Source organism: Aquarana catesbeiana, linkage group LG09, assembly GCF_042186555.1.
Source record: "Aquarana catesbeiana isolate 2022-GZ linkage group LG09, ASM4218655v1, whole genome shotgun sequence".
Lineage (NCBI taxonomy): Eukaryota > Metazoa > Chordata > Amphibia > Anura > Ranidae > Aquarana > Aquarana catesbeiana.
In genome coordinates this window covers 227,075,111-227,194,644 of record NC_133332.1, presented here as the reverse complement: position 1 = coordinate 227,194,644, position 119,534 = coordinate 227,075,111, and the positions used below count along the sequence as shown (strand labels likewise).

The following is a 119,534-nucleotide window of genomic DNA, read 5'->3' as shown; positions in this document are numbered from 1 at the left end:
GCACACCTATGGGGGCACTATTCTTCCCACTGACACTAATAATGGGGCACTATTCTTCCCACTGACACTAATAATGCGGCACTATTCTTTCCACTGACACCAATAATGGGGCACAATTCTTTCATTTTACACCAGCGATGTGGCACTATTCCTCCCACTAACACCAATTGACGCCAAGGGATTTTCTACTTTCACTAGTCTGAAGGACAGTAAACTGGCCCTTTGTTCAGAAAGTTTAGAGACCCCTGCCCTAGACCATAAGTACAACAGCCATTTCTCAGCTTTGCATCTACATTACATTCAAAATTAAACAAAGTATTAATTTTCTTCACATCCTTTTTTTTTTTCTCTATTCTGCTGTTTCAGCATATAACCACTCATTACAAAAATTCCCAACATGTAGATAGCATGCAAGCAATTATGAATTTTTTTTGTATTTTTAGAGAGAAGTGTGAATTGCTTATACTTTTAGTTTTTTTTTGAGCAGGCTGATATCTAATTGGTTAGCACTCTTATGCCCTGTACACACGATAGGATTTTACAACAACAAAACCGTGGATTAACCGTGGATTTTTTTCGGACAGATGTTGGCTCAAACTTGTCTTGCATACACATGATCACACAAATGTTGTCGGAAATTCCAAACGTCAAGAACGCGGTGACGTACAACACGTATGACGAGCCGAGAAAAATTAATTTCAATAGCCAGAGCGGCTCTTCTGCTTGATTCCGAGCATGTGTGGAATTTTGTGAACCGGAATTGTGTACACACGATCGGAATTTCCGACAACAGATTTTGTTGTCGGAAAATTTGAGATCCAGATCTCAAATTTTGTTTGTCGGAAATTCTGACAGAAAATGTCCGATGGAGCATACATACGGTCGAAATTTCTGACAACAAGCTCCCATCGAACATTTGTTGTTGGAAAATCCTATCGTGTGTACAGGGCATTAGCGTGCAGCACTGGGCTATTGGATTTTTTTTTTCATCACTATGTGCATGGAGTTGGGTTACCTTCCCATCTATGCCTATGATGGTGTATTCACAATGCAGCCACTGGTGTGCGATGTGATGCAGTGGGATCATTGCAGTGTTGATGGCGGCGCATCACACGTTTCACTTTTTCTTTTAAACAAACTCTATTGAAATGTCACACAGTAACATGTCATTAGGTTTTATTGGCTTCTGCGTAGTGAAAGGCGGTGAAATGCCTCAAATTGCCCTATGCTGAAAAGCATTTTGCCTTGCGGTGGTACTGCTCTGGAATAGCCACCCAATGCATGGCTACCGTACCCGGTGTATATAGACCCTGAATCCATTTAACTGCATCCAGTATGTGTGACTGCCAGTCATTAGACTGTGAACTCCTTTGGAGGACAAAGACTTATGTGAATGTTTCAGTGTTCCCTGTATTAGTTCTATATCAATTAGGACATGTTTGTAGTTAATTATAACTTTTGCAGCAATGTAGACTGATATTTTGAAGTCTTCTATCCAAACAGGCTAAGGCTCCTTTTATATGTTTTCTAGTTCCTCCTAACCAGGGCTTTTTTTCAGCGAGAACGAAAGGGAACGCAATTCTGGCACCTCTAGTACTGCATGTATGTAATGGCAAGGGGTGCCTGGGCAATGCTGGGGCATCTATTGTCGCTGGAAGGGGTCTATGTTGGGCCTCATCAGTGCCCAACAGTGCAGCCTTATCAGTGCCCATCAGTGTAGCCTTATCAGTGCCCATATCAGTGCTGCCTTATCAGTTCAGTGTAGCCTCATCAGTGGCCATTAATGCAGCCCCATCAGTGGCCATTAATGCAGCCCCATCAGTGGCCATCAGTGCAGCCTCATCAGTGGCCATCAGTGCAGCCTCATCAGTGGGCCACCAATGCAGCCTCGTCAGGGGGCCACCAGTGTAGCCTCATCATGGGCCACCAGTGCAGCTTATCAGTGATGCCTTATCAGTGCAGCTTAAGAGTTCTGCCACATCAGTGGCAATCGGTGCAGCCTCATCAGTTTTATAATATCACAGCTTATTAGTGTATATGAATTATGTATTGATTATAGCACGGAGGACTTTGCAGTACATGAATTTTCACTGAATGTGGACTATTTAAAGTGGAGTTCCACCAAAACCTGGAGGCTCTTCTTATATGCTCCCCCCTACCCCTCCGGTGCCACATTTGGCATCATTCACGGGGGAAAGGGTACCCTTCCCCACTTGCGGAAGACTGTGCCGCGGCACCGTCCCTCAAATGTTCGGCCCCCCTCCTCCGCCGCCGGGCCATTCAGAAAGCTCAGCAGGCTTCGCACATACCCAGTAGGGAACCAGCTGTGAAGCTGAAAGGCTTCACTGCCTGTTTCCCTTACAATGAATGGCGGCAACAGTGCCCGACAGCCAATCCGAAAATCGGCTGGGGTGCCGACATCGCAGGAACCCTAGACAGGTAAATGTCCTAATATTAAAAGTCAGCAGGTACAGTATTTGTAGTTGTTGACTTTTAATTATTTCACGGGGGGGTAGGGTGGCGGTTGGAACTCCTCTTTAATGAGTTTGCATTGATTGCAGCATGCATGGAACACTTTGCACATGCTGAAATTAATGCAAACTCATTAAACAGTCCACATTCAGTGAAAGTTCATATACTGCAAAATTTGCAGTACGTGAACTATCACTGAATGTAGACTGTTTAATGAGTTTGTAGCCCGGATCACTTTATCGCAATATCATGATCTGTTAATAATTTAATCCATATTGAACACAAATGTAAAATTATAAAAGTAATAGTAACTTATTATTTTTACCTGCTGTCCTGGCCGCCGCCTGGGGGTTTCCTCCTCCTCCTCCTCCAGAGTAGGCAGAGCTTTAGGCTCCGCTTCCGCCAGTCACATTACATACAGTCGTTCTGGCTATTCACCGGTGTGACAGACCTAGCCAGAACAGAGGCTGTTGGAGAGGACTGTATGCAAGCCTGTTGCCTTTTGATTATGGGCCCTGGATTTTCAATGGAACAATACTCTTTGTGAGGTGAATGAGAAATCCAGGCTGAACTGTACTAATCGGACTCAGTCGTGTATATATGTATATATTGTATGGGGACTCCTTACTGTAGATTTGTGTCCCTGAAGAGGGAGGGGGGATTCCTCCAGCAGCCCCCTGCTGATAAGACTGATTCATTCTGTTGGGACACATCCTGTGAGGAGATGCTGGTGTCATCAATTCCAACTACCTGTGTTTATGTTAATTGAATGAGCTGATGACATTGTCCTCTATACAATGTAGGAGACGGGACGACTCCTATTGGAGCTGCTATTGTGAGAAATGTCCTGTGATAATTAACTCAGTCTGGGCAATAGGTCATGTCTCAGTCACCTAGGCTGTGTAAAGGATTAGTTAATTAGCTCATGTCAATTATGTTAATTAGGTTACAGTTCTATTGTTAGAGGAGGTTCCAACGGCATATAAAGTCTTGTAATTTTGATTCTAAATACAGTGAGTTCTTGGTAGCAACAAGCAAGTGTCGCCTTGTTTTGTGCTCAGAGAGGTTGGGATATCTGTATACAGACTGGGAGGAAGTGGTATATGACGGAAGCACTCAAGCGGAGTGTGGGACGTTCCATGACAACCGGCCGCTCTATTGGGGCGTCAGTCTCTCATACTGCCCATAATATTTACAAGTGCCACACTACAGCAAACCGGCTTCCGGAGGCTGTATTTTTGCACAGGCGGCCATGGGAGCCGGGACTCTGGAAGACAGGTCGGGTGGGTGCAGCCCCTCCCCCCCCCCCCCCCCCAAAGAGCCACCCTAGGCCTGGGCCTTGTCGGCTGAGGCCAAGATACAGCACTGTCTTTGACACAGCCAGTCAGGCTCCACCTAAAACTAACAATATCACTTTTGGGTAGACCAACTCTTACATGATTGAGAAAATTTTAAATGTACAGTAAATACGCTCAGAAAAAACACACCACTGCCGCTCAACCCATACAGCAAAAACCTCTGTGTAAGTTTGTGGTGCTCAGCAGGCTCCTGCCAGCCAAAACTTAATTAAAAAAAAATAGAGCAACACCCACACTTGAGACATGAAGAGATGCTTTATTCAATCAATACAGGATAAGAGTTACATGTCCGCCTCCACTCTCACGTGTTTCAGCCCTGTGTGGGCCTTAATCATAGCAATCAGAGGACGCTAATCAGATCCTTTTGAAGAGTCTCTTTATAGAAAAATATGTTGGAGGTAAAAGCATGTGAAAAAGGTAGACTTTGGCTTTTAAACAGCCCTTAGCGAGTTTGCTAACAAAAGTGTGCACATACAAAGGTTTGGATTAGTCAAGAACAGAATAAAGGGTAGATGTTTAATCTGTGGAGCGAAAGATACAGCACAGTCATTCAGACATATAGTAGTTCTATTTATTGGAGTATCATAAACCTCAGATCCAATTTTTTTGTTTCCTGCTTTTTACTGAAAAGGACCACCATTTCCTCTTGGTGCTTTACAGTCACCTTCAACCAGCCACAAAGAAAAAGCCTGAAAGATAATGATATATGATTAGTAATATTTATTAGTAAAGGAACAAGCTGTATGAGTGAACTATCAAAACTGGGCAATTCGAAATGAGCACGTGATTAAAAACATGAATGCTCACCTGTCTATTGTGCCACCTAATTTTTTTAGTTTTGGATTATTAAAGCTGGTTTAATTTTTTTTTTTTGCCATCGGGGACATAACTTACCTGTAATGAAATGAAGTGTGTCTGCAATATAGTGAAGAAACCTTCCAGCGCTGATCTTCTGGCACTACTGGGGTTAAGATAAGTTGCTGCAAGCTTGAAAGAAGTGCGCAAATTGCCACTTGCCCACTCCTTCTGCCCACCTCCTCCATTCATAGAACTTATAGTATTTTTCCCAGTATACAAAACATTCTTTGATTGGAGGAGGCAGATCCTGTCATTTTTATACACACATCCTATATTCAATAAATGCTTTGCTGTATAACAGAAAAAAAAAAGTTTCAGCTTTTAGAATACCATGTTATAACTTTCTTTTGTTACACCTTTTTTTGTGCTCTGCAAGTGAAGGTTTGCCTATTCTGGCTGCATAAAAAAATTAGCTGACGCTGCGCTTGCATAGAAAGCATGTGAGTGACAGCTCCAGAGAGCTGAAGCCACCAAAGTTCCTATGAAAAATACTGACTCTCTGATAGTTGGTATTTGTATGTGTCTCGGTGCACCACCCCTGCCTCCATGTGGCAATGCTTGGCCATAGGATGATCAATCACCAAACACTACATTGTAGAATGGAGATAGGGTGTACATAATAATAATAAAAAATTTTCAAAGATTCCAATTTGATTGACTTGATTTTGGATGTAAAGATGCAATCATTTTTACTTACATATGCAAGTCTGTCTTCGCACAGACTTCTATAGCATACTGGGAGAGACCCAAGACCTTCACACTCTGGAGTAGTTTGGTGCCTGTGTGGTTTTAGGGTTGGTAGAGAATTTCCTTCAAAAAACACAAGACAGAGGCACCCAGAAAACATGATTTACTCACACCATAGAGCATTTTGCCCAGCTCATACCAGAATTGTGATATACCATTCCACCTTTCCTTGGCCAGCTGCCACCATGTAACATGTTGTTGGTGTCCCAAGTCTTTTGAGTTTCTTTAATATAATATATCGATAAAGTGTTTTTCTGAGAAACATCATCCTGCTATGGGTGCCTCTGCTAAGTGTCTTTTTTTTGGGAGGGAGATAATTCCCAACACTCCTAAAGATTAATTGTGGCACCTGCTGGTGCATTTTGTGCAAACCTTACTTTTTGCTTAAATTTTTCTCAGCTGGTATAGGTCTAGTTTGGGAAGGGAGAGAATATACGGTATGGCAATCCATAACTTGCCAGCAAGAACACTGCACAATTGATGGAGACCGTTTTTCTTTTCCCCAACAAGCTTCCAGGTTATTAGGTTTTACAAAGTAATGGGAAAGACAATGAGGGAGCCAGGGCTTACCAGAAGTAGTTTGTGCCTACGTGCCCCCGTTCCTTCAGGATGGATCCTGTGCACTTGAGTTGCAGAGTGTCCCTCATTCTATAGGATGGAAATTTGTTCTGAACCCCCATGTCCCACGAAATATTCTGCCCAGCAGGAGGCAGCACTCAAACTGCCGCAGTAGGTGGGCAACAGAAGGCCATGTCATTTCATCCTATCATGGGTCCTCTCCTCACACTTTTTCTGAGATTATGAGTGCCAAAGCTGGCTGTCCCTATGGGTAGTCCACCTGCTTTCGAGTGCTGAGAATTTATAAGAAGTGCAGTTATGGATCTCACCATTTATGTACAGGTAGGAAGGTTCTTGCACTCCACCCTCTCCTCCAGTCTCTTTGTTTCACCATCGATTGAGTTACATGATACTCTGGGAGTTCCTGAAAAGACGACTTCAGTTATTGCTATGGCTCCTTCCACTTGTTTTCTAGAGAAAAAAAAAGTTTGACAAGAATTCAATAAAGCAGCGGAGAGCTAAGATGATGTGCAAAAGTGCAGCCAATAGGCCAAGTGTAAGCATCTTCTGAAAATTGGAGGTGGACATACGACACTGGGAGCTGTGACAATGCCTCTGCTATGTAATTCATATGATCAGGCTTTAGAATGCAAGATTATTGGTCATATGCATTATTGTAATCATTTATACAGCACCGACAAGTTACATAGTACTTTACATACTGAACATTCATATTAGTCATTGCCCTCAAGGAGCTTACAATCTAAGGTTCTTATCACACATGCATCATCACACATCCATCATCACATACATGCACACATACTCGGGTCAATTAAGACAGAAGCAAACTATCCTACCAGCATACCTTTGGCGTGTGGAAAAAAACACAAGTACTCAGAGGAGACCCACGCAATCACAGATAGAACATGCAAACTGCATGCAGATAAAGTTCTGCCAAGATTCAAACCAAGGACCCCAGTGCTACAAGGAAATAGTGCTAACCACTAAGCCACTGTGCTGCCCATATTGAAATCCTGTTAAGTTTGATAGACAACCAGCAGACATTCCATTAGATCTCCATATTGGAGGTTTAAAGCAAACCTCTCGCAAGGCAAACAAGGGGGTTTTAGGACTGGCCTCCTTTGTAAAATGCTGTTTGCTTGGCTGTCTCTGGCTTCAGAACTTCTTGAGTCACTGACCCAGAGCAAGAAGGCAGCCAGGGAAATCAGGGAGCAGATATGACTTGTTTACATGTTCCAGTTCAAGAATTCTAAAAGTGTTAAGCCAGGAGGGTGGCATGTCAGCAAAGCCAGTGGTATTTTCAGAAGTCAACCCCCATACTTCTCCCATGATAGGTTCTTGTTAATGCGCTCCATTTTTCAGAGCCACTGGGCTTACTTTTGCATGATAGGAAGAAAAAATATTTCAAAGATGTTAGCAAACATTATTCCAGAATTCTATTTCTCTTAGGAAAACACATCTTTTGTTATTATGGGCAGCTAAAACCTTTAAAAAAGAGAATCAAATGGGGGTTCTACATGAGGGATTCATTAGTTCTGTGTTTGAAAATTACATTTCCCATGACTCCTATGTGCTTTTAGGCTGTCAGGGCTGTGTATAATGCAACCTGTATGTAAATGCTGAATGATAAAAAATATTTTATTTCATAGGTGGTTACAATATAATCAAATACAGTGTAGATGTATAGCAGTTCACAAAGCCTGCATTTAGTTTGATCCCATTTTCTCTCAGTTTTTATTACACAGCTTGTCATTCAGGATAACATAGCACTTCTATGACTGTTTCCCTCACTGATGTATACTGGCCATACATTGCTGAATCAGGCAAAATTTGAGCTGAACCATCTGACTTGGCATATTTCAATTGAGGAATTGAAGGAACTAGAAGAAAATGTTAGTGGCCGCATCCAATCAGATACATGGCTAAGGTATTGCCTTGCATACCTCCCAACTTTTTGAGATGGGAATGAGGGACACCTCTCAGCAAAAGTATGAAGGCATAGGACACACCCCTTGCCATGCCCCCTTAAAGGAGAATTGTACCAAAAAAACAAGATTAGTTAAACCCACAAGTGCTTTTTATACCACTACTATTGCTTTTATATTGGCTTTTGGAATTTACAAATGCAGCAATTTAGAAATCAGATGAAAGGTTTAGCGCTGGAAAGCACTTTTTGATAGATAAAAGTGCATTTTATATACAACTATATAGATCAGGCCAAAATGAGGGACAAATGAGGAGGAATGAGGGACAGAGGGACATTGCTTCAAATCAGGGACAGTCCCTCGAAATCAGGGACAGTTGGGAGCTATGGGCTTGTATTACAGCTGAATGACCTTGATACTAACCCCCCACCCAACTATATTTCCCTTACCCCAAAACTAACAACTTGAAACCATTGCGGGATTAAAAAATGCCATAGCAGCCATTTTATTCAAAATACAAATATATACAAATTACAACCTTTACAAATCCCATTTTCATTATGAAAATGTATAACAAATATTCCTGAATAATGACTGAAATATTTTGGTCTAGGGTCTTAGAAGGCACATTTATTTTACTAACCGGCTATATTCACCACCATTCCATTTCAAGGCCCTCAGCCGCAACTGCACCAACTCAAGGACAATTTAGCTCTCCATTCCTTGATACAGCCATATACGCATTGGCACCTTACTGCCTTAGCTTGATGTATAATGGCCATACGTTGCTGAATCAGGCAAAATTTGAGCTATGGTTAGCACTGTCAGTACCATCTGGCTTGGCAAGTTTCAATTGAGGAATCGAAGGAACCAGAAGAAAATGTCAGCTGAATAGTGGACACATCCTAAAAGATACGGTAACTGTTGCAATTGTTTAAACACACTAGCTGATAGTGGAGATCTCACGCCAAACACCAGAGATGGTGAAATCTATGGTTAGAAGTGGAGATAGTTTACAAAGACAAGTCTTGTTTTTCAGACTGCTTTACAGATAGCAAACCATTTAGCGCACAAAACACTTTAGAAGAGGTAAATGAATAGATAACAAATGAGACATGCCCTTTTATTGACTTACGGGTAATCTGGATATACTCCCAAACAATCCCTATGTCTTGTTCTTTCAGCCCATCCACATGGAGAGGAGCAAAGTCCCCAAGAAGACCATTCAGACCAAGTGCCATTTACTGAAACAAAGAACAAACACTTTCACTGTCAGATTTGGAAACCTCTTTATGTGTAGCCTTGCCTCAATTGTTCCTGTGGAGTCTGATTGGGGAAATCGTCAATCAGTCAGCAAACTCTGTAAAAGAGGAGGAGGTTTGGGACTTTATATGAGGCACGGGTTAGTGCCTCCATCCCTATTCGAGTACATATCAAGGGAAATTGGGACTTTATATGAAGCAGAGGTGTGGGTAAAAGACTATTTTTATTTGTAACATAATTGCGGCAAAAGGGTAACTTCATATATATGCATAAATGGGATGTGCACAGAATATAACATATTTGATGGAAAATACATATCAATGTATACAAATAATGGGTGGTAAGATATTGCACATAACATAATGGCATGGCCTACAGTTGCCAAGAGTGGCATGCCTGATAACTGCATCTGTGACCACATGATAAAAAGGTTAAAACATGATTAATCATAAGAGTATGGCATCAAGATTGGCTTATAGCTCAACGCGTTTCGTGAATACGTTCACTCATCAGGAGAAGATGTGATAAATGCCTGTAGAATATACAAATTAATAAACCAACTCTGATAAGAGAAGGGTATATATAAAGGATGTTTCAATATGAATGATTAGCCAAACGCACTTACCAAGGCGAACAGTGACAGCAGCATGTGGCAACTTGGGACAGGGTGCGCAGGAGGTACAGACCTCGCCACGGGAGCTGACGCGGCATGTACACAGGTGGCAGCTATCAGGTGGTATGGGGAAGTGCACAGGTGCGTGGATGGTGTCCATCGGGCATGCCACTCTTGGCAACTGTAGGCCATGCCATTATCTTATGTGCAATATCTTACCACCTAGGTTTGTATACATTGATATGTATTTTCCATCAAATATGTTATATTCTGTGCACATCCCATTTATGTATATATATGAAATTACCTTTTTGCCGCAATTATGTTACAAATAAAAATAGTCTTTTACCCAAACCTCCGCATTCCAACTGCTTCATATAAAGTCCCAATTTCCCTTAATATGTATCAGTCAGCAAACTTGTCTCTATTGTCTTCCCCCTCCTCTTTATATTGGCACAATATGCAGGCTAACATGATAACAATCTGCTCAGCGCTGTATCCTGGCCTAGGCCAACAAGGCCCAGGCCTAGGGCAGCACTTTGCAGGGGGGCAGCACGGAAAGAGTCCCTGCCGGCTTGCATTGTTAGTGTAGAGCCAGTCTTATGGGGCGGACTGGGCTGAGAGGCAAATAAGTCTAGCGCCCCCATAAAGTGGCCGCACTGCTTCCGGTGGCCGGCATTCCGCAACTGTGGGGGGGTGCCACTTCTAATTTTGACTGTCCTATCATCTTGGACCACAAACCTTCCTCACTATGCTATATGTTTTCTGCTGCACCATTGGCATGGTTATATCTTCTTAGTCCTCTCCATAAAATTATCAGAAATTTGTGCTTAAAGTAGAACTATAGGCAACACTTTATTTTTTTCATTTTGGATAGAGTAAGGGAGGGTTATAGCCCCTGTCAGTTTATTTTTACCATCCTTGTCCCATTGCAGAGATTTCCCTTCCTGCCCCATAGCCAAACAGGAAATTAGAGGAAATATATGCAAATTAAGGGAATCCATTGCCCCCCCAGGCCCTCAGAACTAGTGTCCCTACTCAAAAATTTCAGGGCGGGTCTTAAACAGCAAGGGGTGTGACCTTGACAGGAAGGGGTGGATCATATTTAAATTAGAGGGTGCACGAGTTTAGTCAGGCCTAGGGCAGCACAAAACTTAAATACATTACTGAATCTGCTTGCTTCATATGGAGATCATTCAATGGCTGGATAGTGCACACATGAACTAAAGACTCTAGCAAGCATTAGGCCTAATTAAACATATCAGTTATCTAAAATGGCCTAGCAATTTACAGAATTTTAGATTTTCAATAAAAAAATGCCTACAGACTGGAAAGCCTAACCGTGGCCTACCATTCCAAAAAAAAAACAAAAAAACATGTACAGCATGTGCTGAATTACTTAAAGAGGAAGTAAACCCTCGTAGGTTTTTCTTCCTTTCTTCTTCCTTGCAAAGTAAAGGCATAATGTGCTAGTATGCATCGCATACTAGCACATAATGTGACACTTACCTGCAAACAAAGCCCACTTCGTCCTCGCTGCAGGCTACATCGATCTTTGCCCGTCTTCCTTCCGAGGATGCAGACTCTGGCTCTGTGACTAGCCGGAACCGCGTGACGTCTCTCCCGTGGGAGCCTTCAGAGCGCATGCACCAATGACATCATCGGTGCAGTAAACAGTAAATATCTCCTGAACAGCGCACGTTTAGGAGATATTTACAGTACCTATAGGTAACCCTTATTATAGGCTTACCTATAGGTGCAACTTCCCCATGGAGGTTTACAACCTCTTTAAAGGATAAGTTCACCTTTTTAAAAATAATAATAAATGCACATCTTTTTGCAGGTAAAAAAATGTGCATTTATTATCTTTTTTTAATTGGGTGCCTGGAAAGCATTGCACCCATGATCAGCAGATCGTGAGTGCTATGCAGGGCTCTTGCAGGCTCTGTGTGTAAGCTGTTTCGGCGTACTAGCAGTTACACATTAGCAGGAAGCATCCATGAACTATCACACGCTCAACAGCGCCATGATGGTTTATCGAGAACTACAAGCCGACAGCTGCAAAAGGCTGCCAGATCTTGTAATTTTCCATTCTCAGGCCGGCCGTGTTCTCTGCAGATTCTTTCAGAGAGCAGGGGGAGAAAATCTCCCTTCCCTGCCCATGACATGGGGGAGCTGAGGAGGTGCGGGGGCCGGTGGATTTGTAACATGTTACACCCTGAATAAAGATGTAACATGTTACAAAAAGTTAAACTTATACTTTAATTACAAGTGCATCTGCACTGGCAGTTTTCTCTTATGCCGCGTACACACGGTCGGAATTTCCGTCAGAAAAAGTCTGATGGGAGCTTTTCATCGTATATTCCGACCGTGTGTATGCCCCATCGGACTTTTTCAGTTGAAAATTCAGACGGAATTAGATAGAGAACATGTTCTATATTTTTCCGACGGAACAAATTACTCGGCTGTTCCGACGAGATTAGCAGAAGAAGCCCAAAGGGTGGCGCACTGGCTATTGAACTTCCTTTTTCTAGTGCCGTCGTACGTGTTGTACATCACCGCGTTCTTGGTGGTCAGAATTTGGTGTGACCGTGTGTATGCGAGGCAGCTTGAGCGGAATTCCATCGGAAAAACCTTCAGTTTATTCCGACGGCAAAACCGGTCATGTGTACAGGGCAATATTCACCTGCAAAGTCCCACAAATTAAAGTGATTCTAAATGATCACCTTGTAAAACAAACCCATTCAGTTTAAAATAGAAATGAAAGGCAAAACATTTTTGTATAGAGTTAAGAAAAAAAACATTATAAATACCTTTTTCCCTTTTTCATAAGTGATCACATTCCCTCTGTTCTCAGCTGCATAAGAGCTGGGGGGAGGAGAAGCAACAGCACACTGATCTTCCCAATGAATGGCTGTGCAGTGGGGTCAGGATAAGTCTGATCAGTGGAGGAGAGGCTGAGTTCCCAGTATAGCTAGAGAACTTACCACGGTGTGCTCTCCTGTTTAGAGTGGTCAGTTTTTAATAGGAAAGCAAGGAGACAGGCAGGAACACCAGGGATTTTACACAAAGGAAGCAATACAAAGAAGAGAATACTTTCTCATACAAGCACATGGTACAGCAGGCACATATCAGGAATATGAAGTGTTGGGGTAACAAATGCTTTAAAGTGATTGTAAAGTCTTGTTTTTTTTCCTATAAAAATAACAAATGTTATATTTACCCGCTCTGTTGCAGTGGATTTGCACAGAGCAGCCCAGATCCTTCTCTTCTTGGGTCCCTCTTCACTGCTCCTGGCCCCTCCCTTCTATTCAGTGCCCCCACAGTAAGCAGCTTGCTATGGGGGCACCTAAGCCGAGTCACAGCTCCCTGTGTCCATTCAGACATGGACCCCTGACCCGGCTCCACCCCCTCTCTCCCCTGATTGGCTAGCTGACTCTGATTTACAGCAGCGGCAGCCTCAATCAAGAGGGAGAATCTCAGATGGCTGAGACACTCGTGGACATCGCTGGACAGAGAGGGACCTCAGATAAGTACTAGGGGGGATGCTACACACCAACGGCTTTTTATCGTAATGCATAGAATGCATTAAGATAAAAAACCTTATGTCTTTACAACCCCTTTAAACCTGCCAGCCAAGCCCATCTAATGCCAATTTCATGAGATGGGGTGGCAGTGATGCTGCACTGCTCCTCAGTTCACAGCAGAGTTGCCACCCTCACATAAGCTGTGCTTGCTGTGTTTCATTGAGAGAATGTTGTAGGGGGCATGGCTATCAGCATTGTCCTCACTACTGATTGACAATAGTAACCTACATGTCGGCTTAATGGAAGCTGGTTTGACTCAGCAGGTTTTGAACCTCACTTACACAATCCTATGTTAAATGTAAATAATATTAGTTTTGGGGGCACTTTTATTTATTTTAAAGCTTATTTAACCTATGTTTTATAGATAATTAAAATATTATTATTTTTTTCTAATTCTATATTAATGCAGTAGAACATAACATGCCATAGTCAATGAAATCCATTAATAGACAACAATACAACCATATCTGGGAATCAATGGATATCAACGAAATAACAATCAGGGTTCCTGTACAGCAATATAAGGTATCCGTAAACTATTGGCAGTAGCCTCTACAACAAGTATATGCTGTGACATAACCTGTAGTGTGGTGGAAGACCATTATAGAAATTTAGTTGTCGTGTACATACTGGGAAAAAAGAAATAGAAAAAACACAAACTAGCAGGAAACCAAACCACTATAAAGAGGGGAGCAAGAAGTGGACGTTACACGATATACGGCTCTTAGCCCCATCCTTGCAGTAACAGCACCTAATGATCAGCGCATACCGAGATAAAATATTATTAAAGAAAATGTTGCTTCTATTTTACAAATAAACCTTTATTACACAGTGGGGGTTATTTACCCCCAGGCAAATCCACTTTGTACTACAAGTGCAAACTACAAGTGCAAAGTGCACTTGAAATTGCACTGAAAGTGCACTTGGAAATGCAGTCGCTGTAGATCTGAGGGGGACATGCAAGGAAAATAAAAAACAGCATTTTAGCTTACACATGATTGGATGATAAAATCAGCAGAGCTTCCTCTCATTTCAGATCTACCCCTCAGATTTACCGCAACTGCACTTCCAAGTGCACTTTCAGTGCAATTTCAAGTGTACTTTGCACTTGTAGTGCAAAGTGGATTTGCCTGGGGGTAAATAACCCCCAGTATCTCCATGAAGCTCAATAGGCAAGCAAGCTGTGATGAGAAGAAAGCCCAACATTGCTTGCATGCTTTCAACAGCATGTGTGAACAGTGTCCTCCGGGGGAAGCTGTTGCATACAGCTCCACATGCAGGCAGCAAGTGGTAAACATGAAATATTCCTGTGTAATATTTTGTATTTACCTAATTATAGAGAATTTTAAAAAATAAAACTCTCTTTTTTAGCATTTAACATAATAAATAAAGACAAAGTGTGAAAACATGATAGATTCCCTTTAAAGTAAACCTGAACTTTAAACTGCACTGTAATAAAAACTTGGTATTCCCAGGTGTGGGGCACACTCCTCCTGCTTCCTACAATTTAGTGCTCAGACATGACTTGTCTAGCCTGAATGTTGTCCTATTAGGGGTCTGCTTATTCCTAAGCGAATACTGATTTTCAGACATTTTCACAGTAAAGGTAAAAGCAGGCACTGTAGTATGCAGTACATAGCCTGAGGTTTTGTTTATGAAGCCGTAGACAAACCAGGAAAATGACTGGCATCTGGTTGAAACATGACTAGGGTGCTTTGTTCTCCTAACTACTGGACTACCACTCCACCACTAACCTTTTCTTAAGAAAAAAACTCATGAAACCCAAGATGGAGTTTAATGGCTATAGCAGCCTTTTGTTAACACAATTAAAAATAACATATAAACATAGGAACCTAAAAACCTGTGCAACATATGAACATCCAGAACAGTCTGGCAAATAGGAATCACAAGGTCCTTGTGGCCATCTTCTTCTAGTACCTGCGTAACCAAATGTTTAGGCCTCCAGTCGAAACAAAGACTGACCTGGAGACAAACAACTACTAGCAGATACCACCAACCATAATGATGGGAGCCATACTGAGGACGGGTCCCAACCATAATAACGGGAGCTGTACGAAGGACAGGTCCCTACAAATGTACATATTTTTCCATAATCAAACTCATAAAAAAGAACCTTGTACCCTGCCGGCTGGCATGACAATGCCACCAGATCCCCATCCCACCTCAGACCAAAAATCACTGAACACAGTAAGAGCGGGAGGACAGTCAGTTGTCTCAAGCACGCTCTTCTCTGACTGAAGACTTGAGACCCTCCTACAGATCACCTTTCTGCAGCCCTACTTGCTACCGCCCACCCCACCAATCATGTAAGTGCTATTTAATAATGCTTTAAACTGCCCAGCAACAGCTTCCCCATACCAAACCTCTTTTAACCCTGTCATGGCGGCCCTGCGTTTATTCTTTTTCTTTTCTAAGTCCGGGCCTTTCTTATTTTTTGTTTTACATCTGGTTAGGGACAGATCATTGTGATGCATAAATCATAAGGTACTTACACCTGCAGTTATCAATATCATAGCAAGTGCGACTTTGCCTGTAGTCCCCTTCACACCACTTCCCATCTGGACTCGTACCATCACACTTCCTCTTTCTCACTTGCGTTCCCACTCTGGGCCTGCATCTAATCAGGTCATTTGCCAGACGAGAACATTTCGACCAACTTTCCCACTCTGTCCACTGTCCATCAACTGCAGGAGAAAAAAGAAGTGGGAAACCACATGGATTGCAGTGAAACCTCTATAAGTATTCAAAGAGAGAGAATACACAGAAGAACAAAGTCACTATACTTTTCTTTAAAATCTGTATTTACTGGTAAATATTAATATGGATACAAACAGGATTGCTCATGTAGCGCTGGTAGATTTGCGATCTACCATCTAATAGGTAAATTTAGTAAGTTGCTCGTTAGGGGAAGTTAGATTTGCCTCTGTTCCAGCTTGGATGACGTTGCATGTGTTTCCATACTGGGCCGGTTGGTGTCGTTGTTGCTATCGGCTAGTGTTGGTAAGGCAACGTGTCAAAGCATATGGATGCTCTTCTGTCCCGGAGACAACTCGCTGGAGGTGGTCCTCCGAGTTGCATTCTGGGAGAGGGTATGTATGGGACAGACGCCATGTTTTAGGGGTTCGTTTTACAGCCACCTGCTGCGGCACATGGGTGGGCCCAGAAGCTTGTCTGGGGCCTTCCACAGCAGCTGAGGAATGGTCCTGAGCTATCTAGCTGTCCAGAGTGAAGAAGCTGGACAACCGAGGAGATCCCAGGGGAGGACCCATCATGGAAGGATCACGCAGAGTGCTGGTCTGGAGAGGGGCCCGGTGACTCGGTTGGAGGACGTATCCTAAAGTAACTTTACAGCATAGTGTTGCCGGGTTTGGCTTAAAGGTTCAAGCACTGTGACTGACATTCACCACAAAACCAATACATCCTGTGGCAGAGGATCGTACGGGTTTATCCCAAACAAGTCTGTGGCAGAGACTTTTGTTCGTGCTACGTGCTGGGTGCTGGGCAAGTGAGAGAGGCCTATCCAGGCGAGCGAAGAGTGTGTCCCACGAGGGGAGCGCATTCTATTGTAATATTCAACTCTAAAGGACATTTGTCAAGAATCCTACAGAGAGGTATTTGAGCTTTCCCTGAGGTTTTCCCTTCTGCCTCTTTCCTGCTACTTCCTTCGTTTATGGTTCAATAAAGCATTGAAAACGTACTCAAGTGTTGGTGCTTGTATCGTCCGGAAGTAAACTCAACGGAACCCCTAGACCCGGTACCGGTGAAACAGAGGGTAGGAGAGTGAAGGTAACAAGCCCGCTTAAAACAGCAGCTCCACAGAGAGTTATTGCTACACTCATATTCCCAGCTTAGTTTCTACGCTCAGTATCAATTCTTTCTTATTATAATGCAATCTAACCTTAAACGCTGCGGAAAACAGTAAAACACTAAATTGTAAATTCTGACACTGGTCACTGGGTATCATTGAGTACAGGAGGAGTTGGTATTTAGAGCAGAGGATCCTGGCAAGGAAAAGGTGAGTATGCAAACAAAGGTTTATGCCGCGTACACACGAGCGGACTTTACGGCAGACTTTGTCCGGCGTACTTTTCGATGGACTTTACGACGGACTTTCCGAATGAACTGACTTGCCTACACCTATCAACCAAAGTCCGACGGATTTGTACGTGATGACGTACGACCGGATTAAAACAAGGAAGTTCATAGCCAGGAGCCAATAGCTGCCCTAGCGTCGTTTTTTGTCCGTCAGATTAGCATACAGACGAGTGGACTTTTTCGACCGGACTCGAGTCCATCGGACAGATTTGAAACATGTTTCATTTCTAGGTCCCTCAAACTTTTGAGAAAAAAAAGTCAGCTGGAGCCCACACACGATCGAATTGTCCGACGGACTCAGGTTCGCCGGACCAAGTATGCCGTAAAGTCCGGTCGTGTGTACGCGGCATTACATTTACATAAAGGTGAATTAGTGTTAAAGTTAAACAGAAGTTAATGGGGGGATGTGAGTGTTGGATTTACATATGGGGCAGTGTTAAGTTAACAGGGAAGGTTAGCATTAGGGCCTGTGTTGACGGGCTCCTGGCTTGTGTAGATGAAATCAGTTTGACATCAATGAAAAAAAGCCTGTCCACTCAGGCCCTTTGGGAATGTTAGTGTCATTGTTACATTGAGGGATAGTGTTGGGGCTACTGTGAGGGACAGAGTAAGGGTTACTGTAAGGGTAAGTATGAAGGTTAATGTTAGGTTACAGGGAGGACTGATGTTTAGGTTACAGGTAGAATCAGTATAGATATTACATAGAGAGTTAGTAATCAGATTACAGAAAGGGTTAGTGAGAGGGTTAATGTTAGTGTAGCCAGGTGCTTATGGGGCAACTATAAAGATAATGTGATGCGGCTGCTCCTATGCAGGACTCCTATGCTGTTTTTCAATGCCATTCAACATCCATCAAGCAGAGGGAGCCAGTGGGCGTAAAGGACTTGAGAGACTTTCATGCAGGCTGCACTGAAGTGTGGAAAATGTATCTTGCATAAGAGTAAATGGAGTGATGGACTACAACTTCCAGAAATAGACTCTTAACAGGAGCAGTTTTAATCCAGGGCTTTAGCGAAATAAACTTTCTCTTGCTGCCAGGAGACCAGAGTGTGGACACATCTGTTCCAGTTTGCCCACAAACCTGCTACAATCTGAGGACCCGTGTTGTAGAATAATTATATTAATTTGGCTTTATAATCAAGATCTGTATTTATGCAGTCTGATTTCCCTTCTCACTCAGCTCAGCATAAGACGAATCTTGAAATAGCTAGGTGTGTGAACACCATTTTTGTACCAGTTGTTCTCCATGTCCAGAGTTTATGACCAAACATAGGCGTGTGCAAGGGGTGTGCCAGGTGTGCCTGGGCACACCCTAATCCTGCAGTTGGCAACCCATCCATTGTGGGCAGGTGACAGGTAAGCCGCGATCCTTACTTGCTGACCCCCAGAACCTGGACAGGATAGGCGGCTGGAGTGGAAATTAAGGGACCGATCTGTATTTTCTTCTGCAGCAGCTGAAAGTAGGCTTTTCCTCCTCTTCCTCTCACCGATATTCAGATGCCACAGGAGGAAAATACAGGGGTTTGGTACCAATGTATGCCACCCCTCTTGTCCCAGTTCCTTTTCTTTCTGCTGCCCAGGTCCCCCTGTGTGCTCACCTGCTCCCCCATTGTTTTAGGATGACGAGTGGGGAAGAGGCCGGTTAATATGTCCCAAAGGCATATGTGTTGGAGCTTTGAGGTGCACACCCTGATACAATAGGCTGCGCACACCGATGTGACTAAAGGTCAGTAGGTCAGTGGTTTCACAGATAAGAATACACTCAGAGTATTTGTCATAGTCTTCAACAAAATATTTGAAGAGATCTTTTAAAAGTAAAAACATATATTATCTATAATATAGTTTGTTATTTGATATAGTTAGTTAATTAGTTAGCTAGATTGAGTTTGTGTGAAATAATATATATTTATATATATTCAGTTATAGGTTATTATGCATTTGTAAGTTTTGGTACAGAATTGCATTTCAGTAGCTTAAAGTATATCCGTTACAAGAATTTGGCCATTTAGAAAGGACATTCACCTTGAGTTTTTATAGGAATCTATTGTGTGTTGCTGTCAATCAAAGAAGCTTAAGAGATGTGTCAGCTGTTGGCAAAGAGAATATTTAGAATAATCACGAATATGATCATTTCATTTTTAGTTCTAGCTATATATGGTTATGGCTGTAGTTTGCTGACTAGTAGATTTGAAATCGTATAAAAAAACAGTGTGACACTAGGCTAGACACACTTCATATGTCCTTCACACACACACACAGAAGGACTTCACTACTTTTTCACACACACAAAGAAGGGCACTTTCAGACACACGCATCCTTATACTGAAGAAGACATTTTGTTTACTTTAAGCCTATACACAGCCTACCTCACAAACAGCTGCTATAGCAGACACCTTCTCTTGAGCTTTCTTGATACAAGTTTTTGTTCCTATTATTTTTTTGTTTTACTACATCAAGCTGTAAGAAGATTTTAACTTTGTATATATTTTCAAGTTGTTGCCAAGTGTGACCAAATAAACTCACACTTTGTTTTAAGACAGCCTGGCGAATGAACTTTTGAAGAAAACACCGAAGACACTGTTGACATAACACGTGTCTGTGATAAGAGAAGCTTTCTTTACATTTTACACGTGTGCTGAGACCTCAGACATCTAGGTGCAGAGCTGCTATGGTCGCTGACAGCTAAGGACCTGGATTGAGGTCTGCTTTATTGGTGGGACTGGCAAGAGGCCACTGCTGGTGAGAGGCCACTGAGACTATAGAGAGAAGGTTCATCTGGCTTCTAACACTGCATGCAGAGTTTGGAGGGACTGTACTCATGTGCAATACCTTAAAGAATGGGCCCCACTGTTAGTAGCCTGAAGGTTTAGAGCTAAGAACTGCCTACCAACTAGCTGTTTTGCAGAGACTTTGTCATAATCATTCACAGCCAGAGGTACCTCTTAAGAGATATACAGTAAGGACTTACCATTGGGCCTGACTGGGCTCAAGCCCATGGTCCCCACCCAAAAGGGGGCCCCTGCGGGCCCCAGCTGAGTGTACTCGGCTATACTCGGCTGGTTCCGCTCACAGTTAGGCCTAGTCCCGCCCTATGATGGACATAACACAGGGACTGGGCGTGACTGTGAGCGGAGCTAGCCGAGTACACTCGGCTATGTATGTATATCGGCAGCGCTCGGCTCCGCTCACAGTCATTGAGTCATTGTCCCACCATTGGACCTGTGTTATGTCCATCATAGGGCGGGACTGGGCAGAACTGTGAGAGGAGCTGGGAAAAGCCGACAGGAGCCGAGATACACAGGACCAGCTCTGTGTATCTCGGCGGCACCATATTTAAACTGCATTTAAACTGCAGTGACACTGACATGTCACTGCAGTTTAACTGCAGCCTGGGCAAGGCTACAAATGACACGGACAAGGCTGCAGATGGACACTGATAAGGCTGCAGATGGAGGCTGCAAGGCTGCAAATGACACTGACAAGGCTGCAAGGCTGTAAATGACACTGACAAGCTGCAATGTCACTGGGCAAGGCTGCAAATGACACTGACAAGGCTGCAAGGCTGCAAATGACACTGACAAGGCTGCAATGTCACTGGGCAAAGCTGTAAATGACACTGATAAGGCTGCAAGGCTGCAAATGACACTGATAAGGCTGCAAGGCTGCAATGTCACTGGGCAAGGCTGCAAATAACACTGGACAAGCATGCAGATGGCCGCTGTGCAAGGCTGCATTGATGAGCATTTAAATGTAAGTCTTTTTTCCTTAAATAGTTTTTTCTTAAACGTCCTTAAACTCTTATCTTGAGGTTTGCTGATTGGTTATTGGCAGTTACGTAGTGCCTCGTTTACTGCCATTGAGAAAACCTGTCTGCATTAGACAGTGATGTAATGGCGGACAAACGGTATCAGAGTGGCGCACTTAAAAGAAAACTAAAGGTTTAAAGTAATGTATAGAAGGTAGGGCCCGAAAGTGACTCAAGCCCAGGGGCCCCCACCACCCTAAGTCCTGCCCTGTATACAGTTATCCATATAGAGTGCACGCTAAAGTGGTTATCAACTATTGGTTGCAGAGGAGTTACTGTGGGATTAATCATTATTGCTAATACTGTTTGCTACTGATACTGTTTATTGCTGGGTTAACTTTGCTCTATTGGTACAGTACTCTGTTCTAAGCTGCTATAACTTAGTAGTTGTACATTATTTAGCTTACTGTGAGCCAACTGATTCTTCTACCTACTCATTTATGTATGTATTGCCATCTACCATAATCTGTGACAATATATTCACTTTACTTCTAGTTGATCAGTCTGCTGCTTATTCCCTGGCGTTACAGCTTAGTTGTATGCAGGGTGTTTATATTTGTGCTCTTATAAGTTTTTGTGATAATCTTCACCTAGCCAGGTGTGTCAAAGGGAGTCAAGCCCAAAGAACCGAGAACCCAATATACCAAGCAATTCCTATGGGGGTAGTGCTACATTAGGTTACTGGAGGGGTTAGTGTTAAATGTACAGGGAGGGCTAGTGTTGGGATTTCACAGAGGGTTATTGTGAAGGTTACAGGCAAGGTTGGTGCTAGGGTAACACAGAGGGTTCTGAGAGGGTTACCAGGAAGGTTATTGTTAGGGTTTTAGGGAGGGTTAATTTGAGGTTCACAGGGAAAATTACTGTTACGAAGATAGTAAGGGTTAGCATTATAGTTACAAGGAAGGTCAGTGTGTGAAGGTTAAAGATAGAGTTAGCTTGAAAGTTAAATGGAGGAATGGTGTTAGGGCTACACAGAGGGTTAGTAAGAGGGTAACAGGGTGGTTTAGTAACAAAGTTACAGGAGGGGTTAGTGTTAGGATTACAGGAAGGGTCAATGTTAGGGTTACAGATAGGGCTAGTGTAATGCTGCGTGCACACGGTCGGATTTTCCATCAGGAAATGTTGGATGTGAGCTTGTGGTCGGAAAGTCCAACCATGTGTATGCTCCATCGAGCATTTGCTGTCGGACTTTCTGCCAACAAATGTTTGCTAGCAGGCTCTCAAATTTTCCGCCAACAAAACTTTATTGTCAGAAAGTCCAATCGTGTGTTCACAAGTTTGTCGCACAAAGGTTCACGCATGCTCGGAATCAAGCAGAAGGAGCCGCACTGGCTATTGAACTTCCTTTTTCTTGGCTTATTGTACATGCTATACGTCACTGCGTTCCCACGTTCGTAATTGTTGGCCAACATTTGTGTGACCGTGTGTATGGAAGACAAGTTTGAGCCAACAACCTTCGAACAAAAATCCATGGTTTTGTTTGCGGAAAGTCCGATCGTGTGTACGCGGCATTAGGGTTACAAATAGCGAACAATATTCGTATTGCATACGCTTCTGGAGTCGACTGAGAAGTAAGAGAGTGCTGCAACAACTACAAACTGGAAGCTGGTAACATCATCAAACAATATACTTGATGCCAGCACACCAGGGATCTTCAAATAATGTCCCATCCCAAAGATTTATTCAAGATTCTCACACCACAGAAGACAAATGCAACATTTTGGAGCCACGCAATGTCATGTGTGATATGTGATAAAGTAGGATTAGTGTGAGAGATACAAGCAGGGTTGTTTAAGGGATACACAGACAGTCAATGAAAGAGGTTGTTCGATAAGTTTGTTATCGCTGAGATTTTAAAACTACACAATAAGGTAGGGACACTTGCTTGTATAGTACTACCCCTGTAGGAGCCGCTAAAAAGTTGCCCAGGGTTCCTTTGCCCAACAGTTGCAAGCAAAGTTCTTGTAAAAGTGGTCAGTGGACTTGGCCTTGTAGTAGTAGCTAAAGGCACAAAAGTTTCTACTTTTGAGCAATTTGAGCAAAGTCCCTTAACAGAGAAATAAATGGACTGAGTCCTTCAGAACACCAGCTGTTGTCCCTTTTTCCACACACAGCTGACTCTAGCACCAGAGGGGTAGCAGCAGTCCACAATCTCTAGGGTCTCTCACACAGTCTGTACTCAGTCACAAATATCCTCAGATAATGATTGCCTCCAGCCAAAATCTTCCAGACACCTTTTATATAAGACAAAGCTTATTTAAAACGTATAGTTAAGGGAGGCCATAGTTCTACTTTAGGTTTCAGAGGGTGCACTGCTGAGATATGCAAGGATAACCCAATTCTCTAACACCATTTGCTCATTTAATCCAATTTATACACAATCTTTTATATTTTTTGTGGAGTAGAAACCTACAATATGTACATGAATTTTCTGCTTACCAGGACATGGCACTTTTGTGTTACAGATGGCGTTCCTTGTGTTGGAACCTTCACAATATCTTCCCCCATAACGAGGCGATGGGCTATCACAGGACCTCTTTTCTTTCACTCTTCCAACGGCACAGGTGACCGAACACTCTGAGTCTCTCCTCCAAGCTCCCCATTCTCCATCCACTGCAGAAATACTATATTTCAATAATAAGGTCTCGATGTAAAAAAAAAAAAAAGTGCCTAAAGGGAATGTGTCTGCCTTGTACCCTACCTAACATTTCTATTTCATTTCAAACTTGGAACTGTATGGCTGGAATATTGTTGGCTGAAGTGGGTACCATGCAGAGGTTTTCTTTCCGCTACATTTTTTAAGGCATAAGCCAAGGTTTACACATATGTGGTGCGGGAACACTTTTAAACCGCACATGTTCCTGAACCTGTAGGCATCAGCAGACAAAACGTGCTGCTTTTAAACAGACACATGGGGGTGCAATTACTTCTTAATGGCACCCCCACGCTTTGGAAACCACCGCCTGTTTTCCCATGTGGGAAAACACATAGCACTATGTGGTTTCCATGTGGTTCAAATGAATGGGCTGCTGTGACTGTGCAAATGCGGCTGTAGGGAAACTGCAATAATGTGAACCTAGCCTTAAAGAGATTCAGAAAATGAAAGAGGCACAGATAGTCCTTTTATAGCCCCCCCTCCCCCCCCCCCCCAACCAGCATCCCCACAAAAAAAGAGCCCTACGTCAGTGCTAGAGGATTCCCCAATATTTGCCTATTCAAAGTTGGGCTGACTCTCAAGGCTATCATTGTGCTTCCCCCATGTTTATGTCATAGGGATATGTCTGTCTCTAGGTACTGTAGGTCTCCTCTCAGTTGATTTCATGCTTTAATATATAGTATCATCTATTATCAAAGGTACCTTGATGTACCATTCAGCTTCCACATATTTTGACAAAAATACACAACTGTGTTTTTATTTTAAACTTCAACTCCATACATAATAAGCAACTGAAATAAATATACATGTGCTGCATTACTCGCCAAAGGATGTATATTTATGTGCAGGTAGTTTTGTTATCCTGACATTTCTACCAGACAGCCCAACCAGATCCTTGACCTCCAGCGCAGTGGCAGAAAAACTTGGTCAAGCACATCTCCCAGCCTGCTGATTGGACAAATAAGGATTAGCAGAAGAGGAATATCACCCCTTTGTTCAGTCTGCATTTATTCCTGTCAACATATTCAATGACAGCGCACATGCTCTGCAGCAGAGTTTGGTTGGTTGCTAGTGCTGCAGATTTGAAAACCTGAACCTTAGGAGGACCAATCAGATATACAGTATATTTATGTGAAGAGCATGTATGCTATGTAATATGCGGGACTTTTTTTCTCAGAGAATAGGTACAGGAACTCCTCCCTTCTGAGTCCCCCTGCTTGTCTCCGCCCCCTACCCACCTCCAAGCACCGTCCCTTGATTCCACCCCCTACCCACCTCCCAGTACTACCCCAAGTATCATTTGCTAAAAAATTTGTATGGAATTTGTTCTTGTCTAATAACAAGAAAAGCAGTACAATAGATGTGCTGGAGCCAGCAACACTAGACCCCACCCCAGTAATAGATCCTCCCTGGCAACAATAGATTCCCCTCCCACCAATAATAGACCCCACCCCAACAACAATAGGTCCTCCCAAGCAACAAAAAATTCCCCTCCCAGCAATAATAGACCCCATCCCAGCAACAATAGATCCCTCACACAACAATAGACTCCCCCAGCAAAAATGGACCCCACCCCAACAATAGGTTCCCCTCCCAGCAACAATAGATCCCTCACACAACAATAGACTCCCCCAGCAACAATGGTCCCCACCCCAGTAACAATAGTTCCCCCCAGCAACAATAGTTCCCCCCCAGCAACAATCATTCTCCACACAACAATAGACCCCCCCACACACAGAAACAATGCACCATCCACAACAAAATACCACCCTCAGCAACAAAAGTTCCACCCCTACAAGTACCATAAGAGACACCCCCCCCCCCCCCAGCAACAACAGACCCCCCACAAGCAATAATAGACCCTCACACAAATTTAGATCCCCACCAGTGACCATAAATCCCCCCAGCAGACCACATCAATAGACCCTCCAGCACACCCCTTGCTATTACATACATTGGGCGCTGGAGGTGCCGGAACTGCGTTCCCCCACGGTCCCGCTGAAAAAAAGCCCTGGTAATATGTAAGAATATTACTTACAAGTACGAATTACCTCTCACAGAGATCACAGTAATATTGACAGTGTTTAATGTCATTTTCTGTCCGTAAGGACAGCTCCATATTTGTTCAAGCATTGTCCAAGGTCAGCATCTACTTCCTAGATTGAGATTCCCGGTTAGAGATGACACAATTTTGTAAATCCCAGTTCCTGTGTAATGCTTTGTTGAATTGACAAAGGTCAAAAACAGATCAGTCTTTTACTGCAACCTCTCACCTGTTACAGTGTACAGTGTGAGTGATAAATGAGGGAGTGGACACTAAGGAAATGCATAAAAAAGTGTTGAACACCAGCGCCTAGGATGGTATACATTCTAAATTAATGGTGTGGGTGAGCCGCTGCTATCTATGCTATCCCCTCAGGTAGACCAATGTAAGTGAATAAAAATACTGACAGCACCTGCTCCACCTTAAACTGATGTATGGTACCACTTCTATTATGGTATAAGCTCTAGAAATATTACTGTATCAATCTATATTAAATATTAACACATGGTGACAATGGTAAAAACATAAACCAAAATTATATTGTGTACAAATAATACTATCATATGAAAATAATCAGTCATTTTTTTAAAGTGACAATTATAGTGTATAGAGTGATTTTTGTGCAAAACAAAGTCTGATTTCTGTACAATAAAGTGCTGTCATGCTCTGTTCCCGGGATGATATCTGTGCATCCATCAGAAAGACTGTAAACACTCCACACTCACCAGATATAATTGGCTCCCCTACCTTATAGTAAGGAAAGTCTGCTGGGCTTGTAGTTCTTTTTTTGGGGAGACCTATCCCACTGCGGTGTCCTCCGATGGCTCCCACTGGTACAGATTACCTCCAATGATGGCTCCAGAGTTCCAAAACTGGATTATACAGGTATGCAATGAATGGAGAGCAAGCTCCTTGTGGTGTAAAATCCTTTGGTGATTTATTCAATATACAGTAAGACATTTTACAAGATAAAAACAAATGGAAATTACTTGTGTAAAACTAAAGGTAAAAAAGGACAAAATGTCACTAATAAAAATGGCCTCTATAGATTAAGAGTAATGGTCGCATGCCGGTTACCTGGCGTGCGTTCCACTTTTTAGGCTGGAAGTGAAGCACAGGACTGCATGCATTTACCTGCCTGCAGAAAACTGAAGATCTCATCTCAGCCTAACAAAAATGTTTGAGTGGGAGCTCAAGGGGTGTTTATGAGAAATTATATTGTTGCTATATATGGCAGCATGTCAGGAGTTTATTATTTACACTTGTAGAGTTTCTTAACATTAACTTTAACAATTACAGGGTACTGCATAGTCTTACCTGCACAGAAGGGAAGGTTGTCACAGACACGATTCTCTCCAACATTTCCGTTACACTGGTTTCCAGGAGGGCTGTGAGATGGCTCTGGATTGTTGCATAGGCGAAAACGTTTCTGAATTGGCTGAGTTCCCAATTCGTTTTTACAAGTGGAGGAACATCCTTGCCAGGGGCCCCAATTCCCCCACTGACCATGAACTGTGTGAAGAATGAGGTGGTCAGTATAACCTACAAAACAGCTGAAATTTTTGATCAATCCGGTGTTCATTTGACCTTTTATCAAGCAATACTTACTTTTTTTTAATATATTCTTTATACCAATACTTAAAACCCAACTCAAACCCAAACATTTTTTCTAGTTTTGAATAGATTTGGGAAGGTTAGCACCCCTGTCAGATTTTAAATGTAATTTCTGTGCCTATTGGAAAGAGAGTTCTCCTCCTTTTCTTCTTTAACTGTATTGTCTAACATCTACCTAAATAGGAAATGAGGGGAAATGTCCCTCATGGGGACACAAACAGCGGTAAAATTCTGACAAGACTTTAATAGCCCAAGGCGGTTAAAAACATTTACAAGAAGAAATGGGTGTGAATATTAATCATATATTGTGAAACATCTAGAGGTGCTCCCTGAGTAATCCTATCAATGCATCTCCTAGCCAGCCTGCAGTGTGGAGCTGCATATCACCCTGTGGAACCCATCATGCTGCCAGAACCAGCGTGGAACGCAGTAGCTGGATGTGATGTCAGTGGGGCGGTGACGCATTTCAGAGCATGCACACTGGCTCTTTGATGAATGTGTACCAAAATTATCCAAATGTTTATTCACAAGTGGAAGAAGAAAAGAAGGGGAACCCAGCTGTTGAATCAATCAGTGATGCCACACAGCGTAGCATGTCTCTGCTTCTCTATTCCTATTCCAGCAGGTTCAAGTCAGAGTAGGGAGGCTTCCATCCAGCATCCAGGTCTCCTCACCACTAATAGAAAAACAGCCAACCTAGAGCGCCCTGTATCCCACTGTAGCACCCTCTAGCTAGTGAGCTAGGTGTAAATAGATTTAGTTGTTAGTGTAGAAAAATTGGCTTGGCTGAGAACCAGGCCTAGGTTGTGAATCTGGGTCAGGGTTTAGTGACTCAGGGGCTGGATGACTCATCCTGACAGCTCTTCTGGTGCCTCCCCCTGTTCTCTGGAACATTGGAGAATGTTCTAGACATAGTGGATGGAAGCTAGGAGAGGCTATTAGGAATATTTGTCAGGACCTCAGCCAATCCCCAGTGAAGGGGCTGGCAGGGGGCAGGCCTTCTCATAAAAAGGCATGATTCATGCCAGCAAAGGGCAGTCGGTGAAAGATGGAGATGGGGTGTTGAGAAGGCTGTCGGTGGCCCTTGAAGAGGCCCCCTAGTCAGGGGGCGGGGGGTGACCTCGGGCCTGGAGCTCAGGTACTGAAAGAATCCCCTAAAACACATGGAGGAAACGCTTGCTGAAGGCACGGGAGCATTGAGAGAGGACAGCGGGAACAGGACAGTGCATCCTGGAGATCTCCTGAGAGCCAGCCGGGTGGTGAGTATCAGTCTGGAGAACTCTGGAAAGTTAGCCTGGAGGGAAAGTGAGAGGGGCAGGTGCAGCCAGGTGGGCTGGCAGGGCCTGAAAAGGTGGTGCACCCAATCTGTGCCTGAAGGATAGGGACTGCGAGTCCCTGCCTGTAATGGGCTTTTGCTACATAATTACTACAGGGTGACATAGCTGGGTTCTACAAGCAAGTGTGTGCTGGAGGAAGAAGAGGAGCTGTATATAGAGACTGTATATAGGAAGAGTTGTCCCTGAAGTTTGTTCTGAAGTCAAGTGGGCATCCCATAACCTCCCATTCCTTTACAAGTAATATCCCTCAATAAAACAAAAATAAAATAATAATAAAAAAAATTATGTCACGGACTGCTCTCTGACTCTCTGAGTGCCTGTGGAAATTTGGTGCAGGGTGGGGGAATCCCAGTTACTTGTAGCTCCCAAGGGGTTGTGCTACACCACTATTGGTAAAATTCTGACAAAGCTTCTAAACTGTGGGGATTTTTTGCTGCCAATTGGGGAAATTTCCCTTCCCTTTCTGATCTGATGCCTGTAAAACATTAATCGGGAAAATGTTGCAATTTTTTTGCACACTTGTTAAAATCTGCATTTTTTGCTAGAAGTTACTTTAAACCTCCAAACATGTATATATTTTCTGAAAGCAGAGACCCTGGAGAATAAAACAGGAACAGTCATAATTTGTTTATGTTGCATGATATTTGCACAGCTATTTATCAACCACATATTTTCAGAAAAAAATACACTTAAACAAATTTTAGTGCAAATAAACATTATACCCATTTTTTTTGTACAAATACAAAAGATGGGGTTGCATTAAGTAACTACAAGTGCCCATGAAGTTGCAAAAAACTATGCTACACCTCCCAGTGCTCTTTACACACTCTGAGATATCTACTATAGAGATTAATATTTGTATTCAATTCATCAAAATGATCGAAATTCGTTTTTAACAATTTTTTTTTCATTTTTTTTTTTTTTACTTTATATAACTTTATTGCTATCACATGGGGGCTAACAAGCCCTCTACGAGATAGCATGGGCAGGTGATAGGTTTTCTTTATGGTGAGATCATCTCATCTCACCATAAAGAAAACCTATCACCTGCCCATGCTATGTCGTAGAGGGCTTGTTAGCCCCCATGTGATAGCAATAAAGTTATATAAAGTAAAAAAAAAAAATGAAAAAAAAAATTGTTAAAAAACGAATTTCGATCATTTTGATGAATTGAATACAAATATTAATCTCTATAGTAGATATCTCAGAGTGTGTAAAGAGCACTGGGAGGTGTAGCATAGTTTTTTGCAACTTCATGGGCACATGTAGTTACAGGACAGGAGAGCTCAAGTAGCATTGTGGGCACCACTGATAGGGGAAGGTACACCTTTAAAGCCTTGTAAAAGTGATTGGGTGGCTCTATAGTTGTCAGGGTCAAATTTACTTGAAAGCGCTTTGCTGGCTCTAAAAATCAATACCAAGTTTATAGCTGCAGCAGACATGGGCTTGCTTTACCTCCTTGAATACCAGGATGTTTTTAAAGGATAAGTTCACCTTTCTGAACATGTTACACCCATATTTAGGGTGTAACATGTTCAGCATCATACCCCTCCCCCCACAGATCCCTGTGAATTAATGAACTACAAGCACCAACAGCCTTTGCGGCTGTCGGCTCGTAGTTCTCAATGAAATAACACAACGCTGTTGAGCAATGTGGTAGTCAATTGATTCTTCCTGTCAGTGTAAAACTGCCTGCCCCTACAATTTAGGGGTAGACAGATTACACTGACAGTCTGCAGGGGACCTGCATGGAATCAGTGATCTGCTGATCGCTGGTGCAAAGCTTTCAAGGCTTCTAAAATAAAAAATAGTAAATTAATAATTTTTTTACCTGCAAAAAAAAATGTGCATTTATTATTTTTTGTTAAAAGTTGAACTTATCCCTTAATTGGTAGAAAACTTCCTGTTGTTACATCCAGTAAATAGACAGGAAGTAGGGACAAATCCCCTAGTGGAGACACAGACATTAATAAATCTGGAAAGCATTCTAAACCTTTTAATGGTATGCAAAACTAGAAAATAAATGTTGATTGCATTTGGGTTTTAAAGCCCTCAAAAACGTAAAACGTATTCACGGACTACCCTGAACAGGGGCAGCCCGTCCAGATGATATGTTCAGGATATCAGCCGCATTGAATGCAAAACCAACTCTACTCACACTACCTAGAGTAGCCCATCTAGTTTCCTCTAACTGTCAAGCTCAATACCCTTAGCTGTATATCCCATATGCTATCTGCTGCTCTTTGAATGTTACCTTGCAAAATACTTCTTGTGGGTTTAGCTGTCATGAAAGGCTGTTCTTTTCTCCCTTTTCCTCCCTCTCTGCACAACCTAGCTGGACATTTGGGGTTTACCATACTCCCCTACAAAGTGCTATACTACAGTCATTAAATGTTTAACGTCATTGTTTTCAAATCTTTCCTTACTACATTGCGTCCCTACTAAATTGGTGCAATATTGTGCACACTGTTTTACACCATTTCTCATTGGGGTTAATCTGCAAGAGTTATGTTGTTCATATGTTACTCTTTTTTTTGCTGTACCAATAAAACATTTGAACAAGAAAAAAAAATATAAAACTTGCTTGTAAATTCACAGATTTCTTTTTCAATTGTAAATTGAAAACATTTTTTACAGTACTGCATTCTACTTGTTTTGTTGGAAACCCCTATCTCTGACATAGAGCAATGTTATTAAGGCCACCTACTTGGACAGGGGAGGTACGTTTCGCATATATCCACCTCCTTTTCAGGTCCGTTACACCTCCCTCCACAGGTCGGACGAGGGTTGTTGCACTGGCGGGTTCTTTGTGTTCGTCCAGTCTTGCAAGTTGCTGAACACGGTGACCACAAAGACCAGATAGACCAACCTCCGTTTTCTGGAGGAAAAGCAGGCAAATTACAGACTGTAAAAAAGGCCAAGGTCACATTATTATACAGTATATGTAATATTTGTCGTATAATAAGAACGTGCCACCTACAGTAACTCACAGAAGCACTGCTAAGTTCCAGGACAAGTCACAGTGCGATTCTGCAGAGGTGTGCTCTGCCCTGCAACTTGTACAGCTTCTGGTAGTTGAGCAAAGATAGCCACCAGAACCTGATGGATGTCATATATGAAAGCTGGCCTAACAGCTTACCTTTAATTCTTTTAATTGTTTTTAATTGTTTTTCCTCCTTTTGCTGGGCACTTTTGTTCCTGCCCACCACGCCATGTGGGACACTATTGTTTTTTCTAGTGGCGGGCCCTATTTTTTCCCCGTCCTCTAATACGTACTTTTGTTTCACCCACTGGGCACTATTTTTCCCCTTGTTAAGCCCTATTGTTCTCCCCAGCTATCAGCTGACACAAACGCATCTTCCTCCCCGTCTCCCACAGACCACTGACTTTAGGGTATTCTTCATTCCTTGGAGACAAGCCATTTTGACTTCCCAATAACCACCGACAGGCATTTCTAACTCCCACCGGCCACTGACAAAGGACGGGAAAAAAATGCCCACTCTCACACCAGCCAATTTTAATTCCCTGATCACAAACACTGGGCATTTTTGTTCCCACTAATTTTTTCCTTGGTACCACTGATTCTCCAGGGCATTCCCCCACCACTTACTAGATGCCCCTTTTACCCACAACTTACACTGAAATATTTTCTGAAGCCACTGACTACAAATGTAAGGGGCCCCATGATACATACTCCTTACTGATGCACTCATATACTATGTTGTACATCATATTGTACAGACTGTGTTGTGCCGTGTAGTACAATATATTGACCTGCATCTGCCCTCTATACATTATGTTGTGGATTATATAGTCCTGAGAAAAGTGTATTTTGTCTGAACAGTTGCTCATTGCTGTGCTTTTTAAATGAGGTTCTTCTTTAGTTAAAGCTCAAAGTGTTAGCTCTCTGTATAAATTTGGTTTCATTTTTTTTAATTGATCCTTTAGGTTTATGTAAGAGATACTCTCCCTTTTAGCACAGAAAATATGGAGTATGCTGTGGGGTATAAGAACTGGAGACCATGTATATTGTATACAGTATGTAGGCTTAGCCTCTATTTAACCATGGTCCTTTAAGCCATGCCCAATAGCCAGCGCAATTTAGCCCATATTCGTAGTGGTGCACTCAGCTCAGGTCTTCTCCTTTCCCTCTTTCTCCAGTTCTAAAGGTGGGGGGTATGCCTTTACTACTCTTACTAGTTGCCAATGTTGATTTGTATACACAGGTAACCAGTATGTGTTAAGAAGCAAAATGACTTTTTCCCTCTTTTTGAGAGATGTATTCCTTGGGACTCACCAGGACAGCACTCTCTCACCATGCAGGTTTTGACTTCCACGCTGTTTCCCGGGCAGTTTCCCTGTCCAAGGCAAGTCCTTCTTCTTGTATGCACTCCTTCCTCACAGGACACAGAACACAGGCTCCAGCTACCCCACTCCGTCCACTCTGCTGAGCTAAAAAATATTAGGCTGAGTTATATAAAATAGCAGCAGAGCACAGAGCATTCATTTTCCGCAAAAAAAAGACCATATTTTCTTATTTCATCTTTGCAAGCTGGAGAATATAAGGGGCCATATATCTTAGAAATGTCTGCCATGGGAACATGGAAACTTTGGGTTCCTCCCAATGGTAGGACACTGTTGGACTCACACTTTAGCAAACACTTGTAAAGGCTTCTTTGATGAAATATACTTTCTAATGTGCTGAAGTGTAACTCCAGCCAAAACTTAATTTGTAATTTTTGAACAAGTGGGAAAGGGTAAGTTCTTCTGTCTGGCTTTAATTGCTAATTTGTGAAATGTATTGTATTAAAAATTTGTTTTCACTTCCAAAAGGAATGAATACATTTACAATCATTGCTTCTCAGAAACTGCTGTCAAGATGAGTTTAATTGACAAGAACCTCATGCTGGCTTTGCTTACCTCTGTGCACATGTGCATACGTGTGCACATATCCTCAAGCACAGGAGCTCAACTAAGCATGCAAAGATGTTCACGTCTGCAGAAGTGGCCACCCTCGTTATCTCAAGCTCCACTGACATATACGTGACATTACTACTAGTCCTACTATAGATCTGTTTTCTCTGAGCCCATTCAAGTTTTATACTGTACTCCTGAACCCTGAGGGTGGAATGGTGTTGCTCCCAAAACATGTTGGCTGTTTTTATATGACTTTTACCCAAAACTAAAATTATCTTTTATCTGGTTTTGGTCTGTCTTTCACTCCTTTATGTATTTCTATGGTCTGTTAATCCTATGCAGTATAGAGATTCAATATCGGATGTGCCCATGACCACAGGAAGCAGGTAGCAGCTGAGGAAAGGTGAATTTAAGGGGCAGGGGGAAAGACAATCTTGTCCTATGCTGTGTCTCTCAGGCACGATTTGAATTCAGATTGTTACCCTTGAAGTAGTACGGGTGAGTGTCCTTTTAAAGGGTTCCTCAAATAAATTTGATAATTTTATTACTATACAGGATTTATATAGCGACAACTCAGAGATGAGCCACTTTTGTGTGGTGTTGTATGCCTAGTTCTTAAAAATATATTGTTCCTTGTCTTACACAAATGTCAAACGTACTGCTCATAGTTCTGCAGCTAGTCTAAGGCACACAGGATCACAGAGGCCCAATAGGCATCCATTGGTTAACAGACGTACAATGCGCATGCGCGTGCGCAGATTGTAGGGATCGCGCACGCACAGTTACTATTCCTTGGCATCCAGTGGCCTTTAAAAGGACTTCAGCTGCGCTAGTTCTCTGCTGTTTGATCTGCAGCTTTACCCTGTGACCTGATCCTGAGCGTGCATCTGATACTGACCCGGATTCCTGACCTCGCTGCTGTCTCTGGTCCTGACCCTTGGCTTCCTCCTTAACCTTGCTCTGTTTACTTGTCTGCCTGATCCTCCGTTACCAACCCAGCCTGAACTCTGACCATCCCTTGCCTGCCGTCTCTGCTGACTGATCCGCTGTGTATGACCTGGCTTGTCCGACCTTTCTTCTGCCTGCTGTCTTGCATCTTAGTGCATCTGCATCTGCTGCCCAGCATCCGCAGCGCACCTGCATCCTGTATCCACAGCACCTTAGCCGGCTCTTGTTCAGCTGCCATCATCTCCACTAAGAGAACTCTGCAGGCACTCATACCTAAACCCAGCACAATCTGCGCTATCCCCATTCACCTACAGTGATAATAAAATCAATAAATGTGAGCAAACAACTATAGACATAAAGTGCTGCAACCAAAAAATGAACTTGAATATCTAGTTCTATGCCATGTATAATAAATTCAGGTGCGCTACTAGTGTCTCAATGGTTAAAGTTGATCTTCAACCCAAAACTTCTAAATATTTGCTTAAGTGACAAAAAATAATAGACATGAGTGAATTCCCAAAAAAAAGGAATAAATAACAAAAATTTGTTGAAACAGTGTATCAAACACAAATATGTATCAAAAATAATGTGTTTCAATAAAAATAGTCCTTCTTTATATTAGTCGGATAGCTGAACCTTTTGGTGTCTGAACTTGCTGACAAGGTGATATATAAACATGCTGACAAAGCGGTAACATAAGGGAGGGCCGCTTACCAGATAAGTTGGACCCCTATTACGGGGGTCTTTAGAGCCTCACAGGTACCAGATTCTGGGCAGGAACGGCTGCTTAACAGCTTCGGATCCGCCTTGGCTTATTACCGAGCACCAGGATGATCTCACCTCAAACGATGCTACTGTGTAATCTCAGGTGTCTCCAGGATTTTGCCAATGTCGGGGCTTAAGAGCTCAGACAGCTGATTTCATCTGGGAATCCGCCCCACGTTCCTTCCAAACACTGGAATGCCATATCCCAAACTTTGCTCCTGTGTGATCCCTCGTTAACAAGTTGGAAAAAGGATAGAAAAAACTTCCATGGTGAAGTACATAAAAGTTCCTTTATTTAAAACTCATGGGTGACTGACATCAAGATTGGAGCAGAAAATTGCAAAACGGACAGCTTGGCTGCTGCGAGGCTTGCCCAGCTGATGTGTAGTGACGTCAGGTCCCGTAGCTCCGTCCAACGCGGCGTTTCTCCATAAGAGGCTTCGACGGGGAAAGGAGACTGGGGCAGGACGTCACACACCACACTATTTAAGCATCTCCGCAGGAAGTTGACACCGGAAACAAGATTGCAATGGATTTGACAATCAGTTCACAGTGTAACCACATACAATGTACAATAAACTAAGAGAATTAAAACTGTAATAACATATCAATGCAATACAAATGGTAATAAAGTCATACACCTAAAAATGGTAATAAAGTCATACACATAAAAATTCTTTTAAAATACCCAACCAAATATTAGACAAATAAACATCAATACTTATATAATACATATCCTAAAATGGTTACTACCAATTCTGACAAATAGCATATATCCCACTAAAACCCAGCTTAGTCTCATCTTCCCCTGATACTGGGATCCAAACAATGTAATTAACACATTCATTACTAACTCAATGTGTGTTAAATTCTTATCGCTTGGAGATCCTGAAGAGGACGGGGGAATCAATATAAAAAATTATTTTACAATACCATACCAAATGCTATTGGACAAATATAAAATCAATACATATATGAAATACAAACTATCTGTCTTGAAATGGTTATGGCCGATTCTAATAAAAAGGAAGGAACAAAGACGGCATATCTCTCACTAAAAAACAGCCTTATCCTATCCTATCAGTTGACCCCATTTTAAGAGCAGGAAAACACTGCCAGGGGGAGAAGTGTTTTGGAATCCTGGCAATGTGCTTAACACATTCACTACCAACCTAATATATGTTGGATTCCTGTCTGTTGTGAAATCCTAAAGGGGACAAACGGATCAATAAAGAGAGAACGAAATGGAGGGAAAAAAGGGAAAAATTACAAATGAGAGAACCAATCCCATGAAACTAAAAATATATATAAACACATATACAAAAATATGTAAATGTAAAAAAGAGAGAATATGTGAAAATTGTATATAAAATAAAAATGTTATATGTAAAAAAACTTTTTACACAAAAAATTATATACAGAAGATTATATATAAAAAATCGTGTGTGAAAAAAACTAAAAGGGTACCAAGATTGGGGGGTACAGGAGTTATCAGCTATTATCAATGTAACAATTTATGTCCCATTCAATATTGAGGCCCCACGGAGAATAGCTTTGCATATCGAATATCCAGCAGGTTTCGCGGCGTGAGATATGGCGCTTCAAATTACTACCCATACAATGAGGGGTGAATTTTTCAATCGCCATAACCTTCAGCTGTGACGTATTGTGATTGTGAAACTGGCGAAAATGCCAAGAAACGATATGTCCAACAAAACCCCTGCGTATGTTGGACAAATGTTCATCAATCCGAATTTTGAGAGCAAGGGTGGTCCTCCCAATGTACTGAAACCCGCACGGGCAACTGAGAAGGTATATTACTCCCACAGTCCTGCATGTGATGAAGTCTTTTATAGGGAAAACTTTTGAGGTGACAAAGGATGAAAAACTGTAATCTTTAATGGTTTGTGATGACCTGCAAACCGCACACCTTCTACATAGAAAAAAACCTTTTAGGTTACCAAACATTTGGATTTTAGGAGGGGGGTCAGTGACACTAGGTGCCAATACATCCTTAAGACTTTGATTTCTTCTATATAAAACGTTGGGTCGATCCGGAAGTGCAGGTCCTAACACTTTATCACATTTAAGAGTCTGCCAATGCTTTCGTATGGTTTTGTTAACCCACCAATAGTGTGAGGAAAAAGTGGTCAAAAAAGACCATTCCAGGTCTCTGTTTCTCCTCTCACTACCATTACTAGTTTTGGGAACTAACAGTTTCTGTCTGTCTAGAAGGGCAACTTCCTGCAAATCCTTATCCAATGAGGAGGATGAGTACCCCTTTTCTATAAATCGATTTTTTAGGACGTTGGCTTGGCTCCGACAATCTTCAATGTGAGAACAATTTCTCCTTATACGTTGGAATTGTCCTTTGGGTATGGCTTTAAGCCAATTTGGATGATGTCCACTGTCCAGTGGAATATATCCATTACGATCCGTATTTTTAAAATGAGTTTTGGTCAGGAGGGAACTCTGTTCTTTGTAAATGGTCAGATCTAAAAAATTAACTGAGGTTAAGCTACGTTCATATGTAAACCTAATCCCCCAATTATTATTATTCAATTGGGTCATAAAAGTATGGAGGGTTTGTTCATCCCCCTTCCACAGGAAAAAGGCGTCGTCAATGTAACGATGCCAAAAAAGGAGGCGGGGCTCATTTAGGGAAAAAAGTTTATCATTTTCCCACAAGGCCATGAACAACCCAGCCAAGCTGGGGGCAAATTTTCCCCCCATGGCAACTCCGGTGCCCTGGAGGTAAAATTCCCCTCCATAGTAAAAGTAGTTATGTTCCATGGCAAAATGCAATAACTTCATAACAAAATTTTTAATAGAAGTTTTCAAAGAGGGTTCCTTTCTAAGAAAAAACTCGGCTGCTTGGTATCCCAATTGATGGGGTATTATAGTATAAAGGGAGGCAACGTCCGCCGTTACCAGCAGGATGCTGTCATCCACTTTGTACTCTGATATTTCCCTCATGATTTGCATTGAATCTTTCAAAAATGCCGGGGTTTTGCTTACCACCGGCTGGAGATAAAAATCAATGAATTTTTTAGGGGTCCAACTTATCTGGTAAGCGGCCCCCCTTAGGTTACCGCTTTGTCAGTGATAAGGTCAGGGATTTAATTTAGAGTTCTCACTTAATATGATGCCTACATGTAAATCTGTTTTGAATGTAACTTTTTGGCTGTTGAACTCAATTGAAGCTGCTTTTGTTTTCTTGTAACTGTATTGCCATGGTGTTGAAGCTTGTGTTCATAGCCCAGGTGACTCCTGTTGTTGTTTACCCTTGCCCTTTGTGGGGGGGCTGTGCTGATGCTATTGTTTGTATAATTGCTTATAAAAGGCCTTTGAAAGAAGTAAAGAGCAGCAGTCCATTATGCTCAGAACTTTGATACAGACATACCTGACTCTGTGTCTTAATTCCTATATGAAGCAATAATTAGACAAAGCAATATAAACTATAAGCAACTTATTTAAAAGTTGAACCTAACATTTTGGCGCCCGGACGAGGGACTCACCGATGATACTACAAGAGGTGGCTGAGCTACGCTGACGGAACGAAAGGACAGGCATTCCGGGAACCACAGATCAAAAAACCTGCGCAGGTAAGAAAAAGCTTTATTTTTCTTATATTCTGTGCTCCCCTGATTTGTGCCTATCCGTTCTGTCAGTTACGGTTCTCCTGGTTTTAAAACACCAGCCTCTGTAGTGGTGAGTCTAGAATTACTGCATATTTTAGTTTATATTGCTGGAATTATTCGTTTGTTCGTTATCTGTGTTTGTCTTGTCTGTCTTGTTGAGAAAGTGAATGAGCCTTGTCAAGGATGGTATGAGTTAGAAGGGGATTGCCGAACTAAGCAACGGAATGCGCCTTACCTCACACGATTGGGAACCTGAGGGCTTGTGAGCTTGGGGGTCTGACGCTTATGCTTAACCTCACATCTAACTCATAAACCATAGACGGGTTGAGAGTATAAGCCCTGTCTGCTCCATAAAGGAGGGATAAGAGTGTATGAGAGGGATTCCCAGATACGGGGAGGGTAATGAGGTCTCCATAAAGCCCGGAGATCTAGTCGGATACCTGGCCACTTAAAGGAATGCTTGTATATGTTGTAGCCGCATTTTTGTATATGTTGTAGCCGCATTCTGGTTTGTTATTGGGCTAGCATATAAAGTAATTATTTGTTATTGGGCTAGCATATAAAGTAATTTGGTTTCAGAAATCTCATTCCGGAAGAGGTTTCTAGTATTCTAGCACCCTAGGAGGAAGGCAACGAGGAACTAGTGTAACTTAGCTGGTTTGTTATTGGGCTAGCATATAAAGTAATTATTCATTCTTGTATATGTTGTAGCCGCATTATATTGTACACTAAGTGTCCCAAACGCTACCTAGGCAGGACTGTTAGAATGGGCCAGAGGAACACAAAACCCCGTCAGGGAATTGTGGCGCACTATACGGTGCCACAGATAATTAAGAACATTTATGGGAAAACCGAAGCACAGGACTTAAAGGATGTCCTTCGTAAATTTAAGGTGAAAGGAGCAGCGGGTTTAGACCCGGATGTATGGAGTGAAATAAAAAGGGACAGACAAGGAGAGGTGTTAGAGAAGCAATGGATGCGTCAGGTTCAATGCTTAATTAAGGTTTCAAATAGAGCAAAAGAAGAGGGGTGGAAGTATAATCCAGACTGTGATGGTTGGGATATGAAAGACAGAAGAACAAAAAATGTTGAAATTTTAAATAATCTTAGTTCAACCATCCCACCCCCATATACTGACATAGAACGTAAACCACACAAGATATATCCTGTACTTAAGGGTAGAGAATGTTTTTTTTTTTTTTTTTTTCAGGTTTGTGGAGTATAAGAATTTCATTCAGAAACTGTAGCTCCCGTACGCACTGATACATGCATTATAGTAAAGCCAGCTGTTTTCTGTAGATTTGTGACACAGTTAATGAATACACATGAAGCAACCTGGCAGGATGGGGAGGATTTATGCAGACATAAAATGACTCTGACCCTGTTTAACCAGTTTATGACTGACCTGCAGACCGAGCTGAGGGGGATGGAAATACTGGAGACAGGACATGTCAGACATATAGACTCAAGGGCTCCTTTTATTGCTAGATTAGAAGCTTTCTGTCAGGCAAAACAACAAGAGGGGGGGTCAATATCACCCATGAAACAAATGCCAGGACAGACTGTATCAGAATTTTACTTGTCTATGGAAAGTATGATGGCAGATGAGAGAATGGATTTAGAGCTGCCAGTCACGATCCGAGCCTTCAATAGACAGTTTATGGAAGGATTAATTCCACAGATAAGTGAAAGACTGAAAGCTTGCACACCACCCTTAATTTGTTGCGATTTTTGGCAGAAAAAGGTTGCAAGGTTAATAAGAAAAAGTTACAAGTGTGTCAGGAAAAAGTTATCTTTTTGGGACATTGTATATCACAGGGTACGAGACATCTCACTGAGGAGAGGGTTCAAGTGATAAAGGGAATGTTACCCCCACGGAATTTTAAACAATTGCGTATGTTTTTAGGTATCGTGTCATATTGTAGACAGTGGATACCACATGCTAGCGCTTTGATGCAGCCATTATACGATTGTTTGAAAATTGTACCGTATATGCTTACAGAAGTAGCTTATGAGTCGTTTATCATTTTAGATTATACTAAGATATTTAATCTGTACATTGCTGAGATCACTGGACACGCCACAGGTGTTCTGACACAGGCACATGTGAAACAAAGACCAGTCGCTTACTTTTCAGCAGCATTAGATCCAGTATCTAGAGGTTCACCGTCCTGTGTACGGGCGGTAGCTGCAGTGTCAATTATCATAGATAAGTCATCAGAGATTGTTCTAGACAATCCAGTCGTAGTGCATACCACACATGACATACATGCAATCTTGTCTCAGGTACAGCCCAAACACATTTCAATGGCTAGGCAATTAAGGTTACAGTGTACTTTACTCTTACCTCCAAATGTCACTTTTCAGCGCTGTACAACTTTAAATTTGGCCACCTTTTTGCCTCTTCAGTCACCAGATTTGGCAAGGGGGAATGATAGTGCTAATAGTACTAGTGAGAAAGGAAATGAGGTACCTAACACTCTTTTGTTTAAAGAAGTAGATCAGCACGATTGTTTTCAGCTCATGGAACAGGAGACAATGGGATTCCCACACGTTACAGATACACCAATCTTAAACGCTGAGCACACTTTGTACATAGATGGCAGTAGGTTTGCTGATGACAAGGGTAAATATCACACAGGTTATGCCGTAGTGACTGATACACAGGTAATTGAAGCACAGCCCTTACCAGCCCACATGTCAGCACAAGAAGCAGAATTAAAAGCTTTAGAACAAGCCCTAGAATACTTAAAAGGATGAGAAGGGAATATTTACACTGACTCTGCCTACGCTTATGGTGTAGCGCACGATTATGGCCACATATGGAGGGCTAGAGGTTATCTGACAGCAGCAGGTACACCTGTAAAACATGGAGAAGGGATTAAGAGAGTCCTGAACAATCTTCAAAAGGTTAAACGAGTGGCCATCATGAAGATAGCGGCACACACGAGCGCAAAAACAATTGAGGCAAAAGGAAATGCATTTGCAGATTTGACTGCAAAACAGGCAGCTCTAGGGGAAGGAAGCCCTGAGACCTTAGCAGCGGTAGAGGTGAGTATCCCAGAACCAACATGGCAGCAGCTGAGTAAATTACAGGAGAAAGCAGGGGAGAGCGAGAAAGATAAGTGGGTCAGAATGGGAGCAGCACCAGACCTTGACAATGTATGGAGGGAAGGGGGCAAAATATGCCTGCCTGCCTCTCTGTACCCAGCAATGGCAGCGGCAGTTCACCTACCCACACATGTCAGTTCCAATTCCATGTATAGGATTGTGAACCAAGGATGGCTCGCCCCTGGATTCAGTAGCACTGCAAGAAACTACTGTGCAGCCTGCCAAATCTGTCTCCTGAATAACCCAGGACAGAGAGTAAAAACCCCACGAAAACACCAGGTCCGGGCCCAATACCCCTTCCAGAGACTGCAAATTGACTACATACAAATGCCCAAGAGCGGCCCCTTTGAGTTTGTCCTCGTGTGTATCGATTTATTTTCAGGTTGACCCGAAAGTTATCCAGTAAAATCAGCTACAGCTAAAGCCACAGCTAAGAAACTGATCACTGAGTTAATACCTAGGTTTGGTCTTCCTGAAACCATAGAATCAGATAGGGGAACACACTTTACAGGAGAAATCATGCAGAATGTGATGACCATGTCAGGGGTTCAACAAAGTTTTCACACCCCTTACCACCCACAGAGTTCAGGATCAGTGGAGAGAGTAAATGGGACAATAAAGTTAAAAATACAAAAAGCCATGCAAGAGTTAAACAAGCCTTGGCCAGAATGCCTGCCTTTGGCTTTGTTCTCTATAAGGTACACTCCAACAGGAAAAACAGGATTATCCCCATACGAAATACTTTTTGGGAATGCACCTAGATTAGGTCTATACTTTCCACAGAGTATGCAATTGCAATGTGATAGTTTGACTGCATATGTGATACAATTACAACAACGTCTAACTAAGATCCACAAAAGTGTGTATTCTTCTCTTCCAGACCCTAATTCAATAACAGGTACACATACGCTGCTACCAGGGGATTATGTATATGTTAAGAAACACACCAGAAAGACATTGGAACCCAGGTTTGAAGGTCCTTACCAAGTACTCTTGACCACAGCCACCTCAGTAAAGCTGGAAGGAAAACCTACCTGGATACACGCATCACATTGCAAGAAACAACCCGAGAAAACAACATGATGAAATATCTACTTACATATTTTCTGTTGAAAATTGTTGTTTTACAAATACGTGCATGGACTCCTGGTATTAATGTAATTGAGGTAGAGGAAACAGCAAACTTTCAATGGGTTATAGATGATCCTAAAGTAGCAAATGATTCAGGATATGAGATGAATTGCCATAAAATATCCCTTTCACAGACGTGGAAACAAGCACGGGAACGGGTGGTAGGACAAATGTACCAAATATTAGTCCATAAAGCAGGGGGAGAAAATATATCAGAAGGGATGTTTAATCTGACAGATATTACCATTAATAAATCAAGTACTTTCCTCTGTGCCTCTTGGTGGAGGGAAGAGAGAAATGATGGGTGGTATTGGAATGCAGAGGCCTATGGATTTCACATACAAATGGAGGAAGAAGTAACGCCAATAATTGAATCTTCTATATTAACACCCGTACCAAACACTTGCATAAATGTATCAACATCACAACAGAAAACAAAAATAAAATTCAATATCACCTTTCCCTCTATACCGGAGTGTAGGTATAAGCGAGAATGGTACGACACACTATTGGGACTGACAGGTACAGTAATGGGAATTTTAAACTCGGTCGAGATAGAAGAAATGAACAACAGATGGAAGCATGCAGGGGGACACATAGCTGACAGCTTGACTATCACAAGCAAATGGTTACCCACCACTTTTGAAACCCAACTGCAAGAAATACCCCTATTACAATTTTTGGGAGGGTTAATAAATCACACGATAGGAACAGAGCTCCAGCTGTGGAATCAAAGTCAACAGTTTGTAAATTTCACACAGTGCTCTTTTAACCTCTTATCCTATCATATACAAATAAATAGGGCCAGGACTGAACTACAGTTGGGAAATTATCATACCTGGATGAAATATTTTAAGGGTTTAACTGACGATGGTGTATGGTTCCAAGTAAAAGGGGAAAAGATAGAATGTGAGGAGAAATGGTGTGTAGGAAGGTTCGAAGCATATCGGGTAGTAGATGTAATGGAAATGTGTAAAATAGTGGTCATGCCATTAGTAATTAATGACGAGTTTTGGTATCCAGAAATATATGGGAAATATGTAGATAAAGGAAACAGAACCCATGATTTAACTCTATGTGAAGGAACTAATAAGGGAATGGTATGTGGCAGAAGTTCCCCAGTATATGAACCTTGCTTGTTAAAATACCAAACTAGCATATGCAAAATGCAAAGAACACCGATAAATGTGAACAATAGATTCATAGAAATAGGACCCCAGCATATTTGTATCATTACTAATGACAACTGCACCATGTTAGCGTTAAATAGATCTGCGCCGTTTGCGGGATGTATAAAAAAGATTAAAATATTACAATGGGGTAACGATACCTACCTTTTTGAACCAGACGCCGATAAGGTATTCTCTTCAGTTTATGAGGTACATAATCTCACTGACACTACACCCTTTATAATTTCTTTAGACCCACTAAAACAGGTTTTGGAACAATCAGAGTTGTTAAGACAACACATAGAAACACTAGAACATACCCTACAGAATAACCTTGTATCCGCAATTATTGACAAAGGTAGACTAGTGCATCTTTCCTCACAGATACAACAGGATACTGCACCACATTGGTGGGATATATTTAGTGGAATGTCCTCTACAGCAACCAATACCTTTCACTGGTTGTTAAGTCCAATGGTAATTATTATTCTAATATTAATATCACTTACAATCACGAATATATGTGTATACAGGAAAATAAATAGGAAAATTAGGAGAATAGACAGGGCATACCGATAAATGTGTATTGACATCACCCTACTCCTATAAAACTCCTCTTCTTGAATTTTAAGATGTTGGTAATACCTAGGGGGATGGGTTCTACCCCTCTGACAACTCGCGGTCAGGGAAAGGACTCTGGGGAAAAACTGACTAGAACTTATTCATGAGGACCCAGGGGGAAGGAGAGGATGATGTCAAAGGGGGAATTTGATAAGGTCAGGGATTTAATTTAGAGTTCTCACTTAATATGATGCCTACATGTAAATCTGTTTTGAATGTAACTTTTTGGCTGTTGAACTCAATTGAAGCTGCTTTTGTTTTCTTGTAACTGTATTGCCATGGTGTTGAAGCTTGTGTTCATAGCCCAGGTGACTCCTGTTGTTGTTTACCCTTGCCCTTTGTGGGGGGGCTGTGCTGATGCTATTGTTTGTATAATTGCCTATAAAAGGCCTTTGAAAGAAGTAAAGAGCCGCAGTCCATTATGCTCAGAACTTTGATACAGACATACCTGACTCTGTGTCTTAATTCCTATATGAAGCAATAATTAGACAAAGCAATATAAACTATAAGCAACTTATTTAAAAGTTGAACCTAACATCAGCATGTTTATATATCACCTTGTCAGCAAGTTCAGACACCAAAAGGATCAGCTATCCGACTAATATAAAGAAGGACTATTTTTATTGAAACACATATTTTTGATACATATTTGTGTTTGATACACTGTTTCAACAAATTTTTGTTATTTATTCCTTTTTTTTGGGGAATTCACTCATGTCTATTATTTTTTGTCACTTAAGCAAATATTTAGAATTTTTGGGTTGAAGATCAATTTTAACCATTGAGACACTAGTAGCACACCTGAATTTATTATACATGGCATAGAACTAGATATTCAAGTTCATTTTTTGGTTGCAGCACTTTATGTCTATAGTTGTTTGCTCACATTTATTGATTTTATTATCACTGTAGATGAATGGGGATAGCGCAGATTGTGCTGGGTTTAGGATTTTATTAGAATATATCTATCTTGCAGCTCCCTGTTCACCCACATGGTTCTTTATTGAATCACCTTTCACATACAGGTAATTCATCACATTGAGGGTGATTACACATATACGTACATCTGTAAGACATTGCTTCGTAGCGTAAGTTGTCGCTTATTTATATATTCAAGCCTAACGGATTGATACCCTTGTTACAGTATGGATATTTTTGATTTTTGTAACAGAAAAATTAACCCTGAGGAGGTATTTGATCAAGCTCCCTCAGCCACAGAGGGAATCAGGGGCATCTTTATGAGACTACAAAATGTCCTAGTGTCTGAATTACATGCCACCTGGGACATTGTTTTCCTTGAGAGATCTAAAGGAGAAAATGATCCCAAGAGGTTTAAGATGGCATGTTTGTCCAGATAAAGGAGACACTGAGATTAACGAATGGTTCCTATATTTTAATGATGTGGGAATGGCTTTCCTGGAATTTTTAGTTGCCAAGAAGAGATACAAGGTAGCCAAATTACAACAAGAAATTAAAGATATAAAAGATAAATTAGCCCCTATGAACAAAGAGGGGCTTTATCAGGTTAATATGAAAGAACTACATGACATCATGGTAGAGGAGGAAGAGAAGCAGAAAATTAAGAAACGGAAGAAGTATCTCAGAGACGTGGAAGATTATAAATCTCATAACGTCTTTAAATGGCAGGAAAATTGTGACTTTTTTGAAAAACCATCTGAGATGAATGTTGGGGAGGGGTGCGAGATAAGCACCTCGGCTCCTCCTACAAATGAACATTTCAGATCTTTACAGAGCACCCCCACCCCAGGGCATAGAAACCCAGGACCAGCGAGAATGGGGGGTGAAAGGACGCCCCAAACCCATAAAATGAGGAATAAAAATAATGCGGGTAGATCAGCTGATAATGGGTCGTACAATCAATATCCCCCTTCCACACAACAACAACCTAGAAATTCAGGAAGGGGTTCTAACCCAGGTAACAGCAGGAATAAAAGACATTCTTATGTACCCAATCAACAATATGGGGGTCCCCAGCCATACCCCCAAAACAGACAACCTGAAATGGATTATCGGGGATACTATGATAACCCAGAGTATAGAAACTATCAGGGAGACAGATCTAGAGATGGTCCCCCTTTTTCCCCACGGGTTCCCTGGGGATATGAAATTCCAACAAGAAACCAATATGGTCCTCTACAGGGACTTATGGAAAATGGAGAGGAAACAGATTATTATAACACAGCACTAAGATCTGGGGGGAACCAATAGGGTCGTACCCTGGATGGTCCCTCTGGTATAGCCCCCCTGAGAAATAAAGTGGATAATTTTTTAGGAAGGGGCTTAAACAAAAAAGGAAGACTAAGAGAGGATGCAGAGGAGGGAAACAAAGTCACCCCAAAAAAACGGAGGAGATAACGTGTGAAGGAGTGTTTAATCTTAGTGGAGAGGAACTAACCAGAACAGGGAAATTAACTTTAAATCAGGGCTTGAAATATGCTCCTAGGAAATCTTTTAAATAAGTTTCAGATGTTTTTAGATGTGCAAAAATATATTAGAAAATTAAACATCAAGCGTTACTTTCTTTCTCATCCTGAAATAAAAAATCATTCCCAAACAGGAGGTCAAATGTCTAAGGGAACGGGACTCAGTAATGCATCTTTATTTAATCCACCGGGTAAAATAGCGCCCAGCCTATCGGTGTTTAAGGATTTAGTACTACAAGACCTGCAAACAATCAATTTTAAAAAGGAACATCGTAAAGATACAGAGGAAGGCATTGCCTCTCTCTGTAGAAAAAGGGAATTCATTATACGGCCAGCGGACAAAGGGGGGGAGTGGTCATCTTGAAAAAACAGGATTATATGAGGGAAATGGAGTCCCTTTTGTCAGATAGGGACATATATACTATCCTCAAGAGAGATCCCTTAAATAAATATAAGAAGGCTCTAAGTAGTTTAGTACAAGAAGGCTACAGAAAAGGAGTTATTAATGAAAAAGAATGTGAATTTCTTATTCCCTTAGCACCAAGAACACCAATATATACTATATCCCTAAGGTTCACAAAAACCCCAACAAACCCCCTGGCCGTCCCATTGTAAGCGGCATCAACTCCCTTACCTCCAGAATAGGGAAATTCATTGATTTTTATCTTCAGCCGGTGGTAAGCAAAACCCCGTAATTTTTGAAAGATTCAATGCAAATCATGAGGGAAATATCTGAGTACAAAGTGGATGACAGCATCCTGCTGGTAACGGCGGACGTTGCCTCCCTTTATACTATAATACCCCATCAATCAGGATACCAAGCAGCCGAGTTTTTCTTAGAAAGGAACCCTCTTTGAAAACTTCTATTGTAGATTTTGTTATGAAGTTATTGCATTTTGCCATGGAACATAACTACTTTTACTATGGAGGGGAATTTTACCTCTAGGGCACCGGAGTTGCCATGGGGGAAAAATTTGCCCCCAGCTTGGCTGGGTTGTTCATGGCTTTGTGGGAAAATGATAAACTTTTTTCCCTAAATGAGCCCCGCCTCCTTTTTTGGCGTTGTTACATTGACGACACCTTTTTCATGTGGAAGGGGGATGAACAAACCCTCCATACTTTTATGACCCAATTGAATAATAATTGGCGGATTAGGTTTACATATGAACATAGCTTAACCTCAGTTAATTTTTTAGATCTGACCATTTACAAAGAACAGAGTTCCCTCCTGACCAAAACTCATTTTAAAAATACGGATCGTAATGGATATATTCCACTGGACAGTGGACATCATCCAAATTGGCTTAAAGCCATACCCAAAGGACAATTCCAACGTATAAGGAGAAATTGTTCTCACATTGAAGATTTTCGGAGCCAAGCCAACGTCCTAAAAAATCAATTTATAGAAAAGGAGTACTCATCCTCCTCATTGGATAAGGATTTGCAGGAAGTTGCCATTCTAGACAGACAGAAACTGTTAGTTCCCAAAACTAGTAATGGTAGTGAGAGGAGAAACAGAGACCTGGAATGGTTTTTGACCACTTTTTCCTCACACTACTGGTGGGTTAACAAAACCATACGAAAGCATTGGCAGACTCTTAAATGTGATAAAGTGTTAGGACCTGCACTTCCGGATTGACCCAAAGTTTTATATAGAAGTAATCAAAATCTTTAGTATGTATTGGCACCTAGTGTCATTGACCCCCCCTCCTAAAATCCAAATGTTTGGTAATCTAAAAGGTTTTTTTCCATGTAGAAGGTGTGCGGTTTGCAGGTCATCACAAACCATTAAAGATTACAGTTTTTCATCCTTTGTCACCTCAAAAGTTTTCCCTATAAAAGACTTCATCACATGCGGGACTGTAGGAGTAATATATTTTCTCAGTTTCCCATGCGGGTTTCAGCACATTGGGAGGACCACCCGTGCGCTCAAAATTCGGATTGATGAACACTTGTCCAACATACGCAGGGGTTTTGTTGGACATAGCGTTTCTTGGCATTTTCGCCAGTTTCACAATCCGGATACGTTACAGCTGAAGGTTATGGCGATTGAAAAATTCACCCCTCACTGGAAGGGTAGTAATTTGAAGCGCCATATCTCACGCAGCGAAACCCGCTGGATATTCGATATGCAAAGCTATTCTCCGTGGGGCCTCAATATTGAATGGGACATAAATTGTTACATTGATAATAGCTGATAACTCCTGTACCCCCCAATCTTGGTACCCTTTTAGTTTTTTTCACACACAATTTTTTATATATAATCTTCTGTATATAATTTTTTGTGTAAAAAGTTTTTTTACATATAACATTTTTATTTTATATACAATTTTCATATTTTTGTATATGTGTTTATATATATTTTTTGTTTCATTGGATTGGTTCTCTCATTTGTCATTTTTCCCTTTTTTCCCTCCATTTCGTCCTCTCTTTATTGATCCGTTTGTCCCCTTTAGGATTTCACAACAGACAGGAATCCAACATATTTTAGGTTGGTAGTGAATGTGTTAAGCACATTGCCAGGATTCCAAAACACTTCTCCCCCTGGCAGTGTTTTCCTGCTCTTAAAATGGGGTCAACTGATAGGATAGGATAAGGCTGTTTTTTAGTGAGAGATATGCCGTCCTTGTTCCTTCCTTTTTATTAGAATCAGCCATAACCATTTCAAGACAGATAGTTTGTATTTCATATATGTATTGATTTTATATTTGTCCAATGGCATTTAGTATGGTATTGTAAAATAATTTTTTATATTGATTCCCCCGTCCTCTTCAGGATCTCCAAGCGATAAGAATTTAACACACATTGAGTTAGTAATGAATGTGTTAATTACATTGTTTGAATCCCATTACCCTTCTCTTGCTCGCAGTGTTCCCCTACCCTTAAGACGGGGATAGTTATCAGGGGAAGATGAGACTAAGCTGGGTTTTAGTGGGAGATATGCTATTTGTCAGAATTGGTAGTAACCATTTTAGGATATGTATTATATAAGTATTGATGTATATTTGTCTAATATTTGGTTGTGTATTTTAAAAGAATTTTTATGTGTATGACTTTATTACCATTTTTAGGTGTATGACTTTATTACCATTTGTATTGCATTGATATGTTATTACAGTTTTAATTCTCTTAGTTTATTGTACATTGTATGTGGTTACACTGTGAACTGATTGTCAAATCCATTGCAATCTTGTTTCCGGTGTCACCTTCCTGCGGATATGCTTAAATAGTGTAGTGTGTGACGTCCTGCCCCAGTCTCCTTTCCCCGTCGAAGCCTCTTATGGAGAAACGCCGCATTGGACGGAGCTACGGGACCTGACGTCACTACACATTAGCTGGGTAAGCCTCGCAGCAGCCAAGCTGTCCGTTTTGCAATTTTCTGCTCCAATCTTGATGTCAGTCACCCATGAGTTTTAAATAAAGGAACTTTTATGTACTTCACCATGGAAGTTTTTTCTATCCTTTTTCCAACTTGTTAACGAGGGATCATACAGGAGCAAAGTTTGGGATATGGCATTCCAGTGTTTGGAAGGAATGTGGGGCGGGTTCTTAACCGCAGATTAAATCAGCTGTCTGAGCCCTTAAGCCCCGGAGAACCCTGGAGACACCTGAGATTACTCAGTAGCATCGTTCGAGGTGAGATCATCCTGGTGCTCGGTAATAAGCCAAGGCGGATCCGAAGCCGTTAAGCAGCCGTTCCTGCCCAGAATCTGGTACCTGTGAGGCTCTAAAGACCCCCGTAATAGGGGTCCAACTTATCTGGTAAGCGCCCCCCCCCTTATGTTACCGCTTTGTCAGCATGTTTATATATCAGACACCAAAAGGTTCAGCTATCCGACTAATATAAAGAAGGACTATTTTTATTGAAACACCTATTATTTTTGATACATTTTTGTGTTTGATACACTGTTTCAACAAATTTTTGTTATTTATTCCTTTTTTTTGGGAATTCACTCATGTCTATTATTTTTTGTCACTTAAGCAAATATTTTGAAGTTTTTGGTTGAAGATCATCTTTAACCATTGAGACACTAGTAGCGCAGGCACTCATTCCTCACTGTGCTCCTACGGTCACTGTCTCAACTCCAGTGACTCCGAAGCCAGGGCTGTACGAGAGGTCTCCCTCTGCACGTCAGGCTCACCTCCAAGGTACGTGTCAACACTTGAACAGGTGTGTGCATTGCATTAGAGAGGGACATGCAGAGCTTATGCCCACTCCATCAGTCAGCGTACCTCTATTACCTCACTCCCAGTAACAGAATGGGATCCCGCCAACCACATAGTGTGGACCTCATGTGTGCTCCAATTACCCTTTTCATTTCATACCAAGTGACCAGATATTAGGTCTCGGTTACTCAAATCCACTCCCAGAGACCGATGGAAACAGACAGCTAGGGAGGGAGCCGGAATGTCAATCCCCCTCGCTACCAGAGAACCTGTCACTTATTCGGGTACCACGCCTATGACTGGTTGCTGTTCTTCTTTCTGGTTACTCAAAGCAACTTGACTGCAAGTTAACCTTTTGTTGTAGTGATGCTTCACAGAACCCAATGTGCTAGTCAAAACCCAGGTTCCTAAGAATGATATGCCAGGACTCCACATGCACCCCTTGAGTAACTTCAGACCAGGCTTTGAGCATTTTATACTGAACATTAGGCAGAACATGCACAATATGCGACAACATAATTTCTCTGAGGGCACTTTCACACTGAGGCGATGTGGCATCGGTGGTAAAGCGGCGCTATTTTTAGCCTTTAACTCCCGCTAGCAGCCGAAAAAGGATTAAATGCGCCCGCAAAGCGACGCTGCAGCGGCGCTTTGCAGCTGTTTGCTGGTGTTTCGGCAGTGCTGCCCGTTGATTTCAATGGGCAGGGGCACTTTAGAAACGGTGTATACACCGCTCCTAAAGTGCTTCAAAGATGTTGATTGCAGGACTTTTTTAGTGTCCTGCCAGCGCACTCGGGCTTTCACACTGGAGTGACAGGAGCGGCGCTTTACAGGCACTTTGCAAGCACTATTTTTAGCACTATAGTGCCTGTAAAGCTCCTCAGTGTGAAAGTAGCCTAACTAAATCTAACTGTAGCTGCCCCATGTTTCCTGTGTGGGTGAAACATCTTTAGGAAAAGTCCAAACTGGTGATAGCTCGAACATAGGAGTCCATGTCCTGGGAGTATTCTGATGGGTTGGCGTTCCAGCAAGCTTTTTAGGACATATTTTGGAGTCTCTGTACATGCATCCCGCCCCCCCCCCCCAGGATCTGGGACCCTTCTGTTTATAGAACACCAAGGAGGGGAGCTGGACCATAGAGGAAAACCCGCAAATGCACAAAAAAAAAAGCAGCATGAGCATTAACCCACTCCTTCCAACATGGGAACCCGATAAACTAACTTACCAAGAGTAGTGATACAAATGGTACTAACTGTGGAGGGTTTTCAGGGATCGTCTAAAGGTAGGAGATAGTCAGACAGATTGTTGGATAGGATGGGAGAGGCTCTGGAAAAGTCCTGGAAGCGAGCATGGGAGGAGGTGACAAGAGAGCTAGATAGAAAGAGACTCACCGGCAGGACTGGCACTGATCATGAGTCTCTCTCCTGAAGCCATATTTGCTATTCAAGCAGCAATCTTCCTTGGGCACACCATCTCCAAGATACTCCTCGCACTCACCGGTCTTCTCATTCACAGCTTCATAGCACATAACATCATCTGATTCTACAGATAAGAAAGAACAGAAAATGCAGGTAGAATGTAAAAGAAAGCTGAACACTATACAAACTGGTAAATATACAGTATAGTTAAAATACATACAGGATATGGGAGTTTTTCTACCTGTCAAAAAATTAGTATTTTTGTCCATCCAGTCCTGGAGTTTTCAAGGGCTGGGTGAATGTCATAGCTGTACTCTGCATGCCGTGTAACATGTGTAGCACCCTCTTGGTTGCTAGATAGTGAGTAGGATTTTTTTGTATAGGACAGGTAAATTGTCAGGCTTGTCTGGCAGCCAAGCCTGTCTGTTTTTCTTCTTGGTCAGGGTTGAGTGACTCAGGTAGAGCTGGTGACTCACAGGCAGCATCACTGAGACCTCCCACTTCTTTCAAGAATATGGTGCAATCTTCTGGAAAGGTAGTAGGAGAGGACAGGTGGAGCTACCTGGAGTATTCTAAGGAGCCCTGACCAATCCCCAACCTGGGTTGGCAGGGGGCAGGCCTTCTTAAATACTCAGGGTCAGCCCAGCTGAGAGAGGAGTTGTTTGGGGTGGAAGCTGGAGATGAAGTGCTAGAAAAACAGACAAGCATATTATATTCATTTTTATTTGTATTTATTTCTATTATTATTTTTGTTTTTATTTTTAATCTAATTCATCCTCCAATCAGATCATCCATCCAATCTTGATAAATTTTTGTTATTTTTGGTGTATTTTATTCATTTTTTTACTCTTTGTGTGTCCTGTCTTCTTTACACTGTGTGTATATATCTTTCTTCCTTTCCTATATTTAAAGTTCCAAATGTTCTGCATTATTTACGCCCAATCCCCGCCCTTCGGCTTCCCTGGTGTGTGTGATTACTGAAAGGGGGGTTGCCCTGTGATCTGATTGGCCTGTCCGCCCTGCCAGCTCTATATACCACACCTAAGATGGCCGACGACTATGCCTGATGAAGGAGCATGCATGCTCCAAACGCATGCACGTCATAGCTTCCCCCCACTGAGACCAGGGACTTCTTGAGTGACGGCTTCCTCCTGTGGCCTGTACGCTCTAGCCCGGGACACCGGAAACCACTGGCGCCGCCGAGCAAGACACCACAGCGTTGCCTGGATGATCGTTCTGGAACCCTGCTGTCCATTTGACATTTACCATGATGTGCCTGCTTTTATCTATTATCGAGTGAGTGCATTACTACTTGATTAACTATGTTACAATATTGCTGCACTTAGATTGGTGCTGCTTGTCTGTTTTTCTTGTATTCCCCCCAGAGGTTCTTCTACACTCCAGTGTGCTGCCTTCCCTGTGCCAGCTATACTCCCTGTGGTTATCACCCAGGCTATGAACTTTACTTGAAAAACCTGCACCTCTATCAGGAGTCATTCCTAACATCATTTTTATTGACTCTCTGCTGCTCAGAACTTTGGACTATATGTTCAGGATATGTTCAGTATTTCCAGCAGAATTGCCTGCTGGAAATACCTTAGCGCAACAATCATTGTGTGTTTTCCATTGTACGTGCTAGGCTGTTGTGCCCTTGAGGGAGCTCCCCGGGGGGTGACCTTGGGCCTGGGCTCGGGTGCGGACGAGACCTTCTTAGAACACGTGGAGGTGTCCTGGACAAGAGGCACGGGAGCAAGGAGAGGACAGCAGGCAGGGCCGTTTGTTCGATTGGGCACGCTGGGCAGTTGCCCGGGGGCCCCATTTGCATGTAGGGTCCCACCAAGGGACAATCCTCAGCGCCAGGGCCACCATCAGGGGGGTACAGCCCATAGAACTGTAAAGGGGCCCGAACGGGAACCACTGCAAGCTCTTCTGTGACAGGTGTCGGCTGCTTATCACAGCAGCACACCTAGCCGATGGAGCCAGCCTCCTCCATTCTGACCAGGGGTAGACTGAGGGCCCAAGGTAAGTGGATGGGGGGGTACACTTGCCACTGTGGGGACAGCAGCTTCTAAATACATACACTGTGTCAGCGGTGTTTGTATTTAGAACCTCCAAAGCTCTTCTCTCCCTCCATCTCCTGCACTGTGAGATCTCTGACTCCACCTTCCCTCCCCCCCTCCTTGGATCACTAGTGCTGTGCTGAGGGGGCAGAGCTCACTGTAACTACTGCTGGCCGGGATGTCCGCTCACACTACAGGGAGGAGGTGAGATTTTTTTACTGAGTAAAAGTCTCCTTGGAAGAAAAGCTGCAAAAGTTTCTGTAGGATTTGTCTTGTAGGTATTGTGATCAGTGATAAGAAGACGAGGAGAATGAAGAGACAGCCCAATGTGACAGCTATCTCCCAAACTGGCACACAGCCCTATGTATATAAACATCGTTTATGACCATTCATGTAACTCTGTGTTTATGTGATATGAGTTTACACTTCTAATGGTGCAGACTCAGAGCTTGGATAACACGGGGTTACATGAATTGTAATAAATACATTTCACATTATCTGGACATACATAGAGTGCTAGGGGTTGGATTATATAGATATTTACATCTTATAACAGGAGGATGTTTTCTTTACATACCAATTTTGTATTATGTATTGTTGTATATATTGGTAGATGAGCACAATAGTTTTATTTTAAATCATAAATATCACTATCTGACCACATCTCAGCCCCCTACTCCCGCCATCAAAGCTGCCACTGTGCCCAACAAACGCTGCCACTGTGCCATCAAACGCTGCCACTGTGCCATCAAACACTGCCACTGTGCCCATCAATCCTTTCAATCTGTAATTTCTTGTTTTTCAATTTCTTGCTTTTCAAGCTTGTGTTATATTGTAATGTTTAAACACTGATTTTGTTGGAAGTACCAATAAATATAGCCTTATTGATAATTTGCATTTTTATTCTCGTGCATGATTGTGTAGACAGGGCCCCAGTGCACTATATTGCCCGGGGGCCTATAATGCTCTTAAAATGGCCCTGACAGCAGGAGGGCACTGCCAGGCAAAGTCTCCAGGGAGGAACAACTGGTCGCAGCCAGGAGGGCTGGTGAGTGACACACAGTCAGGAGAGGACTGGGAGATTGCAGTCTGGGATGGGTGCAGAGCCAGTGGACTGGCAGGGCCTGAAGATGTGGTACTGGGCTCAGTAGCCACATGGACTACCTATATTTTGCTACACTATAGGGGCCCGAGTTCCCTGCTTGCAAAAGGCAATCACTTTAGGCCTAAAAGAAACAAAAAAGGCAGAATTGCGCTAGGTGCAAGAAAATTTTGTGAGTGAAAAAATGGTCCTGCCGCTGTACACTATAACCCCGATATAAGGGCACAAAAACATATACAAAATTTAAGAAGTGCAGTGCTGGACTAACTGATGCAAACAAATAATGATAAACTCTGTTGATCAATATATAACAAAACCCAGTGACACATATCTATTATTCGTGAATAAACAGTGCAAAAAGTGGTCATAAGTATTAATTTTAAAACACATAACCCAAAACAAAAATTAAAATGAAGTGTAAATAAATCATAAAAGTCCAAAAATATTGTGCAGATGTTCTATACAGGTTCAGGGATGAATCTTCACCATTCAGTGCTGCCCACCACCGGGTAGAAAAAATGAAGGCTTACCAAAAAGCCTGTGACCGCCCTTATTCAGGGGGGTCCAAACAGGCTTAGTAGATGGATATAGGCCACTTCGGGGGTGCTTCAAGGGACACCGCTGAGCAGATACATCAGACTCCTTCATGAACAGACAACCAGCAGCAGCTACAGATACCTCCCACGATCCTAGCCCGGGATCTCCTCTCATAGGGCGAGGAGGTGTATATACTGGGCATCTCATATTTACCCTATCCCCATCCAAGTTGAATTCCCCCAATAAAAATAACAAAAACAAGTGCAAGGACAGGTTCATTTATTTATTTATTATTTGTTTCAGGTACTTATATAGCGCCGTCAATTTACGCAGCGCTTTACATATACATTGTACATTCACATCAGTCCCTACCCTCAAGGAGCTTACAATCTAAGGTCCCTAACTCACATTCATACATACTAGGGACAATTTAGACAGGATCCAATTAACCTACCAGCATGTCTTTGGAGTGTGGGAGGAAACCGGCGTACCCGGAGGAAACCCACGCAGGCACAGGGAGAACATGCAAACTCCAAGCAGGTAGCGTCATGGTTGGGATTTGAACCAGTGACCCTTCTTACTGCTAGGTGAGAGTGCTACCACTACACCACTGTGCCGCCCATGTCTCTGGATGCTTGAAAATTGTGTGCCTGGCTGTGCAGGGTGACAGACGGACTACAACACTCAGCAGCCCTTATGGGGGTACCACTACACATGTTAGTGTTTCCAATCAACTATTTCTGTCTCACCAGTCAGGTTCTCTTTAAGAATACTAACTAGTTAAAGTGACCATGTTCTCTGCCCACAGGAGGCAAACTAAAGCTTGCAATACAGCTCTTCAATTTCAGCCAATTCCTGCTGAATCAGCTGAAAAGCAAACCGTGGGTGGACCTGTCAGCACCCACAGCTTGGCAAACTTCAACTAAAAGGTCAAAGAAGCCATGTGGAAAATTGTTGGCCAAAAAGTGACTGCATCTAATGAAATGCAGTTATTGTTTGGGTATTCAGACAGACGTGGGTACAAGCTGTGTGATTAAAATAGCCGGTACGGGAGATTTTATTATATTTTTCTTGCTCAGTCCGCGAGCTAAATAAGAGAAATCTGTTCAGGTGTGGCTGGTCTAATTCTGCTCCAGTCTCAGCCCAGAGACCCAATGATTCCCCACTATCTTGCACTTTACACAGCACAGAGGTGAAGTCTGGCTGTCAATCAGAGCCCATATAGCAAATACAGCCCTGCCTTTACTGTGACAATCAACATGCACTGCACTCTGCAAACCTCAGTAGCCATATGGAGTGGTTATAGATGGAGGGCAGAACTTGCATATCAGTAGCACCACTGTTTAGTCTGCTTAGGCTGCCCATTTTGGGAAAGAACGAGTGCAGTTAAAACAGTTGATGAAAGAGATTATAAAAGGTACTGTTTTGTTTAAATTGTCAAGTAATGGAAAGGTTCACTTGAAATAGTACATTTGTTTACAGAGGTCTTTAAACCTTAACCCCTTTCCGTCTCTGTCCCCTGGCTCTTTAGGAGAATACAATACATGCCAAGAGGTGGCTACTATGATCACATGATCGGAAGCTTTCCGTGACATTTTAATTACTGTTAGGAGCACTCAGTGAGCGTGTTCTCAGAACAGGAAATGGTCCCCAATGGATGCATATATGCTGCTGCTTGGTGTTAAAAACCACACTTTCTGAAAATGAGGTACAGTTGGGAGCTATGTATAGATGAACACTTTCCTCCACCCAGGGGCGTAACTAGAAATAGCAGGGCCCCATAGCAAAATGTTGTATGGGGCCCCCCTGCAAACAGCCCCCCCCCCCACAGCTGCCCTAGTGTCAATGCAGCGTGACCTGTGCCACATACAGCGTGACCTGTGCCCAATACAGCCTCACCTATGCAGAGGAAGAGGCAAGCCACCCGGATCAGCAGAGAGCGGGATTGCCCGCTGTAATAGCTTTCATTTGAATTTCCTGTCTTCCTGGGGCTCATCGTCACATAGACCCACCTCTTGGCCCGACGCCTTTGATGACATCACATGTCCCGCATTGGATCGGCGTTCTGTCTATCAAAGGCACCGGGCCAAAAGGTGGAGCTATGTGACGTGTGCCCCAGGAACACTGGAAGTTCTAATGAAAGCTCTTAAATTGGGCAATTCAGCTCTCTGCTGATACGGACAGCTCGCCTCTTCCTTTCCTCCCTCTTCCCCTGGCTGGGAGACTGTGCCGGCGGTGCTCTTATCCTCACTGGGCCCCACTCGGCTGCGGGCCCCATAGCGCCCGCATGGGTCGCTATGATGGTAGTTACGCCCCTGCTCCACCCCAGCTTCCCACAATTCAGCAAGCAGCACTTGAGCAACCTTCAGTGCAGATGAATTGAGGGTTAAGCTGGCCATAGATCCATGGCGCCAAACCATGGATCTCAGAAGTTTGTAGTGGGAACATTGATTAGGGTAATAGCATTTATCTCTACTAGCCTCATGTAACATGTTCCCAGATTTGTCTTCTGCAGCATATCTCAGCATCAAAAAAATAGCATGTTAAAACTCTCTGACCTTCATTTCCTCTATTAGGTCTGCAGTTTCTAACAGTCTTCTCAAGCATTACATATACTGAACATTATGTGTGGCCCTTTGGTGTCCGGGGCCACATTTGAGACCCCCTTTAGCTCATAAGTTGACAACCACTGCTATAGATGGATCAAAATTCAGTCAGTTCAGCCTAATTACCTTTAGTATGTGTCTACCCCTACTCAACAGAAGTTAGTCGTTTGATTGACTTCTGTCGAAGGGACATTCTGTAAAACTTTTGTTGATGAGTGGCTTCAGCCAATCATCTGCAACCACTGATTAGGGATCAGCCGAACACCCCCAGTTCGGTTCGCATCAGAACATGCGAACAGGCAAACAGTTTGAGTGAACATTTGAACCCTATTAAAAAGGAAGTAAACCCTGATGGGTTTTACTTCCTCTTTTTTCCCCTGTAAAGTAAAAGCATAATGGGCTAGTATGCATCGCATACTAGTCCATTATGTTGCACTTACCTGCAAACGAAGCCCACGATGTCCCTGCTGGTGGCCGCATCCATGTAGACCCCTCTTCCTTCCATGACTGGCCGGAGTCACGTGATGGTAAATATCTCCTAAACCGTGCAGGCTTAGGAGATATTTCCAGTACTTACAGGTTAGCCTTATTATAGGCTTACCTGTAGGTAAAAGTGGTGTAACTAGGTTTACAACCACTTTATAGTCTATGGGACACGAACATGAAAAATCAAAAGGGCTCATTTTAAAGGCTTATATGCAAGTTATTGCCATAAAAAGTGTATGTGTACTGCTCTAGGGGACATGTATCAATGCAAAAAAAAGTTTTAAAGACTACTGTTTTTTCAGGAGCAGTGTTTTTTATAATGCTTAAAGTAAAACAATAAAAACAAAATATTCCTTTAAATATCGTGCCTGGGGGGTCCCCTTAGTCTCCCTGTAAAGTGGTGTATCTGTGCAATGTGTAGAACAGTGCTGCAGCAAAATGAAATTTCTAAAGGAAAAAATGTCATTTAAACTTGCTCGCGGCTGTAATATATTGCCGGCTCCCGGCAATATAGATTAAAAATCAAGGAAAAAATCAGCATTGGATCCCCCCTCAGTCCATACCCCTCGGGTCTGGTATAGATTTTAAGGGGAACGCCATGCCAAAATAAAAACAAAAATTGGCTTAGGCCCTCCCCCCCCAAATCCATACCAGACCCTTATCGGACACTTTTGACACTATTTTGGGACCATTGACAATTATACAGCGATCAGAGCTGCAAATAGCCGCTGAATACTATATAAATGACACTGGCAGGGAAGGGGTTAAACACTAGGGGGCGATCAAGGGATTAAGTGTGTTCCCTAGGTGTGTTCTAATTGTGGGGGGGGGGGCTCACTACAACATGACAGAGATCACTGCTCCCAATGACAGTGAGCCTTAGATCCCTGTCATGTTGCTAGGCAGAACAGGGAAATGCCTTGTTTACATAGGCATCTCCCTGTTCTGCCTCTCCTCGCCACAATCGCGGGCCGCCGGCGAACATCGAGCTCAGGGGACCCGCGGGCACGCTCCCGTGACGCTAGGTGGCAAATTCAAAGGGACGTACGGGTACGCCCTTTTGCCATCCCGTGCCATTCTGCGATGTAAATCGGCGTGTGTTGCGGTCGGCAAGTGGTTAAATAAAATACATTTTTTGGCATGATCAGTCATATTTTCAATATTGATGCCAAAATTTCTGCCAGGGTTTGCAAACTTTTGAGCACAACTGTATATACTAGACTGCCTGTACTGTATATATAGTCTACACTGAATGCACTGGATATATATATATATATATATATATATATATATATATATATATATATATATATATACTACATGGTGCATTTATATATTAATACATTGCCTGCACTGTATATATATTCTGCACTGACTGCAATGTATTTATATACTAAATCTATATACTACATGGTGCATTTATATATTAATACATTGACTGCACTGTATATATATTCTGCACTGACTGCAATATATTTATATACTAAATCTATACTAAACTGCCTGCACGCCACTAACTAATCTGCCTAATCTAGCTCAAGTTCTCTTCACGTTATCACTCTACATACGGCCACCGTGTAAGCAGCCTTATATAGTGTGGGGCTTGGACTTAACCCCCTTAACACCTTGCCTTTGGCCAATCATGGCTCTCCTAGCAGTTCGTGCTGTGATTGGCCAAAACATGCAGGTCAGGTGCATGCACTGGCCAATCAGAAGCTGTCAATGCGATCTCGCAGTGCATTATGGGGCGCTCCGCGGCACTCAAATTTGCCACGAATGCCCCATATGTTCGATTTGTTTGCAGACAAACTCCCGATGTTCGAGTCGAACTTACGTTCAATCCGGACATCGGGACCATCCCTACCACTGATCAGTGTATTCTGAGAATTCCTCCACCCACCTAGTTTGTGTATTCTCTTCAGCCTGCTACATGTCTATGGCTGGCTTTAGTTTAAACTATATCTGCTACTCTACAAATATTGACCAAGTTTTTTATCTATTAATAACTTACTGTAGAATTTCTGTTTTCAGAGCTTCCTCTTTCCACATAAACAGCTGACCTAACTCTAAAGTCTGAGTCTGGTTTACTGCATACATCTTATTACCTGCTTTTCAATTTTCTATCATTCCTATCTAAGAGACAACAGCTGAAACAATTGCAAAGATATTCCAGTAACATTATCAACAATGAGGTCTGGACACCTGCAGCTGATATCGCTTGTGGTCAACTGTAATGGAATGTCCAGCATCCAGCTTGGGTGCCTCCTTCAAGATATAGCTTCCTCCAGTTTGGACCCAGGAACCAGGTATTATAGCTGAATATTGCATAGCATCCAAGGACTAGACGACACTAGCTTAGGTGCAAAGTGGAACTCACTTTATTGTAAACTCACACAGAATTTATATACCACCTAAAATCAGATAAAAGCTTGATCACAATATCCTAAGCAATTAGCACATCTAAAGAACAGCCAACTTAAACAGTATGCTTATCCACATCTAGCAACTAATAGCTGACATAATTGTAGCACCCTGGTCTTCAACAGGGCTGCTAAAAAATCTAGTTGTGCTAGGTGGTAGCTAGCCTGGCTAATTTGTAGTTTTTGATGCACTGATTTCTGTCCTAAGTCTGAGTTCAATTTGTAGTCTCTCTCTTCTGTCAATAGGTGGCACTGTTGCCTTTAGCATTATGATGATGGATTACAGTGAATTCAGGTGATGAGTAAATAAGTTGTCTCAGCCAGTCAGTCAGTAGGAGTTTCTTTTGGCCGCTTTGCATGCTGGGATAGACTATTTATTCGGGAGGAGTCGGGTGATCGGGGTTCTTCCCGCCCGGGGCTGCATCTAGGCATCTAGATGTGGCAAAGATGACTTGCTGAAGTTCAAACCGAGCATCAGAATGGGGAACAAAGGGGATTTAAGTGACTTTGAATGTGGCATGGTTGTTGGTGCTGGTCTGTGTATTTACTGGAGTAGTTATGGAGAATGGTCCGAAAAAGAGAAAAAATCCAGTGAGCAGCAGTTGTGTGGACAAAAATGCCCCCAATGACAAAGTCCAGACCCAGGAGGCAACATGTACAGGATAGGAGCTTGTCATCCCGCGACCATTCCTAGTTACACGGATGCAAGCCAGTGTTTGTATTTGAGCGGACATCAGCTGGCACGGCTTAAGTGTCTTTTATGTGAGTGTAATGTAACACAATTTAGTAGGAATAAATTATTTTTAAACAGAGAGCACTAGGTTCTTTATCTTCTGTTGCCTATGACTGCCATCTTGTGATTATACCTACGAAGGAGAGAGTCGGGCAGAGGGAACGGATGGTTTACTTGCCACTACGACTTGAGTATACCCCTAAGGGGAACAGCTTGTTATCATAACAAGAGGTGAGTGGCCAGTGAGCATGGGTGGAGGATTGCACGGGCACTTTATGTATTTTATTTTGCATCACATCTTGTAATTTCACAGAGGTGGAAGAAGATATTTATATGGATTTTTTTTGGATTTTTTTGGATTATTCCATAATTAATTATTTTGTGTGATGTTTTTTTTCTGAATTTTTATTAAAATAACTCAACACACAGCCATTAATGTCTAAACCACTGGCAACAAAAGTGAGTACACCTCTAAGTGAAATGTCCAAATTTGGCCCAAAGTGTCAATATTTTGTGTGGCCACCATTATTTTCCAGCACTACCTTAACCCTCCTGGGCATGGAGTTCACCAGAGCTTCACAGGTTGCCACCGCAGTCTTCTTCCACTCATCCATGACGACATCACAGAGCTGGTGGATGTTAGAGTCCTTACGCTCCTCTACCTTCTGTTTGAGGATGCCCCACAGATGCTCAAAAGGGTTTAGGTCTGGAGACATGCTTGGCCAGTCCATCACCTTTACCCTCAGCTTCTTTAGCAAGGCAGTGGTCGTCTTGGAGGTGTTTTTGGGGTCGTTATCATGTTGGATGCTGACCTGCGGCCCAGTCCCCGAAGGGAGGGGATCATGCTCTGCTTCAGTATGTCACAGTACATGTTGGCATTCATGGTTCCCTCAATCAACTGTATCTCCCCAGTGACGGCAGCACTCATGCAGCCCCAGACCATGACACTCCCACGCCCATGCTTGACTGTAGGCAAGACACACTTCTTTGTAATCCTCACCTGGTTGCCGCCACACACGCTTGACACCATCTGAACCAAATAAGTTTATCTTGGTCTCATCAGACCACAGGACATGATTCCAGTAATCCATGTCCTTAGTCTGCTTGTCTTCAGCAAACTGTTTACCGGCTTTCTTGTGCATCATCTTTAGAAGAGGCTTTCTTCTGGGACGACAGGAATGCAAACCAGTTTGATGCAGTGTGCAGCATATGGTCTGAGCACTGACAGGCCTACCCCCCATCCCTTCAACCTCTGCAGCAATGCTGATAGCACTCATGCGTCCATTTTCCAAAGACAACCTCTGGATATGACGCTGAGCATGTACACTCAACTTCTTTGGTCGACCATGGCGAGGCCTGTTCTGAGTGGAACCTGTCCTGTTAAACCTCTTTATGGTCTTGGCCACCCTGCTGCAGCTCAGTTTCAGGGTCTTGGCAAGCTTCTTATAGCCTAGGCCATCTTTATGTAGAGCAACAATTCCTTTTTTCAGATCCTCAGAGAGTTCTTTCTTGATCATCCAGTGACCAGTATGAGAGAGTGAGAGCAATAACACCAAATTTAACACACCTGCTCCCCATTCACACCTGAGACCTTATAACACTAACAAGTCACATGACATCTGGGAGGGAAAGTGGCTAACTGTGCCCAATTTGGACATTTTCACTTAGGGGTGCACTCACTTTTGTTGCCAGTGGTTTAGACATTAATGGCTGTGTGTTGAGTTATTTTGAGGGGACAGCAAATTTACACTGTTATACAAGCTGTACACTCACTACTTTACATTGTAGCAAAGTGTAATTTCTTCAGTGTTGTCACATGAAATTATATAATAAAATATCTACAAAAATAATGTGAGGGGTGTACTCACTTTTGTGAGATACTGTGTATATATATATATATATATATATATATATATATTATGAGTTATATCTAGTAATATGAGATAACATAGCACTTCCACTTTAGGTTTATTAAGGAGTTACGCTGTACTATTATATGGGTTTATGATTGGTTAAGTGAAAACACTTTTGTGGTGCTGGCAGCAATTCATTGAAGACTCACATACCTTTTTTTCACTACATACCTGTAATTGTTTTCAACAATTAATATTTGCTTTCTATATGTGTATTTGCTCACTGCATTAGACAATTAGAGGTTGCGCTGATTAAGATATCCACTTTTAAGTGTGTGCTCTGACTGTGGCTAAATGTGTGCTCTGACTGTGTTCTGTGACTAAAGCAAGCCATAAATGATGCGATTTTGCAGGAAAGATAATCGCTTGATTCCCCCATCAACATGAATCACTCCTGCAGCGCTATAGTGTTCTGCCAGCAGGGGGCCTTCCCTGCCAGCAGAACACAATGATTACTGCTGGTGGTTATAGCTGCCAGCTGTAACCACATGCAAAAAAAAAAAACAGACAGTCTGGCTGTAATGAAGTTGGTTGATGAATCAACTTCATTACAACTAGCCTGCCCATAGATGGATTGAATCTCAGACGGTCCCTGCCTGAACCATCTGAGATTCTATCCATCTATGGCCGGCTTTTATGTGTTCTATGACTAAATTTACACTCGGCCTGTATTCTGTAAATGAGTGTGTGTTTTGGCTGTGTGCTGTGACTGAGTGTGTGCTCTTTTTGTGTTCTTTGACTGAGTGTAGATTTTCATAATCCATATAATTTTTTGTTAATAATCCATGTGTTGCTATGATCTTATAATTCATGTTTCTGAATGAGTACCTATCAGTAAGAATATATAAATTGCCACAAACAATAATAACGTTTTTTTGTACATTCCTTATTTTCTGAAAACAACGAACTCTCTATGTGACTGATATTTCAACAGTTGTCAAGCAGTAGGCAGAGTCATTGGAATAGCAATTCTACCCTACCTCCAGAGGTTAATTTACAAAAATGTTACATTTAATATAATAACACGTTATGAAAAGGTAAACCTGTACAAATGTAAAAGTCAAACAAAAATTACATTAGAAAAACTGTACAAAAGTAATTCAAAATGTGTGCTCTCTGCACATACACTATACCATTGAACTAGGTGGTCTTTGATGGCTTATATTAACAACATTTTGTAAAAATGGCCCAAATGAAAACAATAAATACCCATTACAATAAATAAACATAAGACCTGACTTGGGCTAGGGTCTTTGAAGGCACATGTGAACACTGAGGCGTCTGTTACCTATAAAAAAGGAGCCAATGCCTCACTGCCTCACGGACATTATTAACTGTAGCTAGAATAAAACTAGCAAACGTAATAAAGGCAGTTCCTTTCGTTATATGGCGTCCCCTACCTAATGGAATCCTAAAGATGGCTTCAAAGCCCCGTCCATGCTTTTATGTTTTATTTATAGAAAAAGAAAAAATAAACCAAACTGTAAAAGTCCTCATGACCTGTAGGGTGAGTTGTATAACTCTCTCTTTACCGGCAACCACAGCTGACTGGAAATGGAACACCTCCCTCACCACTTAAAACTCCAGGCATCACCCCCACATGTCCCTGTGCCAGACAATCATGTAAGTCATCCTGAAACTCCACTTCTGTGATTTATGCACCCTTGTCTTTTCTGTCTACAAACCCAAATACATTGGTCCTCCACCTAGACCTTCAGTTTTTGACCAAACCTTACAACCAGATGTCCCCCTTGCAAAGTTGATGTCAATCCCCAAAAGATTTGCACTCTATAGTTTGTTTTACAATTGAGATGAAAACTTGAGCATTGGTGACAACATTTGTTCTGTGTTTGACTACCTCTAGGTACAGTAACAACACAATGTTCCAGGCGCTGTGCCCTATAGAGAATCTCACTATCCACTGCCCAGGAGCCAATCTGATACAGCTATCAATAAAAGCACACGCAGTGACTGAGGTTGGAAATGAAGACAGCGCTATCAGGATTACAGTGGAAACATAGAGCCTCCAGTAATTCAATGTCAAACCAATGGTGAAGGCTAAAAGTAATTTATTGGAACAAGGATAGATAAAACTATTACAGATGATACGATACCAAGCCGGTGTGGATGGATGTAGGTAGGCTAACGTCTCTGCGTTCCAGGCTGGTTTGATTGGCAGCTCCCTCCAGTCCGGCCCTTCCACCTTAGTATCGCGGTAATGTCACATGGGAGCACGGGCAGACCCCAGGTCGACTCCCGAGCATCCATGGCCCTGCACCAGCAGCTGGTTGTTGCACATATGGTGGATAATTTCTACCTTCCTGCCCACCGGATCCAGCGAATGTTAGCCTACCTACATCCACATCCAGGTAAAGAACACACCAAATGCAACACCATGGCATGGCTCGATATGCAAAAAGTTTCTTTTTCAAAATGACGTACTTGCAAAATGTAGGGTAAACACTAGCCCTATAGCCACCACGAGGAGCAAACAGACTGGAGACATATGGAGAGGATGTCACAGAGTCCAGTTAATGAAATAAAATTTTATAGGATGATACAAGATGAAGGAATCAAATTTTCTGCTTCTTCTTTTCCTCTATTGTTTGACCATCTCTAGAAGGACAGTACGGCTCCTTCCTAAGTCTCCTAGGCAGTTTCTATGATCCAAATGTCAACCACTCTCCTTTATAAATTCATGATTTCTTTTGGTATTGGGCTGTCCCAACTTGGCTGGCTTACAATCAGGAAACGACTACTGCACATGGTCATACAATACTCTTTTATTAACAATACCAGCCTGCTATCATGCCAGCTTAATGTTCCGTGCTGCCAGGTAACGCGGTGATTACAAGGTGACAACTTGCAGAGCAGGATTAGCAAATGAAGACAAGAGTACATTTTAAGAAACTCTTTGAGCCATTGCTGGAAACAATATGCAAATATGTTCCTAAACAAGGGGAAAAACATATTTACAAAGCTTATGCTGTTACAGATGAGTTCCCTACAACTATTTCAAAACTAGAGCTAGAGTTTATAAAGGTCTTGACTTAACCTGGATAAATAAGCAAAATTGGGAGCCTGATCCCCAGTCAGGCGACCAAGAAATTGGGGGCGTATTGGACTATTGCGGTACAGTACACAAAACAATATAGAAAATATACCAATAATGTAAAAAGTGTAATCGATTTATTGATGCAAAGGACAAATCATAAGTAATACATTGAAGCAAAATAAAAGATGAATAAAAATTACAAAACAATGGGGTCATGAGTTTGCAGTTAGACAATTGATCTCAGAAATATTCCTTGACTAGTTTCGCGGACATAACCGCTTCGTCAGGAGGGAATCTGAAGATGGCAAATTCTGACTAAACAGTCTAAACCTAACAATTCAGAAAGAGTACAGTGAGATTACACAGAAAAAAATATATAAAATTGATAATAAGGTTGTTGCAGCATCAGAATTAAACAATGTAATAGAAATTGGGGGGGGGGGGGGAGGGACAAGTCTGCTTACCCATGTCCCAACAGACCCCGAGCGCAGAGCTCCTCCACCCAAGGTAATCTCCCACGGCGACCCAGGGGAGCTGCAAAGATGACGAGGATAATAAGAATAAAAATAATAATCAAGTAGTTGGATATGTAAAATTGCCAAGGGGAGCCGGTGATATAAATGGTAAGGAGGATTGATACTTGAGTGAAAGTGTACAAAGTGATAGGGTGAGTTACATAATGCACAAATTAGGTGAAAAAAGTGCATGGGAGTGTGAAGCAACAACAAAAGAATGTGGTAAACAGATGGGATAGTGTTGGAAAAGGTGAGGGAGGGTGAATGAAAGCAGAAGAGTGATGAAATTAAACCGGGAGTGGAAGTGAAGCATGGGAAAGAATGGGAACCTGGGGAAAGAGTAGAAAAAGGAAGGAGGGAAACAAGGGAAAGAAGGGGGGGGGGGGAGGAAGGGGGGGGAAAGGGGAGGGGGAGGGGGGGACATAGGGGGGGGGAGGGGAGGGAGGGGGGAGGAAAGGGGAAGAGAAAAAGGAAGGAAGGAAGGAAGGAAGGAAGGAAGGAAGGAAGGAAGGAAGGAAGGAAGGGAAGAAGGGAAAACTAAGAGTGGTAGCAGTGAAGGGGAATGGAGGCAGATTATAGGGTGTGAAATAATAAGGGCAATAATACCTGGTGCTGATGTAAACATATGGGGGTGCCAGACAAGGCATTCAAAACGGAGCCGGTGTCGTGCCAGGCCAGAAAAGAGGTAGTTTGCAAAACGGGTAACAGGCGGATGCATATTACAGCGTATTCGCCCGTGCCTGGAGTATCTGGAGGGGAAGGCAAGGTTAGGATATAACCACTGCTGGTGCCCAGGGGTACAGGACTAGAGTGGAAAATAGGATCCTCTTTTGACGCCGTCACGTTTAGCATGTGATCTTGCCTTCTCAGCCGGCACAGTTGGGGAAACGAGCGTCTGTCACGGGCGGTGTTTTCCGCCGGTGTCGGAGCTCCTCCCCTCTTCTGCCGTGCCTGCGTGACGCTGGTGGCGGGCAGCGTGCACGTGTGCGGGGCGGGTATATCTGGCCTCCCCAGGCGCCAGTCCTCCATTGTTAGTCAAACATTCGATGTTGCAGTCCACTTCACCATCTTTTTTCAAGTAGTGACACTGGTAAGCTACCTTCTAACGATTGTTCATCACTCTGCAAACTATGTATCACCTTTCAACCTTTATGAACATTATGATACCTTGATACCATATATCTTTTTAGATTTTCCCCTTTTGGTGGCTACCATTAGTTCAACTTCTAGTTTCACTACACACACCATCTATGGGTGCCTGGCATTTTGGGGAGGTCCGGCTGTATGCCCTGCCAGCGCGCTGTTCGATCACCTCAGCTCCCGGCAAGGACTGGCTGCCCCCGGTTTCATACTTGCTATACCTCATCCATAGTGAGTCCCTGTAAGTATTTTGGGATATACCTACCTTTTTATTTTTGGATAGTTCCCATTATCCTTTATTGACCTTATTTTATTATATTTTATAGATACATTATCAGCACCCGCCCCTGATGAGTGTAAGATACACGAAACGCGTCGGGCATTATTTTGGGATGCAGATATAAGCCCCTCCTTCCAATCATCCATTTGGGCAATTTTTGGACATTTTCCATACCCCGATGATTTTTTTCTATAATTTCTTTTTTCTTTGGATTTTGCAATGTATTGTGGTCTCACTGTCTCATTTGCAAGTGTTGTTTTACATTTTTATATATATACTCTTGTACCATTATGAACGAAATAGAATGTGTTCATTGATCAATCAGACCACTGTGGGGCACTTGGCTACTATACCTGGATGTACCCTAGTTGCCTGTATTGCATGCATGCTTTTAATAGTATGTGTGAACAAACATGAAATTTACATTTATTACAATGTTTTTCACCTATGTGGTTTCTGTTTTGACATGTCTCATGATTTTTATGTTAATAAATGTGTACCTTTATGGATTTTATCTCCACTGTGTCTATGGCCTCAATCAAAGTCCCAAACTTTTCCATTAACTTCAAATTAGGGATGGAGGCACATTCTATACGTGCCTCATATTAAAGTCCCAGCCCCTGTTCCCATTGTTTTCTAGCACTAGGGATGGAGGTCCATAGACCGGAGTGACAACCCCTCCTTTTCCTTGTCACCCTGGTGTGAGATCATCAAGCCCTCCACACTCATTTATTGTGGTTGGGCTTGTGTTTTTTAGAGACACTTATTTTCCTTCATGCCAGTGAGATGAGTCCCCAGTACTTGAGGTTGTATGACCTAGGGTTTTCTTTTGTCCTCTGCCGGGAGCTCCGATGCGCTCTGCGTCCCCCTGTCCCCTCTGGGGGGGTGGGGTTTTCTCACAGCGCATCGGCGCCACGCCTCCTGCTTTGCGTGTGCGGTCCTCTTTTGACGCCGTCACGTTTAGCATGTGATCTTGCCTTCTCAGCCGGCACAGTTGGGGAAACGAGCGTCTGTCACGGGCGGTGTTTTCCGCCGGTGTCGGAGCTCCTCCCCTCTTCTGCCGTGCCTGCGTGACGCTGGTGGCGGGCAGCGTGCACGTGTGCGGGGCGGGTATATCTGGCCTCCCCAGGCGCCAGTCCTCCATTGTTAGTCAAACATTCGATGTTGCAGTCCACTTCACCATCTTTTTTCAAGTAGTGACACTGGTAAGCTACCTTCTAACGATTGTTCATCACTCTGCAAACTATGTATCACCTTTCAACCTTTATGAACATTATGATACCTTGATACCATATATCTTTTTAGATTTTCCCCTTTTGGTGGCTACCATTGGTTCAACTTCTAGTTTCACTACACACACCTTCTATGGGTGCCTGGCATTTTGGGGAGGTCCGGCTGTATGCCCTGCCAGCGCGCTGTTCGATCACCTCAGCTCCCGGCAAGGACTGGCTGCCCCCGGTTTCATACTTGCTATACCTCATCCATAGTGAGTCCCTGTAAGTATTTTGGGATATACCTACCTTTTTATTTTTGGATAGTTCCCATTATCCTTTATTGACCTTATTTTATTATATTTTATAGATACATTATCAGCACCCGCCCCTGATGAGTGTAAGATACACGAAACGCGTCGGGCATTATTTTGGGATGCAGATATAAGCCCCTCCTTCCAATCATCCATTTGGGCAATTTTTGGACATTTTCCATACCCCGATGATTTTTTTCTATAATTTCTTTTTTCTTTGGATTTTGCAATGTATTGTGGTCTCACTGTCTCATTTGCAAGTGTTGTTTTACATTTTTATATATATACTCTTGTACCATTATGAACGAAATAGAATGTGTTCATTGATCAATCAGACCACTGTGGGGCACTTGGCTACTATACCTGGATGTACCCTAGTTGCCTGTATTGCATGCATGCTTTTAATAGTATGTGTGAACAAACATGAAATTTACATTTATTACAATGTTTTTCACCTATGTGGTTTCTGTTTTGACATGTCTCATGATTTTTATGTTAATAAATGTGTACCTTTATGGATTTTATCTCCACTGTGTCTATGGCCTCAATCAAAGTCCCAAACTTTTCCATTAACTTCAAATTAGGGATGGAGGCACATTCTATACGTGCCTCATATTAAAGTCCCAGCCCCTGTTCCCATTGTTTTCTAGCACTAGGGATGGAGGTCCATAGACCGGAGTGACAACCCCTCCTTTTCCTTGTCACCCTGGTGTGAGATCATCAAGCCCTCCACACTCATTTATTGTGCTTGGGCTTGTGTTTTTTAGAGACACTTATTTTCCTTCATGCCAGTGAGATGAGTCCCCAGTACTTGAGGTTGTATGACCTAGGGTTTTCTTTTGTCCTCTGCCGGGAGCTGCGATGCGCTCTGCGTCCCCCTGTCCCCTCTGGGGGGGTGGGGTTTTCTCACAGCGCATCGGCGCCACGCCTCCTGCTTTGCGTGTGCGGTCCTCTTTTGACGCCGTCACGTTTAGCATGTGATCTTGCCTTCTCAGCCGGCACAGTTGGGGAAACGAGCGTCTGTCACGGGCGGTGTTTTCCGCCGGTGTCGGAGCTCCTCCCCTCTTCTGCCGTGCCTGCGTGACGCTGGTGGCGGGCAGCGTGCACGTGTGCGGGGCGGGTATATCTGGCCTCCCCAGGCGCCAGTCCTCCATTGTTAGTCAAACATTCGATGTTGCAGTCCACTTCACCATCTTTTTTCAAGTAGTGACACTGGTAAGCTACCTTCTAACGATTGTTCATCACTCTGCAAACTATGTATCACCTTTCAACCTTTATGAACATTATGATACCTTGATACCATATATCTTTTTAGATTTTCCCCTTTTGGTGGCTACCATTGGTTCAACTTCTAGTTTCACTACACACACCTTCTATGGGTGCCTGGCATTTTGGGGAGGTCCGGCTGTATGCCCTGCCAGCGCGCTGTTCGATCACCTCAGCTCCCGGCAAGGACTGGCTGCCCCCGGTTTCATACTTGCTATACCTCATCCATAGTGAGTCCCTGTAAGTATTTTGGGATATACCTACCTTTTTATTTTTGGATAGTTCCCATTATCCTTTATTGACCTTATTTTATTATATTTTATAGATACATTATCAGCACCCGCCCCTGATGAGTGTAAGATACACGAAACGCGTCTGGCATTATTTTGGGATGCAGATATAAGCCCCTCCTTCCAATCATCCATTTGGGCAATTTTTGGACATTTTCCATACCCCGATGATTTTTTTCTATAATTTCTTTTTTCTTTGGATTTTGCAATGTATTGTGGTCTCACTGTCTCATTTGCAAGTGTTGTTTTACATTTTTATATATATACTCTTGTACCATTATGAACGAAATAGAATGTGTTCATTGATCAATCAGACCACTGTGGGGCACTTGGCTACTATACCTGGATGTACCCTAGTTGCCTGTATTGCATGCATGCTTTTAATTGTATGTGTGAACAAACATGAAATTTACATTTATTACAATGTTTTTCACCTATGTGGTTTCTGTTTTGACATGTCTCATGATTTTTATGTTAATAAATGTGTACCTTTATGGATTTTATCTCCACTGTGTCTATGGCCTCAATCAAAGTCCCAAACTTTTCCATTAACTTCAAATTAGGGATGGAGGCACATTCTATACGTGCCTCATATTAAAGTCCCAGCCCCTGTTCCCATTGTTTATTATCAATTTTATATATGTTTTTCTGTGTAATCTCACTGTACTCTTTCTGAATTGTTAGGTTTAGACTGTTTAGTCAGAATTTGCCATCTTCAGATTCCCTCCTGACGAAGCGGTTATGTCCGCGAAACTAGTCGAGGAATATTTCTGAGATCAATTGTCTAACTGCAAACTCATGACCCCATTGTTTTGTAATTTTTATTCATCTTTTATTTTGCTTCAATGTATTACTTATGATTTGTCCTTTGCATTAATAAATCGATTATACTTTTTACATTATTGGTATATTTTCTATATTGTTTTGTGTACTGTACCGCAATAGTCCAATACGCCCCCAATTTCTTGGTCGCCTGACTGGGGATCAGGCTCCCAGTTTTGCTTATTTATTCATTCCTGGATGATGGTACATGTAACTTTGCTTACCTCATTATTTTACTACAGAGGCCACACTATTATCTTGACTTAACCTAAAGTATTCTCCTGCTTCAGATCCATACTTCTAGGAGTACTATTAACTTAAAGTAGTATTAAACCCTCAGTGATTTTTTGTTAGCGTAACACACTGAGCACAATAAAATAAACATCCCCCAGTAAACTATGTGTTAAACTTCTTATCCCAGCACTTTCAATGCCGCTGGCTCCTGCTCTCTCAGTGCTACATTCATGAACTTCACAGGAAAGAGTTAACAGTGGACATTAAAAATGAATGCATAGGAAGAATGGGATTTTTAAGGCACCAAAAATAACAACCTAAATATTAAAATCCATAATGCTTATTAAAAAAATATATATTAAAATGTGTATACAATCCAGTAAAAACTAAAGAAACCCATAAGGAGTAACCACAGCCATAAGGTGTATGATAAATACACTTTGACCGGGTGAGGTAACTTAGTGTGATCTGTGCGCCAATGGACTGGTGATTGAATTGAGGGCTACTGACATCTATTTGTCGGAATACCCTTAACTGTATGTACTCTATGACTGATTTTACATAATATTATGGTGCTAACAGGAATTCCTGGAAAGTTTTCATCCAGGGGTTTGAAGCTGAGACACCAGGTTGGACTTTTGTGTTTATCTTTTCCCCTTAGATGGCATGGTTTAAGGCTACTATCGATTGTTAAAGATGTTCTGGGATCAAGGTGTCTAGAGATTTGTTGCATATTCACAAATCCATTTCATTAGTGTATAGTATGATTTTCCCTTGAGGAAGATAACATAATTGATTGAAATGTGTTGAATTATTGACCATATTATAATATAGACAGCTGATGTACTGTATGTTTAGATAGTAGAGTGGCCCCTTGGTTATATAGGGGTCAAATCCTTATGATTACATTTTTTTTTATACTGGGTTGTATACAATTTTTAATAATTTATTTTAATAAACATTATGGATTTTAATATTTAGGTTGCTGTTGATATATTTGGTGTCTTAAAAACCACATTCTTTCTATGGATTTGTTTTGGTGTACAATTGGAATGTGGCACTTATAAAATGAATTGTCAAACAAGGCCCACTTATTTTCCTTCTTAACAGTGGACAGTGCAGTCTCAAAGTAGCCTGTTAGTATAGTGGAGGGAGGAGCTTGAAAGGGCCCTGCCATCCTTGCTATGGGGCTGTGAGATTCTTTTGATGCACACAGTGTAGGGAGACACAGCTCTAGTCCCTTCATGCAACGGTGGCTCCATAGGAGAAATAGGAGAAAAAAGAGCCACCCCGAGACAGAACAACAGGAGCAGCAGTCAAGGCACTAGCCTAAACTTTGAGGGATTGCAAAAAAATTGTATAAGTTAAGATACGAAAATGTATACTAACTGTAAAAATACATTAAAACAAGCTCCAGACAAAAATGTTTCTTTTATATGCTATCTGTCTTTGAGGAAACAACATTTCCCATTCTATGAGATCCTTATCACTGGGACAGTAGGTGATGGAAAATTGCATAATGGTGACACAGACCGCAATAAAATCCTGATAGAGGCTCTAATCCTTTCCAAATCTACTACAGGAGGTTTGTTTGTTGTCTTGTTGGAAAAGGTTCCCTTTTCTTCTGACACCTGTGAAACAGTTAGGATTTTTTCCCTTACTTCCTGTTCTGCTTGACACGTTGTTTGATAGTCAAGGAGTAAGGAGAAATCTCCCAAACCCGAACACATACAGCAATAATGGCCAGAAGGTACTTTTTTTAACTTTATATCAAAACACTGGCTGGATTTTTAACTGGGGTTTTCATTATTTTTTTTCATGAATACGTATTTGGAATAAATTGTGTTTTTGAAACATGCCTGGAGATCTGCATAAAGTCAAAGAATTAAAGCCTGAGCAAGAATGTCCATATTGGTGAAGATCAATAAATTAGGTTTAGCTAATTTATCCAATTCAGTTTTAAATAGCTCAATTCTAACTGTCAGACAGGTGTAAGACTATGATAGTCAAGTATCTATGGTTGTCAACAGAGGTTCATCAAACAAGTCAAGAGCTATAACCATGTCTGTTTGTCAATAAACCATGTGATTCCACCTGTCACGTACCTTACAGCGGAGTCTGAAATGACGAGGGCGGCCTCTTGCACGGTCCCGGTCCTAGCGTCCCTGGAGGTTGAGACAGGGTTGCTAGGGCGGCGGAAGGGTGCAGGTGCCTGCTGGCAGGATCAGAAACCCAGAGGTCTTCGGAAGGAAGCTGAGGTGCTGATTCCTGGATGGATGCAGGAGAGGTCCAGCAGAGGAACTTGCAGGGTCACGGCAGGCAGGAGTTGGCAACGTGCTGGCAACGAGGTACACAATCGGCAGGCAGAGACGTGGTCAGGGACTGGCGGAGGTTGGCAACGAACTGGCAGCGGGGTACCGAATCAGGAGACAGAGCCGTAGTCAGGAGTCTAAGCCGGGTTCAATACAGGAAGCAAGGCAGGCAGAGATGTAGGGGTGATCCGAGAGGGTAGTCAAGGCAAGCAGAGGTTCAAGATCAGGGTCAAGTAAACAAGGCAACAGCAAGGGTTCAGGAACGAGCTGAGACAATCCAGCATTGATGCTAGTCTGCTGATCGTTTAAATAGGGCGCCTTGCGCCGTGATTCGTTGGAGTGCGGGCGTGCACACGCTGACGTGCCCTCGTTCGTACGATCGCATCGCGTGCGTACCTAGTCCGGGGCTCGCTCGTTCTTCCCGTACGTCCGGCTGGCACCCGGGAACGAGCGTTTGTGATGGTTCTCTGACATTGCCCCCTCCTTAAGGGCAGCCTCCGGATGCCCACCTGAGACCTCCTTTCCGGATGAGCATGATGAAAGGCTTGTATGAGTCTTGGGGCATGGAGGTTCGCTTCTGGTTCCCAGGAGTTTTCTTCTGGGCCAAAACCCTTCCACTTAATTAAATATTGATTTTGTCCCCGCCTTCTCCTGCAATCTACAATGGTCTCAATTTCGAACTCTTCTTCCCCATTTACCATTATGGCCTCTGGGGGCCCTCTTTCACGACCAGGAAAGGGATTAACCACATCAGGCTTCAACAAGGAGGTATGAAACACAGGGTGAATCTTAAAGGAGTCGGGAAGTTCGAGCTCATAAGCCACTGGATTAATTTTTCTCTTGACCGGAAAGGGTCCTAGGTATTTAGGTCCCAATTTCCTGGATGGGCAGGTAAGTTTTAGATTCAAAGTTGACAGCCACACACGATCACCAACCTTCAAATCCAGTTCTCCCCTCCTCTTTCTATCAAAGAACCTCTTATTAACCTCTTGTGCTTTGGCAATGGTATCCTTTAACACCTGGTTATTGGTAGCAAAGAAATTTAATCTGTCCTGAACTGCAGGCAAAGGAGAGTCCGGAATCAATGTAGGCAAGAAGGAAGGATGAAACCCGTAGTTGGAGAAGAAGGGTGATTGGTTGGTGGCAGTATGAGCAGAGTTGTTAAATGCAAATTCTGCCAGCGGCAGAAGTGAGGCCCAATCTTCTTGGGAGAAGGAGGTGAAGCAACGCAGATATTGCTCTAGCGTTTGGTTGGTACGCTCAGTCTGTCCGTTGGACTGGGGATGATAAGCCGAAGAAAAGTTGAGTTTGATGCCCAGCGCTTCGCACAGTGCTTTCCAAAATCTTGAAGTAAACTGTACTCCTCGATCCGAGACGATGTCACTAGGGATTCCATGCAGTCTGACAACTTCTTTAACAAAGACTTTAGCAGTTTCAATTGCTGATGGGGTCCCTTTCATAGGGATGAAATGTGACATCCTGGAGAGGCGGTCTACCACTACAAAAATAGATGAGAACCCCTCTGATGGAGGGAGCTCTATGATAAAGTCCATTGCGATTTTATCCCAGGGTCTCTCAGGAATGGGTAGAGGTCTTAATAGTCCCCATGCTTTGTTCTTGCTGTTCTTGTTCCTGAGACAGATTGAACATGAGCCAACATATTTCCTGCAGTCCTTTGCTAAACTAGGCCACCAGAAATGTCTCTGGATCAAATCCATGGTTTTGTATCCCCCAAAATGGCCGGCTAGTGGGTAGTCATGACACACTTGTAGGATGGTGGTACGTAAATTCTGTGGTATGAAAATTTTATTACCCCGCCAATAGACCCCATCGTTCTCCTGAAGGTCTGCATCCGGAGACAGAGAGACTTCCCTGGAAGCTTGACGGATCTGTGACATTAGGTCGGTTTGCATAAGTAGAAAATTTCCAGCCTGCAGGATAGTATCAGTTTGAGGTGGAACTTCAACTTCTGTAAACATACGCGATAACGCGTCAGGTTTCACATTCTTGGAGCCAGGCCGGTAGGTTATGTGGAAGTTAAACCGTGAAAAGAAAAGAGCCCACCTTGCTTGTCTGGGCCTGAGGCGTTTGGCGGTCCTGAGGTATTCCAAATTCTTGTGATCCGTGAAGATCAGTATTGGGTGTGTTGCTCCTTCCAAGAGGTACCGCCACTCTTCTAGAGCCAATTTGATTGCCAACAGTTCTCGGTCCCCCACATCATAGTTCCTCTCTGAAGGTCCCAACTTCTTTGAGAAGAAGGCCACAGGGTGCATTAGATTCTTGGGTCCTTGGCGCTGGGACAGGATGGCCCCTACGGCGCTTTCTGAGGCGTCCACCTCCAGGATGTATGGAAGAGCGGGGTCAGGGTGCTTTAATAACGGAGCTGAGGTAAAAAGTCCCTTTAACTTATCAAAGGCAGCTTGGGCTGCCTCTGTCCATTGAAAACGGTTCTGTTTCTTGGTGAGCTGGGTGATGGGCATGATGATACCAGAGAAGTTTTTAATGAACTTTCTGTAGAAATTAGAGAAGCCGACGAACCGTTGTACCCCTTTCTTATCAGTGGGAGGTGGCCAGGACGTTATGGCTGCGACCTTTTGGGGATCCATTGCCATACCTCCTGTAGAAATCACCAGTCCGAGGAAGTGGATGGTCTGTCGTTCGAATTCGCATTTCTCGGCCTTGGCATAGAGTCCATTCTGTCTTAGCCTCAGAAGGACTTGTTTCACATGGACACGGTGAAGATCTAGAGAGGCTGAGAAAACTAGGATATCGTCTAGGTAGACGATCATGAATAGATCTAGAAAGTCTCTGAATATATTATTCACAAAATGCTGGAAGGTTGCTGGAGCATTGCATAATCCGAAGGGCATGACGAGGTATTCAAAGTGGCCAAAACGAGTCCGGAAGGCCGTTTTCCACTCGTCTCCTTCCCTGACTCTGATCAGATTGTAAGCACCTCGTAAATCCAACTTGGTGAAGACTCTTGCAGAGCGGAGTCTCTGGAGCAATTCTGGAATCAGAGGCAAGGGGTAGCGATTTTTAACGGTGATCCGGTTTAACTCTCTGTAATCCACACATGGACGGAGCGAATGGTCTTTTTTTTCAACAAAGAATATTCCTGCCCCGGCTGGTGATGTTGAGTGACGGATGAACCCCTTCTTGAGGTTCTCATTCACGTAGTCTTTTAGGACTGCGAGTTCAGGCTCTGACAGAGGAAAGATCCTCCCAAATGGAATTTCTGCCCCTGGTAAAAGTTCAATCGGGCAATCGTAGGCCCGGTGCGGGGGAAGAGTATCGGCTTTCTGCTTGTCAAAAACATCCAAGAAATCATGGTACACGGATGGGACAAGGTCTTGGGATTCGGATACTGATTTGAGACAACCAATAACTGGAGCTGTGGTGTGGAGGATCTGGAGACAGTTCTTGAGACAGTAGGAGGATTGAAAGACTACCTGGCCGGTTGTCCAGTCTATCTGTGGGTTATGTGCTTGTAACCATGGTATTCCTAAGATGATCGGAAAAAGTGGTGAGGATATAACGTCCAGGCACAACAGTTCTTGGTGATTGGGTAAGATGTCGGCAGGCAAAGGTTGGGTTTCTTGGATGATAGGCCCAGATTTGATGTTGGACCCATCAGCTAATCGGATGAACAGTTTATGTTGCTTCGATCGCAGCGGGATGTTGTGTTGCAGGGCAAAGGCACGGTCAATGAAGCAACTGCAGGCACCGGAGTCAATTATGGCCTGGATCTGAAGCACTCCTTCTGGAAGCTGTAGAGAAACAGGAACAGCAATGTGAGTCATTCTTGCTGGAGTTAATGCATAACGATCAAGAAGAGGAGAGTCACACTTACGGGTCTTGTTGGGACACATATTGGCGTAATGACCGGCTTCCCCACAGTAGAGACAAAGGTTATTCATACGACGGCGTTGTTTTTCTTCCGGAGTCAAGGGTGCACGAAGCACACCCAACTGCATTGGTTCTGGAGGTTCAGTGGTAGGAGCAGACAGTGGGGGTGTGGAGGTAGGTAGGCGACTGGGTACTCTGAGTAGCATCCACATGGGCCGATACTGGCTGGTCCTTTCAGATCTTCGCTCCCTCAGCCGGCGATCGATCTGAATGGACAGTTGAATTAGTCCTTCGAGGGAATCGGGGATCCCCACACGAGCTAGTTCATCCTTGAGTGCCTCCGAAAGCCCTGAACGGAACTGAAAACGGAGAGCGGCGTCGTTCCAATGTGTTTCAGTACTCCACCGTTTAAAGTCTGTAACATAGTCCTCCACGGGCCTACGACCCTGTTGGAGGGTGTGGAGGCTGGCCTCGGCGGTGGTAGTACGCTGGGGATCATCATACAGTTTGGCCATTTCATCCAAAAAAGAGTCCATGGTACCCAGCAAGGGACTGGCTTGTTCCAGTAAATGATGGGCCCAGGTTTGAGGTTCTCCCTGCAGTAATGAAATGATGAACCCCACCTTGGTACTCTCCAAAGAAAAGGTGCGGGGCTGAAGCAAGAAGTACAAATGACAGGCATTCCTGAAAGCACGGAATTTGCTGCGGTCACCCATAAACTTCTCCGGGGCAGGAACTCGTGGTTCTGGGGGTGGCACCACTACTGTGGGTGTAGAAACTGGAGTTGATGATGCAGGTGCTGTGACCTGAGGTGCTGAGATGTTTGGAGAGAGAGATTCCACTCGTTGTTCAAGTCGCTGGTAGCCATCTTGCAGGCCCTGAACTGCCTGGGTGAGATTTGCGATCTGTTGACACAGAGCGTCCATAGCTGAGGCCCCCCTTTCAGACTCCATTTTTGGCTGGATTGTACTGTCACGTACCTTACAGCGGAGTCTGAAATGACGAGGGCGGCCTCTTGCACGGTCCCGGTCCTAGCGTCCCTGGAGGTTGAGACAGGGTTGCTAGGGCGGCGGAAGGGTGCAGGTGCCTGCTGGCAGGATCAGAAACCCAGAGGTCTTCGGAAGGAAGCTGAGGTGCTGATTCCTGGATGGATGCAGGAGAGGTCCAGCAGAGGAACTTGCAGGGTCACGGCAGGCAGGAGTTGGCAACGTGCTGGCAACGAGGTACACAATCGGCAGGCAGAGACGTGGTCAGGGACTGGCGGAGGTTGGCAACGAACTGGCAGCGGGGTACCGAATCAGGAGACAGAGCCGTAGTCAGGAGTCTAAGCCGGGTTCAATACAGGAAGCAAGGCAGGCAGAGATGTAGGGGTGATCCGAGAGGGTAGTCAAGGCAAGCAGAGGTTCAAGATCAGGGTCAAGTAAACAAGGCAACAGCAAGGGTTCAGGAACGAGCTGAGACAATCCAGCATTGATGCTAGTCTGCTGATCGTTTAAATAGGGCGCCTTGCGCCGTGATTCGTTGGAGTGCGGGCGTGCACACGCTGACGTGCCCTCGTTCGTACGATCGCATCGCGTGCGTACCTAGTCCGGGGCTCGCTCGTTCTTCCCGTACGTCCGGCTGGCACCCGGGAACGAGCGTTTGTGATGGTTCTCTGACAGATTCCACCAAATGAATGAAAGGACATGATCAGGAGATTCAAACAAACCATAAAACCTATCCATTATGGTAAGCAAAGGCACAGGTTTCAATCATGACAACTAACCACTTCTTAGAAGACAGCTAATATAATTAGGCTTTCAATGGAGGAAGTATTATCAATCATAAGTGTATACCAAGCCAAGATTACATCCATGATGTCCAATCAATCTATGAAATAGAACCGGGGCATACAGACAAATTAAGAGTTTTGACCAAGACAGTGCAACAGACAATAAAAGTGTATACCAGCTAAGCTGAGAGATCATCGATGATTGTACACCAAAGAGATAATAATGCCTGCCAATGGTACTAAAACATTCTGTTTGGTGATATACCAAATCAAAAGAATAAACAGATCATTATTGTAGTATCACTGAAAGTAATTTGTATGTGAATTTCATAATTTGAGTTGTGGAGCTACATATTGAAGAAGATTATGTAATCACCTATTGACATCAAACACATTAGTGGTTTCCTGAGGCAGAGCACGTGATCATAATGAAAATACAAAATACAGAAGTAACAATTCCCTAAGAAACCCAAACTCTCCCGGTTCTGCAAACACCACAGCTTTTGAGAGCATTATCCCTTAACATAATATGTAGCCAAACATTGTATAGCAGAGGCCTTATGGCTCCTAGGGGTCCAGTAGAACAGACACAAATTGTTTGAAATACTCAAAAGATATAATAAAAGTCTAACTGGGCGAACTCATGCTGTTCATGGTATAGATTAGCCACATGGCAAGAAAATAAAGCATTTTGAAACTAGAAACATAACTTAGCTTTAAATATGCCTATTGTAAGTGATATACAGTTTTATATATTACTAACGGTTAAGTTAAGTATGACCAGTGCCTCTAAGGAGCATGACTCCAAAAAAAAAGGGATTCAATAGTGGAAGAAATAGCTGCTTAGATGCCTGGCTTGTAGAAGACATTACAATAAGAAAGTAGGGCCACATTAGCGGTTTTCAGGTAAGCATGAGCAAAAGATCCAAAGACGCAGGGAAATATCTTCATATAAACAGATTCTGTAACCAACTTTGTGCAGAAATGTCAATTACTTATTGTGGTCGTATAGCCATTGGGAAGTTACCTCCGAAGTATTGAAGAATACATTATGACCTTTAGTAGTCACTCTATGCCGGGCTGGTTAAAGCATGGCACATTTTACTCCTAGCCATCACTTGACCCCTGAGAACATTGTAAGTACGGTAAATGCTGAATCTATGTTAAGAAGTCAGGAAAGATGGTTATGGGTGTCCTCTCAAAAGAAATATTACCCTTCTCTCTTATAAGTCAAAGCATTGTGTCTCAGTCCTTGTAGTGCAGCAGCTGTGAAAAAAGTGTGCGCCAGCTCCATGCTAAATATAGATGTAAAGTGACCCTGACCAAAGGTACATGTAGGCAGACTGGGCCGGTAGGAACTGGACCTACAGGAGTAGAGGGGTGGTTTGTCACATTCTCCATGTTTTCCCACTGACTTGTGGGGCACCAAGTGCTGTGTCACATGGAAAGCCTACCCCGTGTGGGTTCTTCTGGGCTACATTAGGCGCTATGTTACAGGATCACTTTACTACACATACATGGTTACAGGCTGCCGTGGGGGGAATACTCAACCTTAAGGCAGACCTCTACACTTAGAGTTGAATGTACACCATGTACATTGCTCTACAACTGTTGTTCAGTTACCTGTGATGATGCACACCTTCTCTATAACTTGCATTTTGGAGAGACACGCTGAGCCAATATCCACACTCAACTGTCCAGCGTTTTCCACTACAAATCCTCAGTAGAGGAGTGGGCCCCACCCTGCACTCTGTGTGGGCTTCATATGTGCACTCAACGTAACTCTTGACCTTCCGTACCCCTGTACAAGATGGGTACCTCTGCAGTACAATCTGCTCCCGTTGCTATAAGAGTCAGACCTCTGGCGGAAGGAATGCCGACAACATCTCCCTCACTGCTAGAGGCAGTGCCACCTATAACAGGAACACGCTATCAACAGGCTGCTTATTAAACTTCTGTTACTCTAGGTCAGGGATCTCCAAACTATGGCCCTCCAGCTGTTGCGGAACTACATGTCCCATGAGGCATTGTAAAACTCTGACATTCACAGACATGACTAGGCATGATGGGAATTGTATTTCCTGAACAACTGGAGGGCCATAGTTTGGAGACCCCTGCTCTAGGTAACTACTTATGTCTTTGCATCACTCCACTCTACGCTGATGTCTTCATAGCCCAATGTGTTAAAGACCCACTGGTTAACTGTGTGTGCCAGTTACTTAGGATACACCTCTTTAATGACTTCAGACCAGGCAGGGACAAAGTTTCAAACACTTTACTTAGCAAAGGTGCAAAAATAGACACTGTCCAGTCCAACAGGCAAAACATGATACTTCCTTACACCTAACTATGACTACAGGCTGCTGTGCTGTCCTGGCATAACAATAAAACCCAGGCAGGTTTGTGTACTCCACTTGCTTAGGCAGTCACATAAAGTGAAGACTGCTGTGGCGCATCCTGTTCTCCAAGTCGTCTTGATATTGTTGTAACATTTGGAGCTGCCAGGCTTGGTGTTCTGATGAATGCTGTATTAGAAGTAGTTGGCCTTCCAGCTGCATGATGCAATGTTTAGCTTCAGTCACCCTATTCAAAGTTTCTGAAGATCCTGCTGTATGAGGGATATGTCCACTTTTACTTCCTTAATCTTTAATGTTAGTGTGGATTGGCAGACCCCCTATAGCCTCAAGCATGTTTTATGTCCACGGGCTATTGAGCAGGTGATGAGGGATTATAATCTTCTGAGGCTGTTGCGGCACCATTTTCCTTGACTCAGAACTGTTCCAAACTGCCAGGAACTTTGTTTAGGTGGCCCCTATTTGTCAGTAAAGTGGATTCCAATGCAATAGAGTGGTACATTGTAGACATTAAACACAGTTAGCTCATAGCAGGATAGGTTACAGGATGAGTCTGGTAGCATAGCTCTCACCTTGTTCTTCCTACTCTATGCCGCATCAGGTCACACCCACCAAATTTCATAATTTAAATGCTTTTTGTTTCATGGCTATGTTGTATAGACAGATTTGTAGATTTAACAAATGCCTTTATGTCAAAGTGTGTGGTTTCCATTACCACCAAACATCTGCTGAAATAAAATCTGTTAGTATCTGTTAGGTAATAAACAAATGTGGCTGCTGATATGTACATATTTTAAAACAAACTATAGTTAAGACAGCATTTTTTAAATGCCCAAAAGTATGTGGACACCTGACCAGCACACTTACACATGTGGCGAAAAATATGGTGATAAGATACATTGATTTCCTCGGTCTCTGGTCGCAGTAGGTTCCCACAGGGGCACCCAGACTGGCAGAAATTACACTCGTACGAATGTTAGTACTATGTTTGGAACTTTACCTCAATGACCCATTCCCAGATTACCTACAGTATATAAAAGACATAGAATGCACTGTTTTTTGTACAACCTGAATTTACCAGACCAGAATGCCTTTTGTCAGGCATCTGGTCCTGTTCTTGTTTATTCTGTTTAAACTTGCGTTGAAAACAATAAAAACTTATTGAACCTAAAAATATGGCGATAACCACCACAAACTTGCTTTCTCTTCCCATGATGCACCAATCCACTAACAGCTCCTACCCCCAATTTATATAGTCTAGGCAGGGAGAGGAAAGTTCAACCCAAACTGGCTGGAGACCACAATAAAAGGGATTTTAGCTCCCTCTATTCTGGTCTCCATACAGTATATATTTATATATCTTACTGTCGCTTTAAATTGCCATCCATTGCTGGCAGGAAACTGTAGTATATTATGACCACTTCCTGTCCAGCAGACATTTTGCTTAAACCTCCTGCAGTGAAGAAGCATTGCATTAGCTCCACTATTTTATAAAACTGCCCTTGGAAGCATAAGTCTGTAAGTAGGCTGTCATTAGTATTCAATTAAGTAGTATGTGTTCTACTAATTCAACTGAATTTTATGTGTGTTTAGTATTAGTTTCTGTCAGGGATTTCTTTCAGCTAGGCCACATTTATGTTAGCTAGGGCCTTACCCTAATGTGACATGCCTGACTGTACTTGCATTTTGTAATGTAATGTTCAGTGCTAATGTATACCTTTTGTACCATATATACTTGAGTATAGGTGGATCCGAATATAAGCCGAGGCCCCTAATATACCACAAAAAAATGGGAAAACTTATTGACCCGAGTATAAGCCGAGGGTGAGAAATGCAGCAACTACTGTAAGGCCTCATGCACACGAGACGCTGTTAAACTCGTGTTCAGAGGCAGTTGGACACTTTTTTCAACTGCCCCTGAACCCATTCAATGTTATCCTATGTGTCCATGTACACAGTCTCGTTTTTTGGCGTTTTTAGGCAGTTTAACCTCGTTTTTCCAGGAGCAAAAAAATGGGTTCAGACGCAAAAGTTTTCCACGTTTCAGATGCCATGTTTAGCCGCATTTGCGTTTATAAGTGTTTTTTACAACCCGAATTTGGGGCCCCATATCTCGGGGCCACTTGGTGCTAGGAACCCCAAACACAGTGGAACTAGCACTACAACATATCCAAATTTGGGGTTCCTAGCACCAAGTGGCCCCAAGATATGGGGCCCCAAATTCGGGCCACAAAATGTCATTCTTTGCTGCAGAAGTGCTTGACATTTTGCGACCCAAATATGGGGCCCCATATCTTGGGGCCACTTAGTGCTAGGAAGCTCAAATTTAGTGTGCTAACACAGTTGGACTAACACTATAGCATATCCAAATTTGGGGTTCCTAGCACCAAGTAGCCCCGAGATATGGTGCCCCAAATTCGGGCCACAAAATGCCATTCTCTGCTGCAGAAGTGCTTGACATTTTGCAACCCGACTTTGGGGCCCCATATCTCGGGGCCACTTAGTGCTAGGAACCCCAAATTTGCATATGTTGTAGTGCTAGTTCCACTGTGTTAGCACACCAAAGTGGGGTTCCTAGCACTAAGTGGCCCTGAGATACGGGGCCCTAAAGTTGGGTCGCAAAATGTCATTCTCTGCTCTGCAGACACTTCTAGACGCAAACGCGGCTAAACGCGGCATGCAAACTCGGCAAAACGGGTGTTTCTAAGCGCCAGTTTCAGCATTTAAAAACCTGTGTTCAGCAGAGTTTGCCCCAGTGTCTCGTGTGCATGAGGCCTAAGTGGAAAAAGAGGGTCAACAATGCTGATCTGTAGCTGCATGCCTCCCTGTGTCCTGTGCAGCCTCCCTGTGTCCTGTGCAGCCTTCCTGTGTCCTGTGCATGCCTGCTTGTGTCCTGTGCAGCCTGTGTCCTATGCATGCCTCCCTGTGTCCTGTGCAGCCTAACTCAGTGGTGTATTTAGGTTTTGTGCTGCCCTAGGCCTGACTGAGCTTGCGCACCCCCTAATTTAAATATGCCCCACCCCTTCCTGTCAAGGCCACACCCCTTTCTTTTAAAGATCCGCCCTGTCATCTTCATTGGAGGAGGACAGAGGGACGCCGCGGGAAGAGGACAGAGAGGCATGTGGCATCTTTTCATTTGGGGGGTAAGGGGATATGTGCTAGTTGCTTTGGGGGGGAGGATCAGACCCCCCTCACTAGCACATATCCTCTCCCCTCCCAAAGCACACAGCACATATCCCCTTACCCCCCTTCCCCTCATCCATGTGTGCATCTGTTATCTGCCCCCCTTCCCGGTTACTGTGTCGCCCTCCACTGTAAACTATACACAGACCTCAGACCGGCAGCGCGGCTCTTGCACTGAAGTCGTGTCCCTCCTCTGTGGCTCCTTCTCCTCCTGGCTGTGTACACTAGAACATTGGAGCCGAGAAGGAGGAGGAGCCGAGGAGTGTGTGTGGCTGACAGTGGGGAGAGAGGTGGCGGCTGCTACGGAAAGCCGATCGCCGCTTGTGGGACCCCAGGTGGCAGATTTCCTGGGTGCCCACGCTAGCGCACTCTGGCTGCCAGTTACCGAAGCTCAGTGCCGGAACTTGTTGTGGGCTCCGGGACAGTGGCGTCACTAGGTTTGGTGTCACCTGGAGCTGTAAAAATTGTGTCCCCCCCCTTAATTTTTGGACTGGAGGCCCAGCGTTGGAGCTCATTGTGGCGGTCAACAAGGCCTAGAGGATATCAGGTTAGGCACTTCCTAATGGCTCAGTCCCTGGGAACAGTAATGGATAATGGCCAACAGGCTCTCTTACCAGACCCGGTGAAACTGCAACAGTGATCCCTCCAGCTGGACGTTCGCTCACTCTGGGTTGCCCAGGCGGACTCTGGTCAGTAGTGTAGCATGTCTGTACCCTGGCAGTGGCTTTATCTTTCTCCCCCTCTGGTGGTGCGGGTACAGCGTGGCTCTCTCTTTCGTGGTGCGGGAACAGTGTGGCTCCCTCTCTGGTGGTGCAGGTACAGCGTGGCTCTCTGGTGGTGCGGGTACAGCGTGGCTCTCTGGTGGTGCGGGTACAGCGTGGCTCTCTGGTGGTGTGGGTACAGCGTGGCTCTCTGGTGGTGCGGGTACAGCGTGGCTCTCTCTGGTGGTGCGGGTACAGCGTGGCTCTCTCTGGTGGTGCGGGTACAGCGTGGCTCTCTCTGGTGGTGCGGGTACAGCGTGGCTCTCTCTGGTGGTGCGGGTACAGCGTGGCTCTCTCTGGCGGTGCGGGTACAGCGTGGCTCTCTCTGGCGGTGCGGGTACAGCGTGGCTCTCTCTGGCGGTGCAGGTACAGTGTGGCTCTCTCTGGCGGTGCGGGTACAGCGTGGCTCTCTCTGGCGGTGCGGGTACAGCGTGGCTCTCTCTGGCGGTGCGGGTACAGCGTGGCTCTCTCTGGTGGTGCGGGTACAGCGTGGCTCTCTCTGGTGGTGCGGGTACAGCGTGGCTCTCTCTGGTGGTGCGGGTACAGCGTGGCTCTCTGGTGGTGCGGGTACAGCGTGGCTCTCTGGTGGTGCGGGTACAGCGTGGCTCTCTGGTGGTGTGGGTACCTCGTGGCTCTCTGGTGGCGCGGGTACAGCGTGTCTCTGGTGGTGCGGGTACAGTGTGGCTCTCTGGTGGTGCGGGTACAGCGTGGCTCTCTGGTGGCGCGGGTACAGCGTGGCTCTCTGGTGGTGTGGGTACCTCGTGGCTCTCTGGTGGCGCGGGTACAGCGTGTCTCTGGTGGTGCGGGTACAGCGTGGCTCTCTGGTGGTGCGGGTACAGCGTGGCTCTCTGGTGGTGCGGGTACAGCGTGGCTCTGGTGGTGCGGGTACAGCGTGTCTCTGGTGGTGCGGGTACAGCGTGTCTCTGGTGGTGCGGGTACAGCGTGGCTCTCTGGTGGTGCGGGTACAGCGTGGCTCTCTGGTGGTGCGGGTACAGCGTGGCTCTGGTGGTGCGGGTACAGCGTGGCTCTGGTGGTGCGGGTACAGCGTGGCCCTCTGGTGGTGCGGGTACAGCGTGGCTCTCTGGTGGTGCGGGTACAGTGTGGCTCTCTGGTGGTGCGGGTACAGCGTGGCTCCCTGGTGGTGCGGGTACAGCGTGGCTCCCTCTTTTTCTCTTCTAACACCCCCCCCCCTCAGCAGAGTGCATGCATGCTGGGGGCTGTAGCATGATGTCTGTTGACACACAGGGCCGCCATTCTTCAGGGACTATTTTCCCATGATGCCCCCCAGAGTCTTCTGATTGGCCCTCTGCTGTGGCCAATCATGGGGATGAAAACAGCGGTCAAGAAGCTGGGCGGCGGCATGGTGAAACTAATTAGAGCCGCTCTCTCTCTCTTCTCCCTTCAGCTGACAGAAAGGGGAGGGGGGGCGAGCGGGGGAGATACACAGACAGCCCGCATCTCTCCTCTCCCTGTCACAGCGCTGCTGATCCATTTGCCAGAGAACTCCCCCCGCTCGCCCCCCCCCCCCTTTCTGTCAGCTGAATTGGTTTCGCTGTGCCGCCGCCCAGCTTCCTGACCGCTGTTTTCCTCCCCATGATTGGCCACAGCAGAGGGCCAATCAGAGACAGATTTACAGCTTTACGGAGGGGCGGCTTGACAGTTCTTACTTTACTTTCTAGCCCCCTCTGCACCCGCACTGCTAAGCTGTACTCCCCAGATGGTGGCCCTGCTGTGCGGGAAGAGGACGCCGCTGCCATTTTCGGGGGGGGGGGCAGCTTTTTGCCGCCCCCCCGCACAGTGCCGCCCTAGGCCTGGGCCTTGTTGGCCTAGGCCAAGACACAGCACTGGCCTAACTGTGTCCTGTGCAGCCTACATGTGTCCTGTGCATGTGTCCCTGTGTCCTGTGCAGCCTACCTGTGTCCTGTGCATGTGTCCCTGTGTCCTATGCATGCCTCCGTGTGGGGATCTGCAGCCTCTGTGTGGCGATCTGCAGCCTTCATGTGCCGCTCTGCATCCCCCGTCCAGCATGTCATAATAACATACGGCGGCCATTCCAGTGTTCAAAAGCCGCACCTCCTCCTCATCTGTGAGTACGAGGATGAGAGGATGTCCGTGATAGGCTGAACGCTGAATGCTGGGAAATGGAGTGTTCTGCCTATCACAAATGAGGAGGAGGCGCGGCTTTTGAACAGTGGAATGGCCGCTGTCTGTCTGCATGACACGCTGATCATGTAGGCAGATGGCGATGACTCGAGTATAAGCCGAGGGGGGGCACTTTCAGCCTAAAAAAAAGGCTGAAAATCTTGGCTTATACTCGAGTATATACAGTAATTTGTGTTTTGCCGTTTTACAAAAACCTAAAAGATTTAAACTTAAATCTAATTCTCAGTAAAGATTACAACCGTTAACCCTTCGGCCTCAGTTTTTATTGGGAATTTGTTAGCTGTCTGCCAAGCCTTGTACTTCAGACACATTGTGAGGGCAGAAGACCTTCTTAAAAACAGATTAAAGGATATCTAAACCTGTATCTTCCTTCCAAACTATCTTCCATAAACTACTAATCCCCCCTACATTAACTCATGTAATGTAGTCGAAGAGTTAAAGACAGAAAGACTTGTTTGTAGTCCTGTTCTAGGTGGGCAACAATGGCTTCTTCCAGATTTGCAGTGGAATGAGCGCAGCCACCCTAGAACAGGAACTGTGTTATTTCCAGGCTTGGCAGTTGAAAAAGGGGGGAAAAGAAAAAAACACCACAGTTTATTGCTCACAACAGAAAAAAATGCAGGAGAGAGGGTTAGGGCAAAGGACACCCTAGGACAATATGCAGACAGATCAGTAGACTCAAGAAACAAAACAGCCAGATAGAAAGCAATACAGAACAAGGGCTTTAGGCCTTCACCCCATATTCTGTACCTATGTAGCAACAGTTGTCTCCTATAGCAACAAAAACTCACAACACCGTGCAGGGTTTCCTAGGATGGATTCCCCTTGGTGCTTTCCCAGCCTCTCCACAGTCCCCAACTCATGAAGAGTAACCTGTGGTACTTATTCTCAGAACTCCATCTTTCTCCTTATGCCCCCAGGCAACAAGAAGCTCTCTCTCTCTCTCTCTCTCTCTCTGACAAAGCCCCCAGGCAGCAGACAGGCTCTCTAAGGCAAAGCCTTTAAGTAGATGGCCAGGGCTCAGGCTCCAGGCCTCACCCAACGCAGCTGCTCCTCACACATCCACACCTCGATCACCGGACTTCCTCTAAATATATACTCTCTCCCAACATGCTCAGTGGCCTGGAACTGCTGATTGGCTGAACGAGATATGCATATTCATAACTCAGTCTCACTGCAGCTCATCATGCTAATGTCAAAGGCAACAGTGCCACCTATTGACAGAAGGGAGGAACCACAGTTAACCACAGAAACCCCAAATGATCACAAAGACTATAAATCAGGCAGGTTAGTGTCAGGGCTGGGCTCAGCCCTCCCTTCTCTGAGCTGGCCGCTCAGCTTTCGGCTATTTGCCAGCTCCTATATCTCCACAGTTGTTGATGATATCCTGCTCGTCAGTCCTTCCTACTTAAGCCTTCCAGTCCAGAGGATCTCTGCCTTCGCCTTGGTCAACATCACAGAAACATTCTCCTGCGATCCTGTTCAAGACTTGCTTTGCTGACATCCCTTCTGGCTCCAGATCCTGTTTGCTGTTCCACTACATTGATCCCTGACTTCTGGCTTGACTGACTATCCGTTCCAGTTACTGAACTCTGGCTATGTTCTGACTACGTTTGTTCTTTTTACTTTTATTATTAAACGTAAAATTAAAGTGTGATTTTTTTTTTCAAATATAAATTTTATTATTTTTAGAAAAAGTCAGGGAAAGTACATTACAATGCCAACTTTAACAGATGATGTTTCATAGATAATTACATTTGAAAAAAAACCCGGTAACCTATCTGGCGATTGAAGCATGAAACATTGATAACAATGAGACTTATGGTAACATATTTAGCACCCGTAGTTAACATTTACTATCAACATCTGGGGTTATTTAGATAAGAGATATCACCTCGTCTCCATAATCAGAGATCTAGTTGCGCTGTCCAATCCCAGAGTACTTATAAATCAGAAAAGATAGGAAGACTGAGAAGGGGAAACACAAAGGTTCCTGAGAGAAAGGAAAGGGTGGAAAGAGAGTCACCAGAGAGGGGGGTAGGAAAGATGGGAGGGGGGTATAGACCATGGAAGTGACGGGTGTGTTAATCTCAGGTCAGCTGTGATTTGCTATTCAGGTGGTGAGCGAGGACACTCCTTCGCCAGATAGAATAAATATATTCCAGAGCCTCCATGCCTTAGAGTGTTTCTCTTGTTTATTTTGTGCTGTGAGGATTAGGTCTTGATCTCTTGATCTCCTCCACTCTGCGTAGCCACAACCCGACAGACGGGGTGAGCTTTTCTTCCACATAAGAGGAATGCAGGATTTAGCGGCATTCAGTAGATGTCATACTATCGATTTTTTATAGTTCCATGCCGGAATTGTAGTGGCATGGAGCAGGATAAAAGCTGGATTGTCACTTATCGTGTAGTCTGTGAATTTTTGAGTGACCGTCCGGACTGTCGTCCAGAACTGTTGCAGCAGAGGGCAAGACCAGAAGATATGGAGGAGCATGCCTTTCTCTGTCTGACATCTCCAGCAGTTCTCTGTAGTGACCTGGTCAAGATCTTAAAGTTAAGTTCCTGTATTCTTGTGCAAATGGATGTCTTTAAGGAGAGTCTAATTATAGATTGTTTTTGGGCGTTGGTGAACGAGCGCTGCAAGTCAGTCTCCCATTTCTGTATAAAGGTCAGATCGGGTTGTTCCGAGGGGGAGTTGAGCATATCATAAGTTTTAGATAGTACTTGAGATAAAACTCCCTCGTCTCTACAGTATTCCCCGAAGGTCGTCAAGTCGCGATTGAATTGTGCCTGGTTGGCTCGGGTGTAGGAAATTGTGTAGTCGCATTGCTTTCCAAAATGGCAGACGAAAGTGACCATTTTCATTAGTCAGGGATTGAATGGAGGGCCAATGATTGTTTTCTAGAAAATGTAAGACACTGTCTCTATCAGTCGATGTGAGAGTCTCATACTCCGCCGGATCCAGTCCAGGGGGGAAGGCAAGATTGCCCAATATCGGGTAGAGGGGAGAGTCTCTAGTGGAGAGGGAAGTTGTAAGTATAGTAGATGCGCCTACACGGAGGGTTAAAGTGTGATTTAACTGCACTTCTGTCTTGGCATGATTTCATGGTTTCTGACAGTAGGCGAAGGCCATGAATTTAGAAGATGCAGTCAATCCACTTGTTGGTAATATTTTTTCCAGATTGGATGAACTGGATCACCGCATGGATCAGTTTGCCATGGCGTTACAAACGCTCCTGAGTCGCACGGTTCACCTGGAATCTCCACTGTTGCTGTCCCGGTACAACCTATGTTGCAGGCCAACCCTGCTGCTGCTCCAGTCTCTGTGCAGGCACCCGCCTTGAGTATTACCTCTGTAAGAGGTATATCTGGTTCCGCTCCGCTTCCCCAGCAATTTGGCTTGAATGGAGGAGAAGATTCGGATGCCGCTATGAGTAAGCACTCAGTCCTGAGTGCGAAACGCGTCAGCTTATCTGTACTTTCTGCATGACAGTCTTGTTATTTTGATGATCCCATTTTTTCAATAAAGTGAAAATTTTTTGACTACATCCGGTGTGCGGCATCCGAATCTTCTCCTCCATTCAAGCCTGCTTTGCCTAGCATTCAGCCAGCACCTGGAGCTCTTCTGCTCTGAAACTTCTACTTACACCTGGGTCAGTGTCAGCCTGAGCGGTGGAAATATTTTCTTTGCTTGTCTGCATCTAAGGATACATGCTTTCCCCAGCAATTTGGGGGTGATCCAGTCCAATGCAGAGGGTTTCTCAACCAGGTTGAAATATACTTTGAGATTCTGCCCCAGGCGTTTCCCACAGACAGAAGCAAAGTAGGTTTCATGATATCTTTGCTTTCTGAGAGAGCCTTGGCCTGGGCAAACCCTCTATGGGAGACACAAAAAAACCTGTTGTCTTGAGCTACCCTGAGTTTGTGGCTTCGATTAAAAGGGTATTTGACGTTGCCGCACGCTCCGCTTCTGCTGCCAAGTGCCTCATGTCCATCGAACAGAGTACGAGAACTGTTGCCGACTATGCCATTGAATTCCATACTCTGGCAGCAGAGGTTGCGTGGAACAATGAGGCCCTCGTGGCTGCTTTTTCTCATGGTCTCTCTTGGATACCATTCTCCCAAGGCTGCTGGCCACCCTAGGAAGAATCAACTCTTTTGGGCCATTTCCCAAAAATTCTGGTGGTCTAGTCTACGTGCTGATGTAACTGCCTTCGTAGCTGCCTGTTCTGTGTGTGCTCAGAGTAAGACTTCACGACACCTTGCAGTCTATGGATTTAATTGTGGAGTTACCCAACTCCCAGGGCAATACAGTTATCCTTATGGTGGTTGACCGGTTCTCAAAGATGTGTATTCCACATAAGAAGTTGCCCACTTCTAAGGAACTGGCTTCCATTTTTGCTCGGGAGATCTTTCACTTACATGGGCTACCCAAGGTGATTGTCTCGAACAGGGGTAGTCAGTTTGTGTCCCGGTTCCAGCGAGCCTTTTGTGCACAGTTGGGAATTCAGCTTGCTTTCTCCTATGTGTATCACCCGCAGTCTAATGGGGCCGCAGAACGAGCCAATCAGTCCTTGGAGCAATTCCTACGTTGCTATATTTCTGACCATCATAACAACTGGTCAGATCTATTACCATGGGCAGAATTTGCTTACAACAGTGCCTTGAATCCTGCTTCTCGATTGTCCCCGTTTATGGCGAATTATGGTTTCCAACCTTCCATGTTGCCTGACTCGTTTGTTTGGCAGAATATTCCTGCATTAGAGGATCATCTCCATGGTCTTCATTCCACCTGAGCATAAGTCCAGGAGGCTTTGCGACATGCTAATGATAGGTACAGACTCCATGCTGACCGCAGACACCTGCCTGCGACTTCATACCAGGTTGGGGACAGGGTCTGGCTGTCATCTCACAACCTCCAACTTCGTGTTCCCTCACTGAAGTTCGCACCTCGGTTTATTGGGCCTTTCTGTATTCTTCGCAGGATTAACCCAGTGGCTTACGCATTAGACCTCCCTTCTAATATGCGTATTTTGAATGTATTTCATGTCTCCTTATTAAAACCTTTGGTCTGCAGCCGCTTTACCGCCTTGGTGCCACGTCCTCACCCTGTACAGGTTGAGAACCATGAGGAGTATGAAGTACGAAGTACAGTCCATTGTTGACTCCCGTAGGTTCCGTGGGCGCATACAGTACCTGGTGCATTGGAAAGGGTACGGTCTGGAGGAACGCTCTTTGGTCTCATCCTTGGACGTACATGCCCCTGTCCTCCTTCGTGATTTCCATAGATGTTTTCCCCTCAAGCCTGGTGGTCCTCGGAGGGGGAGGGGTCGTTGAGGAGGGGGTACTGTCAGGGCTGGGCTCAGCCCTTCCTTCTCTGAGCTGGCCGCTCAGCTGTTGGCTAATTGCCAGCTCCTATCTCTCCACAGTTACTCAGCTGTTGATGATATCCTGCTCGTCCGTCCTGCCTACCTAAGCCATCCAGGATCTCTGCCTTCGCCTTGGTCAACATCACAGAAACTATCTCCTGTGATCCTGTTCAAGACTTGCTTTGCTGACATCCCTTCTGGCTCCAGATCCTACTTGCTGTTCCACTACATTGATACCTGACTTCTGGCTTGGCTTACTATCCGTTCCGGTTACTGAACTTTGGCTATGTTTTAAATACGTTTGTTCTTTTTACTTTTTTTATTAAACACTTGTGATTTAACTGTACTTCTGTCTCGGCCTGATTTCATGGTTTCTAACATTTAGTTACCAGCTAAATAAAAAAAAATAAAAAAAGTAATTTCTAATCTTCACACAGATATATTGTGTAAATATTCCCTTAAAATATCCAATCATGTGAACAGCCAATTCCCCTTTTCTTATTTCATCTGCAGATAATTGAATATTTGAAGTAAATGTTCACATTCAATTTATTGTGTGAAGATTTTCAACTACTTTAGTAAACTAGCCCTCATCTGTATGCCTGATGACAGTCTGTGCAAACTGACTAATTAAAGCGCAGTTCCACCCAAAAGTGGAATTTTCACTCATCTGATTCCTCCCCCCCTCCGATGCCACATTTGGCACCTTTTGAGGGGGGGGGGGGATACCTGTCTTTTACAGGTATGCTGTGCCCACTTCTGGGAGCCTGCACCGCGGCCCTTGAAGTCACCACTCCTACTCCTTCCCCCGCTGCCGGCTAATAGGAGCGAGAAGTGGAGCCTTGTGCATGCGCAGTAGGGTTCCCAGCGTGAAGCCGTAAGGCTATACTGCCGGGTTCCGTTAACCGCAATGGCGGCGGCAGCACCCAACAGCTGATGGAAACATCAGCTGCGGGTGCCAACATCGCTGGACTCCAGGACAGGTAAGTGTTCTATTATTATTGCTATTATTATTGCTGGCTTTTAATTTTTGAAGGGGTGGGTGGACCTCCGCTTTAACACGGTCTGTTTTTTTTTTTCTAGGAAAGCAAGTTATTTCTTGAATGAGTCATTGACCCTCTGTAAGTAAAGGAGTAGAGCATGCTCACTTTCCAACTAATTGTTCACTTTCATTTTTCACTAGCTCTAGCTGGTGCATTGCCTATTTGCCTATTGAAAATGTTTTTTTTTTAATAAAGAAAAACAGTATATGTAGTTATTTGAGGTGTGTTTCCTTCATCAATAGCAGAAAAAAGCTTTACTGTACATCAAACAGGGGACTGCACAAAAAGAAATCTGTATTTATACCATTCAACCCCCTCCCCTCTCTTATTCCGAGGAATGGATATGTTGCAATCCTTTACACAAGAAATGCTGAGGGTCAATGATGCTGGAACCTAGCTGGATAACAACCAAGGATGTTACGAGCAGTAAAAACAAGCGATCCCTTTGCTGAGGTCTTTAGCAAATGTTACAACACCACTATATCAAAAAAACAAAAGAAGCAAAGTTACAAAATAATGTATATGTAAACCAATCACTAACATTTCACAAAAGCTTTAACATGTAAGTCAGGGCTTGACAAATTTGCTAGGAATCTAGAAGCCAGCTAAAAAAGTTAGGAGCCAGATTTTTTTTAAACGACCGACAAAGCTTCTTTTTCAATATAAAAAATAACTAATCTTAAATTCACACAGAAAGACCGCCCCGCTAGCGGCCGAATAGCGTCGCTAAAATGACGGTAAAGCGCAATAGCGCCGCTTTACCGCCGACGCCCCCCCGCGGCTCGGTGTGAAAGGGCTCTAAGGGTCCGATCAGGTCCGCCTGAAAAACTGACAGGCGAACCTGATCAGACAGCCCGTGTGAAAGGGGCCAAGCAGGGAGATAACAAATAAATTCATTTTAGTTAAGAAAACAATAAATAAACAGTTTTTACTTAAAAAAAATAAATAGATAAAAATAAAAGCTATTACAAAAAAAAAAAAAAAAAGGCTATCCCCACATTCACTTCCTTCTCTTGTCCACTTTCTCCCCCTCCTTCCTCCTCATCCCCCTTCCTTCCTCCTCTCCCCCCCTCCTCAGCCCCTCTTCCCCCCCCTCACCCTTCCTCCATTCCAACCCTCCATTTCCTTCCTCAACCCCCATCACTCCCCCCTCCTCTCCCCCCTTCCGGTTTCCCTTACCCCCCCTTCCCTTTCCCTCTCCCTCTCCGAATACTCAGAATGCTGGACTTTAGGCCTCCTTATATTGCCAGGTGGGAGCGTGAGCTGGGACTACAACTTACAGAGAAACAAGTCGATCGGCTCATCTTCTTTTCCCACAAGTTTTCTATCTGCGCCAGACACCAGGAGGTGGGATTTAAAGTATTGTCCCGATGGCACTACACACCGGATAGGATCCACAAGATGTTCCCTCAGAGCACAGACCTTTGTTGGAGATGTGGGGAGGAGGTTGGAACACTCTTTCATGTCTTCTGGTTTTGCCGCATCCTACAGCCCTTCTGGACAGAGGTACACCGTATAGTTCAGAAGTTCACGGATCGGGAACTACCGACGACCCCCGAGTTCTTCCTTTTGCATCACCACGAGATACCTAGATCTATAGGAGATCCATATTGCCTCTCCTGCTCACTGCGGCAAAAAGCTGCATCCCCCTGTGCTGGAAACAGACACAGCCACCATCGGTGGCCGTCGGGTTAAGGAAAGCTGCCGACATTCACGCAATGGAGGACTTGGTGGCCACAGAAAAGGCCTAAGTGAGAAATTTGTCAAAAAATGGTTTCACTGGCACAAGTTCATCTACTCTGAGGAATACGGAAAGCTGGTGGCTTAGCTCCTCTCCCCACCCTTTTTTTAAATGTATTTTCTTTTCTCCTCTCTTTCTTCTTCTTCCATCTTCTTCTTCCTGTTTTTCCTACAATGTAAGTATAAGAGTGCCCTGACTTTAGAGTCGGTTGGTATCTGGCTTTAGACCTACTCCTTAAAACGGCGACCGCCATGGAAAATGGCCATGCTTGGTGCAGAATGTCCCTTGAAGCTCAATGTGATTCCCTTCTGATAGATGACCACTTTTTCTTACATTGTGATGTATGGACTATTGACTATGTTCTTGGGAACGATTACTGTACTTTATTTTAATATACACCATTGTATTTTTAATATTTTCAAATCTGCAGCTATTGTCAAAATAATCCCTGATGATCCTGCTGTGAAAAAGCTTGTTCAGGAACTTCCTGTTATACGTCAACAACTGTGCTTCTGCAATGTCACCTTTCACTTGGGCTTCTGATGGAGACACCTTACACACAGACTTCATCCACTGTTGTCACCATCAGATAACCAGCCTAACGAAATGCTATGCAGATTGCATACATACTGTATACTGTATGTAGGCCGGGCCAGTTGATTTGTACCTGAGATGGAGTAAAGATACACAGAGATCAAGGAAGGTGGAACAATATTATTTGGTAAAGCAAAAGTAACAATCAAAGTAGATTGCACCTACGGAGGCCTCAGTGGAACAAAAGCTCTCATCCTTTATTCCCTCTGCACAGTGGCTGCCACAGCACCACCTACAGAGGGGAGGCTGAACTGCACCTCCTTATATACAGACAGGAAGTGGCTGCAAAGAGGTCGGTAGCACTGGGAAGCAACAAAGGAAAACAAAAAGGTGAAAACAAGTATTATAGTTAAACACATAATTATTGTTTATGATACACAGTGCAAAGAGTAAACACAAACAGTGTGCATTCGGGGCTGCGCATCTACATGGCTGACAAATTGGGAGCAGTGGCTGGGACAGCCACCGTGTCCCCATAAACATCAATGGGACTGCTTGCATATGGATGCACGGGACACCTGTGCATTCCTATGTGGGCAACTAAGGTTGGCTACTTGGTGAGTTGGTGGCTAGTTGTGCTAGCAAAATGTTTTTGTTTATGACCTTGGGAAGAGTTCCAGTAAAAGCCTGATTGTGGTATTATCTTTCAGTGGTGGTATGTAGACTTGTCCCAAAACTTTAAAGTAAATGTAAACCCTTAACTTGTAAAAAAAAAAAAAAAAACATTCAGCTTAAAATAAAAAATACAAGGCAAAACATTTTTGTATTTATATGAAAGAAATCAGAAATATTTTTTTTTTTAATAAGTAATCACATGACCACTGTGCTCAGCTGCATAAAGGGCTGAGAGAGGTGGGAGTAGAGACTGCAGGTGGCGTGTCAGTAGAAGGCAGAAAAACAGCAGTACAATGATCTTCCCAGCGAAGAGCTGTTCAGGGGCGTGTCAGCACAAGTGTCACCACTGCAGGACAGACAGGCTATGCTTCCAAAAAGAATACAAAGAAGAAAACTGACAACACTGGGATGGATGTGCTTTCAAGCCCGATGTGGTCAGTTTGAAGTAAGAAAGCAGAGGGGCTAGCAAGATCACCAGGTATTTCACACAAAGGATGCAATACAAAGAGAAAAGGATTCTTTTTCATACAAGTACATGGAATCACAAACACATATCAGAAATATGAAATGTCAGAGTGACATACACTAAAGTCATATGTGTAATGTGTGTCTTTAAAGCAATACATTTAGCGGGGCACTGGTGCACACAGAATTTGGTGCAGCTCTGCATAGTAACCAATCAGCTTCCATGTTTTATTGTCAAAGCTTAATTGAACAAGCTGAAGTTAGAAGCTGATTGGCTACCATGACAAGCTGCACCAGACACCCAAACAATGAACTTCTCATATGTGGTTCTTTTTTGGTCTGTTCAATATACCATTTATTTAGATATTTGTTATATCTAGTTAATAAGCTACAAAAACACCCCAAAAAAACACACTGTTGATAGGAAAGAAAATTGATCGACTTTCCCATCAACACTGGAATCCATCCCATGGAGCTTTTGTATTCTGACAGTGGGAGCTTTCCAAGCCATCAGAATACAATGATCAATGCCAGCAGCTATATCAGCTAGCAGTGATTGAACGAAAAAAATAAAAAAAACAGATAGGGAGCAATTAACTTCAATACAACCAGCCTGCCCAAACATGGATCGAAATTCAGCCGGTTCAGCAGTGACTTTGATCCGTCTATGAATGGCTTAATAATCCATGTGCTGACTGATATCAGTTATCATTGTTCTCAGCTACAGAACTTCACACCCCTTTATGTTATGGAGAATAGGGGGGTTGTTTCTGTTGTCCTAAAATAGAAGCGTGAATGAACGTTGTCATCTGAGGACAGGAAGTGTGTTACTGGTAGAATCACCAGGTGAACATAAAGGAAAATATAAAACTAATGCAGGCACCTCAGGAATGGGAAGCTGCAATATACAGTGGGGGGAAGTAGATGCAGATTTTGTATGTTTGCTCACTTACAAATAAATGAAGGGTCTATCATTTTTTTATCATAGGTGTATTTTAAATGATAGAGACAGAATATCAACCAAAAATCCAGAAAAACACATAATACAAATGTTATAAATTGAGTTGTAGTTCAGTGAGTAAAATAACAGAGGTAAGACGTTTCTTGTCATTGGTTATCAGGTTTGCACACATCTCAGGAGGGTTTTTGGTCCACTCTTCTTTACAGATCTTCTCTGAATCCTTAAGGTTTCTTGGCTGTCTCTTGGCAATTCGAAGTTTCAGCTCCCTCCATAAATTCTCTATAGGATTAAGGTCTGGAGACTGGCTAGGCCACTTAATAACCTTAATGTGTTTCTTCTTGAGCCACTCCTTTGATGCCTTGGCAGTTTGTTTTGAGCCATTGTCATGATGAAAGACTCATCCACGACCCATCTTCAGTGTTCTGGCTGAGGGAAGAAGGTTCTCATCCAAGATGTTACAATACATGGCCTCGTCCATTGGCCCCTCAATGTGGCAAAGCCGGTCTGTACCTTTAGCAGAGAAACAGCCCCAAAGCATAATGTTTCCACCTCCGTGCTTGACTGTAGGGATGGTGTTTTTAGGGTCATAGCTAGCATTTTTCTTCCTCCAAACACGGAGTCCCCCTCCTCAAGAAGGCACATGTACAGTCATGCCAATGAACATCTAAATGATTCAGAGAAGGATTGGGAGAAAGTGCTTTGGTCAGATGAGACCAAAATTGAGCTCTTTGGCATTAACTCGACTCACCGTGTTTGGAAGAAGAAAAATGCTGAATGTTTTGCTTGGGGATCAAATACTTATTTTACTCACTGAACTGCAACTTAATTTATAACATTTGTTTTATGTGTTTTTTTTCTGGATTTTTGGTTGATATTCTGTCTGTATCATGTAAAATACACCTATGATAAAAAATATTATAGACACTTGTCTGCAGGGGATCAAATAATTATTTTCCCCACTGTATATTACAATTTTGGTTTGGGGTATACTGCAGATACACTTTAAAGTATAAATAAAGGCAAAACTTTTTTTTTTTTTTAGTTTTGGATAGAGTGGGGAGGGATTAGAACACTTGTTAGGTTTTATTGCAGTCTGTGCCCCCATTTGGGAGATTTGTCCTCTTTATTTATCCTGTTTACTGTTATCACTGAAAGTGAAAATGAAAGAAAATCACAAATATTGGGTTGTCACCAGAACAGGAATAAATGTGAAATCATCCAAAGGGGACACTAATTCTGGTGTCAACTAGGGATTCCCTGACTTTAGAGGGACTCATACTGTGTACGCACGGCCAGACTTTTCGGTATCAAAGGTCCGACAGCCTTTCCAACTGACTTTCGACGGACTTTTGACGGATTTTCGACGGACTTGTGAACGAACGGACTTGCCTACACACGATCACACCAAAGTCCGACTTGTATGTGATGATGTACCAAAGTACGATTTGTATGTGATGACGTATGACCGGATGAAAATAAGGAAGTCAGTAGCCAATAGCTGCCCCAGCGTCAGTTTTTGTCCGTCGGATTAGCATACAGACGAACTGACTTTTCGACCGGACTCAAATCCGTCGGAAAGATTTGAAACATGTTTCAAATCTAAAGTCCGTCTGATTTTTGTCCGAAAAGGTCCGTCGGAAGTCCGATGAAGCCCACACATGGTTGGATTGTCCGACGGATTCGTTTCGGCGGACGAGTTCGTTCCAAAAAGTCCGGTTGTGTGTACACGGCATTAGAGTACACTTGCGCAACTCCAATGTTGGACGGTTTCCAGTGCGACTTTGGAGAGCGAATTTGAGAAAACTTTACACTCTCTGGATCAAAGTTGCATCAAAAGTCACATCAAAGTAGTGCATGCACCTTTTCAAAGTCACTGCAACTTTAAGTCGCATCAATTTGAATGTGTGCCATTGAAAAGAATGTGCTTTGACTTGTCATGTGGCTTTGATGTCCAAAGTTGCATGACAAGTCGCACAAGTGTGAATGGAGCCGAACTCTCACTTTCTGTTTTAGCTATGGGAAAGGAATTGAAGGAAAGTCTCCCCAATGGGAAACAGATAGTAAAAAAACTGGAAGGATGTATACCCTCCTTTGCTCTATCCAAAATGGAAAAAAAAATGGTTGCCTTAAGTTCTTTAACCCCTTCCTGACCAGCCGCTGCAGTTATACTGCGGCAGGTTGGCTCCCCTGCGTGAGCCGTAGTAGCTGTACGTTTATTTATTTATGGTACTTATATAGTGCCGTCAATTTACGCAGCGCTTTACATATACATTGTACATTCACATCAGTCCCTACCCCCAAGGAGCTTACAATCTAAGGTCCCTAACTCACATTCATACATACTAGGGACAATTTTAGACAGGATCCAATTAGCCTACCAGCATGTCTTTGGAGTGTGGGAGGAAACCGGAGTACCCGGAGGAAACCCACGCAGACAGAGGGAGAACATGCAAACTCCAGGCAGGTAGTGTCGTGGGTGGGATTCGAACCAGCGACCCTTCTTACTGCTAGGCGAAAAAGTGCTATCCACTACACCACTGTGCCGCCTGCTGGCTCTTTAAGATGCTCTAGCAGCGCGCGGGTGTGCAGCATGTCCCCCAAGTCGTGACAGGCAAACACAAATCTCAGGGGAGAGGAGACAGACCGTGTTCTCCTACTACGTAGGAACACTGATTGGTCTCCTCCCCTAGTCAGTCCCATCCTCCCCACAGTTAGAACACACCTAGGGAACACAGTTAACCCCTTGATCGCCCCCTAGTGTTAACCCCTTCCCTGCCAATGACATTTATAAAGTAATCAGTGGTTATTTTTAGCTCTGATCGCTGTATAAATGTCACTGGTCCCACAAAAGTGTCGGAACTGTCTGCCGTAATGTGGTATATGTCGTATAATGTCATGATAAAAATCGCTGACCACCACCATTACTAGTAAAAAAATAATAATAATAATAAAAATGCCATAAATCTATCCCCTATTTTGTAGACGCTATAACTTTTGCGCAAACCAATCAATATAAGCTTATTGCGATTTTTTTACCAAAAATATGTAGAAGAATACATATTGGCCTAAGCTGATGAAGAACTTAGTTTTTTTTTTTTTTTTTAATTTGGGATATTTATTATAGCAAAAAGTACAAAATATTGTGTTTTTTTAAAATTTGTTGCTTTTTTTGTTTATAGCACAAATAATAAAAACCGCAGAGATGATCAAATACTACCAAAAGAAAGCTCTATTTGTGGGGAAAAAAGGACATCAATTTTGGGTACAGCATCGCACGACCGCGCAATTGTCAGTTAAAGCGACGCAGTGCCGCATCGCAAAAAATGGCCTGGTCAGGAAGGGGGAAAATCCTTCCGGGGCTGAAGTGGTTAAAGCTCTCATGGGGGCTAACCTGCCTCTTACCTGACATCATAACTGTCAGGCAGGAGACATCACAGCCTTTATGAAAGACTTATGCCGCGTACACACGATCAGATTTTCCAATGGGAAAAGTTGGATGTGAGCTTGTTGCTGGTAAGTCCAACCGTGTGTATGCTCCATTGGACAATTGTTGTCAGACTTTCCGCCAACAAATGTTGGCTAGCATGTTCTCAAATCTTCCGCCAACAAATGTGTGTTGTCTGACTTTACGATTGTGTGTACACAAGTCCGTCAGACAAAAGTCCAAAGTACAAACAGGCATGCTCGGAATCAAGGACGAGCCGGAAGCGATCAGTCTTGTAAAACTAGCTTTCGTAATGGAGACATCACGTACGTCTTGTATGTCACTACGTTCGTAATTGTTGGCCAACATTTGTGTGACCGTGTGTATGGAAGACAAGTTGGAGCCAACCCCCTTCAAACAAAATTCCACGGTTTTGTTGTCGGAAAGTCCGATCGTGTGTACGGGGATTTAGGCTGGCCATAATTGGGTTGACATTTCGGTGCTCCAACAGTAACAGACCAACCTTAGATTTGGATATGGACAAGCTGGTTGTACTGAAGTCAATCCATCTATTGACTTCAGTACAATCAGCCTGCTATTTTTTTTTGCCAGCAGTGATCATTGTGTTCTGACAGCTGGGAAACCTCCCGCTGTCAGAATACAAGAGCACAGTGGGAGGGATTCCCCCATCAATACTGAATGTGTTGATGGGGGAATCCAGCAATTTTCTTTCTTTCAACCTGCAGGTTCAAGAAAAAAAAATGTTATAATGTATGCTTTGTTTTACAGCCTGACACCCACCCCTGTTCTTACAGGGAGAGAAAAACATACATAATAAAAACCTCAATAACCTCTGGGAGGTAAGGCAGCACTATTATAACTATTCAGCAGCGAGTGGGATTTTTACAGATGTGCAGCATTGATTAGTCAAAGACAAAAAAATGAATCAAAGTTGTCTGTCAGATCTCTCGAATATTGTGGTCTTCGAAAATCCATTGCTCAGATTCCTCCCAGTTCCACAATGTGTACAAATAGCTAACACAACAAGTGGGATCCGAGCAATGCCCACAAACAGTAACACAATTAGATTTACTAAGATTGTTTAAACACATTGGGCTGAAACAAGGAAAACTATATATTTTTTTAGTTACCATTGTAACATTTACAGAAAGTCATTTTTTTACTGTAGCATTTGCTTTTTTACATGCCTGCTGTTTCATATTTTGAGTATTGTATTTTGGATACAGATGTAAATGCTCCCCCCTGTGGTCATGTAAAAATGTGATTTGCATCCCTGCTTGTTGAGAATAGCTTAAAGTGATTGTAAATGCTTTTTTTTTTTTAAATGAAAAAAACAAACATGTCATACTTACTTGCTTTGTGGAGTGGTTTTGCACAGCCCCGGTGCTCCTGGCTCCTCTGTCCCGCTGATTCCCCTTCAGAGCAAGCAGCTTGCTCTGGGGGCAGTTGTGCGTGCTCGCTCCCGAGCCATACTCTGTTTATTCATTGACACCCAGAGCGTTGCTCAGCCCCGCTCCCTCCTCCTGGCCGTGATTGTCTTGGATCAGGGGCTGGGGGGGGGAGCTGCATGCAGACTTTTTTTTGCTTTAATGCAGAACATTGTGTTAGGGTATAAAAACCTTCAGCCTTTAGAACCACTTTAAGCCTACACATTATGAGAAAATCAAAGGAGCGATTTCCCCCAAATATTCGTACCATGCTGAAAACAAGAATGCCATTAATGGTATGAAAATGATCAAACAACAGAAGAAAACTTCCCGTGTACGTAGCTATGTTCCACGGTGGATCATTGTTTCCGATCATGCGCGGTCTTGCTCTTTTGTTTTTGTACTAATTAAACTAAAATCATTAATTTTGTTAACTAACAAGAAAAATTTTCTAGCATGTCTCTTCGGAAAATTTTCATCTGAACAGTTCATGTTCGTGATCGAAAGCAGTAAACTAATGAACAGAAGATCAAACCATTGCTTCGAATACGGATATTTTCATCTGATTTCCAAATAATGTGTACTAGGCATTAGTTAATCTTATTGTTAGTTTACTGTTAGGTACATTCACATCTGAGAATGCACCCTGCCTCTGATTGGATGTGAGAATCCCAGCAGCAGCCTCATTGAAAGTAAAGGGGAGTCTGCCGGCTCACACAGCTGATTGCGGCCACTTGCATGTATTCTCTCATGCAGCGATCACATGCAAGTGATCTGTCCTTGATGCAGGCAGTCTGAATCCAGGGCCAATCACTCATAGGTGATTTCTGCATGAGCAATTATATTCAAGTGACTGCCGTTAGCTGAGAAAGCCAGGAGACTCCCATAGCTTTCAATGGGTCTGCCTCCCGCAGCTAATTGGGGACATTGGGGTTCTCGCCTCTAATTGGAGGCAGGGTGCATTCACAAGTGCGAATTCACCCGTAATCTTCATATTAGAATTGATACAGTTGTATTGTTACCATTGTTTCCGTAATATCGCTAAAATTCACCCATTTTTAACTAATGAAACCACCAAGCTACTCATTCACTCCTTCGTTATCTCTCGCCTTGACTATTGCAACTCCCTTCTCATAGGCCTACCTCTCAATCTCCTCTTCAGTTTATCATAAATGCTGCTGCCAGACTCATCTACTTACCAACCACTCAGTGTCCCCCAATCCCTTCACTGGCTTCCGATTGCCCATGGAATTAGATTCAAAATATTAACAACAACATACAAACCCATTCACAACTCCAGCTACATCAGCAATCTTGTCTCCAAATATTACCCAAACCATCCTCTTCGATCCTCTCAAGACCTCCTGCTCTCAAGCTCCCTTGTCTCCTCCTCCCTTGCTCATCACCAGGACTTCTCCAGAGCCTCTCCCATCCTCTGGAACTCTCTACCTCAATCTGCCCGACTATCACCTACTCTGGCTGCCTTTAGGCAAACCCTGAAAATTCATCTCTTCAGGGAAGCCTATCACGCCTCCAACTACTGAACTTTTATTAATTCCATCAGCTCACCCCCCCCAGTTATAACCTTTTGTAGCCTACAAACGAGCCAAAAAGAGTGACCAGAATGAACTACTCTTTAAATCACAGAAGAAGGAAAGTGGGGAGAATAAGGAGGTTTTTCTGTGTCTGCAATATACAGAGTTGGCAAATAGAGTCAGGGAAGATTGTATGACACACTGGCCTTTGTTGACCAGGGATCCGACAATAAATAAATTTTTCTCTAGTCATCCTAAAATTGTGTATAGAAAGGTGAATTCATTAGGGGATCTCTTGGTGCACAGTGATATACAGTGGAAACCTCCTATTCGACACAGGAACGTAGGAATGCAGAGGTGTGGAACATGTGACTACTGTTCCTATACGGTAGAAGGTGATAGGCTGGTCTTCCCTATAGGAAGAACCCTCAGGTGCAAACAACGGGTGAAAGGTGATATCATGGGGCTGGTCTATGTCATTTTATGAACCTGTGTGCCTTTCTACATTGGGAAGACCATCCATACAGTCCATAGGCGTCTATAGGACCATATTTATGAAACTTCATCGTATCATTCAAAAGCCCTCTTGCACGCCATGTGTGTTTACAGCATAATAAGACCCAAGATGTTTGAGTTGGTGCATAGTCGAAGTGGTCCCCAACAATAACAGAGGAGGCGACTATGATCACCTACATGGAGCAAGGTGGATCTGGGAGCTGGAGGCAACAAGACTCCCTGGTCTGAGTGATAGTTTGAGTTTTTCTCCATTTTTACCATTAAAAAAAAGATTTTTTTTGTTTGTGAACTGTCCACGTCGGTTTATAGAAATCTAGAAATAATATAAGAAGGAAAAAATAGACAATGGAGGAAAAAAGGGATCAATTCAGTACAATAAAATGATGATCATACATTTGAATACATTTTGGCTATGATGATAAATGAGCTTCCATCTGTGTAAATATGATTCTTTTTATTATAGAGATTGAAGGTATGGCAGCTATAGACACATAGTTACATAGTTCCATAGTAGGTAAGGTTGAATAAAGACACTAGTCCATCCAGTTCAACCTGTGTAGGTGTACCTGTGTCAGTGTCTATAATTATTTCCCATATCCCTGTATGTTGTGTTCATTAAGATACACATCCAAGAGTCTTTTAAAAATACCTATAGTAGTCGCTTCCACCACCAATTGTGGAAGAGAGTTCTACAGCCTTATTGCCCTAACAGTGAAAAACCCTCTGCACAGTTTAAAGGGGTTTTAAAGGTAATTTTTTAATTTTTTTAAAATAACAAACATGTTATACTTACCTTCACTGTGCAGCTCGTTCTGCACAGAGTGGCCCCGAACCTGCTTTTCTGGGGTCCCTCGGCGGCTGTTTCAGCTCCTCTCCGCAAGAACTAACCACCTCAATGCGAGCTCCCTCGCATGGTGGTTAGTTGTTGCGGGTGCGCTCCCGTGATACAGCCGGCGGCTATAGCCGCTCGCTGTATCACCTGGCCCCGCCCCCCAGCGCGCCGCATCATTGGATGTGATTGACAGCAGCGCGAGCCAATGGCTGCGCTGCTTCCAATCCATCCACTGTAGCCAATCAGCGGCCAGGCTGAGCAGCGGAATGGATGTCGGGAACGAGCAGCCGACTTTCGAGGGGTCAGGTAAGTAAAACGGGGGGGGCTGGGGGCGGCGGTATTGTCAGTAGTTTTTTCACCTTAATGCATAGAATGCATTAAGGTGAAAAAATTTTTAGCTTTACAACCCCTTTAAGGTAAACTGCTTCTCCTCCAATCTCATTGTGCGTCCCCGTGTCCTCTTACACTCCCTGATACTGAATAGTTTATATCCTATGCTGGAATCACCTTTGAGGTATTTGTAAATCGCTATCATGTCCCCTCTCAAGCGTCGCTTCTTCAGCGAGAATAAATTTAGTGCTTGTAGTCGTTCCTCGTAATTGAGGTGGTCCAGGCCCCTTATTAATTTTGTTGTCCTTCTTTGGAATCCCTCCAGTTCCAGCACATCCCTTCTGAGGACTGGAGAGCAGAATTGGACAGAGTATTCCAGATGTGGCCTAACCAGAGTTGCATATAGTAGCAGGATTATCGTTTTATACATGAAGTATATGCCCTTTTTTATGTATGCTGAAATTCTGCTGGCCTTGGTAGCTGCAGCTTGACATTGCATGCTATTGTACAGTCTGTCATCTACTAGGACCCCCAGATCTTTCTCCATGCTTAATTCCCCCGGCGGTTCTCCCCCTAGCAAGTAGTTTGCTTTTATGTTTTTGCCCCCAAGTGCATTACTTTACATTTCTCCATTTTAAACCTCATTTGCCATGTAGTTGCCCACTCCATTATTTTGTTCAGGTCTTTCTGTAAAATTTCTGTATCTTGATACAGTGGCGGCCGGTGGAATTTTTTTGGGGGTGGCGGCAATATGCCACCCCCCTGGTCATTCCTTAGCACTTACCCTATCACCGGTGGCTTCCCCTGCTCGGCGGCGGTGGCCTCCCGTTCTCTGGTTCTCCACCGGTCATCCCGGCGACAGCGGCGGCGGACTCCATTTCCTTCCTCCTCCTCGGTGGCCAATCGGGAGTCTTCTCTTTTCGGCCAATCGGAAAACAGGTCTCACACTCACTTCTGATCGGCCGGATTGAGGATCTGACCCCTAGAACAAACCTTATGGTCCATGCCCGCAGATCTAAATTAAAGCGCTTATGGGGAACTGTATCAAATGCTTTTGCAAAATCCATACACTACACTAAATCCACAGGCCTTCCCCTGTCTAGATGGTAGCTCTCTTGAATGTTAGCAGATTAGTCTGGCAAGAACGACCTTTCGTAAACCCATGCTGATTACTACTAATGATACTTTTTTCTTCATTTAATTTTTGGATATAGTTCCTTATCATCCCCTCCAATAATTTACCCACTATTGATGTTAGGCTGACTGGCCTGTAGTTTCCAGGGATTTGTCTCTGCCCTTTTTTGAATATTAGTATCATATTGGCTTTTCTACAATCACCTGGTACAATTCCTGTCAGTATACTGTCCACAAAGATTAGAAACAATGGTCTGGCTAACTCGACTGAGTTCTCTGAGGACTCTCGGGTGTAAGCCAGCCGTTCCTGGTGATTTATTGGTACTAAGTTTATCTAGTCTTTCCTTGACTCCGGCTTCCTTGACAGAAGGGTACGTCCTGTGATGTGTCACTAACAGTACTGTCGCAGTTGGTATACCCTCCTTTTCCTGCATAAAAACCGATGAGAAGAAGGCATTTAGTACCGTTGCCTTCTCTGTGTCATCTGTAAGCATCCTCCCATCCTCGTCTTTTATGTGCAATGTGCTCTGATCCGGCCTTTTTATTGTTAATATATCTAAAAAATTTCTTTGGATTTTTTTTACTCTCCTCCAATATGTGTCTCTCGTAATCTTTTTTAGCCTCCCTGATTGCGTTTTTACACTTCATATTGCATTCCTCTGCTGCTCGTAAAGGGTTCTTTTTCCTTCTTTCACGTTTATATTTTTCTTTTGCAAATATTTAATTCTGGGTGATTGGGTACAGTCCTACCATTACCTGAATCTATCAAACAGATATTGGGTGTTGCTAATTCTGTTTTTACTTAATTCATACCACTTAACTTGTTTGCATGATTGCATGACACTCACCACCCTTAGTTGCTGCGTCAACTTTGGATGATATATGATACAAATGATTAGTTTTTTGTTGAGTGTTGCACTTTTTTTCACATTTTGAGTGCTTTATAATTGTCAGTATTACGCTATGTTTGTGTTATATATTTTTGGATAAATACCTCTATGGCCTGGGCACATGAGACGAGTGCGATCATCCTGATTCGTCTAGATCATCTGTTTAAAGGCATAGGCTGGGTTAAAGCCAATTTGCTCCTATTTGGCTTACGTCTGGTAAGCGCAACATTTTGGTGTTTTTGGTGTATCCCTTTAAATAACTGGCAGAAGACAGCTGAAAGATTTTTTATTTTAGATTATTTCCGGCAGAGAAATGTAAGCACTCTTGTGTGTGAACAGCTCCGGGTAGATTTCTACAAACTGATTCTACAAATCAATGGCCAACACCTCTGCCATAGGTGTGCGCAGCCTATTGTATTAGGGTGTGCACCTCAAAGCTCCAACACATATGCCTTTGTGACATCTTAATCGGCCTCTTCCCCACTCGTCATCCTAAAACAATGGGGGGGGGGGGGAGCAGGTGAGCACACAGGGGGACCTGGGCAGCAGAAAGAAAAGGAACTGGGACAAGAGGGGTGGCACACATTGGTACCAATCCCCTGTATTTTCCTCCCGTGGCAGCTGAATATCGGCGACAGGAAGAGGAGGAGAAGCCTACTTTCAGCTGCTGCAGAAGAAAATACAGATCGGTCCCTTAATTTCCACTCCAGCCACCTATCCTGCCCAGGTTCTGGGGGTCGGCAAGTAAGGATCGCGGCTTACCTGTCACCTGCCCACAATTGATGGGTTGCCAACCCCAGGATTAGGGTGTGCCCAGGCACACCTGGCACACCCCTTGTGCACGCCTATGACCTCTGCTGTTCACATGTTACTCTTCATTCAATCACTGATATCAGTGGGATAAGCTAGTTCCCACCGTTGGTGTCATTAGAAGTAAAAATATTCCCCATTATTGGTCAGCAAGAGGGGTTTTTTTGTTGGTGTCAACCCATATCAGTAGTGTTAGTGAGAGGAAAATGACCCCATGTTGGTAGGAGTGTAAAGACCCCATATCACTGATGTCAATGGGGAACAAATGAACCCCATCATTGGAGTCAGTGAGAAAGAGAGTCAGTAAGAAGAAGAACCTTGTCACTGGTGTTGGCAGAAGTACTAAAAAAAAAACATATCATTCATATCGGTGAGTGGAAAATAAGCCCCATATTGTTGGTGATAGTGGAAGAAAATGAGCCCCGATATGTCCATGTAAGTGAATTATCCATGTCGATGTAAGTAATGTGTTTACGCTATATAAATACCCGTAATAATAAAAGATGAATGTAGACACAGTCTTATGCCCTGTACACACGGTCGGATTTTCCAACGAAAAATGTGTGATAGAACCTTGTTGTCGGAAATTACGACCGTGTGTAGGCTCCGTCACACATTTTCCATCGGAATTTCCGACACACAAAGTTTGAGAGCAGGCTATAAAATTTTCCGACAACAAAATCCGTTGTCGGAAATCTCGATTGTGTGTATTCAAATCCGACGCACAAAGTGCCACGCATGCTCAGAATAAATTAAGAGACGAAAGCTATTGGCTACTGCCCCGTTTATAGTCCCGACGTACGTGTTTTACGTCACCGCGTTTAGAACGATCGGGTTTTCCGACAGCTTTGTGTGGCTGTGTGTATGCAAGACAAGTTTGAGCCAACATCCGTCGGAAAAAATCCATGGATTTTGTTGTCGGAATGTCCGATCAATGTCCGACCGTGTGTACAGGGCATTAGAGAACTAGAACATTTTATCCATGAATGTTTTTCTCTCAAATAATTCATAGATCAGCGATATAAAACGATGTATTGTAAAGGAATGTAGTCCTTTAGTATCAATAAACAACCCCTAAACATTATAAATAGGTTTCCCAAGGATATAAAGATTTTTTCTAAATGCACTACCTTCCCAAATTTAGAAGAAATTCAAATAGAAAGATACAGAATGGGGAGTTTTAAGGTGCGTATTGATCAGATTAGAAACAGATATTTAAAAAAAACTATTTTTATTTTTATAAACATCATTAAAACGGTTTTAACAATATATTACTTTTAATGATGTTTCTAAAAATATTTTATATATATATATATATATATATATATATATATATCTATCTGTCTCTTATGCCTCGTGCACACGATCGCACTTTCCGACAACAAAACCGTGGAATTTTGTCCGAAGGGTGTTGTCTCAAACTTGTCTTGCATACACACGGTCACACAGATGTTGGCCAACAATTACAAATGTAGTGACGTACTAGACATACTACGTGGTTTTTCAGCTCTTTAGCGCCACCTTTTGGGCTCCTTCTGCTAATTTCACGTTAGTAAAAGTTTGGTGAGCGTTGATTCGCGCTTTTCTTTTCGTGCTTTTCATTTAACGCTTTTCAGTTTGTTTTTGAAAGGCCGTTCGTCAACCAGCCATGTTGCGGAATCGGAGGAGATAACGTGTTATTTATTATTGGCCTTGGAGTTATTGCTTTGACATGATTTTTGGTTGAATAATGATTTGATTTGGTATATTTTCTATATTTTTGGTTGCATAGTTTTTTCTATTGGCAGATAGCATGTCTAATTTTATTTGTTTTTTTTTTTTTTATTGCACAATAAAAAAAAATTGTGGAGAATAATACTTGGCTATGTGTTTTACTTTAAATGACAGTTTGGGAGTAGGCAGTTACATTTTAAAAAAATACAATGTAAAATTAACAAGGGACACCAACATAGTTGTATCTTTAATCTTAAAAACTACAGAATATTGGTGTTGTGGTAACTTGCCCAAATAAAAAAGTAAAAATCATAATAATATTATTCTTGATATCACTAGAAAAAAAAGCCTTTGAAAATTTGTTTGCAATAACTCCATCAGTATCACCAGCAAAGCAGCTTCATTATTATCCCATTAAAGAAGAAGAGAATTTTGCGCTGCATTTGGAGATTTCATAATTTGCCGCGTCACGAATGTCAATTCTGCATTACAAACGCTAGTTTACAAGACCAACCGCTTCTGCTTCCGAGCATGCGTGTTTGTACTTTGGACTTTTGTCCGACGGACTTGTGTACACACGATCAGAAAATTCAACAACACACATTTGTTGGTGGAAAATTTGAAGACATGCTAGCCAACATTTGTTGGCGGAAAGTCTGACAACAATTGTCCGATGGAGCATACACACGGTAGGATTTTCCGCCAACAGCATGACATCCAACATTTCCTGTCGGAAAATCTGATCGTGTGTACGGGGCTTAAGGCTTGATTCACACCTATGCATTTTTAGAGCTTTTTGTATTTTGCAGATTTGCACTACAGCCCATGTAACATGGTTTCCTATGGAACACATTCTGTAGAGGAAATCTGCAAAATGCAAAAAGCACTAAAAATGCATAGCTGTGAATCAGGCCTAATCTGATCAATACGCACCTTAAAACTCCCATTCTGCATTTTTCTATTTGAACCCTCTAATTATTGTTTTTGCACTACTCAGAATGAACAGCAGGTGGCACTAGAACACCTACTCAATTTAAATTATTTTTGTCAGTATCTAGCAAGCAGAGTCTGTCATTACATAGGAAAATAACATCAATACAAAATTTTATGGAAAAAAAAAAGAAAAGCAAAATAACACAAGCACATGGGGGTGTCTAGCTGCTGTGCTTATCTTCCAGCATTTTATTGTGCCCAGGAGGCACAGGAACAGTGTCCATCCAACCCTGCTGCCTGCAGTTTGTCAAAGTCTATGGATGGCAGAAGAAGACCCGTGTTCCGGCCATTCACCCCTCAATGTATAGGGCCCTAAACACGAGTGCCACTTGCTACAGGACCATCCAGCTACGGCCTGTCAAAGTCTATGCACTAAATGCCGGTAGGCACTCACAGCAGCTAGATGCCCCCCTGTGTCCAAGGGGCCTTAGGCTACCCACAGACTTAAGACAATGGCTACAAGATTGTGACCGACTCCTTTGTTACAGTGTTTAGAGCAAAGAATTATTCCATAAATTCAAAAGATTTACTTGATGAAAATTTCACATGCACACGGGATGGGGCCTGAAAATGATAAAGATACAATTCTATGTACTGGAATTGTATGTGCATGTATGTTATGTACTGTATAATTATCTCTAAGGTATATTTCCAGTCAAAACTGTTTTCTTTTCCTCTACTTGTCCTGGTGGTGGATGGAAAGTGAAGGGAAATCTTTCAATGGGGACAGTTTTTCTGGTGATAGCAGTCTAAAGTGGGCTATACATTTTACAATCTCATTGTACAATCTATGTAGAATCTCCTTTAGCTTTACCACAACTATGCAATATGAGTGCAAACTTAAACAATTGATTTAATATTTACCACATAAGGCAGGCCTTTGGACTATATATGTATATATATATATACTGTATATATATATATATATATATATATATATATATATATATATATATATATATATATATATATATATATATATAGATATATGTGATGGTAGATCTAAGGGTCCTTTCACTTGGGCTGTCCGATCAGGTCTGCCTATCATTTTTACAGGCGGACCTGATCGGACACTGCAATGTCCTCTATGGAGAGGCGGATGTCAGCGGACACATAAAAAATATACGTGCAGCGCTAACCAAAAAAAGTGAAAAGTATATCAAATATGAAAAATTATATATCAGTGATTAGAAAGCAACTGTGAATAATATTACTTAACACAATAAAAGCCTGTGAGGTGTAAGAAAGTGTCCAAAGGAAATACACTAAGTGTAGGAATGTCCAGAGACAATATTTGAGCTCTGCAAACTAGAGCCAAAAGACCAAAGTCAATAAGTGTGCATGGAAGGAGTCTTCTCAGACCAGGGAGGTGCTTGAACACAAGATGTTGATTGAAGACTGGATTACACAGCAATCAGAGGCAAAACGTCATAAACATCTAGAGTTAAATACTCTTACCAGATCCTGTGGGACATATCTGCCATAAGGCAGTACGTCTATCAGAGCTTATAGAGATGGCCTCCTATGAACTCTCCCCAAGGGTTCTCCCTACGGTCACGATCTCCAATAGGTGAAGTTAACCTTGGGTTGCGGTCATCAATAGCCAGGACAATCGCCGGTGGGGGTTGTCAGCTCGCTTCACACACTCTCCGATTCCAGGCGGGTTCCAGGCGGGTTCAGGGGGTCACAAACAACCCATTATGGATATAATCAAGGAGGAAAAAGAAAGAAAGCTCCACATGGCGTAGGTCAAAAAAAATTTAAAGGGATTTATTGAATAAAAACCTTACAAATTAAAAAGTCATCACTGGATAAAAAAACAATGGCAATGTGGGAAGCTAAAACGCCCTACGCGTTTCGACTAAAAAGCCTTCAACTGGGGCCAGCGCAGCTTCTCATTTATATCACATGTCCGCTGATGCCCGCCACCATCCATTCCGATCCTGGCCGCAAAAAGCAGACAGATGTTGGTCCTATTTTCCATCCGTCTGGCGGATCGGATCAGATAGAAATGGACAGGTGGTCTGTTTCCATCCAATTTCCCCATAGAGGAGAGGGGGACAGTGTCGGTATCTGTTCTGCACAGTGTAGCGGACAGGACATGTCACCTGTCTGCTCAGCAGAATTGCCTATGCAGAGGCGCCCGAGTGTAAGGGGCCTTAAGGAGATTGTAAAAGCGGTTTGTATTGTGTATAGTTAGCCATAAGGTTGATTTTCCTGCAATATGATAGATTTTCTCTGTGGGGCAGAAAATTAAGGCTTGGGGCGAAGCGAAAAAAAAAAAAGGCTTAACGGAAGTTCAAAACATTCCAAAGAAAAATAAAGGTTTGACTTCTGATACACTTGAGATTAAAAATTTAATTTTTCACATACACCTAAAGGGGACCTTCACTCCCCACACCTAGCTTTCCCTAATTTGAATCCTTCTCTTTTCCTTTTGCAAAAAAAAGAAAATCCTTGGTGAGAATGACGTAGCCCCCAAGCTCCCACAGCCTCCTTGGATACTCACATCACACATCCCAGGAGGCTTCAGGTCAGAATTTACTCTAGGTTCACATTCTTGTGTGTGGTTTGTGCATGAATGTCACAGGTAAAGCAGCCCATCCATTTGAAGAAACACGGGGAAAGAAGTCTCTGACCCTTTTTTAACCACTTCCCAACCACGGTATAGCCGAATGATGGGCACAGCATGGTCGCCCAGTTCTGGGAGGGCGTCATATGACATCCTCCAATAATCGTGCCCGCTGTGGTGCAGGGGGCAGCGTGCTCTGTGATCGCTGTGTCCTTCAGACACAGCTGATCACAGATCAGGGTAAAGAGCCAGTCCCAGTGGCCCTTTACCATGTGATTAGCTGTGATCAATCATAGCTGATCATGATGTAAATACAAGCCGGTTATCGGCATTGCTTTCCTCATGCTGACAGCGTAAGGAGAGGAGAGCTGGTAAACGGCTTGTGTAAAAAGGACAACTACACTGATAATCAGGGCACTGATCATCAGTGCAGCCCCAACAGTGGCCGTCGGTGCTGCCAATCAGTGACCATCAGTGCCCATAAGTGCCTCCTCATCACTGTCCCCTATCAGTGCCACCTACCAGTACCAATCAGTGCCGCATCTCAGTGCCCATCAATACTGCCTATCAGTGCCCACCAGTGAAGGAGAACAATTACCTGCTTGCAAAATTGTATAACAAACTGTGAAAAACTTTTCGGTCTTTTTTCATGTATTTAGCAAAAAATAAAAAACCCAGTGGTGATTAAATACCACCAAAAGAAAGCTCTATTTGTGTGAAAAAAATATAAAAATGTCATATGGGTAGAGTGTAGCATGACCGCGCAATTGTCATTCAAAGTGTGACAGCGCTGAAAGCTGAAAATTAGACTGGGCAGGAAGGGGGTGAAAGTGCCCAGTAGGCAAGTGGTTAAAAACATGGCCCATAGAACCATATGGTGCTGCAGCATCATGCGGTTTCACACATATGAAAACGGTTTCCAGTGCATGGGGTTGCCATTGGGAATTAATCAATGGTGGCGTGGAGCAGGGCAAAAGCAGCAGAGGAGCAGATCTCTACATGCTGCTGCTGGATTCTTTGGATATGTACAGTAAGTATATTTATAGAACCTACAAGAAAAGGACAATTCCATAGCTCAACTTACCAACCAGTCTGCTGACCAACCAAATTTACCTGTCTAACCGTATGTTAAAAGCAGGGGTTTAGTTAGCACACATTTGCAAACGCATGTGAAAGCTGCAAGGCCTCGTCAAGGCACCCTGTATTACTTGCAGTCCTAACACTAAAATTTATAAGTGTCTCCACAGTGGAAGCACATGCATTGAATGGATAGGTGTGAGACAGGTGAGCCTGGAGGCCGCCCTAGCCCCCTTAAAGGGACAGGACACACACTGGACACCCAGCAATAGCAGCAAAGGCGTCCAGTGTGTCCCCGACCCAAAAATACAAGACAGGTAAATTTGGTTGGTCAGCAGACTGGTTGGTAAGTTGAGCTATGGAATTGTCCTTTTCTTGTATGTATATGCCCTCCATGTGCTCCTTACTGTGAAGGCCAGTTATGGGTGTGGGCGGTGGCCAGTGTCTTGTTATATTTATAGAACCTAACCCAGCAAAGCAGGTAAGAGGGCACTAGAAAACAAAAGAAAACAGGGGAGCGAAGTTCCTCTTTAAGATGAAGAAAATAACATCTTTACAATAGAAAAACTACAACTGTAGCACCCCCTGACCCCAAAAGCAAGTGAGGTACCGTAAAAACAGTGTGGGCTAGCATTTCACCTAAGAGTCTAAACCATGTAAACAGATGAGCCCCAGTCACTTTTCGATGCAAGAAATGTATTGACTCTCACTCAACATTCCTGGAAGTGAAGGTTAGGACACACATGAACTTGGCAGACTCCAGATGAGGGACAAAAAGTACTTACAATC

General features: G+C 43.4%; 1 protein-coding gene across 1 annotated transcript; it reads right to left on the bottom strand.

The window, feature by feature from the left end:
- Positions 1–4,066: 4,066 nt before the first annotated feature.
- On the bottom strand, positions 4,067–67,876 carry LOC141108348 (properdin-like). Its single transcript, XM_073599884.1, has 10 exons — positions 67,606–67,876; positions 53,280–53,430; positions 33,272–33,426; positions 31,682–31,852; positions 27,341–27,535; positions 23,763–23,936; positions 15,916–16,107; positions 9,075–9,183; positions 6,323–6,464; positions 4,067–4,519 (listed from the first exon to the last, which is right to left on the bottom strand). The coding sequence occupies exons 1-9, from the start codon at positions 67,667–67,669 to the stop codon at positions 6,326–6,328; spliced, it is 1,350 nt and encodes a 449-aa protein (XP_073455985.1). The 5' UTR covers positions 67,670–67,876; the 3' UTR covers positions 4,067–4,519; positions 6,323–6,325.
- Positions 67,877–119,534: the final 51,658 nt, after the last annotated feature.

Coding starts and splice junctions, on each gene's coding strand:
- LOC141108348 (XM_073599884.1), bottom strand. CDS start 67,669: ATGTCTCCAGTCTGTTTGCTCCTCGTGGTGGCTATAGGGCTAGTGTTT. Junction 33,427..53,279: donor GATCAGTGCCAGTCCTGCCG/GTGAGTCTCTTT, acceptor AATATTTTTTAG/CTCAGCAGAGTGGACGGAGT. Junction 9,184..15,915: donor TGATATTGATAACTGCAGGT/GTAAGTACCTTA, acceptor TCTTTGTTTCAG/TAAATGGCACTTGGTCTGAA.